At 32.7% G+C, this 144,179-nt stretch overlaps 17 protein-coding genes across 21 annotated transcripts; 9 read left to right on the top strand and 8 right to left on the bottom strand.

The window, feature by feature from the left end:
* The first annotated feature begins 19,575 nt into the window (after positions 1–19,575).
* Positions 19,576–22,404, top strand: LOC110730174. Its single transcript, XM_021909951.1, has 4 exons — positions 19,576–19,800; positions 19,937–20,137; positions 20,816–21,031; positions 21,593–22,404. The coding sequence occupies exons 1-4, from the start codon at positions 19,798–19,800 to the stop codon at positions 21,884–21,886; spliced, it is 714 nt and encodes a 237-aa protein (XP_021765643.1). The 5' UTR covers positions 19,576–19,797; the 3' UTR covers positions 21,887–22,404.
* Positions 22,405–35,760: 13,356 nt separating this feature from the next.
* Positions 35,761–36,648, bottom strand: LOC110730025. Its single transcript, XM_021909805.1, has one exon. The coding sequence runs from the start codon at positions 36,646–36,648 to the stop codon at positions 35,761–35,763; it is 888 nt and encodes a 295-aa protein (XP_021765497.1).
* A 5,160-nt stretch (positions 36,649–41,808) lies between these two features.
* LOC110730173 (protein TORNADO 2-like) lies at positions 41,809–44,168 on the bottom strand. The gene is made up of 2 exons (XM_021909950.1): positions 43,354–44,168; positions 41,809–42,421 (listed from the first exon to the last, which is right to left on the bottom strand). Exons 1-2 carry the CDS (start codon positions 43,849–43,851, stop codon positions 42,110–42,112), a joined length of 810 nt encoding a protein of 269 aa, XP_021765642.1. The 5' UTR covers positions 43,852–44,168; the 3' UTR covers positions 41,809–42,109.
* Positions 44,169–45,557: 1,389 nt separating this feature from the next.
* LOC110730171 (29 kDa ribonucleoprotein B, chloroplastic-like) lies at positions 45,558–50,752 on the top strand. 2 transcript variants are annotated; one of them, XR_002513007.1, is made up of 5 exons: positions 45,558–45,959; positions 46,123–46,221; positions 48,588–48,881; positions 49,611–49,833; positions 50,396–50,752. XR_002513007.1 is itself a non-coding variant. In XM_021909949.1 (4 exons), the coding sequence occupies exons 1-4, from the start codon at positions 45,573–45,575 to the stop codon at positions 49,758–49,760; spliced, it is 930 nt and encodes a 309-aa protein (XP_021765641.1). In that variant the 5' UTR covers positions 45,558–45,572; the 3' UTR covers positions 49,761–50,041. The 2 variants fall into 2 exon arrangements, 1 of the variants encoding a protein (XP_021765641.1); XM_021909949.1 differs by lacking the exon at positions 50,396–50,752 and having other exon boundaries at positions 49,611–50,041.
* A 5,428-nt stretch (positions 50,753–56,180) lies between these two features.
* LOC110730170 (RING-H2 finger protein ATL52-like) lies at positions 56,181–57,721 on the top strand. The gene has a single exon (XM_021909948.1). It carries the CDS (start codon positions 56,547–56,549, stop codon positions 57,690–57,692), a length of 1,146 nt encoding a protein of 381 aa, XP_021765640.1. The 5' UTR covers positions 56,181–56,546; the 3' UTR covers positions 57,693–57,721.
* Positions 57,722–59,109: 1,388 nt separating this feature from the next.
* Positions 59,110–63,442, bottom strand: LOC110730169 (transcription factor bHLH71-like). Its single transcript, XM_021909947.1, has 3 exons — positions 62,473–63,442; positions 61,298–61,729; positions 59,110–60,764 (listed from the first exon to the last, which is right to left on the bottom strand). The coding sequence occupies exons 1-3, from the start codon at positions 62,878–62,880 to the stop codon at positions 60,657–60,659; spliced, it is 948 nt and encodes a 315-aa protein (XP_021765639.1). The 5' UTR covers positions 62,881–63,442; the 3' UTR covers positions 59,110–60,656.
* An 84-nt stretch (positions 63,443–63,526) lies between these two features.
* On the bottom strand, positions 63,527–74,673 carry LOC110730168 (uncharacterized protein At4g17910). 2 transcript variants are annotated; one of them, XM_021909945.1, is made up of 16 exons: positions 74,362–74,673; positions 74,203–74,266; positions 74,048–74,093; positions 73,519–73,652; positions 70,523–70,596; positions 70,348–70,429; positions 70,153–70,242; positions 69,556–69,629; positions 69,333–69,420; positions 68,958–69,084; positions 67,542–67,646; positions 67,114–67,243; positions 66,984–67,035; positions 66,845–66,889; positions 65,081–65,204; positions 63,527–64,973 (listed from the first exon to the last, which is right to left on the bottom strand). In XM_021909945.1, the coding sequence occupies exons 1-16, from the start codon at positions 74,415–74,417 to the stop codon at positions 64,756–64,758; spliced, it is 1,509 nt and encodes a 502-aa protein (XP_021765637.1). In that variant the 5' UTR covers positions 74,418–74,673; the 3' UTR covers positions 63,527–64,755. The 2 variants fall into 2 exon arrangements, with proteins under 2 accessions (XP_021765637.1, XP_021765638.1); XM_021909946.1 differs by having other exon boundaries at positions 63,529–64,973; positions 65,106–65,204; positions 74,362–74,669.
* Positions 74,674–76,176: 1,503 nt separating this feature from the next.
* LOC110730024 (RING-H2 finger protein ATL29-like) lies at positions 76,177–77,488 on the bottom strand. Its single transcript, XM_021909804.1, has one exon. The coding sequence runs from the start codon at positions 77,071–77,073 to the stop codon at positions 76,177–76,179; it is 897 nt and encodes a 298-aa protein (XP_021765496.1). The 5' UTR covers positions 77,074–77,488.
* Positions 77,489–78,365: 877 nt separating this feature from the next.
* LOC110730167 (cinnamoyl-CoA reductase-like SNL6) lies at positions 78,366–83,264 on the bottom strand. Of its 2 annotated transcripts, none has more exons than XM_021909943.1 (5): positions 82,637–83,254; positions 82,266–82,429; positions 79,958–80,149; positions 79,522–79,856; positions 78,366–78,883 (listed from the first exon to the last, which is right to left on the bottom strand). In XM_021909943.1, exons 1-5 carry the CDS (start codon positions 82,767–82,769, stop codon positions 78,790–78,792), a joined length of 918 nt encoding a protein of 305 aa, XP_021765635.1. In that variant the 5' UTR covers positions 82,770–83,254; the 3' UTR covers positions 78,366–78,789. The 2 variants fall into 2 exon arrangements, with proteins under 2 accessions (XP_021765635.1, XP_021765636.1); XM_021909944.1 differs by lacking the exon at positions 78,366–78,883 and adding an exon at positions 79,280–79,427 and having other exon boundaries at positions 79,470–79,856; positions 82,637–83,264.
* Positions 83,265–88,935: 5,671 nt separating this feature from the next.
* Positions 88,936–92,714, top strand: LOC110730166. The gene is made up of 4 exons (XM_021909942.1): positions 88,936–89,461; positions 90,275–90,410; positions 92,152–92,237; positions 92,318–92,714. The coding sequence occupies exons 1-4, from the start codon at positions 89,132–89,134 to the stop codon at positions 92,456–92,458; spliced, it is 693 nt and encodes a 230-aa protein (XP_021765634.1). The 5' UTR covers positions 88,936–89,131; the 3' UTR covers positions 92,459–92,714.
* Positions 92,715–96,149: 3,435 nt separating this feature from the next.
* On the top strand, positions 96,150–97,457 carry LOC110730165 (rho GTPase-activating protein gacK-like). Of its 2 annotated transcripts, none has more exons than XM_021909940.1 (3): positions 96,150–96,641; positions 96,819–96,991; positions 97,093–97,457. In XM_021909940.1, exons 1-3 carry the CDS (start codon positions 96,189–96,191, stop codon positions 97,196–97,198), a joined length of 732 nt encoding a protein of 243 aa, XP_021765632.1. In that variant the 5' UTR covers positions 96,150–96,188; the 3' UTR covers positions 97,199–97,457. The 2 variants fall into 2 exon arrangements, with proteins under 2 accessions (XP_021765632.1, XP_021765633.1); XM_021909941.1 differs by having other exon boundaries at positions 97,083–97,166.
* A 2,826-nt stretch (positions 97,458–100,283) lies between these two features.
* Positions 100,284–105,294, top strand: LOC110730161 (RNA-binding protein 34-like). Its single transcript, XM_021909938.1, has 6 exons — positions 100,284–101,089; positions 101,185–101,243; positions 102,318–102,387; positions 102,504–102,635; positions 102,729–102,857; positions 104,541–105,294. Exons 1-6 carry the CDS (start codon positions 100,439–100,441, stop codon positions 105,054–105,056), a joined length of 1,557 nt encoding a protein of 518 aa, XP_021765630.1. The 5' UTR covers positions 100,284–100,438; the 3' UTR covers positions 105,057–105,294.
* A 423-nt stretch (positions 105,295–105,717) lies between these two features.
* Positions 105,718–109,268, bottom strand: LOC110730164 (uncharacterized membrane protein At4g09580-like). The gene is made up of 4 exons (XM_021909939.1): positions 108,822–109,268; positions 106,855–107,125; positions 106,599–106,769; positions 105,718–106,248 (listed from the first exon to the last, which is right to left on the bottom strand). The coding sequence occupies exons 1-4, from the start codon at positions 109,019–109,021 to the stop codon at positions 106,129–106,131; spliced, it is 762 nt and encodes a 253-aa protein (XP_021765631.1). The 5' UTR covers positions 109,022–109,268; the 3' UTR covers positions 105,718–106,128.
* A 4,147-nt stretch (positions 109,269–113,415) lies between these two features.
* On the top strand, positions 113,416–114,189 carry LOC110729989. Its single transcript, XM_021909775.1, has one exon. The coding sequence runs from the start codon at positions 113,550–113,552 to the stop codon at positions 114,045–114,047; it is 498 nt and encodes a 165-aa protein (XP_021765467.1). The 5' UTR covers positions 113,416–113,549; the 3' UTR covers positions 114,048–114,189.
* A 1,996-nt stretch (positions 114,190–116,185) lies between these two features.
* Positions 116,186–116,617, top strand: LOC110730023. Its single transcript, XM_021909803.1, has one exon. The coding sequence runs from the start codon at positions 116,186–116,188 to the stop codon at positions 116,615–116,617; it is 432 nt and encodes a 143-aa protein (XP_021765495.1).
* A 3,145-nt stretch (positions 116,618–119,762) lies between these two features.
* LOC110730160 (inositol-tetrakisphosphate 1-kinase 1-like) lies at positions 119,763–121,446 on the top strand. Its single transcript, XM_021909937.1, has one exon. It carries the CDS (start codon positions 119,943–119,945, stop codon positions 120,948–120,950), a length of 1,008 nt encoding a protein of 335 aa, XP_021765629.1. The 5' UTR covers positions 119,763–119,942; the 3' UTR covers positions 120,951–121,446.
* A 9,531-nt stretch (positions 121,447–130,977) lies between these two features.
* On the bottom strand, positions 130,978–133,031 carry LOC110730159 (transcription factor MYB41-like). Its single transcript, XM_021909936.1, has 3 exons — positions 132,495–133,031; positions 131,432–132,211; positions 130,978–131,113 (listed from the first exon to the last, which is right to left on the bottom strand). The coding sequence occupies exons 1-3, from the start codon at positions 132,758–132,760 to the stop codon at positions 131,110–131,112; spliced, it is 1,050 nt and encodes a 349-aa protein (XP_021765628.1). The 5' UTR covers positions 132,761–133,031; the 3' UTR covers positions 130,978–131,109.
* Between the last annotated feature and the right edge of the window lie 11,148 nt (positions 133,032–144,179).

The raw sequence follows: 144,179 nt of genomic DNA, 5'->3' as shown, positions 1-144,179 counted from the left end.
CCATTTAGGATTTAACCTTGGTAGATAATATTATCTCAAACTTTTGAACCTCTAATTTATAATCATGAACATTATGTCATTGAAGTATATAGAATAATGTAATTAACACCTTTATTTGGAATTTTGGATAAAAAAAAAAAGGAAAAATTGACATGAATATTATGACCTTTACCCAATCCGCCGTAAATAAAACCACCTTTCGATAATCTCCCAATGAAAATAGGACGAAACCGGTTGGTAACCTGTTTAATGGGTTAGCATGACACGTGTCACTTTGCAATTAGTAAGTTTTTATTTATTTATTTTTAACATTTTTTTTTTTGAAAGAATTATTTTTAACATTTTATTATGAATAAATTGATTTTAATTATAAAACAAAAAACCAATAACCCCCAACAGTCACCTCCCACTCCGTCACTTGCGACTACCCACCACCTTCCCGGAATTCCTACACCGACCACCCTGCCTGAAACTCTTTCTCCATCTACCCACTTTGCCCCCACCAACTTGAAACCCCAATCCCACCACCACTAGCCCAAAAACTTACCCACCAGCCATAATATTGTAATTGCTTGAAACCATTAAAAAGGGGTGGAGAGGGGGTCGGGTTTCATAGATTGGCGAGGGTCGGGTTGGAGATGGGAGGGTTGGGCGGTCTGGAAAGGGTTTGGGTTGCACGGTGGGCGGGAGATGACTAGTGGGGGGCAGGGGGCTGATGACGCTGCGAGGGCCGATGATAATGGCGAAATGTTGGTGACTCGATGATAATGGCGAAATGTTGGCGAAATTTCAGCTGAAAGGGAGGATTTAAAGATGGTGTTGGTGGTGGGGTGGCTGGAGAAAGCTTTCTAGCTGGTGGGGTTTGGTGTAGTGGTCACTAGTCAAGTAGTCAGTGAAGAGCTTTCATGGCAAGGGGGTTTTGAAGAGCTTCCATGGCATGAACAGTTGAACAGTGAAAGGGTGGAGGTGATTTTTTTTTTTTTTTTTTTTTGTAATAAAAAAAATCAAATTTCTCAAATTTGATTTTAATTTAATTTTATATAAATTGATTTTTTTTTTTTTATTTTAAGAAATATTTTTAAATTTAAATTAAAAATTCAACTAATCATAATGTGACACGTGTCCTTTCTCAACCTATTAAACAGGTTACCGGTTTTTTATCCTATTTATGGAAGATCAGTGTCAAAAGTCGTTTTATTGGGGGATTATCAACAATTAGTATATGATACTTCTGGAGTACCTAATATTGTACTCCACACCCAACCTAAATTAATGGGCTAAAACCCAACTAAAAGAAGCGCATGCGAAATTTTATTTTACGAAATAACAAATAAAGTAAATAAAATAACTTAAATTGTATATAAGAAAGATAGACTCAAAATGTCAAAATCAAACCATTTTATTTATCTCTCCACTCACTTTTCTTTTTTCTCTCTCAGTTTGAAATTAAAGTTTCTCCAATTGAAATGGAGTGAAAAATCTTCAATTGCATGTCTGCAAAATATTGAAGACAAATTCCTACTCAAGCAAGCCCAAAACTAACATAAATTAATACTTGAAGTAAGTTTTTAAATAATTGTAAATTATTTTGCTAATTAGCTTTGAATTTGTGATATTTTTGTATTTTTAAAAATTTAATATGCAATTAATACATGCAGATATGATGTAGTAGATGAAAATGAAAAAGGAGATAAACAATATTTCGCTTCTACATTTTGATTTTTGGCTACTGTTATCTCAAGATAATATTACTGTTCTTAGATCTTATGTTATTTTGTGTTTAATTTGTGTTATTTTAGTCTTTGAAAGTAGTGGTGGGGAATGTTATTTTGTAATTTAAATGAAATTATTTTACTTAAAATCTAATGTTATTTTGCTTCTTAGGCTTCTGTTATTCAATTGCGTTCTTGTGTTATTTTGTTAAAACCATGTGTTATTTTACAGTCACCATATGTTATTTTGATAAATATAATTATGTTACTAAATTTTTCGTGCCTACAATTGTGTTACTTTGTATATAATCTTATGTTATTCTTTCAATATTTTTATGTTATTTTGTACATTTAGTTTTATTCTACTGCTTTTGTTTGATTGTCTTCTTCGTACTTATCTCCTTCTTTAATCTGCCATCATTAATGGCATTCCAATATGCTTTTTGAGTTTCTCTCTCCTTTTTTTCCCCTTTTCCCATCTTAATTGACTGATTTAGGATATTATAATCCTTAATTTTTATCAAATTTTCTCTCTTCTTTTCTCGTTTGGGGATATCTTTTTTTTTTTTTTAACAATTGTGAAGTTTTAATCACGGAGTACCATGAGCATTGTACTCCGGGAGTACAATAGAAATCGCGGATTATCAAAAGATGGTTTTATTTGCAGCGGACCGAGCAATATATTATGTCAATTTTTACTAAAAAAAAATCCCCCAATAAAAATAGACAACCCCAACTTATCACAAAATCACATGGTGTCAGCCCCTTTAGGTAGAAGAGAACCAACATTGTTTAGTTTTGGGTCGCATTTCAGGAGACACTCTCCTTCGAGTTCAAAATTCTAGGCCCATTATAATGATCCAATTACGTTGCGCAACATTTCATTACCTAGTGATCCTATTTTGATAATTGTTTTTATTGAGTTTTGTGTTTAATACTCCGTAATAATAATGCTATGGCACACATCAAGCAGAAATTTTTGAAGTGTTAACTTTTCATCAAGACACTTGTGCGACCAATCGACCATTAATATCTCAACCCTTTCGAATCCCGATCAGACCTCAACCCTTACGGATTAGTCCAGTATATACTGGTCATATAATTGGGAGTAGAGGGGAGGGTAAGAGAATCCCTACCAAAGCACCTTCACTTAAGTAGGACTTAAACCCATGTATTATATAACGAACAATGCTCCATATTTATTTATCATTAGTATACGAATAAAGTATTACGAAATACAAATTAAAGTGGTGCATTTCAAAAAAAAAAAAAACGAATGGTTAATCAAGTCCTCTTGATTTGTATATGTAGTGTTCAAAAGTGCAACACTACGCCCATCTAATTTGGTTTGAACAGTTACGTGTTTATTAAAGTGTCTGGTTTGGAACAGTTTATGTGTTAAAGAGTTTAGAGCTAGCTAGCAAGTAGCAAAACAAATAATCGGAATTGAAAAAAATGAAATAAAACACAAGAGCTATATATGCAACAATAATAATACAGACAATAATTGATGAACTCTTCGTTGTTAAGAGTCTACAAAAACAGTAAGTGAAATGTAAAGTAGACCCCTTTTAGCACGAATGAGTCGAAGGAATCAAAATTTGTTTCCCGCTAATTTTATAAAGTCTACATATATTGGTCAATTGTGACTCTTGACTGCCATACCTTTGTGAATTTTATCAGATCATTATATATATATGCACACGAAATATTATAGGATCGGAATTTAGATGCGGCTTCAAGGTTGAGGCGTAAAAAAAAAAAACATTTGGACTTAAAGTAATCCGATTTAAATTTTGATTTACATGAAAATAATGATTATGAGTGTATGACCATTCAAATTAGATCCAACTTATTGATTTGAATTGATACCTCTATTCCAAGTATTGAACTTTTTTTAGCAAAAGTAAATATATACTTAATATATACTTGTATAAAGCATGCTGCTCATTATCGGAAAATTAAAAATAATAATAAAATAATAATAATTAAACTATTGGTTTTTTTCAGTCTTTTTTTTTTTTTCAACATCATATGCATCACAAGTTTAATGCTAGTAGATCTTTGGTTCTTTTCCCATTCGATACTTTTATCGGTGATATGATCCATGCCATTAACCATACAACATAATTCAATTTGTTTAATGAAGGAAAAAGATGGGACATATATAATACTGAAATTTTCTTTTCTTGTTAATTTTGATATGACACCATGTCATCATATATATTATCGAGTAAAATAGAGCGAGATAAATAATATCACCAACTCATGATTGTACAATCATTTGATAATTTAAGCTAAAATTTACTCTTCAAATCAACAAGTGATTGAATCAGCTGATAAAGGAGTAGTTCCATATTTTATCCATGCCCTAGTTTTAAGATTTGAAAATGGTGTAATGCGATAACAATTGTTCGTTAGGAAGAGTTGTTTCTCCTCTTGAAGGGTGTGAACTATATATTGAATTGGATTAACGGGAATGAAGTAGTCTCTAGAGTTTGAATTATATGCTTCAATGCTTGCATAGTATATAAGACTAGAATTTGACTCCTAAAATATCTAACATAAGAAAGTGATAGTAAAAAGGTTAATAAGGTTTTAAACTCTCAAATTCTCAATTATACCAAGTCTTTTTCTAGGAAGTTTGCAACCAAGACAAGTTGGTTGGCATGAACCTTTCCAATTTTACGTCGGCCACACGTCCAACTTCCTATTGGACACAAGTGTTTCACTTAACTAGCACACTCTTTATGATGCTTTTGACTTGATTGTACTTATAAAGAAGTTTTAAGTTGCAACAAAATACACTTTACTTAGATGTGTGATAGATTGGCTAAGTAAAGTGTATGGATTCCGAAATGAACCTAGATGTGTGATAGACTAGCTAAGTAAAGTGTATGGATTCCGGAATGAACCTAGATGTGTGATAGACTAGCTAAGTAAAGTGTATATCATTTGATCGATGATCTTTTTCTATGTATAAAGAGTCTTGCATAAAAAAAAATTCTGGACTACTTTAATTTCATGTTGTATGGAAGATATGTGTTAGAGTTAGTAATGCAATTGGAAATTAAAGGTTTATCTCAGACTTACTTGGACTGGTTCGTCCAACCGCTGGTTCGTCCAGCCGATCAGACAAGAGTAACTTTTGGTTTTCACTCATTATTATATAACTATCCACTATATGGTCTGGTATTTCGCTTCTAATGCAATAGATTCTATTCTGCGGTACAACTGTATAATTGAGATCTTCAATCAAGTATTTTTTTTTTCATTTATCTTCTTTATTTTATTATCGAAATCAACCATAGGTATTTAATTTTTCTATCAATATGTACTAAACACATATGGAGTATATATATGAACTAATTAAGCACCTTTGATTTGTATAACCATGCATGCATGCTGATTGCTGAAAGAGAAGACGATAGAGTTCACGCATCAAAAATGTTTGTGACATCAAAAGTTTGCTAACAAACATTTTTGATTGGCTCATTGGATGCATCTTAAATCTAAGGTAGTGACTCACGCTAGGTGTTGCCTTAATCAGTAAACTAACCTATCCAAGGTACAGTATATATGTCTATAGAATATAATTTTATGCTGATTGAAAGATATTAAAACCAAATTTAAGATATATATCTAGTTATAGACTGACAATGCATCATATAATAAAATGCCAAGCTAATAGTCCTTTTCAGGGATAAAGACTTGGTTATGGCTTATGGATAAGTATAACCACCATTAAAATCACTAAATAAAGCCATTACAATTCAAGTTAGAAATTACATGTACAATATGGAGTTTTCCACGTAGTATCTATTGGCCACTTCTTTATTTATAAAAGAATTACTAGCAAACTTTTTGTGACCCAAAAGGCCAAAACATAGATTAAATAAATGAAAAATGTTCGTTCTTGACATATATAACCAATGTTTGAAAAATCATGTTCTAAAGCAACGCAACTTTTAATTTATCGCTAATCCAAAAAACACGTCAACAAGTGAACCAAACGCCCTTGCTGCCTTAAGGTATCTTTAGCGTTGTGGTCCGAAGCAAAACACCGAAGCTAGGCAAAGTAGTACCCGTACAAAATACTTGGTACTCAAGTATGAATGTGTGAATTGTAATAAACTAATAATATGGAACCCACACAGTACACCAAAACAAAAATTACTCGTACATTTGGTAAGTGAAGTGGCGGGCCCCCATTGGGCTGTAATTTAGTCAACCCGTCAATTCTAGACATTTTCTTTCTCATTCAGTCGAAATTGGCGTGCCGTGACCGTGTGCTTCAAGTTTTTCAATTAATTCATTTTCATTTTTATTAGAAATTGACTTATGCTTCTTCGGAGAAAATTACAATTTCAAACAAAATTTTTTTAAAAAAAAAAATTGGGAAAAAAATAAATAAAAAAGGACAAAGTAGGGTTGGGTAAAATTACCATAGCTTGACTTTGACCTTTGAGGCTTTGCTACTTAATTAGTGGTGACCAATGCTCTCTTGTTAGTACCACCATTATATTGTTGTTCAACTTCAACTACCACCCATCATTGGAGAGTTGTATTTTATATTTAAATATAGAAATATGGGTTAGTTTCTGACTAAATAGGCTAATTATGGTGTTATTCTAGTTTTTATTCATCACTTTTTAGTGGGTCTAGTCTCTAAAGTATTAGATGATGAAGCTTGACCAAAAAAAGGATATTTTTTATATGTAATTGGAAAATGTTTACAAATTATTTACTGATATAGTGATATATACTCTCTATATTAGTATATTGCATTACAAAGAGAACATTATCGCCTTTTTAGAAATACTCAACACAAATTTACTTGATTGAAATATGTCGAGAACATTTTAGCATATAGTACCAAGAGACAAGAGTAATTCATTTTAAATGATTTTTTTTTTTTGAATGCTTGATGGTTATTTAAAAAAGTGTAGACATAACAAAATCAATAATTTAGCATTCTACCGGCATTGTCATTATACAAGAAAAAGAAAAACTAAATTAAATCATAATAACACCATTAACATGACAAAAATTAGTGCTAAATGTGCTTTTAGAAGCACTTAAAAATGCATCATATATATACGTGTGTATGGGAAGATGGACCCTATATTATGTAGTGTCACATTATGTATTGTTTAGCTTTGCAATCTTGAGTTCTTAACTTCTTACTAATTTATTATGAACTCAACAAAATAAAACCTTATTATAAAGTCTTAACACATAACGAAAAACAAAAGTTTTTTTTTTTTTTTTTTCAATCATAATTAGCTTGAAGAGGTATTATTGTAGGGTGCAAAACAATATTACAACCTATGTACACCTTTACAGATACAATTTCCATTGACAGCTTACAAAGGGAAGCAACAATTGTAAAGTAGTTTGACAAAGATACAATACAATAGGGAAAATATAAAATACTAAAGTACCTTAAAAAAAATTAAAGTAGGATCACCTTCAAGTCAATCTGGCTAAGGTTCTCTGAATTACAATTCATTAAATTTAGACAAAGGTTTGCAAGTACACCCTTCATTTTAGGCTAATTTCGGCAAAAAAGGCAAATATGGTTGAGAATAGATTATTGAGTGTAAGAGGATCATCTCAACCAAAAGCTTAAACTAACGGTTGAGGCGCAGGAATATGTTTTATACTCTATCATTCCCCCTCACATAAAAGGTCATTTGGCTTGAAATGTGGATGCAACACAGGTCCACCCATACCTGGTGCGAATTAATTCCACTTTGAAGGAGGGGCGGATGAGATTCGAACCCGTGACCTTTGTGTCACGCTGGCTCCGATACCATGAAAGAATATGGGGAATATTTTCTTTGAGTTTCTCATTGATTGAACGTATCAATATATACACATTACAAGCATTCCTCTAGGCTATAATCTAGGAGAGGAAGAAGGAAACTAACTCTATCAGAGGAGAGGAATAAGGAAACAAGTACAACAAAATATATTTACATATATATCTTTTCTCAATTAATGACGAATCATAAATTTCATCTATTTTGATCATGTAATTCTCAATTTAAACACGTCAACAACTTACATTCAAATAATCCATCACAAATGGTAAGGTTGACATATCGCCATGGTGCATCATAAATAAGATGTCAGAGTTGAGACAAATAATGAAATACAAGATCTCTATTGATATAGGATAAATAAACAATTGATTTTGAGTTTAAACAACGGGTACTATCACTAATGTTACTATGCCCTTTTCCTCATAATTCATGCCATATAGTTAAAGGTTTATCATGGTTATTAATGTGGATTAGGATTGAAAAAGTTGATTTGACATGATATATATAACATGATAGATTAGAATCAATTGATCGAGGGCATTAAGCATGAAATACTTGCATAATACTATGTCTAATCTTTTCTTATCACTGTATATTGTTAGGTAAGAGAGCATACATTGATACATATAGCACTTTTTTTACACTATACTCAAAACTATGCCACATTTTTGTTGATCATAATTAAATTAATTAAGGATAAAATTAAGATTCCATGGTCCCACAATGACTCCGACCTCCAACATTATAAAACTAGTCACCGCATTCTTGTTTTCAACTATAGTTATCATATTTGTATGTAGATTTGTCATGTGTGTAATGTTTTATATTCTTTGAAGGAACTTACATTGCAAAGTGTTACAATTTCTTTGTGAACGGCATAAACTTTCACTTTATTTAATTTAATCAAGGGGTTAGAAAAAATCTTCACCTATCAACTCATATCACCCAAATTACTAATCACTTCCTTTATTAATATCGGGAATGGAGCTTGAGAGAGGATAATGGGGCCTACTAAATTTGTCCTTGTTATTTCATAAATCGACTCTTCCTTTTAAAATAATATAGTGCTCATCATGAGCCTCTCGTATTAGTCTTATATATTACATAATGTAGAGGAATAATTTTCCCTATAATAATAACTTTCAACTATAGGAATCTCACCATGTAACACATATTTTTTTTATCCCACTCTATAGGAGTTATAGCTGGTTAGAGCAATATCTACATTTTGTTAACAATGTGTATATTCCAATACACAAAGACTTTATTCAATTCTCTTTCAATATAGTTTGAATTCAGCCATAGAAATAGTCAATTTTGTATGTGTACGTGTGTGTGAGATGAGTAAATAGTCGATTAAATAGGTTAAATCATTTACTATTGCATTGACAATGTAATTAACAATGATGATTCCCTTCAACTAAAAAATTACTCCATCAAATAAAAACAATGACTCTGTCCATTGTAATTTATCATCCCATCCATTTTGAATCGATTATACGAGAACAAAATCTAAACGAAAGCAACAAAATGGTATATATGATAAATTTAAATAATTTCTCACACGGAATAAAAATTAAGGCCTTATTTTAATCAAGAATATATGTCATTGTTAAAACTAGTCATAATCTCAAATGACAGCACACTAATCTACTTACAATTGCAAAACGATACCTTCTAGTACAATACAAAAGGTTATTTTATTAAAGAGGGCAAGAGTAGTTCATCAAACATTTTGCTTAGGGAAATTAAAATAATCAAGAAGAAAGGTACATTTGATACCAAATAAAACCTAATTAAACAAATTTTAGGTCATAAAATATGGAAGGGATTCCCAGGCATCATGCTTGATTACTTCATGTTTATGAGCAATATAATCAGTGGATGTATGTAGTCAGTCCAAAATCAGTGACATAAGCTTACTTTAGTCAATTAACTTTATATTAATTTATTTCCTTAATCATAGTTTTATACCGAGTAATTTTTTTTTTTTATTATTTTTTTTTTATAACATGGTTGAAGTTTATTATTGGTTGCTTTTATTTTAGTTGATGCCTTATGCGGAATGCACCCGTTGTCAATTGTCATCATGGAATTTGGACCGCCAAAAATAAAATGAAAACTCATTTTAATTCATCAATATCAAGATTTTTGTTTATATGCGTACATTTTTTTTTAGTGTGTGGGATAAATAAATGGAAAAATATCTTTTATGGGCAATGAGAATTGGGGAATAAATAAAGGTAGGGAATAATGAGCAAAGAGGACAATCATCAATTTTGCCGACTTTTCCTCATTATGTCTTTGTGAAAAATTCTTACCCTCTTAGCACCCCAAAAAAGGAAAGTTACTATACTCCGTACTTCATGTTATTTATAGGAATGAGTGGGGACTCTATCTAATGGATAGATTATCATATGACTTGCATGATTACATTTATATATTCTCCCTATTTTAGTAATTATATTATTTGTAACAATTTTATATAATAAAGTAGAAAAATATTTAATTGTTGCAAATAATGTGTGTCGATGGTAATATATTTATTTTAAAAAATAGAGCGTTGCAACTAATTATAAAAATTGCGAAGCGACGACGGATCCACTCAAAAAGTTGTATGAGACAACGAATCGAGAATGTGCCGAATTGTTATATTTATGTATTTGGATTCTTAGCCCTTCCCCGATTAATTCTTGTTTGATTTTGTTAAATTCATTCTCATTATTGTTAATTGTCAATTGTAAATGTCGAATGGCTTTATTTAATGAAATTTAATGTCCTTTAAGACTTCTTTCAATAAATAAATAAATAAATAAATAAAAATAGAGCGTTGCAACTAATTATAATAGATTAATAGCGAATAATAATTTTTTAAAGTATATATGTATTCATCTCAAAGAAGTCAATACATTACTCACATACATCATAGCAATAATTAAACATTTAAGTGCATTTCTTCAAGTTTTAAAATTAATTACTACCTTCGTTAACGGTTATTTGCAACATATACTATAAATGGATGCTGACTATTATGTGCAACAAATGTTTTTTTTCCCCCTTTTTAGGTAATCATTTCTCTCTAGCTATCTCTCTCCTCATCACATGCACCCAACTTTTTCTCTCTCCATTTTACTCTCACAAACAAATTTTGCCTAGGAGTCCACAAACACCCCATTTGTTGCAAATAATAGTTAACGGAGGAAGTATTTATTTGTAAATTATTACAAGTAGCATACATTATTACCTTTGTATGTTGTATGAAATATTTGAGATTCAGTAGGTACAATAAATATTAAAAATGGCTATGGGCTGGCCCACGTGCTTTGGGACTAGTAAGGCTAGCCCATGGCTCGGCCCACGAATTTCGTGTCGTATCATGTTAGGCCAAATTTTTCAAAGGTTGGTCCGTGCACGGCCCAGGCCCATGTGCCATCATGTCAGGTCGTGCTGGGTTTGCGTGTCTAAGAAAAATTATATTGTTTTTAGCATGTTTTGTCGCGACGTGCCTTGTCGTGCTTCTTCCATATAAAAGCGGCCCAGGCTTGGCCCACACGCACACGTGCAGTGCTTTTTCGTGCCCATATCGTGCCATGCTTTTTTCGTGTCGGGCTTTGAGCTGGGCAGTGGCGTCTTTAGTGAATGTACATGTAATAATAATTAATTTTTAATGGTAATATAAGAACATTTCCTATCGAACCAAAACCTTACAAATAAATCTGATTTATGTTAGAGGGTACGAAGGGAGTAGGATGGAATAAAGAAATCCCGGCCTTTAAAGTGTTTGTTAACCATTTTCTTAGTGGAATTATATCCCTTAATTTCGACAAATTGCCACAATATAAATAATGAAAAATGATGAAAATAATTCATTTGTGATAAAAGAATTCAATTAAAATAAGAATATATTGCTTAAGAAAATTCAATCAGTATGATGTATATTGTAGGAAAAAAATTCATCTCCATAATAATCAATAGGATATATATGTTTTTAACCACAACAACGGAAATTCGGTAATATAATAATTCTTATTTATTCTTTGTGACTCTTGCAAAAAAAAAAATCTCTTTGTTTTTGATACAGTGTTTTAAACTTTTAATTCTGTTTCAATTCCTAAAAATAAAATTAAAAAAAAAAAGTGTGTTTTGATTCTGTAGAATTGTATGGATAATTACTAATTAATTTTAATATTATCCTTACATGAGATAAGTATTATCCCTTCAAAAAAAAAAAAAGATAAGTATTATCCATTGCATGAAGTGATTCTTATCCAAATAACTAAGCTAATAACTTTATCAGGATTTTTTTTGTAAGTCACATATAAGAGTGTAACAAATTGCTCAAATCTAAAGATCAACTATAAATTTTCATTGTAAGCTAAAACCCGACCTAAAAATGAGGAGAATAAATGGATAAAAATGGTCACAAAGTGCAAATTATGCCCATTCCTAATACATGCAATGTTACGCATGTAAAAATATGCCATAATGACGCTATGATTCCATGACACCAATCACACCATCATCATCCTCATCTCCAAGCATCTTCTTCATCAAGAGATGAGGATTTACATCGGAATCTAATTAACTCTTCAATATACAAATATATTCTATGATTCTATCCATATAACATATCCCTCCTTATCCGCAATTACATGAAAAGTCGAAGATATTTAAGACACCCACCATTTAGTGTTTCATTTACTCATAATACTACGTAATATGTACGTACATAGTACTCCCTCCTCCGTCCCTTAATTAGATTTCTACTTCTCTCTATTATATGAGAAACAAATGATAAAAGTAGAAAGTAAGAGAAGTAGTATATAAGGCCTTATTAGCTTCAAAATTAGCCTCCCATACTGTCATAAAATCAACTTTAAAAATAAAAAAATAAAAACAAATAGTGTTTGTAATTACTCGTATTATTTTTAGAGAAAATGGTGAAGAAATAGTCTTGAATAGGCCAAATTAAATTAGAGGACGACATAACACATAAGTGTGGTAATGTATAAGTGCCACATGTATATGTGACACTGTTTTTAAGATAGAAACTTTAAAGCAATTAGCAACTTCTAGTATAAGATAAATAACACAACTTCCTTGTTTTACACGTGATAACATAATATGATACTATGATTATTATCCCACCCTAGTCAAAAAAGTTTTTCCACCAATTATCCTCCTGTTCTTTTTACTACTTGTAAAAGGGTAAAACAAGTGTGTTCCTTCTCTTTAATAATCACCTAATCAAGTATTCAAGGTTAGAGTTTATTAACTTTATTATATTGTTAATTTAAAAGAAGTTTACTTGAATTTCTAATACTTAATTATTGTCATTACTTAGTAGTAAGGACCATATGCAATCGTGTTGGAATTTACTGAAAGTTACAAAAATTCATTATCATAAGGTAATTTCTTGTAAAAGTTTTTGTTTTTACTAGAATGCCGCTCAATTTTCTCTACAGTTTAGTGGTACCAAAGGCCCTAACATGAGACAATGGGATTTATTGGCCTTGCACCCTTGCCTATGATCTTTCGTGTATATATATATATATATATTTATATATATATATATATATTTATATATATATATATATATATCTATATCATTTACGCAATTGTTATATAATATATATGAATGTGCAAAAGATTTCATTGTATGATCACTAAAGTGGGTCTTTATTGATTAGTAACTACTCCATTATTCCATATGACTTATCAATTAGGATACATTATTAACAATGCTTACGACTACATTAATAAGGCATTTTTTTTTAACCGGAACATATATATATGTATATATATATTTTAATTTTTATTACATAGTATAATAAATCTTTTGAAAATTACTTTTATATGAGAGGGCCGGGAGAGATTGTTTTGGTTCTTTTATTTTCCAAAAGATTCTGAAACTTTTGATTTGAGAAGTAGTTTGGTTTGGAGATAGGGGGTAGGTTTGGTAGATGAGACCAATCATTGAGACTAACCTAATTTCCAGGTGTCTTATATCAAATTATTCACCTAGGATATCGTACCTTATTGGTCAACTCCTGAATTTATCATTAAATAAAAATTACTTATACCAGGTACGTACATGGTACAAATAGTTTTTCCACAAACGTATTTTACTCGTATAAAATGGTAATTCTTGAATGCAATATAAATTCATTCATTGTCATAAATTCTCATGCATGTGACTGTTGAGAGTTTATTCACATTGATATTTTGATTTTCTTATTACATTCAGTGTATGTACTTCATCCAATACAATATTATAATTGTCATTTTGTATATAGCTGTAAGTTATTCAGAAAAAGTTGTCACAATTTGATCTTACAATACTAGGAGTAGTAGTTATAGCCAATTTTCAAAATATCCTTACCGTGATCTTATAATGTTGTAATGCACAAACAAAAAAAAATAAAAAATAAAAAATAAAAAATTAATATGTTGTAATGCATGAGATAAGCATTTGGAATATTTCAAATTTTATAAAGGATCATTTATTATATTTATTAATTGTGTGTATATGATTTGCATCCAATATGGAGATCATTTTTGAGGACCAATTGGACTTGTCCCCTATAATAAATACTTGTATAAAAAATTATACGTAGTTTAAAAAAGGGGTCAGTTCTCAATATTTTTAGTACTTACGGAGTAGTTAAGATGGTCATCGTTAATTGAGGTTAGTTTTTTTTAATGAATATTGTCCAGTATGAATAATAAAGGTCAATATGTTGATAGGGTTATATTCAATCAATATAATGACAAGTTTCAATAAAGAGAACTATGTTAAAAATTACTCCATAGATTACTATTTAAAATTAGGGTCATTATATTCAATATAATATTAGTTGCTTGTGTACTTGTGTGCGTATATTCAATATATTATTGTGGACTAGGTCCAAGTAAGTTTTTTTTTTTTTTTTTTTTTTTACTCCCAGGAGTATTATAAAAGAGCTGAAAGGTTTCAAATTTTATCTACCTTGTTATGAAGATTTTGGACAATGTTACCATTGGATTTGTAATGAGGGATCGGTATAAATGTAATCAAGCTCCAATGATTTTATATGAATAATATAGTCAACTTTCTTATTCTGTTTTATGATCCCATAATCATATATAAATTCATTCATTGTTCACATCTCTTAGCCTGATTATTGTAGCCAAGGAGCATAACGGCCCTGTTCTCATACGTTTATTTTCAGTTCAATTCATTTCAGCTCCTAATTTCCTTCTCTTATAAAATATTCATTTCACTTCAGTTCATTTCAACTGAGTTCAGTTCAATTCATAGAACAGGCCCTAAGTGACGTAGTTGAAAAGCGATTATATTGGATTATTGGTGTCACCCACAAAATGTCTAACTAATAGAACCCAAACATTTTATCCTAAAACTATCCAAAATTTTATTTAAATTAAAACGCTAAATTATCCTAAAAATTCTATCTAAATTCATCCAAACCTTTTCTATCCTACAAAAATATATCCAAAAAAAATTATATGTATAATGGTAATAATTAATTATTTCATATGTAGCTAAAACTTAGCGAAAAATTAAAATATCAAGTGTCGCTATATCATAGGTACAGACCCGTACGGTCTTATTTATTTTTGGTATAATGGGAGGTGAATGAAGTATTTTGTGTGTTGTTTGAAACTCTATGAGAAACTTCTACCGGATAGTATACAATAATTAAACCTTAACTTGGAGAACAAGATGTTTCATTCTCTAAAATCTTTTAAATATATCCCATATACTCTTGATATTATCGCCTTATAATAGACTAACGTATATAAAAACATTGATCGGATAACCCCTGACCAAGTAACTCCAGCCACATGACATGACCATGATTAATTTAATGCCTCACATCCCCCAAAGGAAGAAAAAAAAAGGTTAATTTTTAAATTACCACCTAAAAATGTAACCATTTTCGAACTAACTACACGTTTAATTTTTTATTTTAAATTACCACCCTTAAATTAAATAAATGCTCAGATTACCACCATTTCAAAAATCCGGTAAATTTTCCGTCTGTAGGCCTCATCTAACACTTATTTTGACCCTTTTGACTAATTTTCCCCCCGTTTTTCCTCTTTAAAAACGCTCTCTAAACTTTAATTCACATTTCCTTCACAAAATTCTTGAATCAGTTAGCCAAATCATCATCAACCGTTTGTCGAAGAATGTAGTGTATTTGTCTGATCTTGATGGTGTGCTTGATAATATTCTGTCTTTGTGTAGTGCTTTTACGGCTTTTCTTGGTCTCATGTTAAAAGGGATGGCAATTGCACATCACCTTGCTAAGCTAATGCCTTTTGGTGTAGAACAAGTTTGGGTTAACCATTGCCCGGAACAGGTTGCTCCTTATGTACTCTCGGATAGTTTGTCCATTAATTAATGCATTAGCTTGTTTCTCTTAAAAAAAAAAAAAAAAAAAAAAAAAACTTTCCAAATTTCTGCCTTCTGTTCTTTTGATATAAGAGGTACAATAGCAACTAAATTTTCTAATGGAATTTTAAGCATTTGACGAAAAATTGTTAAAAAGTCTTACAGATTATTATAGGCTATTAAGAAATAAGAAAAAGTTTATGTCAACTATCGAGTTAAGGCATTATTTCTTATGCTATAATGGTACTCCGAATATTTTTTTCAAGCTATACCAAATTTGTCCTTTAGAAACACAGCATTGCAGAAGTTTGAAAAATTGAATGCATTGCATTAGAATTCTTTCCAAGGGACCATGACACAGAAGCTAACTTGTCAAATTCATATTGCATTTAGCTTTTGAAAGTATCTTGTATAATAGTGGAGACAAACAATATAAACACATTAGTTAAGACTTTTCAATTTTATTCTCCTAAATGCATCATCAATTATTCAACTATAATGCATGTAAACTTGTAATATTTACATTTAGGATGATGAGTAATACAACAAACCACGAATCCAAATATAAGTTGCTGACTTTGCTACACATAAAATTATAAATACGAATTATAGTGTTGAGAAATAGACCCAAATTAAAGAACTTAAAACTAAGTAGGACCGTAGGAGAATAGGGAGGAAATGGTATGTGTATATGTATATACTTTTTTGACAAAATATATATGTTTATACTTGTAGAAGTATAATTTAAAGAATCATTATTTAAGTCAAAATGTGCATCTACGTCAAAGTGTTTATGTTGGTGATTATCTAGCAATAAATCAAGTCTATTCGAAAGTGAATTACCATTGTCTAATACTTGTAATCCGTATTAGTCTTTTTTCAGGCAATGGGAGAGGGAAAATTATAATATTGAATGATAGAGAATATATCAAAGGCCATATCCACAAAATCATGTGAAAGTAACTAATTATCATTAAGATATAAAGCTAGATTCCATTATGAAAACCAAACTCTACCTAAATGAATGGCTCATATGTATTGACTCAATAATAAACCCCTTGTAAAATAAAATTTTAATAAATCAAATGTATAAAAAATTCTAAAAAAAAAAAATCAACAACAGTACACAGTAGACCAGCAAGAAAATACAAAGTGTAAATTATACTTATTTTTCTTTTAGTATATTCTCTTCCATAGACTCCATCAATTAAACAAGAACTGTGGGCCCCACTTCATCATTTTGGCTCATTTCTTGCCTACAAACCCAAATTTTAATTAAATTTAAGGATTTAATTATATATCAATTAAATTTGTAACATGAGTTTAGGCATAACTAACTATAGCGTGCACATTGTGCGCTTTAGGCCATCTAGCCAAAGCCCCTCACGAATCAACTCAGCTCGAGTTAGCGGGCTAAACAATGTGGGAGAGTGGAGAAAATATAAAGGAATCTCATCTCCAAATTGTCACTAATGGAGATTGAATGTTTAACGTCATGGTTGGGAAATAGTTGGAAGGTTTTCTCATTTTTACTAGACTACCTAAAGATTAATTTTATGATATGAATTATAATGAGGAGAAAGTAAATATGCTTGTATAAATAGTGTATATTTATGTACATACTGTCAGTGGCGGACCCAGGAATTTCCGACTGGTGAGTCACAATCGATAATCAAATATGTACAAAAAAATTTTTACCAAACAACCAAATAATAGTACTAAAAAATACATCTAAATATTCAAATAGTACAAAATACAACCAAATGTTCATATAATACTACAAAAGACAATTAAATAGTAATGCAAACTTATTACAATAGTTCTCGACGAGTTTTCATGTTTTGATATCGATTTATGATATCTTCCATACTAACATTCAAAAACAAATCATTCTCCAAATAAGTAATTAAACAATCATTCAACATTTGAGTTGAATAATGAGATGGAGATGAAAGTTGTTCACTTTCTTGAGGTGGAGATATAGTTTGTTCATTTTGTGTTGGATGTGGAAGAGAAGTTGGAGTAGGATTCTTTTTAGCAAAGAAGCTAGTAATGTTTTGCATTTCATTTAGAATGTGTTTTCTCTTCATTCTGAAATTTGAATAAATATTCAACTAAATCAAGCAATATTCCCCAAGAAAATTATTTACAAAGATCATCCAAATAGAAAATTGACAAGATTACGGAACTTCCAATCTAATATCTCCACTAGTCTATACGGAACTTCCAGTCGAATATGCGACTAGCACCACTAAGCACTAACCAGTCCACACTGTAATCTAATTATAAATTTATAATCCTCCTTACACTAATACTCTAATAGTCTAATTGTTGTCTTATACAATGTCCGGCATCACATATTCACAATTGCACATGATGACATAAACAGATAAACTAATAAGTTCAATTTAACAGTCAAAACACAATTTACACAAATAATGCAAATTTAATGAACATTCACCGTATATACTAATTTTAAGAGACAAGTAATGCAAATTTGATCAAAAATTCACAAAAAAAAAAAGAATCAATTGATGATTACCTACCTTGCTAGGCGGAGGCGGTAGGCGCTGATTGAGGCGAGCAGCGGAGCAGGCGGAGCAGCACTGCAGCAGGGCCACGGCCAACACTCAGCAAGTCATCAGCACAACCCCCACAGGTGGCACAACAGTCAGCAGCACTGAGGCGAGTAGGCGACGAGGCGTGACCGCGTGAGTTAAATTGCGTTAACTACAAATCAACCAAAGTTTAAACCAAAGTTTAATAAAATTAACTAATTAGACTGAATTAAATTGAAGATTAGAAATTAAAAATAAAAATTAGAAATCAACTTACTAGGCACTAGCGATTTCGAAATGCGAAGACTAGAGGCGCTGAGGCGAAGAGGACGGAGTCCACCGTCCACGGAGACGGAGCAGGCGACTGCCGACTAGACGGAGACGGAGCAACCAGATCAACAGTCGACAGAGAACGGTGGCTGGGTGGAGAACTGGAGATGAAGCGAAGAGGCGAAGAGAACTAGAGAAGAAGGCTAGGGTTTGAACTTTGAGGAAGACAGTAACTCGGGAAGACGGGAAGCTAATGTTAGTTTTTTTTTTTTTTTTAAAAAAAAAATAAAATAAAAAAATAACTAAAAAATTTTTTTGGGCCCTGGTGAGTCACTTGACCCACCAGGCACAAGCCCAGGTCCGCCACTGCATACTGTTACCAAAACTTGAGCCAAATGCCAATAATTGAACACCTAATTTATCCATAACTTTCACTAAATAAGATTTTATTTTATAATATTAATACTCATAAATAAGAGAGAAGTCATTATTAATAAAATTATTAGGGTTGATATGATCAAAGGACATGAAAATGAAATGAAACAAAAATAGTGGGTATATAAAAAAAACAGAGCTAAGGTCGGTTCTTCTCATGACTTCCTTGCACAAAACGTATCTTCATTATTTATTTTTATTTCCTTTTACATTTTCATCCTTTTTTGTTTTTCTTAAAAAAAAAAACAAAATACCAAAAATAATTAATAAAATATTTAGGTTTGGTTCCGAAGCTTAGGGTTTAAAGAAAGGATAAGCACGACTCTTCTTCTCTGTGCTTTTATATAAAAACTTGATCCTACGCCATCTACCACCTTCTCCTCCTTTCATTATAATTAAAACCCTCCTCATTTTCTCTGCCTCCACTCTCTCTTTAACTCTTTCACTTCATTTCTCTCTCTAAAAAAAAACTCTCATTTTCTCTCTCTAAACAAGAATAATAGCAGAGTACTCTGTTTTCTCCCCTGTTTTTCAAGCTGGCGATCGTTAATCAAGAATCCGCTGTTCGTGAGATTAAACCCAAGAATCGTAGAATCATGGTACATTTTTCCCCATTTTAATTATACCCTTATACCTAATTTTAATATTATTCATCAATTTCATTATAAATGTAGGTTTTTTCTTTCATTTTTTCGCTCATTTTTTTGTTTTTTTGTATTGAAATTGTGAAAACAGGGTGCTGGTGGTCCGGAAGATGAAGACTTTACTCGATGGCCGCCATGGTTGAAACCTTTACTCCGTGAAAAATTCTTTGTACAATGCCAATTTCACGCTGATTCTCATAAGAGTGAATGCAATATGTACTGCTTAGACTGTATGAATGGCGCTCTCTGTTCGCTCTGTCTCTCTCATCACCGTGACCACCAACCTATTCAGGTATAATTTATTCATTAATTCACATTTTAACTATTCTTAATCACAGTTTTATCATTTGGATTTTTCTGGGTTTTCATTTAAATGTTGTTAATCAATGGTGTTTTAATGTTTTTGGTGTTACATTTTATAATTTGGGGTTTCCCAGTTTCATACTCAATTGGAGGAAAAAAAAAAGCGACTTTTCTGTAAATGAATTTTGATTTTTGGTTTTTTTTTGGATTGTCAATAATCAAAAATGGGTATCTGATAATTCCTCTTCAAAACTTTATTTTTTATTGTTTTGAAAAAAAAAAAAAAAATCCCCAAATTGAGTCGGTTTAATTTTCAAATGGGTTTTTTCTGGGACATTGCATTTCGTGTGATAGTTTCAACAATTGTAACACTCTAAGGCATGACATTTAATAAATAAGACTAGTTCAATTTATTTCATCCAAATTTGTGCATTTTACTTTACCAGAAATAGGACTTTTTGGGTACAACATTAAACTTTTCTCAAATTTTTATCAAAGTAACTTTCTTGCTCTCCAAGCATTTACTCTGCAAAATTTCGTCAGTTTTTCTTGCTTACCCTCAACAAATATTGTTGACTTGTACTACTGTGGTAGGCTGTTCTGCCACCAAATTTTCTCTCTCCTCTATAATTTTTCTTAATTTAATTTTTAAAAATTAATTTTACAGATTCGAAGGTCTTCATATCATGATGTGATTAGAGTGAATGAAATTCAGAAAGTGTTGGATATAAGTGGAGTTCAGACATACATTATCAACAGTGCTAGAGTTGTGTTCCTAAATGAAAGGCCACAACCTAGGCCTGGTAAAGGTGTCACCAACACATGCCAAGTTTGTGAACGCAGCCTTCTTGATTCCTTCCGTTTTTGCTCTCTTGGTTGTAAGGTAATTTTTATTATTCACATTGCTAATTACTCGTATTAATTAATTAATTAATAAATCGCATTGATGTACTATCATGATATCGATTGATCGAGTTGATTACATTATCTATGCAATGCCGAAAATTGAATAATTAGTTGTTGAATTGGATTAAAACTCGTGTTATTGGTTTTTTTCAAGGGTCCGAACCTAAATATGTACACCTTGGTATACCTAGAATGGGTGGTTAATGAATGACTTTGGTAATGTATCAATGTGGATTTTATTGGTTTAATTAATTTATTTGTTGACAATCTTTGTTGATTTGAAATGTGAACGGAATAAATCAATTTTGATACTCTAAAACGTTTTGAAAGGGGATTTCTTTGTTTTGATTTATTCAGTAAAATTGATTGATTTTGCTACCTTTAATGATGGGTACTGTCTAGTCTTGATATGGAAAATGCACCAATATTGAATCATGAGATTTGATTTCTTTGATTTTTTTTTTTTAATAATGCTTTTTAAAATTTGATTAAAGGCTTAAAGCAATGGTTTTGATCATGAATATTTATTGTCTAACAGATTGTGGGAACTTCAAAGAATTTCCAAAAGAACAAGAAAATCAAACGGGCAATGGGGTCAGATTCGGAGGACTCGTGTAGCACGACGAGCACGACCACGAGCCACCACCAGTCCCCTCGGCGTGGTAGAAATGAGATGATGATGGACAGCCACAACAACTACACCAACAACAAAGTGGTGCAAAGTTTTAGTCCATCAACACCACCTCCAACAGCAGCAAGTTACAGGACAGCCAAGCGAAGAAAGGGTATTCCACATAGAGCTCCTTTTGGTGGACTAATCATAGAATATTAAAACTAGCTTTTAAGTCCTTAGTCTCTAAGATAATTGCTCTATATATTATATCCCTTTTTTATACTTGAACTAGTTTTTCCATAGTGGTCCACATTCCTAACGCATTGTGCTTTTTAAAAGCCAATGTTCGGTGATCTTATAAAATCACCCTCTTCTCTATATGTATATATAACAATGATGCAATAGAAAGTTGGAAATATATGGATAGAAATGCAAATAAAATAAGAACAAAAAAAAAAAAATAAAGTACTTTGTGTAGTTGTGTGTAAAGAAAATAGGTGCAATGATAATAAAAGTTGGGAAGAAAATTGTATGTAAACTATTTAGGTATTGCAAAATAGTATGCTTTTTTATTTTTAGTGTATGGGTTCATATATGGTGGGAACTGGAAAGTTAGGAAGAAATGTACATATTTTGTTGTTTTTGTCTCGAAAAGGATGGGAAATATGTACTTCTTACTTATATGTTGCTTGTAAATACATGGAATTGTGGAAATTATTGAAGTGCTTTTTTTTTTTTTTTTTTGATTATTCTTTTTTATGTTTTAATTAGAGTTATCTTAAGGAATGAAAATTTCGTTTCATAATACTCCATAGTAGTGAAATATATCCAATAATATATCTAATGGGTTAGAATGTTAGATGATTATCATGGTATGCGTCATAATGTGTACATCTTTTATACTTGTATAAAGTTGATCAAGTTCGCAAAGTTGACTAATAGTCAGTATTTGATTAATTTTAAGTGAGGTAATAATTATCTTGGAAATGGTACTGATAGTCCTATCCAAACAGTGGTGGGGTCCATGGCGGCTGACCCGTGGAATGTGTGAAGGGGTACGTGGCAAGTGTTGATTGGGAAGATGGTAAAGTTAAGTGTGTCTTGATTCGTGGTATCCGGGAACTAATTAAGGTCGACCGCCTTGAGCAGCCAATTAATAATAATAGTGGTGAATTTGGTATCTATATTATGGGCCGTTAAATGGGCTTTTTTTTTTTTTTTTTTTTTTTTTTTTTACCATTCACACTGGGCCCACTCTTAAGATGTTTAATCGAGAAGGAATGCGATTGAGTACTTATCCTTCCAATTTCATTTATGGCTAGTGGGATTTTTTTTCTTTTTTGTTTTTGTACATGCTGCAACTTGCTAGCCGTATTTCGTTAGTGCTAGTTTATTTCGTTACAAATCACTTTCCATTTTTGCCAAATTACTGTTGACAATGATATGTCAATATAATGTACCAATAGTTCTTATATTGATTGGTACGGTTGTAGTTTGCTTGATCAATCTCTCGGTTGTTTGTTGGTTAAATTTTTTTGTTGTATCTGTAAGCAAGCGTTTCTGAATTATCCAAGGATTATATGAAGTAAACTTTAATGATTTTGTTCGTCCATTTCATTTTACTATTTAATTTAAGTATGTTTAATAGGTTTCTACTGATCGCTTGATGAGTTGATGATACTGTGTCATTTCATGTTATCGTTTAATAATCAACTTGTGGTTAATGGATTTCTGAAGATGAATTGCAAACAACTAGTGAATGAGAATTACTGCTATAACAACACATCAGATATGTATAAATTTTTTGGAAGATTAATAAGATCTTTGATTGATAACAATATTGAAGTGGGCCGTCAAGCTAAATTGCTATTTACCACATGGTAGTAAAATCACGAGCGTGTGATAAGATTACCTTTGACCTGAAATAGAAGTTGAAGGTCATACTTTGTTTGTACCCACTCTTAATTTAGAAATTCAAAAGACATTTATTGCGCACATGAAGAAGGTGGTTGATGTTGTCAAAGGATATCTCATATCAATAGTGTGATGAGCTTCTAGAGGTGTTTTGTTTTAGCATCTTCAATGCTTGTGCTTCTTTAGATATGGTCGGAATTGGAAAGTTTGGCAAAACATTAGAGGATTTAAGTGACTATTAAAGTTTAATTAAATTAAATCAAATATCTAGTGCTTATTTTTGGTAATTTGTCTATTGGAAAAGAGGCTTGAGAATTTGAGATCAATTTAAAATTTTAGTAGAGTTAAAATTTGAGTCTTTTTTTTTCATGAGAAATGATTGTAAAATTGAAACCTAATTGAAAGCAATATTTATCAAATTATTGTTAAATGGACTTACTTGCCAAAAGTGAAAAAATAGACAAAAATGAGTTATTAAAATATCTTATGTTACTTGCACTATCATATAACTAAATATAACTAATACGAGTAACAATTTTTCTAGACAGGTAAAAGAGAGCAAACGATTCATATATATTACATTAAAATGATTTCTTACTAGTCTCTTTGCCGCCTAATTAACTATTTTATTTTAAATATACTTCATATGAGTTATTACTGAATATTTTATTCTTAAATTCCACAGATTTAAATGTTAAAAACAGAAAACAATAAAGTGGATTAGTTACATTTAACGATTCCTACACGTACGGTACACCTTGAGCTAGAAATTAAAAATAGAGACTTAAGTGACAATGACAAAAACTCATAATTGTAAGGTGAGCTTGGCCTTTATATTTTGTCACTTAGCCTTAATAATGCATGACCCACTATACCTATGAAATGTATTATTAAGAGCTCATTTCTTAGAAAGTGCTAATACACCACAAACAAACAAAATATGAAAATTAAACATATTCTAATAAATAACATGATTAAAAAGAATCAAATTAAAAAACAAAAAAAATCCTTGTCGACTTGAGGATTCTAGTGGGTTCACCCAAATGACACGATTAAGACCCAAATGTTGAATTGGATTTATCGTTTATGTCATCTCTAATATTTACATAGTATATCTTTATTATACTATTCTTAATAATTGAAAAAAAAAAATTGAATGACATGTAAAACTTAATTTCATACCCTACAAATTTTTTTATTTTTTGAATTTTATTTTTGCCTTTTAATTTAATTTGGATGTCAATAGGTACAAATATATACGAAGCAATATCTTTTCATTTCATTTAACGAGTAAACGATTTTTAGTGTAAGTGATGGAGGTTGAGCCATGTGGTAACCAAATTCTAGGATGAGTGTACTAGCTTATTTATGCTTTTGGTAACATTTCAATTTCCTTATGTTTATTAGTCGTCTCGATTCATCACTAGTGTTGTCATTCTAATGCCGACTCTTTTGTCCACTACACATACATGTCACTTTTACATTATTCGCTAGTAAAAGTGTTATACGTAGTGCATGTATACTCGTATATACTCTCTTCAACTCCAACTTCGATCAACTTCAACTCCAATTTACATTCATAAATTTGTTACGTGAGGAATAAATGCTATAAATAAGAATGTCATTTAGGTTGTCGTTTCGAGGACCAAGAAATCAAAATATCACCCAAATACACACAATATCCGGATGTGGAGCGTCTAGCATCCGAACACCCGGCCTAATCAGCACCTGTATATGAAACAAGAGATGAAATAGATGACGGATATAGGTGTAAATCATGGTCAATAGTGCCCTGTATGTACCGAATAACCCGTTTGAGAGTAGCCATATGACTCTCTTTCGGATCATGCATATGTAAGCAAACCTGTTGGACCGCATAAGATATATCCGGTCTAGTAAAAGTAAGGTATTGCAAGGCACCTGCAAGACTACGATATAATGTAGGATCGGCACACGGTGAACCTGTAGAACTGTCCTTCGGTTTTACCTCAACGGGTGTAGCCGAAGGTTTGCACGAAGCCATCCCTGCTCGGTCAATAATTTCCTCCGCATATTTGCGTTGTGACAAAAATAATCCACCCTTATATCTTGTCACTGTTGTGCCAAGAAAATAATTAAGATGCTCTGATACCATGAAGGAAATAATCCGTAAGTATTGCATTTGCTTCATAGCCAAAATATACACATTACAGCCTTAACATAAGGCACTAATTAAGCTAACAATAAGGAAAGAGATAACTATGAACAATATACTAGGCTATAAACATGGTAACCAAATTATCTACATTGACCAAAGATATATTCGAATAATATATCTTAACAGAGGGAGTATAAGATTTGTATATTTTAGTTGCACATGAAACCCAAGTGTCCCTATACGCAGTGGTCAATTTTAGATTATTAGATACTCTGTAGAAATTAAGGGTTGTATTCAATTGCATTTAATTTGTTATGATTATATTTCGATTTTGGAAAAGAGTGTTGAATTAGAAACCTTAAACATATACATTACACTTCTCGATTCTCACCTACATGGCTACATATATATATGACCATGTGTTTGATACTTATCCAACTCGCAATACACCAAGTACATAATGTGTAAACATTGTTATTATATATTGTGTACACTAATGATTATTGTAATTCCAATTTTTTATTCAAAACATAATGCAAATTAAATCATTTAGGAGAATCAAAATGTAAAAAAAAAAAAAAAAATGCTATTATAATGAAAAGAACATAAGCAGAATCATAATGCAAATCATTCTTCCCATAAAAGCAAATCTATAATATTCTCATTTTTTACAGGTAGTAATTAATCTTAGTGGATTGGACTAAACAAATATATTAAATAAAAAAACTATTACAATACCAAATTATTCTTGTACAAAAAGGTGAATGCATAGGCAATCGCAGAAGCTGCAGCCATGCTGTTAGTGGGCTATGTATAACCAAAATTATTTCTACTAAAAGCAATTAAAATATTAAGAAGGATATTATATATATATATATATATATATATATATATATATATATATATATATGTTTTATAATAATACGAAAAGCTTTAAAATATGCATCCTTTTATTCCCCTTTAAGGTGCAATATGCATCATCCATCCCCTTCACAAAATAAAGCTTCATGATTGATTGGACCTTTTATATTTATAGTTAATTTATACACCATACTATAGTATATTAAATATTTGCATAATATAATTAATATCATGTAGTTGGCGTATTATCATGTCATGCTTCCTTATAATTGTGTAACAAATTGGACCTTCACTTAAATTAAAAACATTTATAATTAAAGAAAAGGACCCCACTAAAATGCAAGGTTTCAACTTTCAATTGAATAAAAGTCCCAACTTAATCAACTTGCTTGCCTTAGCGATGATGTCAGTCAATTTATTTAGTTTCTGTCCTTTTCTTTTTCTTTTGCTATTCTATTATTTATTTACAGAAATAAAAATTGGAAAAAAGATATATTTTGAAGGTTTTTTCTTGGTAATAATATCCATAAATAAAGAAGCTTTATTTTGTTTGTTCATGCCTACACCATGCTGATGATGTTTTGATTTTTCACCTTTGAAAATGAAAATAATGGAGGTCGGCTAGATGATATATACTGGTTGTGTCACTTGTGAGAATATATAGCAACATAATTGAAGCTAGGCCGTTACTGTAGTTGTTTCGATGATACTAATTGTTCCAGCTGGATTCTGCTTCCGTTACTGCCTGAGGGCTGGTAATAGTTTACCGTCCAATTGCTCACCTACACAGCCAATACAGATTAGCTAGCCCGGGGGTTATCCGGGAATAACCACTCCGATGCTAAAGTCAGTACCTTTGTGAGAAGAAAGTGAAAGAAGAGAGAGAAAGTGTTTTAGAGAGAGAGAGAGATTCTACCTTTGAAATGAGAATTTGTTTAGGTATTTATAGGAACGCAACCAAGCAGGTGCCACCTATACAGATAGGTGGCACACCGACCTTGGTACTAGCAGGTGCTTACGCGACACTAAGCAGCTCTCCACGTGTCAGTGGGGCATGCCACGTTCCGAGAAGCGGCTCTCCACGTGGTACAGACTAATGCCGGTAAGGACATGAATTATTCAATGATTAACCATTTCTTTAAACTGCAAGGCACTCTTTTACCGGCATATTATGATACTACCGGTATATCCCGTACAACTAGCCCCTCAAGTGAGGACGTGAGTAAAACTGACGTGCTCACTTGTGATGGAACACTGTGGTGGTATGTACAATGCAGCATACAAGCATTCTTAGAAAACGAAAAGAAAAATCTACGATTTGCCCCTAAGTGAGCAAAGTGACGATAGCACCTTGCTCAATAAGACATGAAAAAATCTACAATTTGCCCCCCAAGTAGTACAATTTGCCCCCCAAGTGAGCAAATTGACGATAGCACCTTGCTCAATAAGACATGAAAAAATCTACAATTTGCCCCCCAAGTGAGCAAATTGACGATAGTACGTTGCTCAATTATCGAGCAAAATGCCGACATGGCTTGGCTCAATAAGATACGAGAACCGAAAACAAGAGTGAAGACAATTTCACATATTTGAAAATTATCCCCCAGGACTTGGCGGGAAAACGTAATAAAGTAATGGGGCACGTGTCAGTCATCGAAGTAAGTTATTTTTGAAAAGGCGTTTTATTACAGCCGTTGGATTATATGCAGTAAATGTCACATCAACCGCTTCATTTGTACAGTATAAATAGTAAATTTCGTACTTTGACCCTTCATTTCTTTGCGAAAAAAATTTCAAAAAATTTCTACTTCACTTCGCTCGTAGTGCGCTTATATTCCTGCAATTCAAGGCTCAATTTGTCAAGGGTTTGTTCAGTTGTGCTGCGACCGGTGTTTGTAAACGGAGGACACTTAATTCCCGAGTTACGCTTTCAAGAGTTAAATTCAAAAAGAGGTAAAAAAAACCCTAACTTTCTTTTCGATTTCTCACTGGTTTGTGGTTAAGTAAATTTTGCGTTTATTTCATTATTTGCGAATGTCTGGTTCTAGAATGCATGCAAACATGGGTAAAGCCAATGAGGCTAAACTCTGTACACCCCTAACTTCCGTAGAAGAAAGAAAAGCTTATTACCGTCATAAGTTTCTAGCTGACGCCGAGAAAGCTTTGCGTCCTACCAACCCTGATATTCCAGAGGACATAGAGATTGCCGATGTTGAGCCTATTAGCGTTCAATATCATTTGAGGTCAAATTTGGATTTATTTAATCAATACGGCACTAATATTGACAGGATGCCGAGAACAAAACACACCAGCTATCAACGTGAGGTTGGTGAAAGCAGTAAACCTTCCGTTGATGAAGAAATGGCTGACCTTGGGTCTGAAGCTTCGGATATCCGAGAAGAAGATATCCGGTCAGTCGAAGATAGCCTAGAACGGCAAGAAAGCGGGGTTGAAAGCATCGGTAACGAAGACGATGCAGATGGGTCTGAAGAGGTAGGGAAGGAGGAAGATGATGAGGGTGAGAACAACGAGACCGATGAGGAAATTGCTATAGATTTCAACCTTGCAGCTCAGATTGCAGAAGAGGAACGTCTTGACGAGGAATACGACTTAGATCAAGATGATCCGAAGTATCTGGAACCTCAAGAAATTCCCAGCAGCTATGAAATAACTGAGTCAGTTGTGGATCCGGTATGGTTGCAGACAGCCACCGAAAAGGATTATTGCCAACATGGCAAACGCTTCTACCGTCTCCCTGATGGTTACGAACTGAGACTACCAAGTAACGGTCAAACGACTTTGGAATGTCCTGCCGGCCACATTGTTGTGTATGCAAAACATTTAGAGTTTGGTTTACAGTTTCCACTCCATCATTACATCGAAAAAATATTCAGGGCTTGGAATGTTTCAATTGCACAGTTAAAGCCTCCGACCATCCGAAATATTGTTTTTGTTGTCTGGGTTATGATATTTATGGACTTTCCCCTTACCCTGAACTTATTCCGGAGATTACATTGGATAAAAAGAGATAGTTAGTCATCCGGATGGTGGTCCCTTTTTACCGCTCCCGGTAAATGCACAGTGTGGCCAAAATTGACCAGTTGCAAGAACTGGAAGAATGAATTTTATTTTATGAGTGTGCCTGGCGATTTTACCGTCCGTAGGACTTTTCATCATCCACACAGCATGTTCGAGACCATACGGTCGAGAGCGTTAGGACCGATGGAGAAAACTTTTAAATGGTTTAATTGTACATATGTTAGAGCCGGTAAGAAGAATAAAGTCGTTACGGGGGTGTGGTTGCCCCATTGTAATTATATACTGGGCAACGCCCCTCTGTCTCATGTCGGTCTCTGCCATACCGATGCATTTGGTATGGAAATGTTATTAAATTATATACATGTATTTAAATTTATCTTTACTGTGCATGTACTTTGCCTCTGAAAAACATTTCGACAAGTACCTTGCCTATTTTTTCTCTTACTGTACCTAAACACAATATATATATATATATATATATATATATATATATATATATATATATATATATATATATATATATATATATATATATATATAAATTTTTGCGTTTTCGTTTTTATTTTTATGTTAAGTTTACCTTTATTATGTCTATTTTTGACGTTTCTTATCGGGTATGTCTCTTGTCAGGCATTGAGAAACTCGACTTCAGCCGACTAGGCTTGCATCCTGACGGGCGAGTGAAACAACAGTGCCCCGATCGGCCGAAAAAGTCATACGAAACTCTCCCCGCCTTTGCCACCAGAGCCAGTAAAAGAAAAAGAACCAGAGTACAGGACATGGATCCTACCGACCGTGCTACCAAACCTCGCACCCTAGCTGTGAAAAGGGGTGGAGGAAATGCGTCAAAGAGGACATCTGAGTCCTCCGGCCGAGAACAATATCAACAAAAAAAAACAAAAACACCATGACAATGAGGCGGCATCCCTCGAAAAGAATGCACAAGGGAGCTGGCCGGAAGGGGTCGTTAACTTTTAAGATGAGACCGAAACCCAACCGCTGAAAAAACTAACGGTCACCTTAGGGGCCAAAACAGGCCAGTTGGCCAGCATCGACAAGCCTCCTCCCAAGGAGACTCCGGCGGTCATCCCGACGCGCTCTGGCGGTCTCGTCAAGGGCGCTTTTGTCCCTGCTCTTGTCAGTGATTTCATCGAGATTCCGCACGTCAGAATCCCGGAAGGAGTTGCTGAGGAGTTGGCTGTACCGGTCGGTGCTGCGGGTGACCCATGGCATCCCCGAATCAATGTTAATCGTGGGGAGTCGGTTCTCAGTGACGACCCTAGCACTGGCGGGAGCATGGGGTGGAGAGTGCTAAAGGACTTGGCAACTCCAGCCGACAGGCCATCCAATCGCATTGCTGCTCCCTGTGGCCAGCTTATGAACAATATGCTCCGGGTAAGACATTATCATTACCTTTAGATACCTATCATTCCTACGTTATAAAATAATGTTTACTAACGGCAATTTCAATTAGACCGTCAACTCTGCTGTCGAGGTGGTACACATGTACCAGCATTATCAGCGCGCCGCCGATAATGCCAAGACCAGGATGAAGAAGGCTGACGACTCTTGCAAGCTCGTCGTGAAGGAGCGCGACAAGGTTATATCTGATGTGAAGACCCTGCAGAAGCGAGTGTCTGACCTAAACAGGAAGCTGACGGACCAGGAGCTGTTGCAAAAGAAGGTAGCCAGCCTGGAGCAGAGCCTGAAGGATGAAAAGGAGGCTAAAGCACAACTGGCCAGCCAAGTTGAGAAAATGGAGCGCGACAAGCCGGGAATCAGGCGCCGAGCCGTTAATCGGTTCCTGCAGACCGACCTTTACGCCAACTTGCTGGTTGACCGGTATACTGCCGGCTGGGTCTCTGCGCATCGTTGCGTGTGCAAAGCGGAGGGGTGGGATTCGACGAAGTGGCAGGCCGTCGAGAGGGCTTTTAACGAAGAGATGAACCACTCTCCTACCAGCTATGAGAGTGAGTACTTTGACGAGATCCCCCCGCATGCAGTGATAACAAACCTAGACCCACGCGAGTTGCCGGAAATGGAGTTTGATGACGCCCTTATCAATAGTCATGTTACCACTCATGTTGGTGAAGATGGGTCTGCCGGTCCCTCCAATAAAGAAGCTGAGAAAGAGTCTGTTAATGCAGCTGAACCAACCAAGGAGGCCGACAAGATTTAATCAGGAGGGCAGTCATCTCTGGGTTACAATGTTTATGCTTGTCTGTGCCTTTTTCCATGTCTTTGACAAATACACCTGTCTGTATTACGCAACAAATTTTCTTTTGATTGTTTAAATATTGTAGTTGCGTGTCTGTACTCGTTACCATTATTTCTAATCAGCTTTATTTACTTCCTTACCATATTACTTTGTTTTATGAATCGTGTTTTAGTTATTCCTTGATTTTTAACACGAATGTACGTTTTTCGGCATTTAAAAATTACATTTCTCGGTATTTCTAATCGGTGTTTTCAAGATACACCTTACCAATAATACTCCCCGAGTTTTTCGGCAGGATTTATTCGTAAACAAATTCTGGGAAAACTCTGTAATGCTTGTGTTGAACATCGGATATGAAACATAACGAGATAAAGTATCCAACCTTTGTCAGGCCGAGCAAAGGCAGTGGATCAGACCGCACTTTCAACTCCCCTTGAGGTCCATTATTATCTTATTTTATTATTCTTCCCTCACTTGAACGACCGAGTCAGATAGCTAGGCTGTGATCAGATCGTATCGAAAGTAGGTAATGCGATTTTATAAGTGTTGAAATAGGTTACAATACTAATAAATGCCGAGAACTTACGTATGACAACATGTCATCAAAATTTATACTATGTAAAATAGAACACACATTTCACATGAAATATTTCTTTAATACACTAGCGTTCCAAACATTTTTCAAAGGAACACCTTCAAGGGACATTAGCCGATAAGACCCTTGTCGAAGTGTTTCGTATATTTGGTAAGGCCCTTCCCAGGTTGCAGTAAGATTACCCTCTACGTTTCCTTTGCCGGTTGGGTCCGTTCTGTGCAGAACTAAATCACCGTCTTCCATGGGCCGATAATTGATGCGCCGGTTATAAGCGTAAGTCATTCGGTTTTTGTATGCCGCAGATTTTATGGCAACTGTCAACCTTGCTTCCGGTAGAAAATCCAATTGCTGTCGGAGCAACAAATCATTTTGACTTTCGCAGAAGTGTTGTACCCGAAAAGAAGGTAATCCCACCTCCGCCGGAACCATTGCCTCCGAGCCGAAAGCGAGGTTAAAAGGAGATTCCCCCGTAGTTTCTCTTGTTGTCGTACGATTCGCCCACAAAATCTCGGGTATCAGATCTGCCCACAAGCCTTTAGCGTCTTCTACTTTTTTCTTAACTGCCCCTAGTATCTGCTTGTTAGCGGCCTCAGCTTGGCCATTTGACTGCGGGTGACATACTGCCGCATACACAAACTTTACTTTGTATATGGTTAGAAAGTTCTTTACCGGGCTACAGTCAAATTGTGATCCGTGATCAAACACCATTGTTGTCGGCAACCCGAACCGCGTAAAAATGCTTTTCCTGATAAACTTTTTTACCTCATTCGCTGTAATCTTTGCTACCGGTTCTTCTTTTATCCATTTTGTGAAGTAGTCTATCCCTACAATCAAAAACTTACGGCCACCTGTTGCCGATGTAACGGCCCTATAATGTCCATCCCTCACTGAGCAAACGAGATTGGGTTAAGAATAGGTGACAAATCATTGGGAGGTTGATTAATTACCGGCCCGTACTTCTGGCATTTATCACATTTTTTTGCGTATTCCATGGTATCTGCATTCATCGTTGGCCAGTAGTAGCCTCGTTTCATTGCTTCCAAGGACATTGACCGACCCCCCGCATGATTGCCGCAATCACCCTCGTGTATTTCTTCTATCAGTCTTGCCGACTCATAAGCCGTTATACACCTTTGCAGCGGTAACGAAAACCCCCGCTTATACAACAAACCTCGGAACATGATAAACCAGACACTGTCTTTCTGGACCTTTCTTGCCTCCGTCTTGCCGGCAGGAAGTGCATTATGTATTTTGTAAGCCAAGATATCATCATACCATTCTCGTCCCCCAGTTGTACAACATACGTCCTTAGGAGGTTGTTCATCAATACTTCTTTCTTTCAAAATCTCTACCATAACCTGTGTGTTCATTGCTCGAGGAACCAACTTTATTTCGAAATACTCCAGACCAGACGCAACACTCTTGAGTTTTTCCAAATATGCCGTCATGCTTGGCTCTCGAGTCTCGTAAGTGCCATTGAACTGATTTGCTACTAATTGCGAGTCAGTTGTCATCTCAATACGCCTTGCTTCCGCAGATATGCATAACTGTATTCCTGCCAACGTTGCTTCATATTCTGCCTCATTATTTGAGGCTTTGAACTTGAACTTAACGGCATACTCGAACACATCTCCCTGGGGAGAGATCATAATTACTCCAGCTCCTGAGCCGGTTGAAGCAGAAGAGCCGACAACTGATACCTTCCATACGCCGATAGCATCCTCCTCTTCATAATAGGACGTTTCCACAATGAAGTCAGACAAGGCCTGGGCTTTAATTGATACTCTTGGTTTATACGTAATAACATACTCAGACAGTTCAATAGCCCATTTAAGCAGTCGTCCAGACGTTTCCATCTTCTGCTAAGATTTCTCTAACGGCTGATTCGTTAAGATATCAATTGCATGTGCATCAAAATAAGGGCGCAACTTTCGTGCGGCCACAACTACTACGTACGCGATCTTTTCTACTAACGAGTACCTTCTCTCGGCAGCATTTAAGACGTGGCTCACGAAGTAAATCGGCAGTTGTGTTTTATGCCGCTCTACTAGGAGCACCGCCGCTACCGTCTTTGCCGACGTGGAGATATAAATCTGTAATATTTCTCTTTGTTCTGGCCTTGCAACGGTGGGTAAGGACCTCAAGTGATTCTTCACAGCCTGAAACGCCTTGGATTGGTCCTTCCCCCATTCAAACAGCTTGTTCTGACGCAAGATCACAAAGAACGGTAAGGCCTTATCAGCTGACTTGCTGATGAATCTCGTTAACGCGGCCATCCGACCAGTGAGCCTCTGTATGTCTTTTATACACTTTGGTTCTGGTAAACTAAGAATCGCCTCAATCTTATCGGGGTTGGCGTCTATTCCCCTTTCGCTTACCATGAAACCGAGAAACTTTCCTGACTGCACGCCGAACATGCACTTCTCTGGGTTTAACTTCATCCGGTAACGCCGAAGTGTCTCGAAAGTTTCTCTCAAATCGGCGACGTGGTCTGTAGCCAAACGACTTTTCACAATTGAATCATCCACATACACCTCTACATTTCTTCCTTTCTGGTTTGCAAATACCTTGTCGACCAGCTTCTGGTACGTAGCCCCTGCATTTCTCAATCCAAACGGCATAGCCTTGTAGCAGAAAACTCCGGAGTCGGTAATGAATGCCGCCTTGGTTCGATCCGGCTCATATAAGCTGACCTGATGATATCCGAAGAAAGCGTCCATGAAGCTCAATAGCGCGTGACCGGAGGTTGAATCTACCAATCTATCTATCCTGGGCAAGCGATAACAATCTTTCGGGCAGGCTCTGTTCAAGTCTGTAAAATCCACGCACATTCTCCATTTCCCTGACGGCTTCCTCACCATAACCACATTTGCTAACCATTCGGGGTATGTGCAAGGTTCGATAAACCCTGCCGCTAGCAACTTATTCACCTCTGACCGAATAGCCTCCATTTTCTCTGTTGAGAAGTTCCTCTTCTTCTGCCGAACAGGTCTTGCCCTCCTGTCGACATTTAGCTTATGTACTATGACGTCGGGATGTATCCTTGGCATCTCGTCTGCCGAGAAAGAGAACACGTCAGCACTTTTTTGCAACAATTCTACCAAATGGCAGCGTGTGTCGACATCCATATCGGATCCGACACGCACTAACCTACCAGGAACTCCAGGCTGCAATTCGATCTCTACAGTTTCGCCTCCTGGGGAAGGACGTGGCGCTGTTACCGGCCGAGTATCAAAATTTTCCATAGCCAAGTCATGTGTAGAGGGAATTCGTTCTCGCTTGGCTGGTGTCTTTTCACAAGTTGGTTGTCGGCCTGGCTGCTTCAGTGCCTATACATAACACTCTCTTGCCATAGTTTGACTACCCCGTACGCGTTCTGTCGTTCCCGCGTTGGATACATACACCATCGTCAAGTGGTACGTTGAGACCACAGCTTGCATGTCATGAATTAGAGGCCTGCCGACAATGGCGTTGTAAGCGGATGACACATCAATCACCAAAAATTCCGCCATAACGTCTCTTACTGCCGGACCCTCTCCCATTCGAACCTGAAGAACAATACTACCTTCAGGTCTTACCGTCGATCCGTTGAAACTTATCACGGGATAGGACACTGGCGTCAAGTATTTTCGGCCAATCCTCATGGCATCAAAAGCCCTAGCAAACAGGATATTTGCGGAACTTCCGCCGTCAACGAGTGCCCGCTTGATATCTGCTCCATTTGCCGTCAATATTAGCACCAACGGATCATCATGAGGGTAAATTACTCCCTTAGCATCCTCTTTCGAAAAAGATATCGAAAGCATGGAAGAAGGCCGAGGTCGTTCCTCTACGCTCAAAGCATTAACTAGGTGCCGGTATTCCGAAAAACTCTTCTTGGCCCCGCTTACGGAACCTCCATATACTGGCCCTCCCGTAATAACGTCGATTGTTATTTTATGCCCTGTCGGATTACCTCCCTGTCTAGATGTTTCCGCGTGATTCTGTCTGTAAGTATCATCTTGCATTGATGGATCTTCCTGCTTTCGGTAGTCGATTTGTTTAGGCTGTGAATTTTGCTGTCGGCCGGGGCCTGCCTGGGTACGATACTGGGATAATCGCCCTTTCCTTACGAGATCTTCAATGTTCTCTTTTAACTGAACACATTCTTCGGTGTAATGACCAACGTCTCTATGAAACATGCAATATTTCTTCACGTCCCGGCCCTTCGTTATCATCGGTGCCGGTCGACTCCAATCCTCTCTATTCTGGTTTATTGAATATATTGCCGCTCTCGGGGTGTTTAACTGCGTATAACTACTATAACGACCCAATCCCCGTGTCGGCCTTCCAGATCTCTGCTGGCCTTGCGGCAGCACCCTGTTTATCCCACCCATCTGAGAATTCGAGCTATTATCATTTTGCCTTTAGGAGGGCTCTGCCGACGATATCTGACGGCTCGTTTTCAGCAGCTCCTCACTCTTTATGTATTCATGAGCTTTAGCAAATGCTACCCCTAAGTTTGGGAAAGACTTCCGCGACATATATTTTTTGAAGTCGTTGTCCTCCAGCCCATTCATCAGTGCCATCACGGCAATTTCTTGCTGCATTTTTGGTATAGTGTTAGCCTCGTTGTTGAAGCGTCTAATGAAATCCCTGAGCGACTCATCCTTTCGTTGCCGAATAGCCATGAGCTCGCCAGATGTCCTTTGTCTCTCACTATTACTTATGTACTGACCTGTGAACAACTCCACCAGGGTCTCAAAGCAGTCAATTGATCCCGGCTCTAAATTGGAGAACCAATCCGAAGCTGAGCCGATAAGAGTCGTAGGGAAAACTTTACACCACACAACATCGGTATCGGTATATAGCAACATGTGACTTTCAAACGCAGCCACATACCGCTTTGGGTCCCCCTTACCGTCATACGTACAGGACGACATCTTTATTTTCTCCATTTGTTGGTCAAGTACCTTTTGTGTGAATGGAGATATTCTGGGCCTGATGATCGCCCTGACTGCCCGCCTTTCCAAGCCACTAGAGACCTCATGCCGGTAAGAACCTGAATCCCCTACCTGAGCGCTTTGTGTGAGTTGGCGCTCAATCGGTATGGTTTCTCGGCCCCGGTTTCTTGACGGTTGTTGCTGTCCTGCTTGATTGAACTGACTCTCCAAGTTCACTATCAGCGGCTTTGTCGGTTCCTCATCCCGCATTCCCCCTGCCGCTAACTCGGCTTCCTTTCTTTTCTTATACATAGCCCGCATGACCTTGGCCGTTATCTCTAGCTCTTCCGGGGTAAACCTTCCAGGGGATTTGGGGTTAATGCTCTACTACGGTCAGGTGTTACGGGTCTGTTCATTGTGTTACCGTGAAGGAGATGAGTTTCATCTTCGACCATGATTTCTGGTAGCACGGTTTTATTGCCGTTGTCATATTGCCGGTTATCAACTTCAGGCACCGGTACTAAAGTTTCCTTACTTCCTTCCATGACTGTGAGAGGTCCTTTTGGACGATAGAAGTTATTACTTTCCCCTCCTTCTAGCGCCAATTGTTCCAGCTGGATTCTGCTTCCGTTACTGCCTGAGGGCTGGTAATGGTTTACCGTCCAATTGCTCACCTACACAGCCAATACAGATTAGCTAGCCCGGGGGTTATCCGGGAATAACCACTCCAATGCTAAAGTCAGTACCTTTGTGAGAAGAAATTGAAAGAAGAGATAGAAAGTGTTTTAGAGAGAGAGAGAGATTCTACCTTTGAAATGAGGATTTGTTTGGGTATTTATAGGAACGCAACCAAGCAGGTGCCACCTATACAGATAGGTGGCACACCGACCTTGGTACTAGCAGGTGCTTACGCGACACTAAGCAGTTCTCCACGTGTCAGTGGGGCATGCCACGTTCCGAGAAGCAGCTCTCCACGTGGTACAGACTAATGCCGGTAAGGACATGAATTATTCAATGATTAACCATTTCTTTAAACTGCAAGGCACTCTTTTACCGGCATATTATGATACTACCGGTATATCCCGTACACTAATGACACCGGTCAATGAAAAAAAAGTTGCACATTCTTTGACTTTTATCTGTGAGTTCATTTTATTTGAATAATAAATCCGTGACTTTTATGATCTCATTGTTTTTATTTTACAACACATACATTGTTGAAGCACAATTACTTAAATGATTGAAGAAATTTATAATCAATAACTATGTACTCCGTATAATCAATAATTATGTACTCCGTAACCCATAAATACTCAAATTGTCATATCTAAAATTTCAAAAAGTGATACTCGTATAAGACAGGAACTAATTGAACATAGAGTAATGGAGCCATAATAATAAATGTGATTTAATTTACCAAATGGTAAGAGACTAGATTGCAAAATGCATGGTTACCTAATACCTATAGTGAGTGTGGGACAATTTACAACTTTAATTTGTGTAAATGATGAACTATATAGCACCACTTTAAATTTATAAAGAAAGAATATGCATGCCATTTGCTCCATAAATCCTTAAAAAATATAAACAATATTACACGTGATTAGCAAACCTTAGTTAACTTAATTATCACCTACGTATGTATATATATGGTAATAATCTCCTTGTATTGAACGATATTGGGCTTATTAATATAGATGACATACAATGATCTTGGATAAGCTATAGAAAAGATATTCTTGGTGTGTTCACTATTTAGTGATGTCAAGTGAGCTTGTACACGATGATCTTCTATCTCTAAGCTAAGACACTATGTGAGCATATCCGATGTCATTTCGATCAAAATGAATAACGAACTAACTTTGATATTTTATACGAGTTATTATTATATATTTTTCCTCATATATTTTTTTTTTTTATAATTTTTAGGCAGTATGTGATGTTCTTAATAGACTTTTTAAAATTGTACACTTCGTATATGAATAACTATTTTCTAAATGATAAGTAGCGATATTTCAGCTATTCTAGCTAAGATATAAGTAGACACCATACAAAAGTAGACGGAAGATAAATTCATATTGGTCGGAGGGCCATTGGTAATTAAATTATTCAACCTCAATAAAGTGATACTCCGTGTAATAATATAGCTAATCTATTGTGGAGCATATTTTTTGATGCTCCAGGAATCTACTTTACCATATCTACAGGTGAACAAAAATGCAGCATACAATTCATCAAATAGATTATTTTGTTTTGAAGACATAATTCATCAAATAGATTATAATTGATATACTGGCTCTAATGAATTATGGCTCCCTTTAGAATGTTAATATAAATATATAGATAAAAAAAAGTTGGTGGGTAGGGGAGAAAAATTCCAAAAAAGCAGCAATGTTCCAAGTTGTCTATGACATTTAAGATTATGAATTGATATTAGTTAATTAATTATTATTAAGAGTGGCAAATTATTCAATCTTAGCTAACTTTTTATTGATATAACATTATCCTAAATTATTAAAAGGAAAATGATTGGTTATATAGAATTAAAAATAAAAATAAAAATTGTATCACCTAATATTTTGGTTTGGATAGAAACAGTTCACAGTTGATGAAATGGCATAAATGAGTTGTCAACTCAAAATTCATTAATTTTGACTTTTATATTATCATGTTAGAATTATATATGTGGTTAGGGTAAAATCTGACGGCTAAATGTGTACTTACAGGAATATGGTTGGGAGAGGAATAGCTACTGTTATTTGCTTTGTTTTGCTGAGTATATGTACATGTTTTTTGTTAGGTATTCTGAGTTTGTTAACTATATATATCATCATTCCCGTCAAAAAAAAAAAAAAAAAACTATACATATAATCATCGATGTCATATCATATGCATATTCTTCTATATAGTTTTATTGATTCAATACAATGTATCATATCTACTAGCTCGTCAATAAAATATACACGAGGTATATTACGGTAAAGGATCGACTAATTAATAGTTATATCGAATTGTATCATTTACGGAAACACATTTCAAGGTTTATGGCAAAATTGGCAATACAGTCGAATTGAGTTTACCTGTTGACCGTACTCGTGCAAATTTTGTTAACTCAAATTGACAGTGCATCGTTGACCTTACTGGTGTTTGCAGGTGGAAGATATAGTCTGTATTGAATATGTAACGTTGACTTAGGCAATCCATGTTGTAACAAAAACTAAATAAAGAGGACAAGTTGACTTATTCATGGTGGAATAAATTGAATTGAGATAAGTACAAAGTCATTAATTAAAGTCAAGCCATTTCCGATGAATGAATTTTGCAGCATTATGGTTGATGCTCCCAAATCCAAAGATTTATGCATCATTTCAAGGAATCCATTAGTTACAAGCTAGACTTAAGTTGTTTTAGGCTAAGCTACATTGAGTACGAGGACCAATATCTTTAATTTATTTCCGTTTCAAATTAAATTTTTTTTTTTTTTTTTGACGGGTAAATTAATGGTTACACGTTCCAATTCCCATAAAATTGTGGATCCTGGTCAAAATGTTTCATCCCCAAAATCATGGAACACAAATTTGGTTAAGTTGGGTAACTCATTAAATGTGAATCCCTTCACAAAATAAAATGGCATGATGATAAATAATGTGACTCATTAGATGTGAAGAGGCCTCAGGTTCATTGGGCCAGATTAAAATCCCACGCTAAAAGCTGAGAGAGTAAATGGCTTCAAACAAAGTAATGTTGTCTTTGTGCCAGGCCCAAAGATAGACAGGCTCAGCTTGTGAATTTGTTAGTAATAGGCAGGTTTGTATTTGCTTATTTTAGAAATAATCATAGCAAATTAGATCAAATCCTATCGTAAGTTACTCCGTATTATTTATGTTTATATATCGATAAATATCTTTAATTTTATATATTCTTTGATTCTTTCTATGTTCTATTTTTTTGCCCCAATTTGACTAGGACAATTGTTAATGGTGCCTTTAATTATCAATATGTATATGTATACAAAGTTGATATTTATGTAAAAAATAACTAACATAACTATGTTTACCTCATGTGTAAAGCACAAATATCAGTTAATGTGATGTATGTGAATAGTGCAATGCATTTGGTTTAGTAGCTAGGTTACCAAACTCAATCCGGCTAGCTAAGTGGCTAGCTTTATGAGCCTCTCCTAGTCTCCTTTAATTGGTTGGATTAGAGTGGCTTAATGCCTTGATGTACTCTTTTGCTTAAAAATAGTAACAATGCTCTACATAACTCGTAAAAGAATACATGTACTCAAATTTTCTTAACGTTGTACACCAATTAGATAGAGTCGTGTTTCCCTACTCGTAATTTGCTACTTGTATAGTTTTGTGTGTAATTAGCAATTTCAACTTTAGAGCTAAATACACTAATGGTAACATATTAACATCATAATAAGAACAATTATAGCTTAAAAAAACATTTGTAATCATCGAAGCATGCCCACCTTTCGGCACCACCCGCAAATTTCGTTATTGAGATAATAATCACAATTCTTTCAAAAAGTTCTCTTCTCAGTCTCCCATAAAACCCCACCACAAGAAAAGAATATTACACTTCTCCCACAAAATCTACGCAAAATCTAAAACAAATACTATAAAAATTACAAATTAAAATGAAATTACAAGAAAATCATATCAAATCAACCATAATGTAGCTTAAACTAAACATAATATGTCCAATTAATCTTAATACGAAGCAAAGGTTTAGGTCACATATTTTATTATGTGTAACCTTGCTTATATTTTCGGAAAATCTCTTCAGTTTTGGCATTCCTAAAAGCACAACAACCAATAAGATAAACACAAATAAGCGCGATTAGAGTAACAATTAAGATGATATTAGCCTTCCTCCATTGCCTAGAAACACTAGCAAGTAAACCAGCTTTACAAGATTCACAAGAGTAGCAAAGTTGGGTTTGGTCATTGTTCCATGCTAAGCAATCCATGTCAGCAGCAGTGTCAATTGGGCTTATCCAAAATGTTGGGTTTATGAATGTGTAACCACATGCTGTTGGTGGCTTGCAACATCCTGTCTGTGTAACATAAAGTTTCGAATAACATCAATGCTAAGTAAAGAATAAATTATATTTGGGTAATTAACTAATTAAGGTTTCATTTATATATTGTAATATAATATAATGTATTAATGTGCAATAGATTCTTAACATGAGAATTTGAGGAGTACTATGTAATATGTATGCATGGGTTGGGGAATCTTCTGCCTTTTCTGCTTTTTAAAGATCTATGTTAATTAATCATAGTGTTCTTAGCTTAAGGAGATTAATTTGTCATTATCATGCCTGACAGGAATTTTGTCCCCTATATCAAGCTAACACAAAGGTTTAATACGAGTACTCATGAACAATTAGCGATAAATTTAATGTGATGATATACAGAGTATTTAAGTTTATGACGAAAAGAGTTTGACCACATACAAGTCCAACAAGGTTACAATTTACAAAGTTGTCCATTAGCCCTACACTTGGTCATTCTCACTCAATTTTTTCTTAAATGTTGAACCACTTTTTTTTTTTTAGTTTCTTCTTAATCTTGAAAATTACTAAGAGTTAATTTTGGGGATAAAACAGGCACTATTACTAGTAGAGTCTAATTTTAGACGTTTATATGTCAACTTTTGTATGGCTTGTAACAGGTATAAAGTCATCACCACCACAATACATTCAAAAGGTCAGATCTAAGTCACATTGGACAAAAAAAAAAAACTGAGAAAAAAATCAAGATTAAGAACTCAAAAATGCAACATAAGTATCTTCAAAATCAAGCATCAACAAATATTCTATGCATGCTTTCTTAACATATATACTAATTAATTCTTCATTTTCACCTATATTAAGCAAACTAATCATATAATTACACAAATTAACAAACTAAACACAATTATGAAGTAATGATAATAAATATTTAAAGAAAGAAATTAGACATTGTGTTAAAAAGAATTAATTACCTGTATAGGAGAAAGAGGAGCATTGAAGAAATCTTGAGCCGTAGTATAAGTTTGGTTCAACTCAGGACAAATGCTAGTAGAGCTTAAGCAATTCTTAATCACGGCCCATTTAAACGGCCCATTGACTCTCCGGCGAAGAAAACCCGAAAAACTATCGAGGCGATACTCCAAGTAAGCCCGGCTAGGGGCCGGGTGACCCGACCCTCTATTGGTAACCATGAACACAAAAACAACCAAACATGCTAACAAAATAATCATAATAAGCATACCAATAAGGTAAAATATTAGTAAAGGAGCGTTACGCCAAAACCCGCCTACGAAACCGGCTAGGGCAACTATTAGTGTCAATGCACCTATGATAATAACCGGCCATTGTAAGATCTTGATACATGAATTCTCAGGATCACTTATTAGCCATATACCGGTACCGATAATCGGTATTGCTAAGAGTATGCCTAGGAAGTTTATGGCTCCTATGACATTGTTGCTTAAGGCCATTTTATTTTTGGTAAGTTGTTTGAAAGGATTTGATTTTGTTGTGGGATAAAAATATGGGGTGTTATGTTATGAAGAACTCTTTTTGGGTGCATGAGAATAGAAGCTTAGGTAATGTGTAAAAGGTTTGTGTTTGGGAATAAAAAGTCCAAGTTTAAAATGAATATAATTGGATTTGATTTGAAATTGAGATTAGCTTTTGTTCTTTATTGCCAGATTAAAGGGTGGAGATATGATGCTCTTTATTGTGTGTCCTCGAGATTGGCAACTTTGGAGCCCATAAACAGTGTTGTGTGTTGGGGCCTACTCTAGCTAGGACTTGTGAGTACGACAACAAGTCTTGGGCTTCTTGGTTCTTGTTGTTTTGGATCACCTGGAAATCTGGCATTGCAAACTTGCAACTCGTCTTTTAAGGATCCAGTGTACTCCGAATTAAAAAAAATCTTGATAACGAGTGATCGGGGTATTAGTTTAGGATTAAATATATTTTCCATAATGGTTAAAATTTTGAGATTTATGTCAAAACTATGCATCAACTTGATGAAATCCGTGCGATGCACGGTTTATTTGATTTTTTTAAAATAATTTTTTTTTTTTGTATTTATGAGCCTAAAATTTGTTATATATTTAGATAAAATTCCTAATATTAAAAGATAATATATAATATTTAATTAATTTAAACTTAAAAATCTCATCCGCCAATTTTGCTTACATGGCATTTAAATTATTTAATTCTAAAAGAAATTAATAATCTCTTATTTAATTGGCTAGTACTAAGATTTATAATCCTACATGGCGCGCTGAGAAAATTAGATCCTACGTCTAAAAACTCGGGAAAAAAACTTCCCTATATATATATATATATATATATTAGATTGGTATATTAAAGTTTATTTCAATCAAATATTAAAGCCATATTTATTTCAGCCTAAGTCAGGTCGACGTAGTAGTTTAGGTTATTGATGATCAACTCTACTCAAGTTCAATGGGACATCATACTTTCCTCACCTGAAAAGTACAGAGTGTAATGGTGATAGTAAGTCAAATTGAACATGCAACCGTCTCATCAACACAAGTGATTTTTTCCCCTTAAATCTTAACAGATGAAAAGATTATTTGTCAAAACTCTCAGTTATATTACTTGAGTTGAAAACCAACCAACACGAGAACCTTAATTTCCCAAAAAACTCAAACCTAAAAGAAATTTAAACCATAAACTATTTGAGTGAATTTGAATTGACTTAAAATATGTATTTAACTTAAGAGCCTAATTCAACTCTACCTAATAGAAAACCTAACACAAATGAAAATAAAGATGTAAAAATCCACAAAAAGTTTGTATCACAAATGCTATATATAATTTTAATCCGAGCAAACTTATTGAATCTGAATGAGTTTTCACACATTTATTCTATTTTAAATAGTACAAATGTTTTTTTTTTGATGCAATTAAATAGTACAAATGTTAAATATACAATGGTTGAAACTTTTATCAATTGGATCTACTGAATTTTGTGTCTCGTGTGCAGCCGTATTAAGAACATCCCTTTATCCAAACTTTTGTGTACCTTTAAAAAAAAAAAAAAATCCCTTAAAACAGTTAAACGCCGCGTTCAAAAGTTATTGAATTCCTAGAACAAATCAATACGTTGCGTTTTGAAAACTACGAGCCAATAGATTAGACGAAGAAACACAAAAAATCCAGGAGTTTGAAAAAAAAAAAAATGAAGGTAGGATTATCAATGGAAGCAAGAGTAGCAACAACCTCTATCCTCTTCTCTCACCTCCACACTTCACTCCCTTCTCCCACTCTCTCTAAACTTCCATTCTTATCTAAATCTTCACCTTCTCAATTTCATCTTCGCATTTCCAATTCTACCCTTTCTTCTCCTCTCAAATTCCCCCTCTACCCCTCAAATACCCCCTTTATCAGACCAACTTTTGAATTACAATCTGCAGTTGAAGAAGTTGCATTAGAGCAAATTCCCAGTGAAACCCAGGATAATAATATTCAAAAGAGGAAACTTTATGTGGTTAATTTGCCATATTCTCTGTCTTCTGATGATTTGAAGAAGGTGTTTAGTGAGTGTGGTACTGTCAGGGATATTGAGGTAATTTCTTCATTTTTAGGGTGTGTCGTGAGTCGTAAAGGGCAGTGATGTAGACGGGATTTGATATTGGGTGTCGGGTACGACCCTTATAGGAAGTATTGTTTTATTTCTGATTTTTGACTCTGTTTGATGTTTTTTTTTTCTTTGTTGAAAATTGTTTTAGTTGATTAAAAATAAAGATGGGAAGAACAGAGGATTTGCATTTGTTACAATGGATTCTGGAGATGAAGCTGAGGCTGCTATTGATAAATTTCATTCCAAGGTATAAATTTTCTTGGGTTGAATTTTGTTGATTTGGTACTTTTGTTTAGAATTATGTATTGAATTTTTTGGTAGAATTGAAAAATAAAATGAAACAATTGAAGTATGAAATAATTACAATTGTGTAAGATTGGCACTAAAAAAGGGGTGGGAGGAAGAATAAATATAGGGTGTGTACATTCTTACACAATTTGGGTGTTTGGTGTGTACTGTGTGGGAATGTGAGTTTGAGGATTAGAGAATGTTTTACGAGTGCGATTATAGTTGCATACATTACCTCCAATTGCGACCTTATGCCTGACAATTGAGTGTTTATGAATGATGATATTGTTGATATAGTGCTTGACAAGCAGAATTTAAATATAAGTGACATATATGACATGAAGATGATAAGATTAGAGTTCTTGGAGTAATAATATGTATGATGGCCCGTAATTATCAAGTGCAATATTAAGGTGATGTATTGTATAAAGTATAAGTTGTGGAGATAATAGAGGAAAATATTCATTCTCCAAGAGGGAGCTCGAGTTCATGCTCAACTTAACTTGAGAGCTTACAAGTTACAACTTTGCCTACCTATCTGCACATTGTGTGTTTGTTACATGAAGTTGGGAGGACTTATGTTGATTTCTACAAACACAATTCTTCTATTTGGTTGTTCTGTACATGTGTGCATTGTTGGAGATATTATGAAGTATTTTATATCTCTTGTTCTACCCAAGTTAATAAAGTGTTCATGAATTCATCACTTAAGTTCATTCTTCTTCATTTGAAACCACTTATTATTGCAAAATATTTTCGTGACCTGTTTGCCTCTTCATTTCACTGACATCTCATGTCTAGTTTTTAGACATTTAATTTACAAAAGGAATTGAGTCTATAATAAGTGTCGGATTGCAAGTGTAGACCTAGCCTTTTCCTAGACATTGTTAAAAAATAAATTCAATTAACTTTTTTGATATGAGAATGAATGAATGATTATGTTTGAAGTTTAATTCAGGAATTGAGGATATTTCGTCAAGAGTGAATGGTCTAGTTATCTCATAGTATTATATGATGCCATGTTTTTTTTTTTTGCAATACTTTCATATGCACTTGGACTTGTTAACTACTAGGTTATTAATTTTGTAAAAATAGTAGTAGCTTATAGATAGAAAGATAAATGAAATCCTTCACCCAATAGATTGCTTCCATGATTGAATGGAAAGATTGAGTAAAGTTTTTTTGGAGACCAGTTGATTGTCGTGTAGTTTCTAGTTATTGAGGTTGCTTAATAAGGTTATTTTTAGAGTTTAGTTGACTTGCTCTGAGTTTCTAGTATGGATCTAACTTAAAGGGGCCACTCAAAAATTATCCATGACCAATTGTGATTTACAAATTGTATTCAGAGATTAGGTTTTAGTGTTAAATAATAATTCCTGGAGGACAGCTTTATGTGGTGCCACAGTGGTAATATAATCAGCTGCAAGGGAAGCTGGTAGGGGGCAGAGGTGAATCTGTGGATAATATGGTTATATGCAGCATTATTGTCTGAAAGTCCTTTCTCACATACACAATTTTTTTCCGGTCAAAAATAGGTCTAGTCTCTGATAAATTAAACGTTATAACTTCTTATGGTAAGGTCGAAAAATTGCTACAGAAAAGTTTCAGGAATGATCTTGTAGCTTTATATGTGTTCTATGTCAACCTAATATGAACCTGAGATTTCTCTTTTTCCAATTTTCATACTTCGTATTAATCACTGTACCAGGAAATGATCTGCTATCGTTATTTCAGAAAACTCTGTCATCGTTTGGTGCAACGAGATTTCATAATTTGTTATTGCTGTGGCTGTATATGAGTAATTAATTTGGTTTTTCTCAATCCTCTGCACAGGAGTAAGATGTGGGAATTTGGGATTGATAGGCTAATATCGGGGAGTTGCGTACCAATGCATTCATAATTTTGGCAATGTGTGTGTGTGTGTTTTTTTTTTTAATTGTTTCTCAATTGTTCATTGAAAATATTACTGTCGACGTATCGAACTTTATATATCTGTATTGCCATCTCTAGAATGGCTCACTTTGATGATAGATTTACAACTACTCAAGCTATCCTGGCTAGAATGTTACCTTTTGTTTGGAATCAAGCTGATTTTGTCAACTGGCTATATGGCTGTTGGTCTTGGAAGTGGCTATTCATGCTGTCAGCATTGTAAATTGTTTCCAAGAGATTATTTACCAATAAGACAGAAATTTAATCAGGTCTTATTACAAATAAATAATAAAGCTTGATTCACATTCATTGCAATAAAATGGAAATTCACATTCTTATCTTATGTTGATATTTCACTAACTACATCACACAACTTATGCTTTTATGCTTCAGGAATTGTCAGGGAGAACTATTAGGGTGGAGTTTGCAAAGAGTCTAAAGAAGCCTCAACCGCAACCTCCTGCAGTTCAACCTGTTAAAGAGACAGTATATAAACTTTATGTATCCAATCTCCAATGGAAAGTGAGATCCACGGACCTCAAAGAATTCTTTTCATCTGATTTTACTCCTGTTTCAACTAGGGTTGTTTTTGAGAGTACTCCATTTTTGAGATCTGCTGGTTATGGTTTTGTCTCGTTTAACACAAGGGAGGAAGCGGAGGATGCTCTCACTTCTTTGGATGGGAAGGTAAATTATTTGTTTAACACAAGAGTCTTTGACCTAGTACTCCCTCTGTTTCAACATAACAGTCTAACTCATCGAGTTTTCAATTTTTAGGCTTTTTTTTGTCCATCAGATTAATTAGATTCTTCCATTATATTGCCTGCGATGAATTTCAGCCTGCATTGTGCCACTGTGATGCTCTTGGATTTGAGCTCTCCATTTGAGGCATATCCAGCAAGAGCATTTTACCATAACGAAGGCTAAAATGAAATTTAAGGCCAAAACATTTTGCTTCTAGCAGCATGTGGTTGGTGAAATTTTTTGATGTGCTAACATCTAGTGCTTTCATCGAATCATTGATTCATTGTAGTCCAATGCCATGCAATACGGAGGAATTAAGGGACTAGTAGCATTTTATTGTTTTTAGGAAATACAAGTGCAGATTGTTGCTACTTTAAGCAATATAGTAACAGTGATCTATATATCTTCGGGGGCGTATCAGCGTATGTTTGGGAATCCAATTATCATAGGCTAATAGCTATTTGAAGCTATTTTTGTCATGCTTGGCTTGTTTCCGGATATCTATACTCTATTGGCAGCTTCTTCCGATCAACACTTTTTTTTTGTATTTTATCAACTTAACCCCAGCACTCAATTTTTGATCTATAAACATGCAATAATGTTTATAGCTTCAATGGTGAAGAAGTTTCAAGCTGCTTTTCTGTAAATTTAATAAATTAAAATTTCATGTAGGAGCTAATGGGTCGTCCAGTACGCCTAAAATTCAGTGAGCAGAATAAGGATGGTGATGCTACAAATGAAGGAGAAGAAACAAATTTGGATGAATCTTCAGCTGTGCTTAGTGAAACAGAACTATCCGAAGATCAGTCTGACAAGTCATAGAGAGAAAAATCTTCCACTTGGGCATGCTTGAACATTTGCGAAAAAAAAAACCTTTTCTCCTTTTGAAGTCGAGGTATGCAGTCGTGTTCACTGAGATCTGGTCTGTACATTTTTGCTCTATTCCATTATTTTTCTGTAGTAGATTCTAATGCAATCTGTCATTATTTTTTATAACGCATACGCATTACCTTATATAAACCTAGTGTAGAACCTGTAACTGCATCTCAACTTTTCATAGTTATACAAGATATGTATAATATTCCATTTATACAGACTTGTTATGACTTGCAAGCAACACAAAATTTTCTGTATCCTCCTAAAGCCCTTGTATTCATATTGACAGCGTTAGTCAATTAGCCCTTTTTCTAGAAATCGTAACCTGTTATGCTTTCCATAGTCTAGTTCATTTCAGGATATGATTATTATATGGCTAAGTGAGCATTTCCTATGTCTATGTATATCTTAACACTAGCAGATAGAAGTATAGAACTATAGAAGATACATTTGTGAGGAATCAGGAATCACACACTGCAGATTAGACTTGTAAATTCACGCATGCCTTTGTAGCTAGAAGTGACAAACGTGTCGTTGGGATCAAGTCATATTTAGGTAATGAGTAATTCGATTTGTTTTAGGTACTCAGAAGTGTACTGTCAAGTTGCTTAATCTGGAGTTTAGAGTTCCCTATCTCTTGTTCCAAGTGTGTTGCCATTAATTACGTCGAGATGATTGTACTACCTATCGTTTAAGAGACGAAATTGTCGGTGACGTCTATATGGCTCTTGGATGAGGCTTTGGTATGGGCAGCAATAACTATACTCAACCACATTCTTGGATTTTTTTTTTTTTTTTTTTTTTTTTTTTTTTTTCTGGCATCCTTGTCATTTCGCATTGAAATATATGGTTAATTGGTTAACATGCTTATCAAATGTCTACTTTCTAACTATACTACATTAATGTTCAAGGCAGTTGTACCCTCGTGAGTCGTGACATCTTCATGTATCTCTTTCAGGTATAGTAGATTATTGATTAGACGATGTTCACTAACATTAGTCTTGGGTGAAACTGCGTCACTAATTTTTTGTTATCATGAGGCGTAAAATTAGCTTTCTTAAAAGGTAAAAATTTCACAATAGCAAGCTTGTGTAACCACTTTTTTAAATCTTCTCATACTAAAATTCTATTTGTGTAACCACTTTTAAAGTTTTGCGTATACCTAACCTAACCACTGGTAATCACGATTGGACAAAATTGTCCTTTTTTTTTTGTTGAAGATTTTAGAAGGTAAAAAAATTAAATAAAATTGTAATCGTAAGAACATATTTTCTTTAGAATTTTTTTTTTTTTTTTTCATTGACATTTTTTGGGATGATTTTAATTTTATAAATAAGTATTTCTCTAGCTCATCCATTCTCTTTTCCCCCTTTTTTCTTGGGTAATATTAACGACTGAGTCTTCCCAATTACATATTGCCTAAAAAGGCTAAAAGCTTAATATTACTATACTTTAGTGCGTGATTAGCCTCTTTTGCCTAATTGGTAATATTGATTGGCGCTTTTTATTGTCCTAGACAAGAACAAAAGATCAATTATGTAAAATAAGAAATAAAGTGAAGGAATATAACATCTAACCAAAAGAAATATAGATCATTGTAATTCAAGATTATGCAAGAATTATGCTGATCATTTGGTGTCAGTTTCAACCTAAATGATTCTTTTTGACGTGGAGAAATTTGTGATTCTCTAGTATCGTCTATTAAATAACATCATTATGAATTTATGACTTACATAATTTACAAGATAATGACCTTGTATTTGTTTTTATAAATTGACTAGTTGATGAACGTATTAGCTTGCATGGTCCGATTTTTAAACTCGCGAATTCAACAAGGATGCACAAATTTTGGATGGTTTTTAAGATTCAACTAATTTTGATGGAGATAGGACAAATTAAAGAGTGTTAAGTTGATTTTTAGTGGTATTTATTTCATCTCCCATCTTTCCTGAATATCTTTTTTCATCATCTTTCTATTTTAAGATTCAAGTAGTTTACATTTGATGTTTTTTTATCACAACATTTGTGCTTTTCTTAGAGTTTTCGACTTATGTTTATCCTAAACAATCGATAGATTTAAAAATAAATTTTATTTTACTTCTAGTTGTTGAATGAAATTTTCGTGGTAGAATTACTATATGTATTTGTGTTTATTACATATGGCTAGATTAATATTCAATAAGTTGAACAAATTTTCCATTTACATAAGGTTAAAGCTTTTCTACCCGAGTGTCTCAAAAGAAACAAAGGATGTAGGGCCAATTTTGACTACTTCAAATCCTTACTATTCAATAGACAATAGTCACCTATCATGATGATTTAATTTGTGTACCTTTTCATCAAAATGGTGCTGTTGTAAGTTGTAAGTACCTTTCGTAGGGATCGTTCTTGCTAATGTCAAATCTTATCAATAAATATGAAGATCATAAATTCACACACCAAACATTTTACAAGGACAAAATTTGTATAAGACTAGACGTCTCACAATAACTTATTTTCTTGGGTGATCATCTCATATTATTTTGGAATTGTATATATTAAAGTCAAATATCACTTAAGATTGGTATAAATTTGAATTTGGAAATAAAATTATGATGGTATGGGTTGAATCCTGATATGTAAGAACATGATCATGTATATGGTTCAAATTATAAATGAATTTTTTTCCTCTTAATTTGATATCGTGAGGCATTGTTATGAGCCAAACCCGCCCCAAGGCTATAAACCTAATACCTTACGAATTTAAGATGTAAGATTTAAATTAATAATCATGTCAACCAAACACATGTAGTACAATATACATTTTACATGCGGTACACCTCATACTAGGAGTCCATAAATCGAACCTCTCCCACCCTTGTGCTCTCGTGCTAGATCCGTTGTGAGTTTTATTTCCATTGCTTGATACAATTATATATATTTACAAATTTGGTAAAGAGACATTTATGTTGCAAGTTGATATATGTGGAAAAAGAACCCTTAAAAAGAAATAAAGGTAGCAGAAAATTGGACATTCTGATTTATATCCTCGATCTTGTCCATAGAGAAGAATGTCTTGATGGATAAATATATATATGCTGTAACGCCCACAATTCCACAACCAAATATATGGCTTCCAGCTCATTATTGATTCCATTTCTTTTATCTATCTTATTAGTATTATTATTATTTGACAAATATGGTTGAAATTAAATTATCTAGGTATAGCATTGCTTATTATGACTAGTTGCAACAATATTTGCAAAGTTGTACTGTCCACTAGCTATATGGTTTACAAATGGAGGTGCCGAGTTGGAAAATAAACAAATATATCGTATAGATTGGATTGGGTTCGAGTCATATTCAAGAGACAATGACATTATTAGATCCTGATCGAGGTCTAGTTATTTTGTTGTGAAATTGCGATTCACTTTATGCTTGAAATCTTGACCAGAAACAAAAAATGCATTTTGAATCGTTGAGTCAAAAGTACCCTAGCTAAGAAGTAGCTAGATCAGAGACAGATTTATTAAATGTGGTATGATAGGGTTTGCATGCAAATATTAATCAACATGAGATACATATACTCTTAACTTCATGCAATAATGTCCGAATGTTTGACCTCAATGTGTACAAAGGCATGACTAAAAATTGTTGACTTCAAGTGTCTCAACTTGAAAACTTTTCAAGAAAAATAATTTATTAGACATGCATTATTTTCTAAAAAGAAATATGCTGTATAATTTTATAAATAGAGAAAATTATTTATTTATACAGAAATTACTCAGATTTTTTTAACAACAAAATTGCATTTTTTTTTTTGGAAGCGATTTCATCATAATTTTTTGTCTAACCAAAACTGACTTATTTAAACTTTAGGGGTAAAATTTCCTTTTAGGCGGAAAATAATGCTTGAAATCTTAAAATTATATTATCAATATGAGACGATCTCACTCAGTTAACACTTCTAAAATGCAAAGTATTAAAATCATGAAGATCAAAATGTTTATTAATTTCCAGTTCCACCTTTTATATACTATACTCCTATAATCCTATGCATATCCAGAAATGTGCAATTAAAAAATATGTTTAGGTCAAATATACATATGCATTGAATTATAGGGTTATTAATTTCTATAGTTTTTGGGCTAGCTCTAAAGGCATCCTATGCCTTCAAATCTTTGAGTAAATTGATATTTGACAAAACTTTCACCCTCTTTTTTCTTCCTTTTTAATTTCTAATAATTTTGGTTTAGGCATGCTAATTACATTAAAGAGATTAATATTATTTTCTCATTGGCTTATTGTGGGACATAGTAATTGGGGGGTTTTAAATAGTTGTGTAGAATGTTATACTCACTGAGCTGACATTCCTTAGCACTAACATTTTGATTTGTGGTATTTGTTTAATTATAAGAATTCATGTGACAAATTGGACCATTTAGAGGGGTGGATACTTGATCATGGTGGAGTGTAGAGATTATGAAGAATCATTTGCTTTTAGCAATATTAACTTACTATTATTATATTAAGAGATTATTGACCACTCTTGTTCATTAAATTAATCTCGTGTATTTATTCTTAAATCATCCTTTTATCTTACGACAAATATAGAATTGTCCCTAAATATACGTTTATATAACACTTTTTTAGAAAAAATAATTGTTACGTGAGACAGATGTATCGACCCTAAAAGCTCATAAGATTTTGTTAATAGTTATATCGCCCCTATAAACTCATAAGATTTATTTAAAGTTATGTATCACAAAATTTGCAAGTTATTTGAGTGTTGCTGATAGAAATTAAAGAGCTAGGCCTTGAGAGTGTTGAGTGTAAGAAAGTACAAGAAGCAACTCAATTAGCGTAATAATTGGTTTTGCTAATCATCGAACTTTTCGTGTATGAGACTATATATATGATTAATTTATTAAAAAGATAAGTTTTGTTAAACATTTAAAAGACATGCAATTTCTTGACCAATTGACATAGCATAATTAATTATGATTGTATTAGGGGAAAAGTAGAATCAAATAAGAGAGCTGACTTTTATCAAGTTTATTAATACAATAATTTTTTAAGACAAAATATTATTCTTTTAAGACATTTTTATGATTTAATTGCTCCTTTTAATACATACAAGTTATGAATAGAAGGTTTGAATGATGAAAGAATATATGCTTGTTGCTAGTGGGATCAACAATTCAACATACTTTCGGCAAATAAATCATCTTAATTAATTTTATTATTCCTGATGCACTTTCTTGCTGAATTCTGTGTAATTAATTATTGTGATCAAATTTACTACTGTAGTTAGTGTGTTAATTAAGTTTTGTTTAGTCATTTTAGTAAGGCAAAACATATATATAGCTTGCATTATCTTGTTCCAACCTAATATAGACTAATGAATATAATTAAGAAGTATTAAATTTAATTATTGTTCAAATTAAGTTGATAAGGTTGAGATAGTAAATTCTTGATTCTTTTGATAGAACAGAGATTATGTACATGTGGATATTAGTATGTATCTCGTCCTATTTTTTTGGAGTTGTATGTACTTTGAGTGTAAAGTAAAATATGTCTATAATATGCTTCGTATACTCTTTTATTTTAGGATGGGACATGATTAATTACTTTGTATTGTAACGAGTGCGTGACACAATTAGGGAATTAGATAAAAATATGTGTCGTTGATGTGATACAATATGATATAAGACTGGGTATAAAAACTAAAAGTTAGGAGCAAAATTAACATTAATAAGCAACCTACTAGTTAGTATCCGGATAATCATTTTTTCCTATTATAAACATATCTACTTATTTGCATTCTTTGTTGAACTAATTACAAGAAAATGTGGTTGAGAGAATTGATTGTAATGGACACTTCATAAGTTCATAGGTTTGTTAATAAGAAATTGTAACTGTTACAATAGTATCTTGATGTCCTAAAATGATTATAGTGATATTTTAGATGGTTGTACCACTTATATGTAGGGGTGTCAATTCGGATGATCGGATCGGGTTTGATATGGTCGGATCGGATCAATTTTAAAAGTTAAGTCATATTACTAAATTATTATGTTCACCAATCCACGCGAGTCTAAATCTTAATCTGATAATTTTCAAATAAATTTTGGATCGGGTCGAATCGGGTGTGCTTTTGACACCTCTAATAACTTGTAAGTAGTTGACGAGGCGTGTAGATATCAGTACCTAGTTATTGATAGTGAGATAATTAATTTATTGATTAATGCAAAGGGCATAAAAGTAAATTAAAGCTTTACAACACACTTCTGGCCCATTCTTCCCAATTATCATAAAGAAGATTGCATTCATGGGCCATGCTACATTCTCCAATTCATACACAAATAAATTTGGAGAAGTGTACAATTTTTGGGAAACCATAAAACAATGACATTGATTACTTTAATGAATTCTCAACTATCACTAACCTTAGTCAACAAATTTTCTACCCTTCTCTTTTTTTCTCAAAAGAAATGCTAAAGTAAAGCTAAAAAGAGAACAACAACACTAACGAAGTAAATAAAACAAAAGTATTTGATATAACACCCAACTCTCTTAAATCATCCTATCTCTTCTATCTTTTCCTCCTCCTCCTCCTCCTCCTTTACCTCTACCTTGTTCTCTACGCGGAGAATTCGGTTGGTAAAACCCGTGTTTCTTATGAAATCTTATGTTGTGTGACGTTGTCACAAGTCTAGTTTGTGTATACTCAATTTTTTTTGAGGTAAACTAATGCAATTTTTAGGAAAACCAAAACCTTTGTTACCTTTCATGAACACAAAAGATTGTTCTCTAAGGTTATGCAGCACATTTTGCCCTAAATGGTGCGACGGTATAATTGCACCATTTGTTCCACCACCTCCCTTTGCCTTCCCTGAAGACAAGTCTCAAACTAGCACAACTTTCTCACCTCTAGTGATCGCGATCATTGGAATCCTTGCAAGTGCATTTCTCCTAGTAAGTTACTATGCTTTAATCTCTAAGTATTGTGGAAAAAACACAAACTCGAGTAGGGAGAATCGCGTTACAAATAATGAAGAAATCGTCGAGGAAGATTATGATAATAATGGTAGTAACAACCATCAACATGAGGCTTGGCTTATTAGCACACCCGGGTTAGATGAAGCATTGATAAAAACTATCACGCTTGTTAAGTACAAAAAAGGCAATGGTTTGATAACAAGTAGTGATTGTTCTGTTTGTCTTGGTGAGTTTCTTGAAGATGACTCTTTAAGGCTTTTGCCTAAATGTAGTCATGCTTTTCATGTTGCTTGTATTGATACTTGGCTTAGGTCTCACTCTAATTGCCCTCTTTGTCGCGCTAATATTATCTCCCCAACACCTAATAATCATCCTTCATCTGTAGTCGATAACAATAACAATAACAATAATGTCCGAGATCATAATGTTTTGTTAGAAAACCAAGTTCAAAGGGAGGATGTAAACAACTCAAGTGATGAAAGAAGACAAATGGGTGATCTTGTTGTAGGGCAAACAAGTGGGAATTTACCAAAGACTACTCCTTTTCGAGCTTTAAGTGATCTTGGTGCTAGGAATCATGGAGGGGTGAATGCAATGAGAAGATCTATTTCCATGGATCATCGATATGAAACAAGAGTTTCGATTCCTGATGTTATTAGATGCAATCATGGAGAAGAGGATTGTGTAACGAAAATTGGTGAAATTCGAGATCAATCTTTGAAGAGGATAGCTGGTGAAAGCAGCAAGCTTGGTGCTTGTAATACTAGTAGTAGTAGTAGAAGTGGAGTATTGCATTGTGTTACAAGTAGTGTTGCTATGAAACGATCATTTTCGAGTGGTAGATTTTTGTTTGGTAAGCATGGCAGAGGAAGAAATGAAGTGATTATTCCTCTATGATAGATTATCACACCCCAAAAAAAAAAAAATGATTGAGAAAATTACTAGTATACTTTTTTTTTTGGATTGTCATGAATGGTAAGAAATGTTTAGCATATTAATTGGTTTAGATTAGTTAGTTTGTTTGATGTAATTTTTTAGGTGATTAGAATGGAATTTAAGGCTTTTTTCTATTTTTTTTTCTTCCTTCTCTGTTTTCAATTTGATTGTAAGGGGAAGTTTGTTTATGCAAATGAAAAATATAAATTGAATTTACTAGTTTCATACAGATTATTATGTTGAATATGTTCTTTGTTACATGTGTCCAATGTGACCTGCATCAGAGTAAAATTTTGCTCATTATTCAAAATGATATGAATAGAATATACATAGGTGATATATTCGATTTGGCTAATTTTAATACCTACCCCGGCTGCTCCACCTGTTCCATAATGTTCAATATGAATAATCTCGGGATTGCTATAAATGGATTATATTTAGGCGATATTTCATTCAATAGATTATCGATACGAATAATCTAGGTACTTACTAGTTATTACTAATGGAGCCATGGAGGTAAAAGTAGGAAGAGTGGTGTAGTTCATTAAAGGCAGTCCTTCATCAATGCCTGTTTGAAAGTAGTTCGTAATCATTGCTCATTGATCAGCACTCAGCAACGTGTATTTGCCTTGTTCAGAATATTGAAATTGCCAATCTTTACAGATTGATGAGATAATATTTGGCCATCACATCGATCAGCTAACATTTGGAAAAAAAGTACTTAAATGCATCATCAAAGTGTTCATACCGACAATTCAATCAAGTGCTCCTTGTAATACATAATCATACACTTGTATCTTAGCGAATCTTGGTAATTAGCTTTTACCCCCTTATCAATTGAAAGACTTTGTTACACATTCACATCCTACTAATGACTTTGATGTAACATTGACAATGTCTTTTTCAAGTCGAACCTTAAATAGCCTTGTTACGATGTGTTGTACGTGTACTTCTTTGACACTCTGATCCCTAAGGTAGTTGTCACTCTCCGTGTGCCAATCTAGTAATCTTCATATTGAGTCAAGCTTCAACAACACCAATGTACCATCAGCTAGCCTGCTAGTTAACACCCAATAGAGAAGCTACTACACTTGCTAAGTCGATATATAAGGTGTTGTAAACCCTAGCTAAAGTTTGTGATGACAAGCTTCATTTCTTCCTTTTAGTGTTAGTGTCTTGGCTTGTCAGCGTTTGGGCCAAAGCAAGGCATGGCAATACAAGACAAGGCAATGCAAGGTTAAGTATCTCAAGGCATCTTAAAACATGATAATGAAAGGTGGGTCAAAAGGCATGAATGAGAGTAGACCTCTAGATGCCCTTAAGGAATCCTTGGAAGCACCTCATGCATAATCAATAAAGGTCCAAAAATGCTATATGGGAATCCAAATAAGAAGGCTATTGTACTCTAATAAAACCAGACTAATTTCAGCGGTTACAACACCAATGTTGAAAATTCTCGAGATTGTAGGGGATGCATCCTAGGGTCATATAAAGTTATTTGGAACCACATACAACCATTACTCTGTCACGTAAAGTCTCGAAATTGCCTTGATCTAATTAATGAAAAGAGGCATACACTTACGTATAAAACTAAAATTACAATTTAAAGTTAAATAGATTAGAAGATTCCATTCATTTAAATGGCCTTCAGAGATGTGGAGGGGTCCATAGGAAGCACTCGTCCTTTATCCTTTACAAGACTGAAAAAAGAGAAAAAGTGTAAAAAACTGAACTCATATAATATTGTTTAGAACTGTATATAATCACTAATTAGTCATATAAATTCCCGTGTTGAGTTGAGTTGAGTTGATTAAGGGAAACATGTACATAAATGGCTAAATTGACGATTTAAAGGCAAGATGGATAGTTCTAACTATTCAAATGGCCTCCCGAGGTATCATTGGGTCAATGAGAAGCACCCCAACCTTTTTTATATATTGGGTCCGAAAAAGTAAAAAAATTGCTAAAAAAAAATGAAGGTTATAATATATGTTTTCGGACCAATTTTGAGGGTTTTTTTTTTTTTTTTTTCCTCTCTCAAAATTTAAAGGAATGCATAGTTTGTCCCTTAAGGTTATACGAAATATAAGTTAGTTTCCAACCTAAGAAGCATAACAAAATGTGTATAAAGCCCTAAAAATGAGTACAATCAATATTGACTTTGGTTTGATTATTTACACACTAGAATGAATGAATGGCATAGAAATATAGAATCCTTTTTATCTCAAGATGGAAAATTATCTTCCCTTCAAAAAAAAAAAAAAAGGAAAATTATCTTTAAGGCCATACCCTCACGGGGAAGGAGTATAGGCTATAGCAGTGCATAATATTACACATGAAAGATGAAACTGAATTTTAGCATCTAACATCAATGATCTTGGATATATGGGCCGAGGAAATATTATCATTGATCAGTTGGGCCATTTACGACCGAAGCCCAATGAGTAACGAGTTAAGATTCAAGAAGTTGACCCAATTGTGATACTTTGAGCCTCTAGGATAAAGATTATATTGTCAATCTTCATTACAGTGTTCATGTTTGTAAGCAAACTACATAGTAAATAGTACAAACTTGAATAAATAATAACACAATCCAAGCACTACTGTGAATTTCATGATCAATCTAATTGTGAACCCTGAAAACCTTTCAACAACAAAGATAATTTGCTTGGAAGCCTATTTAGATTATTAAGAAACAAGCAAGGATATTGTAGTGTTACCTAATTCACTATTCACCCTCGTGAACCACTATATAGAGCGTGTGAATTGGTACGTGGTGCATATGTACCATGGTACACTTTGGGATACATTTAACAAAACTAAGCCACAAATTACGGTCCCATACCGTTTTTACGTGCCCGTGACATGGGTAACAATGAAATATCACAAAGAGGTACTTAAATGAAAATCTAAAAGCTAAAGGAGCTAATATGCTAGGAATGAAGGAGCAACATCTTGCTCAATTATTCTAAGCATGTGATGAACTCCCTCTGCAATACTATCTACAGAATTGAGCTGGCAACCCTCTTCCACCTGCAATGAGAATGTTCACTTTCATAAAGCTTAAAATGTTTTAACTTCCCCAATTGTGACAAAATAAAGGCATATCTGTTTATAGTAAATATAGCAAATATTGAAAACATGCTATTTCATTATGTGGTCTTGCATTAGCTAGCTAGGTAGTAATTTGATTTTTGCCAATAAATGAAGCTAAATTTGTACAATGATCAATTATTTTCATAATGGCGATCTTGTGTCTTACTTCCACTAGTACACTCTTAAATTAAAAAGTTGTACTTGAGGTATACAACTACAGGTGGCAAATAGGTCGTTCAAATTAGCATTGTTTTGCGTTATTCTTGTTCAAATTATTTTCAATAATATGTATACAATATTAGTTTTCAAAAATCATCAAATTTAGGTTAGCTAGGTCAATTTTACTCATAGTCAAAATCGAGTAATCTAGCTTTGTATACAATACTGATGATTATACACAGGTCTGTTTTGCCAAGAAATGCATATAGAGAATGTAACAAAATGTAGTACAAGTGTACAAGTGTACATACCTTCGCGCTGATGGAATACAGGACTAAAGGTTCCAAGGTGGTGACACTAAGATGAAGGATGGTGAAACGAAATGTATGGAAGCCAGAGACCAATTTTGATAATTGCCTTGGGTTTTTCTTCGAAAGGATTCTGATATTTGCATGGGTTTCGATCAAGGTGACCTCAACTTCGGCTGCTGCAGCTTTGCTCTTTAAGGTATACTTGTTACCAAGTTGAGAGAAAGAGTGATCAGAATCAGAGAAAAATTCTGGTAATGGAGTTAGCAATGTGCTGTTATTGTGTGTGGTGGTGGGAGTACTGTGACCGGTTTCTGATCTCGTAATTTCTGCTTGCTGTAGCATGATCATTTTCTGAACTTCGAGGGAATGCACAAGATGCTCAAGCTCCTTCACAAATTCTATGGCACCACCAACAATTGAAGCCTGGTCACCCTGCAGAAATACCAAACATTTGTGTATAATTTCAAAGAAAACAGAGCTTAGAAAATAATGTTAGGCTAATTCTTATGAAGTCTTAACCTAAACTTGCCAAACATACAACACAAAAGAGTTTACAATCAAATCTGAGGGGGAAAAAAAGCTTCATCAACCCAGAAATAGGCCACATTCATTCAAAGTTCGTCTCAAAATAATGTCACTTTCTAAATGTAGTTAATTCAAACACATGAACTTTATCATACAACTCTTAATGGTTGCATTAGTAAGGTAATGAACAAAAGCTCGCTTTGAATTGTGAAGTGTTATCATGGTGTTGTAGCTTTATTCGTAAAATTATCCCCTTAAAAAGCCCATATGAAATCGACCTATTACTTAGGGACGGAAAAAAAGAGAAATAATTGACATCCAAAAGAGTAAAAACTAGTACGAAAGAACCAAAAGTAGTATGAAATATACGTTTCTTATGCAACACTGATACAATAAGAGGTGATCAGCACTATCACAGATTAAAATGATCACATTTCTTATGTAACAAACTAACAATGATAGATAGGACAGATAAGAGATCAGCACACTAATATAATGTTGATGGCTTCTATTACACTGCATAATCAAAGTTATTGTGCATGATTTTTCATCATTCATATAAAAACAAACACCGTTTTAAACAAGAAACTTACTAGCTCAAGATTAATGAAACAGTGAGCATCAAAATTGAAAAATACTTAAATACTTACCCTTTGAGCATAAGATTCAGGCATGAGGGATCGTAGAACAGCAAGGTGCTCATTCATCTGCTTACGACGATTCCTCTCGACAGTAATATGAGTCATCCTCTGTGTCTCAGCTTCTTCCTTGTTCTTGCAAACTTTTGGCTTTCTCCTCCTCTTCTTCTTTCCTTGCACCCCCAAATTCACCCTCCGGCTGTCTGTTCTATGACTCGGACATCCAGACGTACCACCGAGGACTTTAGGCTGTTCCACAACGACAACATCTTCCATAATGCCAAAATTACTTCCATATATAGGAGCATTCAGAGTTTCATATACCATGAAGTTAAAGATATCATTGCAGTTAGGCATTGCTTCTAATGCCATCTTCTCTTCCTCCCTCGCTCTAACACTTAATACGTCGATTATATGCATATAACTAGCCTAACAAAGAAACTTCATCAAAGAAATAGAAAAGTCTGAGACTCATTACTCTTATACTCCAATCAAGCTTAAGATAGAGAGGGAATGCTAAAACCCAAAATTAAAAAATTACGTTAAACTACGAAAAGCAAAGCACGTGAGAGGGCAACCTGTTTCAGGAAAACACACTGAGTCTCTGAAGAAGTATCAACGGTAGTGACTTAGAGATGAGCAGTGTTAGTTTTGTTTTCCCAAATTCAAAAGGATGCTACCCAAGAAACTGCCATGGTTTTGCTGCTAGGGAAGGTGAAAAAGGGGGCCCAACAAAATTGCATGAAAATGAGTATAGTTACAAATATTACAAGCTGTTCAAAAGCTACACTTCATATATTCACTCTAGGGCCCCTGAGAGAGGTCCTCAATTTGTCAGGTTAACCCATTGATTAGTGGACACCTAAATCAACTTATTTGTCACTCGCATGTCATAATCACTTCTTTTTAACACATTACATTTAACTATTTTTTGGATATATAACATGAGTTAATTGTCTAGAATCAATGTTTTTATGATTTAACTTTATTATTAAGTACAAAGACTAGTACAATATTAGTTTCTGTGATGCCAACTCTACCTTGTTATGTTAAGTTAGCCTATAAGTGTTCCATTTCATGGTCAGGCGATTCGCAGGTCGTATGAGGAACCAGAGTAATAGTGTAACACAAGATTCCAGGGTTTTACAACAAACAATAAAGGATTTATTGCAAAGTGATACTTCGCTACTTTGGTCTAAGTTGGCAAAAGATCAGAAATAATTCCGCCGTCCTTAAATAATAGATCACTCCCTAAATTTTGCTACATTTTAAACTACTATGGCAAAAGATCAGAAATAATTCCGCCGTCCTTAAATAATAGATCACTCCCCAAATTTTGCTGCATTTTAAACTACTATGGGAAAAGTTAGTACATATGACGACACAGTTACACACGAATTATTCATGAAATCAGCAAACTAGAATCAAATAGTGTAAACCATAAAGTGTTCAACAAATAAGAGCAAGTTTAACCAAAAAACGGAATTCGACCATTATATGATGAAATTACTACGGAGTACATTATATGGTCCCGAATTGAAACCGGGGTGAAAACAACATTAGTCATCCACAACACCCAAAACCCCTCAAAGAGGAGGTTTTATTGAATTGAAAAGGAGGAAAAACTGTTTTCCTAATCAGGTGAAGAGGACGGGAGGTGGACCTGGGTCATGGTCCAAGCTGCCAGAGTTCACATCAGAGGGATCCATGTGAAATCTTACCCATGAAAAAAGTACACATTATAATCATTAACATGTAATGTAACAAAATATGAACAAATTATAAAGTTTTTCTGCTGTTTTATATCATAATAATACATCGAATAGCGACATTTTGGTATCTATAATACAATCCCTAGACAAATAATCTCTTCTCTATTCCTGTCATTATGCCAGCTGATAGAAAGGCATATCAGAAAGCTCACCTTTGCATGAGGAGAAACAAAATTACAAAAAAAAAAAAAACATCTTCACATTAATATGACCTGTAATATTATGATCATGCTATTTTGATATATTGTAGAGACAAATGTCCTCAAAGAAAACAATGAAGCAGATGCATGTGGCTGATACTGAAAGCGCCCCCGGACCAACAAATCAGAAAATGAAATGTAATTTGGATAAAACCTATGAATTTGTATCTATCTGTACTGAATAAAGAACAGATACAGTTCAGAAAGAAAGCATCAGGATTAGAAGAAAATATAAAGCTTTGGGAACTGATGAAGTGCAATCTGTTTAAATTACTGTTTAAACGATGAGCTGTTCAAGCAAATGTTTCTTACACAATACACGTTCAAGGTAATGGTAGAGAAAACACAAACAAAATTGGCATTGGTATAACGCTGAAATGACCCATCACTACCAAAACTTCAACCGAAAACCATAAAAACTCGCAAGTCCAGTGAAGAAACTCAGAACAAATGCATATAGCACTAAAATAACCAAGGCTTGATTTGAAGAAGCAAACAGAGTATCGATAGATAAGTTTACCAGTCCTGTTAGTAAATTTGCCTGCACAAAGGGGAAATTAAATAGAGAGAGAATCAACTCAAAGTGCACAAATTAAGAGATCAATAATAAGGGAAGATAGAAAATAACTTAATTATTATAACAAGTACCAGAAAATATATAAAGCTCATTTACCAAAAGGAAGGATGCCAATAAATTTTGGTCAAAAGCTCCTTCAAGTGCCGTGAAGTTACTCCCAGGAGTGAACTCAGAAAGCATAAAAATTGCCAGAACCTATCAATTTTAGCAATTATTAATGTTAAATAATCAAGACACTGTTATATGGAGGATTAGAGGCTACCAAAATAATGTACTTGTTTTAGTAGTATTACATATTAGACATGAAAGGGTCATAAGCCGCATAAGTCATGACTGTAATTTTACTTAACCTTATGCATTATAAATTATTATTCCTTTCACACAAGTAGCATCCATTTTAGTAAATATGCACTTGTGTACCCTTGTACTTCAACAAAATTACAATCCAAAGGCACCTCACCAGCATACTATAGATCAAATAAATAAAAAGCAAATGACCATTTAGTCCACATAGATTGACATTAAAAGTTAAAAGATATACCCACTTGACATTACCCCAATGCCTATAAAGATTATTGAAGTTAAAAATCTTTGCACCATGACCCAAGCCTGAGCTATACAACAGTATTTATCACAGTTAAGTGATTAAAGTAAACAACATACTAGTATTACTATTTAATTTGGCCATGATTTTGTATCATGAAGCATAAAATCCTAAATCTTAACTTCCAGCAGCAATTACACCGTAGAACTGATGGCCCAGAGTTACTTCTCTGTTTCTGCACAGAAAAGTACTAAGCCAATATACGAGGAAATAAATAGGTGCTAGATACACCTTGAAAGAGGGAGTTCACTACTAAAAGGCATGGTCCCTATTTCCAGGGAATGAGAAGATTGTGACAAAATACCAGGTTGTTTACTTAAGTTTAAGCAAAGCAGAGGAGAACATAAGAGGCAGTGAAGGTGCATTCTGTATAGTGATTTTTGGAAGATGGGTATGCCCTTTCAAGATCTAATCATGTTGCTTCTTGAGCACAACAAGAGATAAGGGCTTAGATGTATGCTATAGAACCAGAAAAGCATCTCATAAATTTCAACAGGAATGCTAAAGTTTTCAGTAATACGTAGCAGTAGCTAAAAAACATTCTACTAAAAAAAAAAAAAAAAAAAAAAGCTAAAAAACAAGATTGAAAGTGTAAGCCGGCAATGGTTTATCCACAAGGACCGCAATAAATCAAGCTCAACTACCCTAATTATCAGTCACAGTCACTGAATAGATGGCACAGTTGGAGCCAGGGATACAAGCTGCAGTAGTTACCATTAACAGAAGGCTTTTCACCGTAGTTTCTGGCAAGTTGCAACCATAAACAACAGATGTGTAGTATATCTTTTGGTATAAGTGGAAAGCCGAAAGCCAAATGTCCAGGCCAATAATCTATTTCAATAATAAGCCTGGGCCTAAAAAAGAGCAATTACATTTCAGAATAGGGGTCGTTCCAGAGTTCCAGTTGGTAGAACGAGAAACTCCATAACCCAATGTCATAGGTTCAAATCCTACAAAGTGTGATTCATATATAATAAGAAATGGAAACTCTTACTGCTCAAGCTGGTTAATTTCCACGATTGAAAGTAGTGATTTAGAACTTGAATTATAAAATCAGGATTTGATAGAACATTCTAGATAAACTCTCAACCAACCACACTACGAGTCGTATACTGTAAAGATAAATATTATATACAATACCACAGTTTACAAGCAACACAGATCTTTCTGTAACAAATCAATCAAATTAGCTGATTAAAGAAAATAGAGGGCAGCAAGGAAAATGGAATACCTCAAAATTTACAGCCAACACAAGCATCACATAAGCCATGTTGCACTGAAAAATATAATAAGAAATTTAATTTAAGTCAGAATAATTAAATAGTAAGCTAAGATATTATAATATTAACTCAACATCATAGTAGCAATACCATTCTCCGTGAGACTTGTTCTACATGCAGGTTTAAAACGAGAGTCAACAGCCTACATTGGCGAGAAATGATTAGCAGCAGAAAAACCACCGAATGACTACTAAATCTAAGTAGGGACAAAGAAATCTACCAGAGTAAAACAGAAACAGCACAGACTCTGTATCTTGTCAGCTGATCTCTATGTGAAGAAGCAGAATTATTGTTCTTAAAGAAGAGTTGATAGCCCAGCTGAACACCAATCAGATACATACCCAGATATCCTAAGAATGAGAGACCATTAACATCAGACATCTACACACTCTAAAGTACATAGAATTTTAATTTTTATGTAAAAATAGATTTAGCTTCAAAACAATTTAGAAAATAAGTAACAACATATGATGATACACAAATATCTGATAGAGAGCTTTCTTTCCAAACCCACTTTTAGCTTTTTTCTAAAAATTTCCTTCCATACAAGACATTGCCAATAGGCAAAAGTTTACAAAAAAAAAAAAAAAAAAGACGGGGGGGGGGGGGGGGGGGGGGGGGGAAGGGGATGTGCTTAAAGGCCCTTACCAAATATACTAAAAATGCCTTCTTTGTTTTGGCTTATAATGTCCAATCCTCTAACATCCGACAGAAGATAAGTGTTTAACCCCTGCACCAAAAAAATTTGATACCCTGAAAAACTGATGAGTCAATTTAATCAACAGGGAAGACAATACATAATTGTCATTAGAATGACAACGGCAAAAACAAATAAGAAAGGGAAATTTAAATATGATAACCCTGAGAATCTGAGATTGACAAAGTTCTTGTAGTAAATTTACTACATAGTCACTGCTCATAACAGTCCTACGATTTTATGAATTCACATCATACCCCACTGACCCAACATTTAAAGGAAACCAAAGTTTCCAATTGTATAACTTTCAGTTGTCATCACAGTAACTTTTTATCCAACATAACCACATGCTAATCTTTATTCTTATCAGCACTCTGACTTGACATTGTATTTTTTTTCCCCAATCCCTGGAAAATTTCACATTGTTATTCATTTTCAGTTTATGGCTTTAGTTTTTTCCAAAATGTAATTTCTGTGATGCAGCAGGAAAAAATAGTTTTAAGGTCTTGTATTTTTTATTTTCATTCAAACACAACTTGGTGCGAAAGAAGAATATGTATCACAAATAGGAGGGAAATACCAATTTTTAAGTATACATCAAATTTATCATTAGATTCTCCTACAAAGTAACTTTTCATGTAATTGTGCATTGTAATTATAGATATTGACTCCCTCCATTTCTAAAAGTTCTTCCATTCAAATGTACACATTTGTCAATACACATCTTTGATCATTGGAATCTCTAATTACGAATTTCAAAAATTATACAAATTAGATATTCTTTAAGCACTCATTGATATAAATCAAACAAGACCCCACATGACTATTTTGTCTTATATACCAGTAATAGGAAATAATTTTGAAGATTCTTTCAAACTGTGAATAGTTGCAAAATTCTAAATAGGAAGAACTTTAAGAGACAGATTAGTTTTTGTAAGAGATTATTATAGATAATTTACAACCTTTTATAGTGCAGTGCAACAGTTAAAGAGTTCATAGGATTGAAAGAGGTCTCATGAATTTATTGATTTTTCTGATTAGTCAGTGGAAAAATAAATTTTGAAAAATATCACCAAATTTGTCATATATTTGAAAACATATAACTATGTCTAGCAAGAGATTTTCTACAGCATCATAGAAATTAAGATTAGGGCATGAATGTCGTTCTGCCTCAGATTATTAAGAGCTACAAAGTATACACCCAGTTTACAAAACTAATGTTATTGTGGCCGAAGGAAGATGGAATGATGTGAATCTTAACAAGACTCAAGCCTACCGTGTGCACGAAGGCCATGAACTATGGGACACACTATTACTTAAATTATGAAAACCTTTATCATGTAGATATTCACACAAGGAAAACATACCTATAAGGATGAACAGACCTAGAACCCCACAATATTGTGGATGAACATTGATTGCCGATGTCAGAAGTGAGATTGCAGCAAGAGTGAAAAAGAAATTCCAGTGCACACCATATTCTCCCACATGGACCTAAGATGACAAAATGACAGATAGATGTTACAAGAATGTCTTCAACTAAAAAAACAATGCAATGCATATTCATGGACAGGGCCACACTGTCAGGACTTCTTATACATCCGCAGAGAGTAGTCAGAGACTCTCAATCAGAGGTTACTAACAATAAATTGCTACTAATTATCTTTTAATTGAAATTTAGGGTTGTCAAATGGGAAATTTAAACCATAACAATGTAAGACAAAAGTCTTATTAATCCTCACCTGATAATCCACTCCTGAAGTTGAAACGAGACGAGCAAAACCCAACAAGATCAGTGGACATGTAGACTGAAGGGCAATCTTCCATCCTCTGAGGTCACATAAGAATCAGCAGAAATAAAATCCAAATAATTACAATATAAAAATTGTTTTAGAAATAACAAATACAAAGTAAACATAATGGACGCCACATATGTTAAGCTTAACAACAGCTAAACAGACTCACCCTGAAAACACATTACGAGCGTGCCGTGAAACCAAGGCATTAGCCACCACAAATGATCCCACTCCCAGATCCATCTGATACAATCATATTAATTGGGATAAGTTACAAAGGACTTTAAATTTCTATACATATTTTTTTTTAAGCATAAGGTTGACTGGACAGCAAGAAACAGTGTATAAAACTATAATATTTGAAGTATCTCACAAAAAAAAAAAGCCAAAGGTACTCCCTCTGTTTCACAATGCACTGTTCTAAAACAAATAAGAGAGGCTATCAAGACAACAAGGAGTATAAATTACTAAGTGACAAGGACAACACAGAAAGGCCTGGATTACAAAAGGCATTTCATTTATTTTCTTATTCAACATATAAATACCACATCCTATCACTAATCTTGAATTTAAAGTTCTTCCATGGTATTTGCGGGCTGCAATTAGCAGAAAATCCAAAAGACCTTTCCCATGATGGTCATCCCCACTTAGGAACCAAAACAGCCCAAACAGGTATTCTGAAAGAGGGATATTTTAATGACCATGGCTTTTCAATCTGAATTTTACTAAAAGGTAGAAAAGATACATGAATCTACAACATTCTTACCCAACTGGTTCCATAGGTCTCTGTCTTTGCGTATTTTCGAGGAAATATTTTGAAGTCAACAGCAAGTATACATGTACATGTAATTATCATCTGCAGTAATCATCCTTGTGAGACAAAAGGGACCTTATGAGAACATAATCATACAGTTATAGTGCTACATCAAATAATTACACTTAAACAAGGTAAATCTTTTACCATGGCAACTCTGAACGATGATATACTTTTCCTTACAGTATCACAAGGTTCGTGACTTCCAGGAGAAGATGATGTACTATATCTGCCCATATGCACACAGAAAATTAAAGGTCATTAATCACCAAATTCATGTTGTACCAATAATTTTTGTAACTTTGCATGACATAAGAACTACCTTTTGACTAGCATTAAAAATAGAAGAAATAACGTCAGCAGTAGCGCTAGTTTATGTATCCATTCTGACAAAACCTGGAACCAAAACAAATCTTTTGTCAAGTTGACTAATCCTTCTATCACTGAACTATTATACAATAATGTGTACAATCACTAAACATATATCAAAGCATATAAATGCAAGCTTCCAACCATTTCAAAATGACACAATATACAAGTGATACAGCCCCATTCAGAATCCAATTGCCGCAAGAAATCCCAGAGATGGGAATTTGATGCATTCTATCCCATTCTTTTGTATTGTTTCAAAGATTTCACAATGCTAGGCGCAAATGAAACTCATTTCCAAACTAAAAACCAAACAGCCTAGACTTAAGCAAAATAATGGACATGGACATGGACTTGTGAGCAATTAAGTAGAGGAACTCAGTAGCACACAGATGATTCTTGCACTGCAATTCCCTAGCATTAACATTAAAGGCTAAATACATCACCTACCCTCTATATGATTTTCCATTTCTGCACTTTGTACAATAAATTTTTTATTATAGAGGTCTATTGCAATATTTATTTCAATTTACAAAGTACATCTACATTTTGACTTCAACAGTTAAGGGGTCCATGATATGCTAGTTCTTCACTTCTTGAAGACGAAGCAAGAGTAGAGAGCAGGACTAGTGCAGGATAGACTTTCTATAATGCAAATTTAACTGTTCTCCGATATTACTTTCACAGTGAAGTTTTGAAAACATTATGTATAACATATAGCATACATAATATAGGACTCTATAGTAAAGTAGTGTTGTTAACAATATATATATATATATATATATATATATATATATATATATATATTCCTCAACAAATGATTGTATGCATGAGACATGATACTTGCATAATTTATTCATATACAATAAAGTACAATACTTTTTTATTTATTTTCGTAAAATATACTTCCTCAATTTCATAAAAATTGCAACACTTCGTCCAAAAATCTCTCACACTTTTAGTCAAAGTGTTGCAATTTTTCTGTAACGAAGGAAATAATAATTATTTATGTATTTTATTACTGAAAAGGGAGAAAATTCAGGAAAATAAAAATAATAATAATAATAAAGCATGACAATTTCCATTAATAATAATGAATATTCTATTCTTGTTGATAAAGATGAGATGAAGTTTCACTCCATTATTAGGTTATGGATACTTTTCCATCTTGCATTAAAAAGGGTTTGATTCATTTATTCCATTATGAATGAACAAATGAAAACAATCAAACCAAATTGAACATTGAATGATGCTGAGTAACAAACACAGCACCAATATATTATCATAGTATAATAGTATGATATAAACAACAGCATGATAAAAAGTTGCAGTAACTAGTAAGTAATGAATTTAGGAATTATCAACAACACCAATGGAGATGAAGGATTCCCAACGCCTAAATAGGAACCTAAGATGCCAAGTTGGTGACTATTGAAAACATCTCTTGCAACTCTTCACTACCAATACAACCTAATTACGAAATAACCACATAGCTTAACCAAACACAATCTCAAGACTAAGACTTTATAGTCCAATTGAATGGCTTGTTATGGTTCCAAACTAACTTATATGACCCTGGATGACACCACAAGCATTCACTTCACTTTTAGAAAAAAATTCCGAAATAGGCCCAAAAGCGTGAATTATAACCTTTAATTTCAAACAACTTTTGACCTTTTCGGACCCGTAAAGGAAAAAAGTTGAGGGGCTTTCCATGAACCCCATGACACCCTGGGAGGCCATTTTCCGTGGTTGAAACCATCCACTTTGCCTTTACTCCGTCAGTTTAGCCACTTTTAACTTACGCCTTCTTTATTAACAAAAGGCCACAGCAAGACTTTGTATGACCGACTGGTCATATATGGTTCCAAACAACATTATATGACCCCAAGATGTATCCCCTGCAATTCCAAGAGTTTTTGACAGCATGTCTCAAAACCTCCAAAATCAGTTCAATTTCGTGTATTAACCTTCAATTTTGGACAATTTTATATTGTTTTGGACCGGAAAGAAAAGAGGGAGCTTCCCATGAAACCACAAAAGGCCATTTGGGTGGTTGGGACCGTCCACATTGCCTTAATCATCAAGCTATCCGTTTACAAATATGCATCCCCTCGTTAACACTCTGCCACGGGTCATTATATGACTAACCAAGTAACCAGTGCCCATGTATGGTTTCAAAACATTATATGATCCAAAGATTCATTCTCTGTAATCCCAAAAAAATTTGACACCGGGTCTTGAAACCTTTGAAAGTCGTCTGATTCGTGTATTATAAATTCTCACCTCACAACCTTTCACGTTAATCTGCCAATATAAAGGTACCAGCAAGATCAAAGAACAAGACTAAGAATGTGTGACATTTTGGTCTTGATCAAGTTTCAAGCATACACTCTCGAACCATAAATGAATAATTTAATAGATTCTAATAGATGAGCAAAGGGTTAAAAAGTTCAGATTAGATAAGATAAGAGTTAATAAGTTCCAATAAGGTTTATTAACACCTTATATGTGGTCCAATAAAGGTTGAAAATTTCAAATAAGTTTAGATAAGTTCAAATAAGATAAGTGTGGGATTAATAAGATAAGTGAATTTTTTTGTGATGAAAATACTACTTAAAATCGAATTGATGGTGTGCGGAAAAAAAATTATAGATTTATTAACATAACAGAGATGTTTACCATGCACTGGATTGGAACTAGAAGAATGCTAAGTCTCTAACAATGAGAGCAGACCAATCAGCTACTAAATAAGAATGGGATCTTATGCAAGAGTGCAAGATTTTTAAAATTTTGGAAAGGAAGAACATGACTTGAACACTGATAAAAATTTTAGATCAATAATATTGAACCAGACAAGGAATTCTATATGTGAAGTCATCAACTCATCATAATTCTTTCCTTGGGCATTTTATATAATACTCCCGCACTATACATGGATCAACTTACAGTGTGAATTAAAAGTATAGGAACAACAATGAAGAGAAAATCCACAGCCATTGACACCATGTAGGCATTGAAATACTTTGCAGTAGCTGAATCACCATCATCTTTCTTTGATGACCTCTGCGATTTAATGGAGCCTGAAAAAAGAAAAAAGAAATATAGCATATAGATTGCGTTGTATACTTTGGAGCAAACATCATCAATAAGCCAATACCTATAAACAGGCAAGTAAAGGGATTCGGTTTTATGAAGTTCTTCCCTTGCAATGTCCCACAGATCTTTATTCAATGAGCTTACCACAAGCATGGAATTAACTTCAACCATCTTCTCACAATCTCAACTATCATTTCACACTCCATCTATATCATATCAAAAATATTCCAGAAACAGTATACACAGAAACCCTAATTGTTCTATTCATTGACATAACAATCATCCTACTTATTGCACAATAGAATTCATATATTTTAAATAGAAATTACTTGTAATCATAGCTAATTTTAACAGCTGCTGTATCACTAAAATAACATACCAGAAACGTAGTTAAATCCAATTGCACGCCGAAGAAGCACAATAATCTGAGAATTAGTCAAAAAAAATTGCAACGAATTCAATTAATTACTCCATACCAAAATTGAAATCGAACACTAAGAAATCAACGAAGCAGAAATATTGAAGAAAACTCACGGGAATCACGAATGAAATTGAGAAAATGTCGAGCAAAGATGATCCAGTTAAGTTGCTAACAAACCTAAATTTGATACAGCCACAAATTTACAAATCAATCAAATCAGATTATTCAGGGTTGAAATAAAAAGAGGAGAGAAAGTTGAAGAAATGGTTAACTGTTCTTTGAGATGCTTGTTATGGTTAAATGACATTGTCGAAGAGAAATCCTCCATTGATGATGTTGAAAGGAAATGCTACTGTTTTTCAAGTTCTGCACTTTTTTTTTGAAAGGAAATGCTGGAATGGGTTGTTAATATCGCATATTAACGAGTATTTTCTCGACGAGAAATTCCCATTTGAAAATGAAAAATGAGCATCAATTTAGTCATATATTGGAATGGGGAGGAAAGCTTTAGCCCCTTATTGTTTTATTTGAAAAAAACCATATGACAATATTTCTTCACGTTTGCTTCAAAAAAAAATATTTCTTCAAAAAAAACCATATGGTAATACGAATTTTTTTTCTTTTAACCCGTTATAAGTGTTTGGAAAATTTGTAAATTACCACCCAAAAAAGGGTCCTCTTTTGAAATTACCACCCATTAAAAACTTTATTTTAAATAATCACCCATTAAATTAAATAACATCTCAGATTACCACCTATTTTGATTTTCCGGTGTAATATCCGTTTGAGGGCCCCACACTATTTACTTCCCTCCTTTTTTTTTTCTTCTTTTCTTCGACCTGTTCCATTAAACACAAAATACAACATCTCTCTTCCAACTTCCCTTTATACATATACTGAAATATGGGATACTCAAGGTCAATTGATCCTTCAATTGGATCTTCCATGTCACGAAGTTGATCTTCGAAAGCTATGGCTGTATCCTGTAAGTTACTCTTGCCTACTTCATATTCAAGGTCAACAACAAAACTCAAATACTTAAATCTGAAAATGTACTTATTCTCCTCCAATTCTGCAAGACATAATCCAAAAAAACAGAAAAAAAAAAAAAACAAGCTTACAACTCCATGTAAGAATGAATCATTCAAATCTTTCTTTCAAAAAACACAACACATATGATACAATTATTCAACAAATTTGGACAACATCAACTCCAATTACCAGAAAAATAACAGAAACACCCAATTAATTACTTCCACGAAACCTAATTGCAAAATCCCCAAATTTAATTTACCCAGGAACCCTAATTTTTTAAGTTCAGAATTCTTACCTCAGATGCGAATTCAATTGGGTCTGAACTTGAGTGGATAACTTCGTCGCACAGTTAAGTTAAAATATGGGGAAATTAGGGGAAAAATTTGTGAATTTAAGTTGAAGAATATATAAACAAGAAAAATCGAGGAGGAACGCAGTCAATTAAGTCAAACTAGCCGTTAATAGCCGTTATGTGGGGCCCTCAAACGGATATTACACCGGAAAATTAAAATGGGTGGTAATCTGAGATGTTATTTAATTTAATGGGTGGTTATTTAAAATAAAGTTTTTAGTGGGTGGTAATTTCAAAAGAGGACCCTTTTTTGGGTGGTAATTTACAAATTTTCCTAAGTGTTTTTAATACTAGTAATTCATTTTGAATGTCGAACACTTATATATGTTGTTTGAAAAGGTTATATTTCAACCGTATTAGTATACTTAATACTTCGTTAAAGTATAACAATGAGAAATGCAGAGTACATATATGAGTACAATATACAATATTGTATGTAACTAAAAAAAAAACCAACTTTTTAAAAATGTAGTACTTTATATTTCTGTGTGACATATAGTGCTATTTTATGTAGCAAAACATGCAAATCTTCTACACAATTGATATAATTGATAATACAAATAGTCTAAACCTACATTCCTAAACTAATTAAGTAGCCAAAATTCAGAATTAGACCCAAAAAAATATAAATAGAATGATTCTTGTGATGAATCATGAAGAAAAGGAGGTAAATCGAATGGTGTAGAAAAAAAATAGATTGTTATACGTTGTTAGCTACTTGTGCGAAATCAGAAATTTCTCCAAAAACTTGATGACTTCTTGGTGGTATGCTTGTACAATCTCCAATTGCAGTACAACTTAACGTGACAATATGCTGCTTGTTTGTGATGGTTTCTTTGATATGCTTTGGTAATCTTAACGTATATTTATAATCATCCTCTTTATTCCTATTCCTAAATATTGAATGTCCGGTAGAATGTGATCTTGGAAACTTTTCACTTATGAACGGAACTTCACCATTTCCCTTACCATCAAACAATATCCCTTCATCAATAGGCTCATTCTCCTCCTTAATCACAATGCTAATCGCGTCATCAGTATCTCTAGGGTCATTTCCATCGATGGTTTCATCTACATTATTGTTTCCGGTACTAGTTCTTGTACTCTCAATGTTGGGAAGCCTCTCGGGTGATTGCCTCGTGTCTAAGGCATCAAGGTTTCTCCGACAAACCGGACATGATTTATGAGACTTGAACCACAAATCGATACACTCTTGATGGAAGACATGGCAACAAGTCGTCAAGAGTCTAAGGACATCATTATCATCAAACTCGCACAAGCATATAGCACATTCAAGGCCGAACTTATCACGTCGATAATCTTTAACACTTGAATATGTAAATGCTGGAAATGAGTTTACAATGCTTAAGTCTAGGCCAGGAGGAGTAAGGCTAGTTGGATTAATAGGAGTTCCACTAGGAGTTTGCCTATTATTCAAAGAATTAACTATATTTTCAAGAAAACATCTACAAAAATATATAGAAAAGAAACCTACAAAAAACATGACTAATAGAAGTATGGTTAACACGAGTGTAACGGGTGGAGTAGGGTCTTGAGGAAATGGTGGTTCGGGAATAGGCGCATCCGACGTCGACATCGGCGTATTGATGATCAAAGGGTTTGATTATTGGCCGGAAATTTATTACTCCGGCCTCAACTTTTTGCATTTGAAATTTTGGTTTAGGAAATTAAACAACCATATTCTACCCCGATTGAATTTTTTATTTTTTTCTTCTTGTGTGAGACTATTTTGTGAGGGTTGTTTTGAGAAAAAAGAGGAGAACTTCAAGAGCAAATATGCATGAGATTAGTGCATGGGTTCCTTAAATAAAGGTTTGACATGTAATTGAAGTTGAAGTGTGTAAGAAGTATTACCTACCATTAGTGTTGAGCGAGTCCTTGTGAGAAGAACTAGGAAATTTGTTAAAGAGGTTTAATTTACAATACATGAATGAATGAATAATGACATTTTTATCAAGAGATTAGTGGTTAATAAAGAGTTTGGTGTAAGAGTTAAGTCTATCACTTGATATAATTTTATTTCCTCAAAGTTGTTACTAAAGTATTGCAAGCTATTTCTACTTATAGAATACACTTACTATATTTGATTTAGAAAAGGAAAAGGTAACCAACTATATATATGGGAAATGGGATTGGTACATAATTCCTCTAATATGGAAAAGTTCCTTACCTCCTTTAAATGTTATGTGCAACTTTAGAATATTTTATATCTCATCAATAATACCCCAAAGTTACACATAACATTTAAGGGGGTGTATAATTTCTCTTTAGAGGTTAAAGCTTTTATTTGATCATAAATTCTTAGTTGTATATTAAAAATACATAGTCAATCAAGCTAATGTCTTATGATTTTGTTTGAATTGTTTTAATATGATCAATTTTAATATGTTGTCCTTTAAAAATTTAGACAAATGCACACAATCAATGATATTGAAGGTCGAACTAGTGCACTAAGTTAGAAGAGTGAAAACCATAAAAGTCAAATGATTTATACGTAGTATATTTATTTTGAATCAGATGAGTTATATATTTAACTAAGGGTTCGTTTTGCATTGTTGTGGTTTTCTATTTTTGGTTTTTTGTTGTATAAAAATATATGATATATGTCACATAATGAATAAAAAATTATTTAAACTTATTAAAATCATAATAATTTTGAAAACTGACAACAAAAAAGTGGAAACACCTTTTCTTGTTTCCTGTTTTTGGTTTTTAGTTTTCAAAAAAACAGGAAACTAAAAACCAAAAATGATGCCATAACATTTAATTCTCCATTTTGACTTGACTTATTAGACGGAAGAAATTGTTGTTAATTGAGCATAATAACAAAGTAATTTGTATTTAGATTTCATAATGTACTCTTGAACAAAGGATAAACGTTTGATGATAAATTGATAATATAATGTTTCATAACGATTAAGCTTACATAAACGTACACCAATATATATAATACATGTATAATACTACCATATGGATCTAATATAATGTAATTGGTGTTATATCATATTAAAATTATGTGCTAAAACTTAAATTCTACAAGCACTAAGAAGACCTATAATTATTAAGTGATGTACGCATCATCGTGATGTTGCTTTGGTTTACCTATATATATGTATAGATTTTATTTTTATTTACAACATAGGACCACTTATTTGTACTCCCTAGTTGTGTGAAAAAATGGAGTAGCTTACGCTTTGATTAATCTTGAAGATAACTAATCTAACTTGCCAAAAAGACCTTCTATATTAGGAAATTTGATTAATTAATTTGAAACTATAATTTGTTTCTGATCTTAATCGATAGGATGAGATTCGAATTCCACGATCGATTTCTTCAACTTCTCATTGCTAATCTTCTGTTGAATCATTTTAACGTCGTCTTGGAAACTATACACACATCAACATGAGAAATTTAGGTTAGATAATTAAACTACTACTATTTGCCAATATTAATGTTAAAGAATAAAATAATCACCTTTTCAAAAATAGTAATGTGTTAGATATATGAGATATCAAAAAATATATAACATAATAACTTATTATAAGAGTCACGATGATAATAAATACGATTGAAATACCAATTATTTTATATAGACGATTAACTGATATTAGATGTGATTGTGCTCTTACTCAACCATAAAAGTAATGGAAAAAGTCTACATACCTAGATATAATGGGAGTTCAATGTATGGTATGTACTTCAATTCATTCATGTGTTAAGAATTCCTCAATTATTTTTTTTCAAATCATTATGTTTCTACTTTCTAGTCAAGCTCATTTATATAGTTAAAATTAACATCATTCTTAATTGTAATGTTGCATGTCCAAATCATGAATATTGGCATGCATTATTAATCTACTTATACATACAATGAAATCGGTGGTATTGACTTTTCTTTTGTTATTATTGTTATCTCGATTCTAAGTCTCTTAAATTTTGGCATGCATTAGTCTTTTTATATAATGATACTCTGTATTAACGTGACAAAAAAGTTTAATAATGCTATTTTAGATAGATTTTATACCTTTGGGCATGTACGGGTGTTGAGGGCAACAAGATCTTAGCAAGCTTAATTGCGTTGTCGGGGCGATTAATGACATGATTAAAACATAAGTAGCGTCCATAAGTTGAAATATCTTCAAAGACATGAACATGAGCATCCACCAAGAAGCTCAAATCAACGGTCACAAGTACTCCATCTTGGTACATCTCAGCCGCTCCTTTTAAGTAAGGGTGTCTAATGGTAAGATCGGGCCCCACTAACAAACCAGCGTTGATTGTTACCATGCTAATTCCACGGTCCATTGCCAACGCCCATGCACTCTTCTCCGCTAAAGTCTTTGATAACGCATGCCACAACTAAAAAGAACAACAAAAATTCAATAGACTTTAGTACTCCATTATATTGCTATTTAACCTTGAATATTCTTAAAATCTAGATGAGTGTAACATATTCTTACCTTAAATTTACGACAAAAGCTTACATCGCTCCAATGTCTCTCGTCAAGGTCTGATAGCATTGATTGACGATCTTCTCTCCAAAGAATGGTGGCAGCCGATGATGTGAAAACGACTTTGTCAATAGTGTCTAACTGTGCGCACGCTTCTAATACGTTTTGTGCAGCTCTCACCTCTGTGTCCACTGTGTACTCCTGAATCATAATAGTATTATAAATTTAGTGTTTTCAGATACGTCACAATTGAATTTTGTTACAAGGAGAATATTTTAATGATCAAAACTTAAACTTAAGCTTTAATAAACAGCAATTGAGTGACTTTGAATTAGTAGTAGTACTAGGATTTCTGAAGCGTTGACCAGTATTATAGAATTAGACATTTTCTTCCCATACAGAAAAAGCCCACCGAAGAGGACCATTCATGTTGAAATTAATAACATGAACAAATGGCTGAATTTTGATCCACAATTATGGCTGACATAAAAAATTAAAAAATACTGTTATTTCCTAAAATTCCACAATTTGTTGCAAAACCATGCATGTATTTCCGCATTAAATGTCATATTTCGTATATTAACTGCACTTGGGCACCCTCAAAACGACAATCACCTTAACTAAAAGTTGAGCACTGAAATTTACACTCTCTTATTAAATGATATGTTTGCTTGAATTGCATGTAGACAATGGATTTTGAAGAGCATGAAATTAATTTGGTCTTTTCATCAAAAACATTGATTGTACTCCGTATAATTATTTGTTACCATTGTCCAACATGGAAAATGTTTGGGTGACCCTAAGGCCTAAGGGTTGCTACCAATAATATGCACAATAAATGTATACCAATTTGATTCAATGACTATAAAATAGTACAAAGTATTGTACGTAAAATATAAAGTAATTAAGAATTGACCAATATACTTTTGTTATTATCTACATGGGAGTCATATGTAATTGTCTACTTGCATACATGGATCAAAAAAAATTTTAAAAAAAGGGGCAAAAACTTGGAACCGATATAAATAGAATTGTATTCTTGATAACCATCTCTTTCATGGTAAATTATTCAATGAATCCAGTAGCTTTCATCAATGAAATAAATTAAAGGTTGCAAAAGCATACACTCTAAACAAGTAAGTTTGGTGCAGTGTTTAATCACATGCAAAAGCTAGGTAAGATAGTTGTACCCAAATGAAAAATAAAAACTAAGAACTAAAAACTAGACATTGAATCATTTGATTGGATGATCATATATTCATATCATATACGGAGTAACATATGAATATATGATGTACCCCGTATTAATAATTGAATACACATGCAATGATGTGGAATTGAAAGGCATATAATATATTAATATGGTTGTATCAAATTTATTGTTCCCTCTTACCTAATTCATCGGCTTTGTAGCTGTAATTGCCTTTTTCATAAAAGGTTTCAGATTTTGCTCCTTGGACTATTAATTTCTTCGTATTAGACTATAGTCGCTATATGACTATAAATGTATAATACATGTGATTAAGGTATACTTTCATTTCTCTTTTGCTCATTTATTTAGGCTACCATCCAAATCGAGTTACTTGCAAGTTGCAACTCTCTTCCAAGCTTTCCATCCATATTTTAGGAGATATTTAATGTATCGGGATGAATTTTGTATCTCCCTCTATTCTTAGATAGGACTAAAGTTACTTTTTCGATTTTTGAACACTTCAAAACAATTGGCCACTTAGCCTTTAAATTTCTAGTAAGTTAAAATTTGAACTATTACCTTGACTAACTACAAAGAAATACAATAATTGTATGAAAGTAAAGGAACTATGGACACTAGTAGCTAATTTAGAGATTACTTTAAAAAAAAATTTAAAAAAAATTAAAAAAATTACTTATATATGTGCATGGTAGGGTCAATACATGTTTGATTGATTTTAAAAAGTCAATACGTCAATATTTGCGTTCAAAATCTAAAATTCGAAGTCTATAATACGAAGTATGGAATTTCTAAACATTTGACCCCACAATCCATAAGATTATCGGCCCTTGGATATTATTGCATGATATGAGTGACGTCATGATGGGAGTGGAGATATAAATTTTAAAAAATCAAGGATAATTATAATTTATATATCAAAATTCCCTTAAAAATTAACCCGTAATCTAAATCTTTATGTTTTCTAGCTATTTTATAAAAACCAAGGTATTATGTATCTAAACCATATACTATTAAAAATATAACTTGTTAATTACAGATAGGGTATAGAAAAATCTTGAAATGAAAATAAAAAAATACATAGAAAACGAGGAATAGTCAACTTACATCATAGACAGGTTGATCATATGGAAGTTCAAAATTGTAGAACAAAGCAGAGCAACCCTTCAAAGCATCAAGAATACTATGATAATCAAAAAGATCACAATCATAAATCTTCAACTTTTCATTTCCATGATCATTACTCAACCCCTTCAATCCTTTCAATTCACCTACATAAAATTTAACAATATGTAATCAATAATGGACCGACCAAAACATACAATTAACACAAGTTAATTAATTAATATCTTTGTTACTTCAATTAATCAAGTTGTATAGCTCTGTCGAAGTAGGAACAACATCTAGAGACAGAGGGAGTATAAATGTATAGTATAATACATTATAGCAAGCTAATCAATGTAATTATTAACAAATACCATGGGGTTGAACAGCAGCATGAACAATGTAACCACGTTGAAGAAGCCGCCTTACAAGACTAGAACCAAGGGAACCAGAAGCATCCATAACACACACCGTGTTCGAAATCGGAATAAACGATGCGGGTGCCATAATACTTGAGTAATAATCAGATAATTAGATAGAGAAAAAAGGATTAAGGAAGGATTGTTAATCACTTTTTTGTATGTTGGTTAAAAATAGCTAGGAAAAGAGAGGGTTTATGTGTGTATATATTTTTATGTTTGTGTGAGTTTGTGTATATATATAGCACCAAAACTTTAGAGTATAAATATAAATAATAAAAAAATAGTGTGGAATTATAGAAGTTGGTTCAACATGAAAGATAGGCTATGTTTGTGTATATATATAAAAATAAAAAAGTATGAAAATATGGAAGGAGAAGAAAGGGAGAGCTGGCATTCAAAGAGTGTGGGTTGTGATAATAATATTAAGTAGTGGCGAAGGAGGTGGTTGTTAGAAGGGAGAAAGGGAGATGATGTGAAGGAAATAAATGTTATAAAATTTTATTAGTGTTTAATTAGTCAACGTACATGACTAATTAGGAGAAGAAGATTAGATGAAGAGAAATAAGGTGGATGGAAGTTGGGAAAGGGGGGAGTTATTAATTAAAATGGAGTATATTGTTATAGGAGTTAAGCTTATTTTGGGATGTAGAAGTTTGGTAGAAACGTGTGTTTGTCAAAGGAGCCACCTTTGCAAGAAACCAAACTAAAACAAGCCTTCTATGTTTATTTCAATGTTTGTGTAGGGACCGTTTTGTGAATTGAAGGCCGGATATGTGTTGTATGTATGCTGTAATAATTTGAGATGTGTCTTAAGTGTGTTCAATAGTTTGTACTCCCTTTATTTTATGCAAGTGTCTATGTTTAATCGACACATTAGTCAATATGAAATCTTAACTGATTATATCTTAGTTGACAATATATGTGTATACATTATAAAGTTGATATTTGACAATTATATAGTGACATGGTTCTAACAAGTACCAATAATATTTACGCTTATATACAAATCAGTTATAATGTGTTATGCATTGAAACGGTACCAACAATATTTATTCTTATATAAATAAAGCACAAACATTAATTAGCAAATTAAGTGGTGTTTGTGAATAATGTAAATGTAAATTTAGGGCGTTTAAAAAATAAATAAAAAATAAACGGAATATTATTTGAGCACTTAATTGATAAACCGTACTTCATAAGTTTTAATTAATATCTTTAGTTATTTGTCATACTGCTACCTATATTATCAATGCATCATTACAAGCGAAGGTGTTACATGATGTTTGAAGTAACAGTGTAACAAACTGACAACCAATAATATTTGTCATTTTTAATATCAATAATGCACTAACTAATTAAGAACTTCATAATATGGTATGTATAGTCTTAAATGACACTAATATGATACGAAGTATAACGGAGTATGAACCGTATTAATGTTACGAGGTAGAACTAACATCATATCTACCAGCCTTCACTTAGTTGTCCGAGTCGTTGTGCTTTCTTGCTAAGCTAGTGGCTATTGAGGGGGTACGATGTGGGGCTTGATTGACAACTAGTTGGGTTTCAAGTTAGCCAGCTTGGGTAAGCTAACGGGGTTGTATGGGACCAAGAGGGCATTAATAGTTGATTAGAATTCTTGACAAAATAATCAAAAGATTTAGACTTAGCTAACTAAATAATTATGGATGGATATGAGGTAGGTAGAATGTCGCAAATGGCTAATTCTTTTTAAAATGATAAATTGTTTGCATCATTTTGTACTCAAACTCTCTTTGTACTTAATGCATGGTTAAAGATTTTTAATTTCTTTCATCTTTAATATTTGTATAGATTTTAAGCCTAGTCCTCTTTTACCTACGCAAAGAAAAAAAAAGAAATTATTTTGTCATGAATATCTAATGTCCCATAGGTCATAGAAAAGAATAAGGGCCTACTTGATTTACTAAACTGAGCCGATTAGTGCTGAACTAAACTGAACTGAAACCAATTGTTTATGAAAGAAGAAAATAAGGAACTGAACTGATTGAAGCTGAATTGAATTGAAATAAAGCTGAATAGAACATGCCCTAATATTAGTACGCCTATATAATGAATTAGAATATTTTCTCCAATCATAACTTAAAGTTAACACGAAACCATTTCTTTTATAAAATATCCGAAGAGAATTCATGTTCATCTTTTATTACTACTCCGGACAATTCAATATCAACTGCCGATCTAATAAATATAGAACCAATGACCGGTCGATGACAACCACAAGGTATACGTGTGGCCACAAAGTAACAAGGCCTACGTACAAGTGTACAACTACGAGTCTACAACAACAAGGGTATGGTATTTAGTTTGGTAAAGGGGGGTTGGTTAGTTCCGTGGGAGGGATAACAGGAGCATAACAAATGATGCAATTTATTGCAGTGAGCTGGCCATTATTGCCTACCAATTTAAAGATACACAACCTTCTATTCTTAAATTAGGCTCTTAGCTTTTATTTTACGGACAACAGAACAATAGCTGGCGTATGTTATTGCCCTTCGTATTTAGATCTCCTTCTATTTTGTTCAAGTACTATAACATCTTCATATCATATATTTTGTCATCACATTAAAAAAAGAAAAAAAAAAGAAAAGAAAATAAAAGAGTAGTCATCACTCGTATGATTTAGATTATACTCGTCATTCATGAAGTCATTTTTTGGTTGGTTTTTTGTTAAGATAGCTTACTAAACCGCATTTTCTTAAGATTAAGAGCATTTGGTATAATGTTGTCATAGAAAAAGCCGGAATTAATTAATTGTTTCCATTACCTTATTGTGAAAATTTTATCATACACCTAGGTGTACCATGAGCATGGTACATTCGGTCAAAATACATGAGTTATAAAAACGCGAAAAGAACATTGTATACAAATACAAAGTACACGAGCAGAAAAAAAAACGATTCTCTTGATTTAAAAGATTGATTTGTTATTTTTATTCCTTGATTCATTATTTACATTCCATATTACTTTTGATAAACAAATTATTTTTATTTTTTTTTTGTTAAGAGAAAGAACTTGGGTTTATAGAGAGAGAAACTATGGTAAAATTTAAATTTCAAAGTGATTTAATGTTATTTTGGAGTTGATTTTATCGTTTTGATGAATCATTTAATTAAAAGATCGGTGTAATTGACACATTCGTTTTTGAGAAAAAAAAGGTATTTTCACTTTTTTAAAAAAAAAATTTATGTTTTGGTGTTATTTTCTAAGGTTGAATATGATGTTCTTCCTATTTTAATGAATGTTCTTTTATCATTTTTTTAATTGCAATGAAATATGCTTTTTAAGTCTGATCAATATGTTCTTTGAGTCTAAACTATATGTTCCTTACAATACAAACAATGTTCTTTAAGGTAATATATATTAATCATGTTCTTTGGTTATAATAATACAAATTATGTTCTTTTTTTACTTATATAATATGTTCTTATATTTTGAATTTCGAATTTTTAAAATTTAAGAAAGAAATTTTGAATTATATTTGTGTAAAACTAATTTTAGATTGAATTTTTTATATCTGAATATTTTCAAATTCAAATATAATATTTTGAAATGATTTGACATTAAATTATTGGTAAAACTCAATTCATAATTATGTTTTACCTTTTTGATAATAAGTATCTCATAATATAATGTGTTCTTTATATTTCAGTGATATGTTCTTTTATAAATTTATGGTTTACTTTATAATTATTTGCTATGTTCTTTCCGCTTTAATTTGGGTGTACCATGCACATGGTACACCCGGGTGTACAAACCACCAATTGACCTTATTGTTAATATACAAAGTGCCAAAGTGCTTGTATATCATTTTCCAATTTTTTTTTGTGTACAATGTGATCAATTCAATCAAAAAAGACAAATAAAGTTTATAAATTGATAGTTATTTTAGGCTATGTTTTTTTGAGCTTTTGAGCAAAGCATAGGGTAGTAGGTATCAGCAGAGCAATTTATTTATACTCAGCAAAGCAGACCACGGTTAGCTCTAAAAAAACAGATCCTTAATTTGACGGTTTTAATCTTAATTAAGTTGTAATCAATATGATTTAGTTTTGTCCATCAAAACTATGCTTAAATATCAACCTCACCACCAACCCTTCAAATTACACTAATAATATTCATAGCTGTTTAATATTGAACGTTATGCCTCCGATGTGTATTCAACTATTAAATTAAAGTACTTACATAAATGTAAGAATTTAGAGAATTTGAAGGTATTGGTCAACATTGACTTTTGCTATTGTCTTTTTACCACGACTAGTGCATCAGTATGACAGTATATGACTCGATCTGTATTGTTTTGCAGGTTTCTGACATTTTTAAGTGCCGTCTTTTACTGAATTATCACTCGGTCTTCCCCCAATAGTCCCATACCCATTTATCAATTTTGGCACGATTGTAAATACTATTCGTATTATTGCAAAAATATGAATTTGGTTTAATCATATTTTCACTAACAACATCAATGTAGACAGCTATGTATTATGTATGTAGTTGTTTAAAATTTTACTAGTTTGTGTCATGCAACATTTTGTTTACACGGGATCATATTTATATATGGAGTACTTCGAATTATAAATAATAATATAGGACACGTTTGCAAATGACGAAATTATAATATTTTGAGATTATACTTGTACTTAATTCCAAGTTTATTTTGACTGAAATTTTTAACATTGTAGTGTGTAGTGCTTAGATTGTTAACATGTTAGATCAATCAAATGATATCATGAAGTAATTGACTTACAGAATAAATATAGAACCTTACCAACCATCTTCATACATTTACAGTTTATTTGGGTAATGTTAAGGGAAAAAAAAAGGGGGAGGGAGGTGAAGCCATAAAGGGGAGGGAAGGGAAAGGAAGAAGGACGAGTTTTAGTCTCTCCATTTCTCTTTCCTCCAATTCGCTTCATCCCTAAATTTTTATCTAAATGAAAGAAACTCCCTTCCACCATTTCCCTTCCATCTATTTTCTTCAATCCAAACACACTATTAGCGTATTAGTCTCCAGCCTCTTACTAGGTTTATAGTTTATTTAATTTTGTTTTTTCTATGTCGAAATTTCAATAATTTATCTAGTTTAAGTCACTTATTGTTTTTAAAATCAATAAATCTAAACAATATGAATACAATTTGTCTTTCCTTCATCTGTCCCTTTGATTTAGTTGTCATTTGTGTGTTTAATATGTAGTTTCTTGGTGAATTATTGTGAATAAACAAGTCAATTGATAACGAAGTCGAAAAAGAGATTAAAAAAAATGTAAATAGTTCACATTTTGGGCCTTTTTTTTTTAACCAATACCTTTTTCTTTTAATGAAACATTAACATTATTGTTAATGCATTAGTTTAGTGTTAGAATATTAGATCACTCAAATGATATCATGAAGTAATTGACTTATCTAATAAACAAATAAAGAAATAAATAACCTTACCAACCACCCTTCCCTTGCTCGGTCTCCTCTTACTAGGTTTATAATTTATTTTGTTGTCTATATCGAAAGAAATTTTATCTTCAATCTTATATTCACTTATTTCCTTCTTCTTAAATTCAGTAAATTTGTATTAACAAAGAATAAAAATCGTTTTACTCTAAAAATAAAAATAAAAAATAATAATAAAAAAGGCCTTAAAATTCAACGATTACATGGGTCAACGTAATAAAAAGATCACTGGATCAAATCATACACACTCTTCTTTCAAGTAAAATATTAAGCGATCATGAACTTCAATCGTAGCTTAAGTTATGGTCAAGTCATTTGTTTGTTTAATACTTCCTCCGCATTTTCATACTTGCTTCATTTCTCACGAGCACATATGGTGATGCAAATCTTTGACCAATAATATTATCCATAAGTACAGTAGAAATTGTTTTATACACTCGGGTGCACGATGCACCCAAGGGTTTTTTTTGTTCATTTTGATGATTATTGCTCATTTTATTGTTAAATGAACAAACAAATACCCTTGGGTGTATCGTACACCCGGGTGTATGTAACAATCTCTTATAATTTATAACAATTGAAATGAAAATTAATAATCTGTTTCTTGAAATGAAAATTAACAAGCACCCACAAATCTATATTTTTTCTTATGTATAAATCACAAATACACAGTATTAGTTTGAGTAGGTCAAATAAATAGTGCAATTTTTTTATTTTTTTTTTAAAAGAAATAAATAGTGCAAATAATGTTAAAGAAGCAAGTAATAAAATACAGACATGAAAAAAAAAATGTTAAAGAAGCAAGTAATGACAACAAGATTACTTGCAAAATGGGCCATATCTTCTTATGGGCTATATCCAAAACTCAAATACCATATCCATTATCCATCAAACTAGTACTAACATTCAACTGAAGAAGAAGAAGAACAAGATCGATCGAAGAAGAAATCAATTTGAAAAAAGATGACTGCAATTTCTGAATCAGAACCTCAAACATCTTCATCTTCTTCCTCAAATTCAACTATAACAACAACTGATTCTTCTTCAACAACTGGTTTAATTTTATCAAACACAGAAACTATACAATCTTTCCTCACTTCTTCATCATCATCTTCATCAAATCTCCCTGAAAATCTCCGGCAATCTGCTCTTTCTCTCTCCTCTCAATCTTCTCTTCCTTATCAATCTCTGAGATCCATCTGGGTTGCATCTGACCCCACTACCAGACCCTCTCTCTCTCTCCTCCTTCGCGGTTCTTCTTTCCTCTTCAATAGCCCTAAACCTCGAGAAAAGGTATCAGCTCTACTTTTCCCCTTAATTGCATTCTTTGGGTTAAATTATTTATGGGTTTTGATTTTGCAATCAATTCAATCTTTTATCTTCTGGGCACTTGTGTTTTGATGATGATTGACTAATACTTAGATTGGGTGTTTCAAATTTTTTACAGTGAAATTGCATTTTGTGGGCATATTTTATATGATTATTTAGAGCTATTCAAACTCATAATGTGGTTAGATTGGGTGTTTGTTGAGTGTATTTTCCATGTTTTTGAGCTATAATTATGATTGATGTTATTAAAGTAAATGTGTAACAAGTTCTAATTTTGTAGTGTGTACATTGATATTCAGAAGAGAAAAAAAAAGCAGAATATTTAATCATGCTTCTATGAATTTTGATAATTGTTGAATTCCCATCTCTTCCTACATTGCTGGCTCACTATTGATAGGGGGGGGTATATGTATCTTAATGTATTCGTGTTTTGGTGCTTTGGTTAGGGTTATTGAGTATGATGTTGATAAAGGTATATAAATTAATTTACAGTAATTAGAGGCCTCTATTTAGGTGATTGGTTCAGGGTGTGTATTATGAATTTTTGATGATCATTGGATGATTGATGAAGGAATTGAAGTACTTGTAACAAGTTTTAGTTTTTCTGCTGCGATGCTTGAATGCTTTTACTTGAGTTTCACCTCATTTTCCCTACAAATGCTTTGATGTTTTCGGGAATAACCAGAGGCTAGAGCTTGGTGTAGCCAAGTCTATTTGATTCGAGTAGCTTACTGGTTAGATATGTGTCTAATGCTTGGGGATTTTGGTTATGTTTAGAGCGAAGAGCTGAAAGCAAGGTTGAAGAAGCTAGAGGAGTTAGCTGAGAGGAAAGCATATGCAGAGCTTGTGAAAGATATTACTCCAAAGGAGCCAAATGAGCCCTTTTCAACTTACAAGGACCAACTTGGATTTGGTAGGTGGCTTTGGACTTTTACTTGCTTAACATGATGCAAAATATATATATTATTGTAATTGATGATAACTAGATATTTGTCTCGAACTTACATTGTGCTTTTAATTCCATGTCGGTTCATTATGTTTTCTTATAAGAAATTGTTTCTGGCAATTCTTGTGAAGTCGTGTGGTTAGATCTCCCCTTCAATTTGTTTCAAAGGTGTTAGGCTCTTTAAAGTGAAGTCGACACCTCTGGCCAACAGCCAAAGTGCCAAACCCTGCTTTGTTGTGAACATGTGATCATATGATGTACTAAAAGCTAGATTAGACTTATTTTGGTTTCAAGTTAATGGAGAAGTTCCTTGATAGTACACTTGGTAGATTTACAAATTATCTGATATCTAGTTAACTTCCTTGAGAAGTTCTGCATATTAACAAATATTTATGTCAAAGAGAAGATGCACTGTCGCTGGCTTGGTAAATCCAGCACTTGACAGTAGGCCACCACCCTCCCCGTTGCTTTACACAATTTGTGGGATAAAGTTTGAGCGTTATCTGGATTGATAAAATTTTCTGTACTTACATTCAAATCTCCTTCTGGTTCCAATACCTACCAAGATTACTCTTTTTTTCCCTCCTTATTCATATTGCAGAGTGCCTGATTGCCTGCTTCTCATTTTGGTCCACCCTCGTTTAGTTGGTAGTCATTATCATCCTTGCTACTATGGTCAATGAGAAATCCATCCAAGGCTTTTTAGAATTACAAGTGATGACACAATTTGGATGCACATACTTGATCAGTTGATCTTATGTACTGTAGGAATTGTCGTTTTTCTGTTTTCTGCAACTTTTCTTTTCACTGTCCAAGAGTTCCTTCTAAGTTATAGGCAGTATGCAATTTCCTATAAACACCCGTCACCAGTTATCCAATTTTGCCTCTTGTGCTCGTGCTGGAGTAAAGATTAGTCTTGATTATGACCTAGCAGAATCCACTAAAGGCAAGATCCTCCTTTGGTCTTGAACTCTGATGTTTTCCTATCTGATTGAGTGAGAAATTCAACTTCAAAGGTATTTGCATTACTTCTTGCCATTAAACTTTATTTTTTGGGAGGGTTCAAAATCTGTAATTTGGAGATTCATTTTCAAAGAATCCAAACAATGTTAAAATTTCAAGAATCATTTGTTTCCCAAACAATTGCTACTTCGATTCTTAGAATGATCTTTATTCTTACATTTGCATATTAAGAATATCACTACCTTCAGCTGTTCTGCAAGCTGGAAGAGGAAGAGTTTCGGCTCATTTAATCTTTTATTTCTCTGAAATTGTTTGGCTCGTCACTTTGATCATTACTTCAATCTACCCCAGTTGCTTATACGTTTAACTTGGGTACAAATTAACTCCTCTTCTCCGTACATCAGTGCCTTTATAGAAGTTCCTCCTCTTTTTTTTTCTTCCTTTTTCTTTTTTTTTTTGTTTCCTATAATATTTCATACTGCAAAAGAGAGTGGACGTATATAATGTTTGGGTAAGCTAGGATTACAGCTTGAATGAAAATGTGATTTAGCCAAAATGAAAGGAATCTTTGTCTCCACATTAATATATCTAGAATTCAACTCGAAGTTTCAAACAACATAAAGCATGCTTCTTGTATTGCTTGTTCTGAATCAGGCTTTTTATACCATTAAGCTTGTTTCTGCTACCTGCTTTCTTGTGTGTGGTTTATATTTGGTTTAGCTAAAGATCAGGCAATATTTTGCAGGTTTACATGTCGTGGTCATTATGTTCACTGGTTACCTTGTTGGATACATTGCCTTCAGGGCATTATTTGACCGTAACCCTATCATGGTAAGTTAATGGAAATTTCACATAATTTATGCTTATAATTGAAGTGAAATTGCTGATGGCGGGTGAATTTTTATTTTCAGAGTACTGCAGGAGGCATCCTAGGTTTGGTTCTTGGCATGCTTGTGGAAACACTTTTATTCATCATTAGAACTACTGATTACAGTGAAAAATCATCGAAACCTCGTCCACCTTCTAACTTGAAGTTCAAGAAAAATCAATAGGATCTTAGGTTGAGATTCTCCTCAGGCACGCCTCCTTCTCTTTCTCTTGTGATCCTCACTTAAAAGAGATTGGTGTTCTTGATTTCCAATGTTGTTGTATACACTTTTTTCCCCAATAAATAAGGCTTATTTTATTGTACACATTACCGAGTATAAGCTAAGGGCATGTTCCGGCTGAGCTGAGCTGAGCTGATTAATTAGTGAATTTTAACTACGGATTAGTGATCTTTGATTATTTATTGATTATTTATTACTATACATATGTGTATATACAGATGTACATATTATTATTATTAATAATAATATTATTAGTATTAGTATTAGTATTATTATTATTATTAATTATTGATGATTATTATTATTATTATTTATTGATTATTATTATTATTATTATTATTATTGTTATTATTATTGTCATTATTATTATTATTATTATTATTTATTGATGATTATTATTATTTATTGATTATTATTATTATTATTTATTGATTATTATTATTAGTATTATTATTTCAATTATTATTGTTATTATTATTATTATTATTATTATTACTATTATTATTTATTACTTATTGATGATTATTGTTATTGTTATTGTTGTCGTTGTTGTTGTAATAAGAGTTTAAAAGAATGAAATTTGGCTTTATATCATATAGCAATATCATTAGACGTAAATTAAGAGCTGAGCTGAGCTGAATTTCAAAGAAAGAGAACAGGCCCTAAATGTAGCTAGAGTCAAAGCACAATAGAACCTTCAGTTTCTTGTATACATTAAGAAGCTATATCAAAGTTTATACCTTTACTTTGCTGAGAAGGTTTTTTCAATCCTCACGGAGAAAAGCTGATAAACTGCACATGTGTTTGAAGATTGAGTTGAAAATAACTTTTTTTTTAAAAAAAAAAGTTTCTTGAGAGAAGTGGCTAATCATCTGCCAATTTTAGTTGATTTGATGATGTTTCTCTACTTTCAAGTAGTTTATTGAAGATTGTCTACTCTTCTTTTTTTTATAAACAAGTTTCAAAATTGTGGCTAGATCAATTTCGGTTCAAGTCAAATCATTATCGTATATTTTCGTGTACAACATAAACATGGATCGGGTAACTTTGATACTTGATCTCTTCGTGTGGGTGACTCGTAAAAGCATGGTAATATCTTTTTTTTTGTTGATTTTACAACTTTATATAAATCGTGTTTATTCTTTGTTATACCTTGTTTTGGGGATTGAAGAAACTTTTCAACTTGTTTGGTTGAATTATGGGATTATGGAAAGTAGGTTGTACTTTAGTATTTTGTCTACGGTCTTGCGATCGGAAATTTGTCATGTGATTATGGTTCAGTAAAAACCGCATGATCCAAGTCTTCACATGCACACTACAAAAAGTGGTCTTGGGTTCGATGTACCTGTACTTTCTAGCTAGATAGCCTAGATTAATGCTTCTTCATCATTTTTTTCAACTACAGTACTATTTTAGTTTGATTTGATTATGTGTAATTATGAAGTCGTTTAAGTTAATGTTTTTACTTACACTACCAAATCACTCTTGTTATGGACCAAAACAGGAAAAAAATAATAGGGTATTATAATGCTTTTAATTTCAATATCAGTAGTTACTATACCCGATCAAACTACATATGGGAGGCATAGAAAAACAATCAATATCCAACACGAAGTTAATGAAAATTATCTCAACCTGATATGATCGTCACAAATGTGAATTTACCAATTTGATAGACTAACTTATTTATCATACTTTGTAATTGCGTATGTCACAAAGCTTTATAAATTTGATTATAGGTCAATAATACAATTCGAAATCGACACCAAGAATACATCCACTCGAATGGACTTGTCGAACTTAACCTGATTATGATCGATGTAGTACTTGGCAAGAGAGTGTTGTTTCGTAAATACGTTCACAAGGGGAATGGATCGGACCATAGTTTTGGTACCATTTCAATGAAGTAAGGACGCCAAGAATCCACTAGAAAGAAAACCATTTGCCAAAGAAAGCAACCTTCAAATTCTTATTTCAACGTAAAATTAAAACTTGATGAGACTTCCATTGTTGTCAACACTCTCAAGTAGAACCCACAATTTGGGGAATATGGTAAAATCCAATTCTAAAAATGGCAATAGTAATGGCACAAATATGATTGAAGTGGGGACCTTAATAAGAAACCATAATAGGGCACACAGTTTGGATATAATATAACAGTGATCCTACCATTTGTGCGGTTCATCTTTATTTGTGGCGAATTCTAAATAGAAACCATAAAAGTGCACATAGTTTGGACTAGCATGTATGCAATTATGCTTGATTAGCTTTCTTCTAGTGTAAGGTTTTTGGACAGCTTCTAAATTTAATCAATCAACTACATTGTCATTTGTCAACACTCAACATAAACTTCGCAGAGTTTTGATTAGTTGAACCTAATGCAATGTTGCTTGATGGCCTTTGGTCGATCGTATTAGGTTGTCTATCTAATCCTAATTAACCCGTTCATGTGACAATAACTTTTTAGATGAAATATTTGGACTTGATTCCCAAACATTATCTTATGACAATCCGACAATGCATATACTCGTACATTTTAATGTAGTCCATCAAAAATCTACTTCATTTTTCCGTATCGGCGTATGATAAATAGCTTCTTCTATTTTTGCAAAAATACGAAAATCTACTTTATTTTTATTTATTTTTGTTATTTATACTACTACTCTGTACTTTAAATTATTTTTGATATTAAACCTATGTATTAATTGCTTTAACAACTTGTCATTTATATTCCGCACCTAATAGTTAGTGCGCCAATTTAGTTGCAACCGAGGGAGTCTAGCAAAGAAGTTGAATGTTTATGTTCATTAAGCTTTAGTGTCTATTTGGTTCAACATGGGAAATCATATATAATGGGAAGTTTTTTCCCTTACTAATTAGATTAAAAAAAAAAAAAAAAAAAAGGTGTTTGGTTGACATCATGGAAATTAGTATGTACATCCTATGAAATAACTTCCTATGCATTGTAGTAATTCATTGGTCTAGAGGGGCGTTGGTGAGTTATTTCCCATGCCATGAGGGAATTTACATTTCTTAGAAAATTTCTAACCAAACACAACATAATTTAGCTATTGCCTAGGAATTTCCATTTTTTGAGAAAAATACCTTCCAACCAAACAAGCACTTAGGGCCTGCTTTCATACGATTATTTTTAGTTTAGTTCAGTTCAGCTCTAATATGTTCAGTTTAGCCCAACTCAACTCTAATAAGTTCAGTTCAGTTCAGCTCTAATAAATTCAGTTCAGTTTAGCTCTAATAAGTTCAGTTCACTTCTAATAAGTTCAGTTCATTTCAATCAATGAGAACAGATACTCTCTTCATTTAAACTTTACCCAAGATCCAAAGCTTTTTAAGGACCTATTTTCTTAGGCCCTAAATTCCTTATGCTCTCAATCTATCCATCTATCCGTACATTGCATAGCCTTTTTGTCGTTACACTCCAAGTGGCATCCTAAGACTCTTCCAATTAACATTTTCCACATGACACGTATACACTTTTTTCAACCATTTCCACTCTCTCTCCTCGACCACCTCCCACGCGTGTGCCTTACGTTCAGCAAATCACGTGACTCCTTACACGTGTCACCCTCCCATTTACCCTTTCTCATATATATATCCACCTCAAAGTCACCTTTCCTACTCAGATCTTCTTCACTTCTAAAAAACACAAGCAATGAAATCTGCACTTCTAAGAACCGGTTCAATCCCGGTTCAAACCCTGAACCGGAACCCTTCGTTGAACGGTAGTGCATGTTGTTCTCCAAAGATCTCATTCCGGTCTGAAAATAGTGGGTTTAACAAGATTAGACGGTCTAACTCCGATACTGAGTTGAATCGGTCGGAGTTGATGATCATGAGTTCCCGTTTAAACCGACTTGGATCGGTGTCTTTTCCCATTATTGCTGAAGAGGAGTTAGCGGGTGGATTCGGAATTGGAATCGGAACCGGAACCGGAAATGGTAAAGGAAATAATTATGGAGGTAAAGGAAAAGGTGGGAGTAACAACAACAATAATAATAATGGTAATGAAAAGGGTAGTAGTGTTGGAGAGTATTACCAACAAATGTTGAAGTCAAATCCTGGTGATTCTTTGCTTTTGAGAAACTACGGGAAATACTTGCATGAGGTAACCTTTCAGATTTCAATCCTATCGATATACTTCCTTTATTCAGAATTAATAATTACGTGATCGTGGTGTTTTTTTTTTTTTTACAGAATATTGTGACAACTAAATTTGAACAAGGAATTTTTTTTTACGATTATGTAAGAATTATCCAATTGAATATGTTTATGTAATATATAGGTGGAGAAAAATGTGGAGAAAGCAGAGGAATGTTATGGAAGAGCAATATTAGCAAGTCCAGGAGATGGAGAATTATTATCATTATATGGGAATTTAATTTGGGAAACTTCAAAAGATGAAGATCGTGCTCAACTTTACTATGATCAAGCTCTTCTTAACTCACCTGATGTTAGGTAATTAGTTAAATTATTTATTTGTGTTTATGTTTATTGTTTAAAAGTTGGTATATTATTTATTTGATTCTTATTTTTTAATTTGTTCATGTTTTTGATAGCATGGTATTGGGATCATATGCACACTTTTTATGGGAAGCAGAGGATGATGAAGAAGATGATCAAGAAATTATGAAGCATATTCCTGCTATGGTTGGAGCTCACTAATTAATAAGTCTCAAAAATTGGCATCGATTTTAACTTTTGATTTTGAGTTTTAACCTTTTTAGGGCATTAAAAAAAAAAAAAATCATTTTGTAATGTTTTGAGTGTTAATTTTCTAGTTTTATTACTAACTTCTAAAACTATGTATTACTATTAGTAGGAAATAAATAGGATGATGCATGTAAAAAGAGAGATGCAAGACTTACAATCACTATATGTATACCAGTAATTTTTATTTATATGTTTGAGTATATATATATTACATCGATCTCTAAAATAAATATTTTTGCCATTGTTGTCAATACTGTAGTAAATTTTGTTTCATCTAAAGATTTTGATCAAGAAGATCAAAATACTAAATATATAGGGAATGTGGCGATAAATATATATAAATACTTTGAACAATGAATAAATCTAGGAATTAATATGAGTACGAAAATTTTGTCATACCGCCTTTTTTTTTTTTTTGAATGTATTTGTTATTAGTAAATAGTAATTCAATATGATTAAAGAACAACTTTTTGGAAAAGGGAAAAAACTAGATGTCAAAAATATTAAAAGGTATAAAGTAGGTAATCAATATACATACTAAAATTAATCAAATGAAAAGAAAATAAAAATCCATCTCTATCCATATAATATGGGAAATCATGTGATCATGTTGCTAATATAGAGAGCAAGCTAATAAGAGAAGAGAATTTGTAAAAATACAGAAAACTACAACCAAAAAAGTTGAATAAGAGTGAGATTTATTTTTTCTTTATTTTCAATTTTGTTGAACGTCACTTGTAACTTTGCGCGTGATTTAATTAAGCTTGTAAAGATTTGTTGATAGGCCCAATCACTGTTTTTTTTACTCCGTACTTTTTTTTCTAACTTCCTACAACTTGTCTTAATATATGACAGAAATAATACTTAATGATCTTTACACTAACTTAATTAGTAATTGTTGATATTTTTGTGCATGTTAATTATTGTCAATTATTAGTATTAAGGATGTGATCAAAATTGCCCTTTTTGGCTGCTTCATCAAATTATCATAATCTAATTAAAGAATACTTTAATCCATCACAATCTTTGGATAATGATCTAATCTTATCAATTAAGTGTTGGATGATGTCTGCTAATTATAAAAAAAAACAAAAAAAAAAAAGAAAGACTTTTTTTAGACTTGACCAATTGGAAGATTAGCAATTAATTAACACATTTCAATTTGAGCGTGTAATTCCCAATTTCAGCCTGTTTAAGGACCTAGACAGGTAATGAGAATTTCCTAATGACATGATAATACTGTAGTATATGAATATATATGATACCTAATGTCCTAGTGCATGATATTACAAAATGTTGACTAATCATGACATAAATGCTAATCTTTATACTTATTGGGCCATTTAGATTGACAATGAGTAGATGTTTAAGGTGGCCCAAGTGCTTAATAAGATTCACCAATCATGTAGCCCATAAACTCCTACTCGTATTATTGTAAAGATACAGTGGAAGTTAATTGGTACGGAGTAGTTGATTAAGGGCATGTTCTTTTTCGTTGAAATTCAATTCAGTTCAGTTCACTTCAGCTCAGCTCAGTTCAGCTCAGCTCAGTTCAGTTCAATTCAGTTTAGCTCTTAATTTACGTCTAATGATATTGCTAATGATATAAAGCCAAATTTCATTCTTTTAAGCTCTTATTACAATAATAATAACAATAATAATAATAATAATAATAATAATCAATAAGTAATAAATAATAATAATAATAAATAATAATAATAATAATAATAACAATAATAATTGAAATAATAATACTAATAATAATAATCAATAAATAATAATAATAATAATCATCAATAAATAATAATAATAATAATAACAATAATAATAATAATAATAATAATCAATAAATAATAATAATAATAATAATAATAATAACCAATAATTAATAATAATAATAATAATAATAATATGTACATTTGTATATACACATATGTATAGTAATAAATAATCAAAGATCACTAATCCGTAGTTAAAAATCACTAATTAATTAGTTCAGTTCAGCTGAGTTCAGCCAATCAGAACAGGCCCTAAGGGTCTGTTCTCGTACGTTGAAATTCAGTTCAGTTCAGTTCAATTCATTTCAGCTCCTAATTTCTTTCTCTTATAAAATATTCATTTCATTTCATTTCATTTCAGTTCAGTTCAGTTCAGTTCAGTCAATGAGAACAGGCCCTAAGGCTAGATACCTAGATTGAAGTATATGCAATGTGTTACTAGTGATATTGTTTTCAGCTATTATTTCATGTGATACATTGAACATACACACAAAAAAAAAAAAAAAAAAAAAAAAAAAAAAAAAAACATTGAACACTAAATTGATGCTCCAACATTATTAGTAGAGATACTGGTATCTTTTCGGCTAGTATTTTTAGTCTTATTATATAAATATTTTTAATATTCGATATAACTTTATAAATAAGTCATAAATGCATGATATAAAGTACATTTAAAATTACTCATATTTTAGTTAACCATATTACCAATACTAGTAATGAAGTAATGCTTATCCCGTTGGCTAGGGCTAGATAAGTAGATGGTGTATGCTAGAGGCCTAGAGGTAATTCACTAATTCTCACGAGTGCCTAGTGATGCATTCGATTTCAACCTATTTTTTTGCCTTGTGACACCCCTTGAATTCTCAATTGATCGTTCAACATTATAATTAACCTCATTGAGCCATTATCTATAATCAATGTAAAGCTCCACTAATAAACCATAAATGCACCATTAAAACCTAACAATAATCATATCTTAACCACACCATCACAAATAATGCTTCTTGATAACTCTACATGTTTATATAATCAGTGACTCAGATCACACATTGTCAATTATCTCGTTTAAGCATCTAATACACCGACAAGGACATTAACTAATAGTATGGTATGTGGATACTCCATATCAAGTGACTATACGAGTTATATTTACGAAATTACGAGTAAGATATATGATAAAATGACGTCAACTAATCTATGCCATTTATGCTACGTGGTTTTCGATTGTAAAGGGCCTAAAATTGACACTAATGATTTATTTCGATTGATTCAAGTCATTTAGCCCACCCCAAACATAGAAAACGGGCTGATTTACAGCCGTCTTCAACCTTGCACCCCTTTCTTTCCTCTTCCGTCTCCTTCATCTTCCTGCGTATTTCTCTCTCCTGAAACGCAAGCTTAACAATTGATAACAATGGCGAAGAAATCTAAGGAACAACCCAATAAAACTTCAACTCCAAAATCTAAAGAAAATCCCGCAACTTCTGAAAACATTTTAGACAAATTATTCGGCGAAATTCCTGATACCGAAGTCTCTAATTCCTTGTTTTCTTCCGAAAATCCATTTCGAAGAAAGCCAACAGATTCAATTCCAACACCCCAAATCCCAGAAACCCCTATAAATGCCGAGGTTGCGAAATCCGAATCCAAGACAAAGAAGAAAAGCAAGGACGAAAAATCTTCTGATGAGGTTAAGAAATCGAAGAAGAAAGATAAACTAGAGAAAAACCCTAATTTGGGAAGTATAGAGGAGAAGGAGAAGAAGAAGAATAAAAGGAAGAGAGATGAATTGGAGAGAGAATATGAGGTGAAGAAATATGGGGTTGCACCAGATGAAGAAGATGAGAAGAAAGAGAAAGTGGGTGGTGGGAAGAAGAGGAAAGCGTTGGATAATCCTGCAGAAATGATGGTTTCTCAAGAGGGGTATGATGATGAAAGTAAGCTTTTGAGGACTGTTTTTGTTGGGAATTTGCCATTGAAGACTAAGAAGAAAGCTTTGTTGAAGGAGTTTAGTCAATTTGGGGAAATCGATTCGGTTCGAATTCGTTCTGTTCCAACATTGGATGTGAGTTTGTGGCATTTTTCTTTGTTTTAGGGAATTTATTTTGTTCTTGGGTATGATTTGGTTTGTGTTATTGAATTGATTTTTTGTTGTTACAGAGCAAGAAGCCGAAGAAAGCTTTGGTTATCAATGGGAATCTCAATGAGGCAGTTGATAGGTAATTTCTTTTATGTATGAAAGATTGAACTTATTTCTTTGCTTTGGGTTTTTGTTATATGCTGCTATAGAATATATGTTTTGGTTACCTTTATGTTGTGTTTTGAATTGCAAAACACATTGATTTACATTGAGCAAAGTTCCAAGGTGATTGGAGATAAATCATAAATGTCAGCAAGTTGCAATTAGTTCTAGCTATATGTCAGGTATTGATCCTACTGAATGTTTGATTTAGTATTTCTTACATAGTTACATGTCATTCAGACTGTTTCCTAGATAATGTATTTGAAGAGGTTTTGAAATAAGATAGTTGAAGAATGCATTAGGGTTTAGGGTAGCTACCGCCTACCGGCGTGGTTGGTAGAAAACTGAATTACAAAGTTTTGAATACAGACATTGTGGCGGTAGGAAGGGAAACTAGTGTTTGTTTGGTGAATGGCAATGGGATAAGGATGTTTTGTACAAGAATGTGAAGAATCTTTGTTCGGACAGTTTGTTTTAGGGCGTTGGAGATATTTGCTCTCGCTTCCTTTATTCATCCAACTTAAAATTTTCCTTTCACATATGAAATGGAGAATAAAGGAGTAAGACCATGTACTTTTCGGAAATAATAAGATTAGAGAAGTTCAGCTAGTTTTGTTTTAGATAAGGGTCAATGGGATAAGGATGTTTTGTACAAGAATGTGAAGAATCTTTGTTCGGACAGTTTGTTTTAGGGCGTTGGAGATATTTGCTCTCGCTTCCTTTATTCATCCAACTTAAAATTTTCCCTTCACATATGAAATGGAGAATAAAGGAGTAAGACCATGTACTTTTCGGAAATAACAAGATTAGAGAAGTTCAGCTAGTTTTGTTTTAGATAAGGGTCTTCAAGTGAGAAGAAAGAAACATTCTTGTCTTGTATTAAGGGTTTATACCTCGATTGTATCTAGTTTACTTGGCTGACTATCTGGTTTTGCTATACATTGGAGTACTTGTTCATGATATGCTGTCTTCTTCATGTGTACCTGGCTGGATGATTTTCGTTATCCACGCACAATTTTCTTTGTATTTTCTGACAATGACCTTTATGCAGTGTCAATGCCTACATTGTATTCAAAACAGAGCAAGCTGCTGAAGCCTCCCTAACACATAATATGTCTATGGTATGTCTGCCGTTGGATGGGAACTTTATCTGCTGTTGTTTAAAACTTTTCTTTCCTCCGTAAAGTTTCTGCTTGACTGTCATTCCTTTTTTGACCCGTGTTTAACTTTGTTTTAGATTGGAGGGAACCATGTCCGCGTTGACAGGGCGTGCCCACCTCGGAAGAAACTGAAAGGAGACGACGCTTCAGCTACTCTTTATAATAATAAGAGGACAGTTTTTGTGGGTAATTTGCCATTTGATGCTAAGGTATATGCTTGATATGCTTTCCATTTATTTTCTTTTTAAAATTGTCTATTCCATTCATATGCTTATTTTGCTCATTGGTTGCTTTCAAAACAGGATGAGGAACTTTATCAGTTGTTTTGCAACACCAAACAACTTGAATCTAGCGTTGAGGCTGTTCGAGTGATTAGGGACCGGCACACAAGTCTTGGAAAAGGGATAGCTTATGTCTTGTTCAAAACAAGGGTATGCCTTCTTCTCTGTCTATGCAATATCCATCATGTTCCTAATTAACATTGAGTTGCTGCAGAGAGATGCTACATCATGTTCCTAAATTCATTTCGAATTGAAATGAATTTATTGCATGAACAGGCACATCTAACGCATTTATTTTGAATTATGGAGGTGTTAGGACATCATTAAAAGGTTGCCTGTGTTTTCCTTTTGCAATTTATTTGATGATTTAATTGCATCAAACTACGTTTAACTATCCATGTGTTCTAGACTGGAAGATTCAGAATTATAGAAATAAGGAAGAGATGTGACGAAATTTTGGAGAGTTGATAGTTATTTGGTGCAATTAAATCGCCAAAATTTGGTTTAAAGTCCTTGTCTCATGGGAGGGGATAGACAATTCCAATAACAATATAAAGCAAAGTAAAATAGAAGACATTCACAATTTTCTTTGTGGTTTATGTCTCTTTGATTCTCTCTTTATATATTATTTAATTCCCCTACTAGTTGCTTCTCCAAGCTTATTCTAACCTCTAATTATGCATTGCCTGCACTATTCCTCCTGTTTAAGCTACAGTTACATATCCCATGAGAGAATATGTATGTTGTTGCATGGAAGCTATCAGCTTTTATCAGTCTGCTAATATTGTTCAGTGTTTTAGTAGTTAATAGCCCATATTTGGTAAATACTTGAAAATACTTATATATGTGTATCAACTATTAGGCATAAGTGAATTTATTTAGTTCATCACATATATTCTTCTGTAGGAATCATGAAGATCGATATGCATTTATCCTTTATATTTTGGCAAGTATTAGTCTTCACATCTTTCATTGCGTGTGTACTGGTGTGGACATCTCGTATATTGCTACGCTGGAGCATGGATGTGTGAACTTATGTCTTCACTTTCCTTGTGCCTTGTTTAGGTGAGGGTGTGCAAGGATTTGTACCCCTTGTTAGACTTGAAGTTTGATGTATAATGTATTCATCAAAATCAGAAGGGCCATTTTTTTAAATACAAATATACTGGGATTTGGGGCTTGTCTGTTGTCATAAGCAGTATCACATGCTGTGGCTTGACTAGTTGACTGCCTATGTCTTTTTTTTTTATCGATATGCTCAACTGTTGTTCCTTATTACCAAGATTGAAGTGGAAACTGCATATATTTACTACTACATGTTAATGTATAAATTTGACAAGTACACAGCATTATGAATTTATGACAATAGGTGAATTTTTTTATTTAAATTTTTTTGTACCAAACCATCACTTCTATATTATTTTCTCTTTGCTTAAATATTGCTTGTGTTTATATGATGGCTTGTGGACGCTTAAGCAGTTAAGCTTATTCTGCTGGTTTCACTAGCATTCTCCTATAGTCCTATCTAGCTTTTTCTGAGATTCACTCTTAGAGTAGGGGAATATGAGTTGGCTTAGGACTTCATCTTCCAGTGATATATAGTATCTTAGTTATTGTTTTCTACCACATCATGCATATGTAATGCATTCTATAGGCGTGATAGTTGTTGATGCTTGATAGATTGTTTCCCACGTCATGTTTTTAAAATTTATGTGATGTTCATGAATTAAGTGAACATTTTGTTTCTTTGTTGCTTTTTCTCTTTGAGTATACAATTTAGTACGTTATTTATAGGGTTAATCTCAATTTCTTAACGACGACTTTCTTTTACAGGAGGCTGCAAATATTGTTTGTAAAAAACGCTTGAAGCTCCGAGACCGTGAATTGAGGATTTGTCATGCAAAGTCAAGCACCCAATCCTCCACACCCTCTAAGAGGAAAAGTCCAGGAGAATCAGAAAGCTCCCCTGCAAAGAAATTTACAGCAGGAACAAATACTCGCTCCCCTGCAAAGAAATTTTCTGCAGGTGCAAAGACTCCAGAAAGTCGCTACAAGGTTGGTGCTGGTGGTGATACCTCCTACCAAGGTTTACGTGCAAGTAAATCCGGGGAGCAAAAGAAAGCTCCCATAAGAAGAACTGCTACAAAAACTTCTTTTAAACCCGCAGTGAAGAGTGGAGACAAAATTAAGCAGAGGACAGATAAAAGACCATCAGTAGCAGCTAGAAAGGCCAAAGCAATTGCTATGCAAAGTGGTGGCGCTTCTATCAAAACAGGGAACAAAAGAAAAATGGATGCCAGAACGCCCCAAAGTTCCAACAAGAAAAAGAAGGCTATGAAATCCAAGTGAAAGGGCCATTTTTTGTCCTTTCAAAATTTGTTATAGTTTTCACTCAAAAAGAGACTCTGTAGTTTGATCTAAGCAGTTAATACAGCTGTGTACGATGTCCAAACTGATAGATTGCGAACTAATACAAAGCTGTATGTGTAAGTGTATTATGGCAATATATCATCTCCTTTGTTTTTTCACAAGTTGTCAGAATTTTTTCTATACTGAAGCTTTTGAGAAAATTTCTTAATTTCTTGCACCTACACTTGTTGATTTGCCTATAGAAAGCAGCTACGTTTGTGCTCCCTAAAGTTTTGATTCTTCTATCCTTTTCATGATTGTTGAAAAAACAAAACTTCAACCATTAACCTTTCACAAAAGCATAGTGTTGTTATGAGTATCATTACACTATGTCAAAAGAAAATTATTCCTGATTAACCAGCTACGTTGTGTAGCAAACTTTATTATGTAATACTTATAACAGAATAGGAAAGGGGTTGATTGCAATCCAACTCGACTGCATTAGATTTTTATTACTCCATAGGAATTTTGGGTAGGGAGCTCTTGCCTTCTCAGCTGTGAATCAGCTGAAAACCAAATCAGCTGAAAACCAACCACATTTTCAGCTGTCATTCCTATTAAGGTCTTAAATTGAACAAATGCTGTAGTGAAGAACCAAGGACAAAATTGAATACGAAAGCACTGAAATTCCATAAAATGTAGATGCTGTCAAATATTTTACATTGCAAAGTAAAACCAACCAACAAATCTACTGGAACTAATATCCACAACTTTCACATAATTTTAGCTATCAGCACAGCACAGGTGACAGGCCTTCTTATAATGCAATTGTAGACCAGTACAGTAGATTCCGACAGACAGGTATGATATTCTCAAGAGTTAACCAAGGTTAGACATCAGGCCCTAAGCAGCTGTCCCTTAAAAAAAAAAAAAAAAACCTTGAGCTCATTCCTTCAGCAGTGGTGCAGGGGACAGCGAGCGGTTTATTGGACCGTATGATCTGTACAGAAGTGATCAGAAGTAGGGGATTCAGCAGTATCAGCACTAACTGAGAAAAGCAACATGGTTATGTCTAGTTCTTTGACATCAAGGTAGGGGTGACTGAAACAATCCCAATGAGGAAAAGTGTTGCTATTGACTGGAAGTCATACAGATCGCCTATTGATCGCAGTTCTCCAAGAGCTATTCCAGCCTGCCAATAACAAAAGATAAAATCTTATCACACACAATATCTCCAAAATCCATGGATGATCCATGGTTTAAAAGAAGGTATTATGAAAAGAGCAAATATTAAAGATGTACAACTTAAATCAGGAAAACTCAGTCAAGATTCAAAGCATTTATCTGCTAATTTACACAAACCACCTCTTAAATTCAATATATACAAGGAATAGCCAGATGCACGAGGGGCTCTGCGAAAATTAACATGACTGAGGGGTCGTTTCAGGCAGACATAAGTCATGTAGCTTGACAATCTTTCATTTTCACTAAAGAAAAAAGAAAACTAATTGCTCTTATTATAGATATGTAGGAAATACATACTCTGACGGTGACAAAGGCAGCAGGGATCAGTCCAATGAAAGTCGCCAAGAAGAAGATGTGGTAAGGGATATCCACGATTGGAGAAGCCACATTGATAAATGTATTTGGCAGTGTGGGCGTTACTCTTAGAAAGAGCATGTAATTTAACAAGTTTTGACGTCTCTTCGCAACCTGAAGGTAATGGAGAAAATATAATCAGCCTGAGAAATCATTGGTCATGTTTAATAAACAGTTCATAAGCAGAAGTAGCTGTTACCTGAGCTTGAAAGAAAGTTAGTTTGTCCGGCCATAATGAAAAAACAAGAGGTCGGCCAATCAATTTTGACAAGAAAAAGCACGACGAAGCTCCAGCTGTAGCAGTGAAAAGGACCAGCGCCAAACCTCTAAATACACCAAAAAGAGCTCCAGCTAACAAAGACATAAATACAGTTCCTGGAATCATGAAAGTCTGCATGAAAATGTAGACCACAGAGTATCCAACCAATACTTGCAGCGTATAGTCACTCGTGTAGCTCTCGAGATGATCTCTAAAAAACAAAGGATTAACATCATTCAGTACATCATTTCTTCTTTCAATATCATGGCATTTCCAGGGAGCAATTTTTGGAAAAAAAAAAAGAGTGACACATAATTAAATACTTGACAAATGGAATAAGAAAGAATTTTATATTTGTATAACTGAAGCATAGTGGTATTCCAGAGCTGTTTGATGGATCTGGAATAATGACTAATGAAAGAAGATACAAAACTCTACACATTGGCACATTGCATATAGAAAAATGCATACTGTATAGATTGAGGGATCTAAAGCAGTTGGATGTGATAGATTGTTTAGCTTACTTGTTGTGAGGTTCGTCTTTGATGAACCTTAATTTAGCTTAATGGTTGTTAGGTTTGTCTTTCATAGAGCTTATCACTTGTTTATATTCACATCCAACTGCTTTAGATCCCTCAGTCTACTCCCGAAGGCATACTAAAAGTATGAAAATATCTCAGTTTAAACTCCTAAGAAACACTAATTCAAGCTCCAGCAAAAAACGGCATGACAAAGCCTCTATATTTATCATAAAGACAGGCATATATTAAACCAGCCGAGCCTCTCAACCCTGGAAATAAGCACAGCATCACCATATACCTAATGGCTAATGTCAAGACACAAAGCAGGGATATTGAGCCCATATCAGCATCAGAATGCTTTACAATATTTAAGTCAAATGACAATGCTGCTAGCATAGTACACACAACTTGAAGAGGCCATCAAATACTAAATGATCAAGCTCAAGACAATGTTAAAAAATAATATCACAGTAGTGATGACTTTTTTTCAAAATTTTAATTATTAGTATGGATTAACAGTTAACCCCCAAACTTAAGCCATAGAATTCTGCAGTTTTGTCAGAATGACTACTATCTGAGTATCTGAAGATCATTTCCCAATTAAAGCAAAGTTCGTCAAGAAAACTGAAGGTGATGTAATGACACCTTCATAAACATAATAGCTACATCAAGTTCACAATACTACATTGAAAAGAAATCAAAACTGGCACGCTACGGAAATCTGATGAATTTGCAGACAAACATAGAGCATACATTGTGATTGAAAACAGCATAACCACCATAGAACAAAGTTATAACAATCAGTCAATCAAAATACAGGATTACCAGAAAATTTACTAAATTCCAGAAATCACAGGCTAATAAGGTATACTACTAATAATAATTTAGCTAAAGCAGCAAAATCTATTGAGAAAAGCTGTGCATGCAGCTAAAAACAGATCAATACTAATTTGGACTACATGCCAAAACAGAACAAAGAAAGATAACTGTAAGTAGAATGAATTAAACAATCACATTTTCACATTAATGTCACAATTTAATTTTTGCCTATTATACAAGAATTTGCAAAATCATACTTATAAGAAAAGTAATGAATAGTAACGGCATGCTAATAATAAAACATCATCTAAACTTACCTAACCAAACAAAGAAACAGCTTATAACCCATCAATGCAACACTAAAAAGATTCAATCTTTCCCCCCTTTTTTGAATAAGAAACAAAGAAAATCCCCATATTTCAGATCTAACAACAAAACTACAAGAAAATTAAACTCGGAATATTAGGGGGAAAAAAAATCAAAAAAAAAAAAAAAGTCAAATTTAAGCTAATAATCATAATGAAAAACTAGAAATTGCTGAAAAAAGTTAAATTTATGAATGAATACCTAAGAATTTGTAAATCGTCAAGGGTACGAGGCAACTTGAGGAAACTATAATCAGAAGACGGCATAGTTAAATAAACACCCAAAAGCCCTAATCCATATGCAAATACAACCCCAAAAGCTGCTGAAACTTCCCACATTGTTAATGGATACTTTGAAATTGATTTTTCTTCACAAACTAATCTTTCATCTGATTTCTCCATTGTTTTTTTCTTCGAATTTTTTGCACTAACCCCACAAAAATTTAAACTAAAAAAATTCAAAATTTCTCAAATTCGAGGTGTTTGTGTTTCTGGGATTAAATTGTGTAATGACCAGATTTAAGAAGATAAGGAAGATTTGGTTTGGTTACTTTCCTAACACTTCTCTGACATTTCTGTTTTTTACGTTTAAGCTTTGTTCGATTTTGTGGGAAATTTTTTGAGAATATTCGTTTCCCAAAGAATAGAAATATCCTAATTGATGATTATCAATAACTGTATACTAAAATACACACTAGCAATGACACGTGTCATCTGTGTCCTTAGTTTTTTTTTTTTTTTTTTTTTTAATTATTTATATTTTAGTAACAAATCTTTACATATATATTATAATAATAATTACTTATAGAGTATAATAGAAGATTTGATGTATAATGTATCCTTCCAAAAAAAAGTACTAACAATTATAACTTAAGCAAAAAAAATAAAAAAAAAATAAAAAAAAATAAAAACTTAACATAATTTGTGAAATATGAAGGTTCTTTTTTGGGAAAATATATAATATTAACATAATTTGTGAAATATAAAGCTTTTTGTATTTTGGGAAGGTATATATTAATTATGTACTATGTTTATTAGAAGATCATTTTTTTTGTTTGAGGAAACAACAAGATCATATATTTTTTTTCCCCTTAAAAAAATCATATTTTTTTCTTGAATTTATTTATTTTAAAAATTATGTAATAGAAGCTACAAATTTTTACAATGAAATGCAAATATAAAATCAACAAATGATATTTTTGTTATTTCCTTGGATAATTTATGATCTAAATTTTAATCAATTTATAATCTATAATTACTTATGGATATTTCAATAATACTGCCTAGTTCGACACATGTTGATTATTCTTAGTGTAATTTGAATAATAGAAATTACCGTGCATGGTACGGGATCTAACCTAGTTGATTATATACAGTAGGATTTTAATTAATGACAAGATTTGTTAACCTTTTTTTTCAAATTATTGTTTGGTGGGATTAAAAAATTCAAAAAGGGTTGAATTGGGAGAGATGATGTGGTCCAACTTTGGTCGTTTGTTTTCTTGTCTTTTATGATTTGTGGGTTATCACTTGACGTTCAGATGTTAATTTCATTTCAGATTCATATTAATGATGTCTTCCCCATGTTTTTATTTAACCTAAAAATCTTTGGGTATTCATTCTACACCTAAAAAACCTTAGGGCCTGTTCTGATTGACTTAGCTGAACTGAACTGAACTGAACCGAGCTGAACTGAACTGAACTGAACTGAACTGAACTTATTAATTAGTGATTTTTAACTACGGATTAGTAATCTTTGATTATTTTTAACTAACTGACTATGAAAATTAGTTTAAGTTGTGTAGTATTTTAATTTTCTCAATGAGATTAACATTAGAAATATGTTTCAAAAAAATAGAACCATTTGAACAATGAATTTTATCAATATTATTATTGTTATTATATTATTATTAATTATTGATAATTATTATTATTATTTATTGATTATTATTATTATTAATAATATTATTATTATTATTGTTGTTGTTGTTGTTGTTGTTGTTGTTGTTGTTGTTGTTGTTGTCGTTGTCGTCGTCGTCGTTGAATAAGAGCTTAAAAGAATGAAATTTGGCTTTATATCATTAGCAATATCATTAGACATAAATTAAGAGCTGAGCTGAACTGAATATCATTAGCAATATCATTAGACAAAAATTAAGAGCTGAGCTGAACTGAACTGAACTGAACTGAACTGAGCTGAACTGAACTGAACTGAACTGAACTGAACTGAGCTGAACTGAACTGAATTTCAACAGAACAGAACAAGCCCTTAGTATCACACGTTTGATTTGAGTCATTTCGTTTTGGTAAGTCATTCGAGCCATGTGTAGCGTAAGTGTAACAAGTCTAGATACATATAAGTATACAATTTTTTTTGGCTGGTAAGGGGAATGATTCTATTAGGCTACTGGAAGTCTGAAACCTTTCACAGAGTCACAAGTCCTCTCAACTCAGGTTAGTGGGCTACATACTTTGAGAGGGGGGAGGGTAAGGGAATCTCCACCACAAAGTCTATCTGGTGGGATTTGATCCCATAACCTCTTGGTTGTAAGATGCAAACTTAGGGCTTGTTTTCATTGACTGAACTGAACTGAACTGAGCTGAACTGAATATTGGAAATTAGGAGCTGAGCTGAACTGAACTAATATGAATATTGGAAATTAGGAGCTGAGCTGAACTGAAATTCAACGTAAGAGAACAAACCCTTAGTATACATTTTTTTTAAGATGGTAAGGAAAAGGGCTATACCGGGTCAAAACCTCTCACAGGTCCTACCGGCCTCGGTTAACAGGTTCGGGATTTTGGGAGTGTGGGGAAGGGTAAAGAAATCTCCACCCCAAAGTGCCTCTAGTGAAAATTGAACCCCTAAGCCCAACCTCAAAGTTGTAAGGTATAACCCTTTCCACTAAACAAGCTTAGCTTGGTTACGAGTATACATTAAATGACGTGCCGAAACACTCATATAAGCTCATATGTATAGACGTATAGTACTCCACCAGGTGGATGAAACAGTCTCAGGGCAAAATAGCAAAGAACACGTGAAAGAGGGGTTGGAAACCGACGGAGAAAACAAAGGAGATAGCGGCCCCAAGTGTAAATGCGCAAATCGTGGGGTACTTCTAGTTTTTTGCATGTGCCACTATTTGCTTAAACTACGCGTTTTATGCTTAATAATCATACGGAGTAATAGTACAGTCAGCTCCTATAATTACACTTTTGCGCTCATTGTTTGTCGATACCAAATGGTTTTTTGCTTATGTATTTTTGAATCGTACTTAACCAAAAGACTAGGAACAGTATAATACTATAATGTATATGACGATCTAGGAGGTTATTCTTACTCTTCATTATAATATTAATTGATGTCTTAAACATTGATTGAGATTTGGCAAATTGTTTAAATTATTGCCCTTTCCCTCATTAATTATAACGTGGGCTCATGATTATATATTTGGATCAAGCAACTTGCATCATCATATCAATATTAATGAAAATGTGTTGAGGGTTTATGTCAATAATAAATTAAAATGTGGAAAAACAACAAGGTTTATTATGGATTTACTTGTAATGATAAATTGCCAATAATTATATTTGAGGCACAAGTTTACCTTTAAAACATGTGGGATTTGATTTGTAGGAAAGTATTCTTGTACTCGTAAATTTTATTGAGTGGGTCATTGCTTGTAAAAGGTTAGAAAAAGATCGGTTAGTGGGAGTTACAAATCAAATTTCAATAGTGAATGAGATGATAAACGAGCAAAATAAATATAAAAGAGAGAGAGAGAGAGAGTGATTAGACACAATATATTATGAAAAGGCAAATACAAAATTATTAAATTATTGTTTTTGAGCTTCGGGTCTATATTGACCGTATCTTATAAAGATATTTTAGCTTAATCTTACAACTAATTGATGATAAGTAAAGAAGTCCGCTAATCTTTAAAACATTAAAATTTTGTTTGTCTCAACTACTTAATTAATGATAAGTAACTCTCTAGGGACGTATGTCTCAACTCTGAAGGAAACTAAAAAGATAAAAATGAGTTCTGATCTTCTGATCCGTATGTCCGTAATAGAGATGTGTTAAGGCCCAATGGGCTTACATACTAAAAGTCTAAAACTTCAAAGTAATAATCATGCATTCATGTGCTAAGTCTGCTCAAACGGATTATTACTTGAAGTTTTAGTATGTAAGCCCATTGGGCCTGTTGACTTCCCAAGCTTAATCTATACCAGATTACCAGGAGCTTGCCCATCAACTCAAGCCATTACCATTTATCAAAGAGTAACTTAAGAAGATACATCCTTCATTTACAACAAATGATTTACCACGTATAATAGATTAATAGGCCTAAGCCATGTTTCATCAGGTGAAGAAAACACGACTTAATAACCAAGAGTGTTCTTTTTAAATTGAGCCATCAAGGTAAATTAAGTACAGAAAAATTAGGTTCGAAATAGTCAAGTTATGCTAAATAATTATGGATCTTCATTTTTTATTTAAAACTTTAATATTTTGTATGCTAGTTAGTTCAAATTAATTCAATTTAGTGTATATGAGTTAAATTAAATATCTTTGGATAAGTCAATTCAATATAATGCAGAAATAATTAAAACTTCATTGATGAAAATCAGGTAAATATACTGCACCCTTGTCATGTCGACACTTAATTTTTTTGCACAATACATGCATTATTGTTAATCACCCAAGCCATGAAGGATTTCATTTTCATGCATTTAATGCACACAACAGCTTCTGAAGCAATAATACTTATTATCAACCTAACTTTCTCATCCATCCATCTCTCTCTTCTTATCATCCACAACCATAAATTCTACTAGCATTTACAACTTACCTCTTTATTCTTCCTTCTTACAAATTCCTTTTTTATATTCTTACAAATTAAAACTCTTTGTTTCTTTCTAAAAAATGGCAGGAATAGTATCCAAAAAATTCTCATACCAAAAGCTAAAGCAAGAAGTCATTTTTGAAGAAGATCTTCATCATCAAAACAAAAGTAAAAAAGATAAAATTTCCGAGATTATTAGAAGATCATCAACATCAATAAGATCAAGAAGCAGCTGGATAAATAAGCTGAAATTAAGGAGAAAATTCAGGGTTAAATTAGGACGTTGTTTTAGAAGGTTTTTCAGAATCAGAAGAAATAAAAAGCTTAAAGTTGCAAGATTAGCTTGGGCTAATAAGGTTTACAAGAGATTAAAGGAAGGTCAATCTCATTTTGGTGATCTTTTTGCTGGTAATTACTTGTTCATGCAAGTCACTCCTGGCTCCTTCGTCAAGAACAACAAAACTCATTGCGTTTCGTCTCACCAATTTTATAATCATAGCAATACTACTACTACTACTACTAATAAGCTTTCTAGATATCCCTCAAGTTATACTAGTAATTATGTTCTATCTTCTTGAATAATTGTATAATTATATTATATGTATGTTCATGTGATTTGATGTATTTTTAAGCTTATTATGTACTCTGGACTTCATATAATGCATGTATTTACCAATAATAGTTTGTGATATATGTAACAAATAACTTATTGATAAACAATTTCAATGGTGCATAGTTATAAATAAAAGTTTGAAGAATTCAATTAAGACTTTAAAAGGCAGATGCGTGCAAGATATAACAGCAATATCGATCTATGTCGTTTTTAATTTGTTTTTCTTATATATTCTACGTACTAATGTGTTCGAGCTTATGCAACTAATTAATTAAAACAGAACGTGCTATTAATTTTGATGTTTAATTATGTTAAGCTATCTCTTGTTTGATACATTAAGGTATCTTAAATCCTTAATTAAGAATTCAAAGAGTATTTTTGTCTCACATCATAATTAATATATACGGTACGTAGTGTATACATATAAGGTACTCTTGTATAGTTCTATGTGCAGTGCCATTATTGTTTTAATTAATCTCATATTATCATGTTTAATTAATAAAATGAAGTTGTTAATATAAATCCAACTTTAAGAAATATAATTGGTTTTCCCCTTGAGCGTACGGTATACCTATTTATTAGGCATGCTTGAGTGTAGGTATGCCATATTCATAATAAATTTGTAGACTTTTGTTGTTCATCAGTACTCCGCATTACATACAAAAGTAATTATTTGTAATCCTTAAATAATAATTCAATTAATTAAAAAAATAAATTTTGGAGCTGGTAGATAATTGAAAGTAACTATTCGTAATTAAGAGTCAAATTATTGAAATGAATTATGTACCAGTTGGATTTGAAGATGTGTGAATCGAATATAATTAACTAGTGCAAGTTAATTAATCCTACGGAGTACTACTCCATAGTACGTCCATATATATTACGGAGTACTCGTATTATTAAGTTCAACATATATAATCACAATTCCATGAAATTTTAAACTCAAATGTAATTTACAATTTGCTCATTAAGGTGTTAGCCCTCTCAGTCTCTCACACATTCAATCTCTTTCTCACTCTGCCAGGCACACAATCCCACCTAACAAGTTCAATTTATAGCTAAACACTTATACGTCCCTATAACACGTAAATAATCGTAGTACTCTATCACCTAAAAACACACTCTTTACTACTCTACGGCTCTACCTAATAACAATATTAAGTACTTAAACATATAAGTATAGTCTTATTTCTTATACTACTAAAGTAGTCCTTTATATTCTACCACATGTCCACATTACTAGCTAGCTATGTTAGTGTTTCATTAGATACCTCGATCATTTTCATGCATTTCATGTGAAAATAGCTGGGAAAAATGCTTTGATGCTCTTTTAACTCTAAAAAAAATAAAAAAAATTGTTTGTCAAAAAAAAAAAAAGAATTTATATACTCCTTTCGTCCCTTTATTTTTGCCCCATTCCCATTTTTTGGGTCAAACTTTGACCATAATTTACCGTTAATCTATGAAAATTAATATAGTCATGACTGGTCTTGTTAGATTCGTCTCATTGTAAATTTTATTAATATCATGTTTTTATAATTTTTACCTACATGGAAATAAAGATATAGACGTTTTAGGACGGGTCTAGAAGACTGTGCACAATCAAATAGGACAAAAAAATAGGAACAGATGGAGTAAAAGTTTTTTTATTTTATTTTATATATATATATTTTAACTCTGTATTGACTTTATTAGTGTAATTGGTTAAACTCTACCAACTTATTTTAACATTTTAAATAGATTAAACTCTATTATCTTATTTTTAATTAATAATTATTATCTGCTATTTTAATTTACTTTTACTCACGACCTTATTTTATAATGTGTGTAAAATAGCTATAAATGAAACTTTTATTTAGAAAGGAAAAGAGTTTATCAGCAGTTACATAAACTGCCAGGCGACCACTCACCTCATAAAACTGATTCATTTATTATGAGCCCAACTCCCACCAGCTGTCTCTCTCCTTCTTCTGCAGTCTTCCCTAAAACTCTCACTACCCTTTTTCATCAGCATTATATGCACCCCTTCTTCATTCATTTCTCACCACAAAACACACATTTTCCTTGCACCTTTTTTCCTTTTTTTCACCCTCAAAAATAAAAATGTCATGCAAAATTTCTAGATTTTCATACCAAAAGCTAAGAAAAGAGGTTATTCTTGAAGAAGAAGATGCTGAGAACAAAAAACGAGTCATTAAAACTTCATCATTTCCAAAAATTACCAAGTGGTTTGGTAATAAGTTGAGAAAGAGAAAGTTGAAGTTTAAGTTTTCTGGGTTTAGAAGATTTTTCAAGGTAAAATCAAGGATTAAAGTGGCAAGATTTAGATTATCATGGGTTAATAAGGTTTTGAAGAGATTAAAGGAAAGCCAATCACATTTTGGTGATCTTTTTGCTGGTAATTACTTGGTTATGCAAGTTACTCCAACTGATTTCAACAAGAAGAACACAAACAAAAACACTATTATTGTGGGTAATCCTTATGGTCCTAATAATAAGATTACTAGTTTTGCACATTTTACTTATATGTATTAAACATGTTTAGTAAAAGTCTAGTGATTAAGGGGTGGTAGATTTATAACTAATAATTAAGGGTATTTTAGTAATTTTAAGGGTATTTTTTAAGGATGTACCCTAAAAAATAAGGGAAACTTGGTTATTTAATTTGGTACTTTGTATTTGACATGCAATTGTACTTCTAATAATATATTAAAGATATATAGTAGGGGTTCACAAATCACAACAAGATTATCCGAAGAAGCTATATCTCTGAATTAACATCAATTGATAAAGCTACTCACTTTTAATTGATGTGCATCTGAAGAAAATATGTAACTTGTCTTTGCTCAGGTTTTTTAGGCAAAGACCTAGAATTGTTTAATTGTAATAATGTTTATTTTAATTTATGGCACATTAGCTTATTTATTTCGCCTGATTTTATCATGCATTTCAAACATTTTCAACATTTGTAATGTATGTAGCATCCGATTCAACCTTTTTAAAAATAAGAAAGATTAAATTGTGGGGGTCTTAGCTTGTTATCCATTTATAGCAATTAAAGTATGATAGTTCGTCAAACTAGGGATATTTTGCGATAAAGTTTTTCTAATTAAATACTTGTATTGTTTATAATAATTTTGTGTGTGTGAGTCAAAGTTTGTTGTAAGTCATGGGTGTATGTACTTAACTTACATGTGCCCAAGTAGATAGACTTTCTTTATTATTGCTTGTTCAAATGAATATATATATGGAGTATGAAATTATGATACGAACTACTCCGTACATAACATGCATATAGTTATGTATATATGAATATTTTAATAATATAATGCGAAATGGAGGAAATTCTTTGTATAATTTAGAAGTTGAATCTAGACAAACATAAATAAATTATTAAGATGACACTCAGCCAGCCATGAGGCCCATGATATTGTGACAATGAGGTCAATCTATATCAATACATTAACAATCAATCATATCTCTAAAATTATGGAAGTGATAGATTTTTATACTAGAATAAGACAACGACTAGAAGAGTATTGAGAAGGTGATTAGTAGCTATTACGTATATGCGAAGAAACAAGCTAGCTACTTTGTAATTGGAATTTGGAAAAGGTTTTTAGTTCGCTTATTACAGGGTTCAAAATCATTTGTAAAAAACTTACTAACTTGTCTTAGACTAGAGTCCTAGTCCCAACTTGCAAGTGCTTGAGCTTGACTTCTTGTTACCTAATTAGCCTTTATAAACTTTGTCAATTAAAGCAAAGTAGGCTATGTTGCAAATATATATGGGCTTGGCCCGACTTGAAATATGTCTACCTTTGATGTCTCGTATCCAATTCCAGTGGATTGGGCCATTGATCTTTAGATCTACATGAATACATGTTGTATTCAATTTTTTTACTCATATCCTTTTTCCTTCAATAAATTATAATAATAATTAAAAAAAAAAACCTACAAACAAATTCATATCCTTTGTTTATTTTTTTTATTTTTCATTTCAAGGTTATTTTAAGCTTTTGTAGTTCAAATTTCTGGTGTAATTATACAGGACAACTATATTGATGCGGGGTAATGTTTATAAGAAATTCAAAGAATTTGTTGATGTAAAAATTAACTTTTGTGTGGCTCTTTATACACCAAAAATAAGGAAGAAGTTTCCAGAACTTATTAAGGTTGCCCTATATATTAGGTAAGTACTTTATAAATTAGCCTACCAGTGTTGCTATTCAAATAACCATGAATTCTGTAAGCCTTATAATAAAGAAGTAAGGGCAAATCTAAAAATACGCGCTTAGTGAGAATCGAACCATATCGCTTAAGTCCCCCTTACAATTTAGTAACTGTATCCAACTTGTCCAATAAAAGTGCTTCCTCACCACATACCAATAGGATACCACTAAGTTTTCCACTAACAAAAAAAGAAACTTTTATCAAAGATGTAAAGTATGTATCATATGATAGCAAATGCAAGATCCAAATATAAGATCTAGTGTCTACAGTCGACATGCATTTAATTGATATTAAAGAGTAAAGTGACGAATTCCACAATCGCAAAAGATTTCCATGTCCAATGCAAACAAATCAACGTTGGATGATAAATGAACTAGTTGTTTATAGGATGAAAAGGATTGGTACCGGAATCCATGAAACTTTCAACTATTATTCCTACCACTTGCCGTGGAATCAACAGAATTATTCCTTTGGATAAAGCATTATTATCCACCTAATTATCCAAAATATAATGCATACCAATTACCACGTACTATTTACATTTACATATGTAATATACTCTTAATTCTTTTACTTTCATGATGAATATCAAATGTATATGTTGCAAGGAAGATCCTTGGTTCCACTTTTTAATATCACAAAAGGATTTCGATTCTTTATTTTTGATAGGACCAATAGTCACTTAGTCACTAGTATATTTAGGTAACTCAAGTTCGGCCAGGAAAATTATATAGCTATATAACCTCTGACATATTATATTTACTTATTTATTAGTGTTTTATTTTGTTACAAAATGTACTTTGTATATGTTAAAATCCTTCAAGAAAATTATATAGCTATATAACCTCTGACATATTATTTTTACTTATTTATTAGTGTTTCATTTCGCTACAAAATGTACTTTGTATATGTTAAAATCCTTCAAACGAATCCCATAAGGACTGATCCCTAGACCTCGGGGATACGAGCTGAGAGTGATGTCGCTAATCCATCACCTCAACCTCATCCGTATCAATTATAACTGATATAATACAGTGAGTTTGGACAAATACAATACTACAGTACTTTACTACTATATTACACATTATACTCATTGACATTAAATCACTGTCACAATGATCATTATTCATTACTTTTCCCTCAACAAAATAACAAAAACAAATTGCACCCAAAAAAAAAAAAAAAAAAAAAAAAAAAACCTTGTTCCATTAATCGCAACCGTTAATCGTATAAAACAAAACGAGGCACAACCGTCCAATTGATAACGCGTCCAAAAACTATCACCATAAACCCTCAGATCACGCCACGTGTCAACAAATCTCATCATTAACTATGGTTAACCTTCAAAGTTAAACTAACCCAAATTCACTCTCACTTGATTTACCCAATTTAACCCTAGCCTAATCTAAGCTATTTATACCTCTTCCCTCTCCCCACATTCATTCCTTCATTTCTTCTCTCTTTCTTTCTCTTTCCTCCATTTCCTCTCGTTTTTCTTCGACATTCTTGGTTTTTCGACGCTTAAACCCTAATTTCTTCGCAATTTTGCTAGGGTTTTTCCGTGCATTGTTATGATAGCTGTAACATTTTCCAGAAATCGATTCAATTTAGCTTACCTACGTCGTTAATGGCGGAAGATCCTCGCCGTTTTTCGATCGGTTACGCTTTGGCGCCGAAGAAGCAGCAGAGTTTCATACGAGAATCGTTAATCAACCTCGCTCGTGACCGTTTGATTGATTTGATCAAAATCGATACTGGAGTACCGTTGATCGATCAAGGACCGTTCGATTGCATCCTTCATAAGTTGTACGGTGACGATTGGAAGAAGCAGCTCGTCGATTACAAGGCGAAAAACCCTAATGTCGTGATTTTGGATGCTCCGGAATCAATTGAACGACTTCATAACCGGATTTCGATGTTGCAGGTTGTTTCTGAGTTGAAATTCGTGCGAAATGACCGCGATACGTTTGGAATTCCGAAACAAATCGTGATTTATGACGTTGAAACGCTTCAAGATCATCGGTCTTGGGAAGGATTGAAGTTTCCGGTGATTGCGAAACCCTTGGTTGCAGATGGAAGCGCGAAATCGCATAAAATGTCGTTAGTTTACAATCATGGAGGATTGAGCAACCTAAAACCTCCGATTGTTTTGCAGGAGTTTATCAATCACGGAGGAGTAATATTCAAGGTGTATGTGGTAGGTGAATACGTGAAATGTGTGAAGAGGAAGTCGTTGCCAGACGTTTCAGAGGAGAAATTGGAGAGTTTAGGTGGTTTGGTATCGTTTTCGCAGGTCTCGAATTTGGCAAGCAATGAGATGACGGATGAGAAGTACTACAAGATGATGCACTTGGATGATTGCGAAATGCCGCCTCAGGAGTTCATCACTGACATTGCGAGAGGATTGAGGGAGGTCATGAAGCTGAATCTCTTTAATTTCGATGTGATTAGGGATACAAGACTCGGAAATCGGTACCTCGTGATCGACATTAACTATTTCCCAGGGTATGCGAAGATGCCGGCGTATGAGAGTGTGATGACGGATTTCTTCTGGAATGTTGTGGCGAGAAGAGAAGTGACGGAGAATGAGGAAAGTGAAGAGAAGAGTGAATTGGTGGATAACATTGGTTGCTGATGATGAAATGCAGGATAAATTTGTTACAGTAGGTGACAGTTTCTTCTTCTTCTTTCCCCTGCCCCAAAAAAGAACAAGAAATTGGAGGTTTTTAACAATTTCATTGGATAGGGTGATAGTATAGACTGGTGAACAATTAGGCTTTTTCTTTAATTTTTTTTTTCAATGAATTTTTTTTTTGTTGTTATTGCTGATGATGTTCTTTTTTTCTTTTTCTACCTGACTAGTGTTTCTTTTGTTTGTGGAGACATTATTAGTTGGGTGTTAGATATCAAATGATGTATATTCCATCTTGGCTTCGGAATTTGAGGTTTTATCTGAAATACTCTTGAAATGGGTTGTAGACGAAAAAGGGAGGCTGCTTTGATGTTTTTAGGAAGTGTTTAGTTTGTTTTTTCTTGACAAGTTTTGTAATCTTCTTTCCTAAGGAAATGTTAAAACATGTGTCTATTTTGGGCACCTTAGATCAATGAATTTGTCCATTTGGTTTATTCAATTATTTGCGCCTTTTTTCCTACTTATTTTGCAATGGTATTAGTTAGCAAATGAATCATGGTTCCGGATACATGGATGGAACTAGCATTTGGGTGGTTGTCTGAAGCACATACTCTGTATTAGGTTTCAACATGTTATTTATTCAGAATCTTGTACGTATTGAGAGTTTGAGCCCCTCAGTTCTTCTTTAGCTTGCACTAAGCAGCTTATGACGTGTTTGCAGGAACCGATTAGAATTGCTATCACTGCTATATGAAAAGTGATTGATTTTGGTCTATTGAATCCAGTTTGAATCCATTAGAGGGTTTGGGACTTTGGGTATCATCCATTTTATACAGTTAACCGGCTCCTTGGCTATTACATTTAGAGTGAACTATTGACCTAGTTTCCCTGTGCCGGTTTGGAGCCCTTATATGTTTTCCATTGGTGGACATTGTTCTATGTGTGGTTACTAACTAGATTTTTCAGTCAAAAGTTATCCGTATTGTTTTTCTTCGGATAATAAAATGAATTGCTATGTTGAATTGTTTATCTACCAGGTCTTAGATAGTGCTCTGCAACTTAGCAGTTTGTGTGGATACTTGATTTGAAACAAACTTAAAACTTTTGGAGCATGCCTTCTCTTTCTGAAGGTAGTGTGTGCTGAAAAGGACTATTTTTTATTATTAAATCTTGCATTCTTTGGTGTTAAAATGCTGTAATGCTTATCATAATGTTACCTCTGTAGTATCTTGTTTCAATAATGAATTATGCGTTGTTTCACAAATGCATTTGTTAGCATTTTCAAATGAGTTATGACTTTTTTTTTTTCTGTGTTTTTGTATCAAACTTTGGTTTCAACCAAGTGTACTCTGTATATGTTTAAACTCTGTGTGTTATTCTTAAAGTTGAAAGGCAGGGGAGCTCATAATTCATATCTTGTTTTGGTGAAAATTTGGCTTAAATTGTGGATGTGATGATACTGATGAATCAGTGATTATTATATCGGTTAAATAAATTAGTTGTTTTACCTGGTTTTTCTGGATGAATTTCAATGCACTGCATGAATTAAACTTTTCAGAGGTTTATTTCATATGGCCAAAAATAAAGAACCCTAGCTCTATTGCATCTAATTGTTCCAACTTCCTTCCATGTAAGCATTTTATTGCTTGGAACCTTAAATAGTGAGCAATTGGTACGATGTGGAGATTGCTTGGTAAGTTTTACATTCCCTTATGACTCATATGTTCTGCTACTTGAATGCTTGGTTTGATTCTCAATTTTGCCATCGCTGTTTCTGTGATAAGAAGATGCACCAACCTGGCATCAACGGACATTTTGAAATGTTGGATGAATTTTGGGAATGAGGAATTCTGTATAATGTCAGGTGCTAATTTGCTGATCTGTGATAGTTTAATGTCAGACCTTTTCACAAATGTCATGATAAAATTTGTGCCTTTGTGGTATCATGTATTATCCAGTGTTGTAATGATACTTCGTTGGTTATTTGGTTGTAGTTTTTTGTTTTTAACTTTTTTTTTTGGTCAGTGCAAGTGTGAAGTGAAGAAGTGTGATATGGAGTAGTAATCATAAGGTTTAAGGGTGATTACATTTCTTGTATGTGTCAGTGCACGTGTGAGGTGACATTTTGAATCAGTTTTAATGGAAGCACTATCATTTATATGGAACAGCGAATAACAATTTAATGTGTGCTGTGTCACAGATTGTGATGAGGATATCTTTCTGATCAGTAGCTTGCTTTCTTTGTTGTATGCATTCCTTTTTCAACTTTTAATACGATCTCTCTCTTTCTCTCTCTCTCTCTCTCTTTTTAAATATGATCATACACATATATTGTGAATTATTTATTGTCTAAGATCCTTACCGTGGATTATTGGAATTCATTCTGTTTTAGAATGTCTTGGTTTTGTCTCCTCTTTGGATTTTTCGTAGGCCCAAGTTTTGGGCTAGGATGATATTCACTATTAATAAAGTATCTAGACATCTTAGTCCTCATTTCCAGATGTATCTTTTTAGTTTTTTTGGGATTTCTTATTGAGGTTTAAATGTTTGATATAGTTAAACACTATTAATTCATGGAGTATTTGTACTAAAGAGTGGCTAACGAAGTTTGGTGACATGTTAACTGATGGACTATGTGATGAAACAATGGGGCATTTACGATTGCCTGCCATGTGAGACCATAGTTTTACTAGGTGAAATCTGTGAAGGAAGCTTAAATTATTTTTTCTGGTAGGTTCTATTATGTTAGAATTCCACTCAGCTCTGGATTCTGGTGATATGTATATAGTTATTCTGATTGCTAATAGCCTCGTGTGTTTCTTGGAATAGAAGACAGTATGGTACAATTTTGATTATAATTTGCCAGCATGGCTGAATGTCTTTATAGGTTGGTTTATTCTCTCTTTCTGATTGTTTGAGGCAATATATTGGGACAAGTCTTTTCTTTGTCTTTTTTCTTACAACTGCTGTTTAGGTGGCCTCTGCAATGGTTTGGGACAGTTTTGTGTGTGTGTGTGTGTGTGTGTGTGTGTGTGTGTGTGTGTGTGTGTTTGTGTGTGTGTGTGTTTGTGTGTGTGTGTGTGTGTGGGAGGGTGGGTGGCTTTGGGGTGGGAAAAGGGCTGTTAATGATTTTCTGATGTGTAGTTAAGTTATGACTTTTTTGTATTCAGGATGGGTTATAATTTTTATTTGTTTTTCGCTATTAGTGTTGATTTGTTGTTAATCATTTGGCTGAACTGTGTAAACTTCAATGTTTTCTGATTGTATGAAGAATGGTTTCTATTTTCTTTTTCTCCTTTGTAAATAATGACCCCTTTGTTTCCAGTGGAAGTTAATGTACATAATTTGTTGGATGTGGAGAATGCTTTTGCTGAAGCCAGCATAGGAAGTGCATGGAAAGCAAACGAGACACATTTATTTCATCAGGTTTGTTTTGTTTTGATCTTATTAGGTCTTCTTTGTGATATGGGATCACTTGACAGATTGATAGCAAGTTAGAAACCAAATCAGGTGCTGAACTGGGGTAGTTTAACTAGGGGTGAGTGGGTGACAAAGTTTGCTGATAGGGTATGTCGTTGAGTTGCATCTAACATATACTGTGGCCTTTTCCCAATTAAGGTGGTGATTTTTTTTTTTAGTGGAAATAAGCTAGTTTAGTAGATTGCATTGCAACTTGAAGTGAGACTTCTGGACGAATTACTTTCTTGCTGTTAAGTTTGCTATAGCTGAATTCCCGGTTGTTTCTTTTGGTGTCATAGAGCCCTTCATGTCTTGCTATTATTCTGTGCATAAGTTAAATCATGACTCTAGCCAGAGCTAGGCATAATTTAAACAACTGAGTATAAGACAAAGTGAGATTAATTGATTCTTGATGCTTTATTGAGACTTTTGTGCTGCTAGAGTGATATTTGTGACAACCCCAGCACAAATTATATTTAGGGGATGATTTTGTAGCATATGGATACGACATGCTTGATCGTGGATTTTATGATATTTGCTAGTCAAATATACGCTGAAGGATATGTTTTCATGGTGTTGATAGATGTGTGGTATGTCAGTTAGTGCCTTCTGAGTAATTCTGTAGGTTCAGAAGTTGGTTTCTCAATCCATTTGCCTGAGTTTGTAGATATGGATATTGATACATTCTATTTATTCTAATAGAATATCTATAAACGGATATGGTAGGCACTAGGCAGCTAGTCAGTTACACTTATTTGGTTTAGTGTTGTAGGAATTACATGCTGAGATTCTAAGAAGAGTGATAATTTTTTGGTTTAAGTTGCTTCCATTTGTCTCTTTGGTGGGCAGCTACTTAATTGTTTTAGCGGTTCTCAGTGGGTAAGAATCATGCTGTTGGAGGCTATCTGTGTAATTATGCTTTTAGTGGTGATATATGTATTCAAGCCTTTGAAGGTTCTTCCAATCACGGAAATTATGTTAGTTGCAGTTTTCCTTTACTAGTATTTGTTTGTCCAGCCATCTACACCTAGCTAGTTCCTTCTATATTATGTGACTCGAATTGCTAGAGGTTGCTATGCATCTATTTCGTTTCTGGTGTTTAGGTGTGTTTAGTTAGCCCTCACTCTCTCAGCACTCTGGTGAGCCTTCTGAAGGAACTCCCCCGGGGTGTCAGCATATGATGGGTTGTCCCCTTTGCAGTGTGTAAAAGTGGTGAAGTCCTATCAATTGAAAGTTTGAAACTTGGAAGTCTCTTCTCTCAGTGATTCTTGTCTTTTTGTAGTAGAATTAAGCTTGTGCATTTGATGATTCAAGTACAAAATTGCGTACTTTATAGTGTGTTGAAGGAATGAAAGTTGAGGATGTGATGAAGAGCTGCTGAATTGTGCTCTTTGAAAATTTTGCTGTGCTGCCGGGCCAGTGGTTACTGAGAGTCTTGATAATTCCGATAGATTTACCTGAGACCGTGTTAGGATGGCTTCAGCTTTGTTGATATTCTCAGAATCTGAGGTATGTGAAGTTGTTATCTTCGTTTTCTTAGCATATGACATGAGCTGTTTTGCTGAGTTATTCCCTAGAAGTAAGGGCTATCTCTGTTCAAAGGAAAATCGTCTCAATCGAATTTTATTTCTTAATTAATCAGGTTTTAAGTGTCATTTACTACGTAATTTTTTTGGCCCTTGAATATAGTTGGGAGAAAAGGAGGAAAGAGAATCTGAGAATGTGCCCCCTTTGGTGGGCTATGACTCTATGAGCCTGTAATATATGTATATGTTGGACTAAATAAATTTTGGCACACTCTCCTTGTTTGAAGAAGTTGGAATTTTGTATGTAACCCCTCTGTTTTCTCAGATTATGATCTTTCATACCCTACGTTTTATTTCAAGTACTTGTATTGTATTGGATCCTCGATATTTTAGTTTTGAAATGGATACTCTTACTTCATGGTTGTACTTGGCATACATATCTTAATTAAGTACGGAGTATCATAAATTTCACCTACGTGAAGTAGAGGGATATTCGTAGTCTAGTTGTATTACGGATTTTGGACATCTCAAAGAAACCGATAAAAGTACATGTACGTTATCATTCATGTTTTTATAGTACACAATGTTTTTTTTTGGTGCAGAAAGTCAAAATGATTCTGATATTGGCCTTGTTTGGCAAATGGCTGTTAGCTGTTGGCTGTTGGCTGGTTCACTTGGCTTGTTTGATCAGTTGAAATGTTTGGCTGTTTATAATGACTTTTGAAATTGGCTGTTTATAAAAGTGTTTGGTAAATTAATTGTTGATTGTTGGCTGTTTATTAGATAATTTGTGGGACAACAAGCCAAAAGCCAACAAAAAAGCTATTCAAAGCAGCTTTTTCATTTTGGCTTAAAAGCTAGCTTTTTTCGCTGACTAAATAGCCAATTACCAAACACATTTTTTGGCTGTTTGACCACCTAAAAAAGCCAAAAGCTAACCAAAAAGTCATTAAAAAGCCAATTACCAAACATGACCAATGTGAAATCTGAGTGTTAAATCTTAATGGGAGGTGTGATACTTGTTACTTTGTTAGAGTAGGTGGTGTATAAGTCGCTTATATTTGTAATTTTTTTTTTGGGACATGATTTTACATCATCTATCATTACATTATACTACGTAATATAACAAGTTGAATTGGCAAGGATGAAAAAATGCACACATTCGGGAGGGCCTTAGCCAAATGGCATTATCATAGGTAAGGAGGATAAAAAAGGAAAAGAAAAAACTATCAAGCTACTTGTAAATAACGGGTGAAACTTGAAGCATAAGCGGATTAGTTACCGTTATTGCGTGTTTCAATTAAGTCTTAGCTTTCTTTACAAGTTCTCTAACAAACATTATTACTTTGTCATCTTTGATCTTAATCTTCATTTACACGTTATTAATTTAATCCTAGCCTTAAGTGAGCCATTTAATTATTTACTTATTTTCCCCCATTCTTGGCATTTATAAGTTTTCAAAGGGTTATGTCTTTCTGATCGATCTTCATACCAAAAAGACTCTTATTTGTATCATACGATACTAATATTCATTACATATTCCCCTTCTTTAAAATAAAATTACAGTACTTGTAATCTTGTATCATACCAAACGACTTTTATTTGTATCATACGAGTACTTGTTTAATTATAGTACAGTTGGGTTGATGTGAATTGAACTTTTAAGTTAATGTTCGGAATCCATAGTTCTTATTAATGAGCTTGATTATCAAATGGTCCTGTTACTAATAATCCTCTTTAATTACTTCCTAATCCAAGCAATTTTTGTACGGAGTATTCTTTAGAGAATGACTTGTGACACTAGACTACCATTAGTACCATTGGTGCTTTGCTTTTCCTGCAATTTCTGATCTCATTTCAGACGTCTTTGATAATTAAACTTGGGAAAAATATGTATTGATTTTTTTTGACAAAATATTGTGATTGAGGAATGCTTTATTTGTCTATTCTTATAATAAAAAAATTGTTCTATTTACCAATTTAATGTTAAGCTTCCATCAATCGTTTTCTGTGTCAATTTCTTATAGGACTATTTTTCTAACAGTTTAAGTAAAACAGCTTAACTAGGCTAATTAGTTATCTAGAAGGAAAAAATTCTTAATTAATTAACTTAATAGGATGAATTTTTGACTTATAATGATATTGCTTAAGCCGAAGGATGTGCTTTTCAACTTGCTTGACAAAGATGGATTATAGATTATTATGATTAGTTAGTAACGAAACATTTAATTTACACAATAATTAAGTGTAATATTTCGTGGAATATGTTGGGATTATAGGTCGTTAATTCTCCGACTATCCTTATCTCATGTTTGTACTTAATGTTTTTCAACTACATGAGTCGCCACTAAATAATCTTTCTCATACATTAAAAATACATTTTTTGGTCGAGGTCAATTTCAATTGCTTGTATTATAAGGATATCATCTTACCTAATTTGTAACGACGCAACCAACGACAAGACCTTAGGTGACAAATAACTGTAGAAAATTCATCCACCTCGAATTATATACTACTACTAAACATCATCAAATGCTCTACTATTTCCTTCTTTCGTGAGCAAATTTTGTCTTTGACGAGTTTATTGTAAGATCGGTGTGACTTTCTACTTTGTATACATTAGTTTTTTTTTTTTTTACAAAAAGTAAAACGAAGAACCTTATTGGACCGATACCTCTCACATATTAAACCCGCTCCACAGGTCAACACTTCGTATACATTTATTAAAAGTAGGCTTCAAACTCCTACATAAGATAGGTGATTTTGGATGATGGTAGTGAAGTGGATATAAAGTTATCCTAGAAATGTATAAAAGTCATCACAATTTAAAATGAATGACACTAATAAAGTTATTCTCTAATGACTAATGTACAATGATAACGAACTATATTACCCTACGAATAATTTACCCCTCAAAAACACTATCTAATGTATTGAAAATCAACTGTATGTTTGATTAATTATTTTATTATGTTCCTTTTTCCATCATCAATAGAAAAATGAAGAAATGAACCATTGAATGTTACACTTCAACCATATCAGCTTAATTTAACTTGTTAGTTGAGTTGTTCTCACAAAAATATGCATTTCCCTTTGTTTTGTTAAACTTTAAATCAAACTTGATTTCGAGCTTCATTTGAACTCGATTGGTTTGTATATACAAGAATTAGTATGCTCAATCATTTGTAATTTTGATAGCTCGTTCCCCTATAAACAAGCTTAAATTTACGGTTTCACTGAAGCTAAGAGAGGTAATACCGGTGAACATTATTGATAGGTTTTAACCATACAAAACCGGCTTTCAGGGTTGTCGACACTGCCAGGAGGATGGAGGCCAGGTTATATTGTTTGGGATTATACATTCAAACTCTTTAAATTCCAAAGTGATTTTGATCATGAAGGAGATATATAGGAGAATCTCTATAGTCTATTATACACCACCGGAAAGTACACAAAAGTAGGAAGCAGGAAGTTTTAGTTCATTTGAAATGAGCAAAAATAGACCTTTGGATCAACTAACCCTAGATACGTCTGAGTGTATGTAACATTTTCAAGAAAATAGAGCGTGTGTATATATGTTATCAGGTAACTTGTAAGACAACCAAACTTATATTAGCTCGATCACTACATTAGTCTAAATAGGAACAATAAATTTTTATATATATCGCCCAGGTACAAGCTAGGTGTACTCAAAGTATTGTGCATGCAAAGTGCACCTACGTTTATATAACACTCTTTGCTTGATCTAGGTCTTAGAAATATTATGAATGAAGTCATAATTGGGGTATTTTTAGCCACGTTTAGTTATTGATTTGTGTTTTGTTTGTTGAGTTTTGTCCCTCTTTAAGAAAAAAGAAAAAAAAAAAAAAAAAAAACCCTACAAGTACATTATTGGTGTAGCTTGGCCACGTTTATCGACTCACTATGGTAACAAATCTAGAAGAGAAGAGTGTTGCCTTGTTGGAACAAATGTTTAGCAAAGCTAAAATTTTTGGGAATCTTCATTTTTTTGTTATTATTTTGGGTTGATTTAACATATTGAGTTGATTTATTGATTTAACATAAGATGTGGACAAAAAAAAAAGAGACCTGTGAAAGGTTGAAATTTCTACTCAACATTAATATTTACCACGTCTTAATTTATTTTTTTGTTAAAAAAAAAAATAAAACTTCACAAGTCAGCTTTAATTAGTAATTACTAAGATAATTAAGTCAACCTTCTTGGAAAAATTATAACAAGTGAGAAAGAGATGATCTAAATCTTTATAAAATTTGCTTCTTTCAATTTGAGTTAAAAAACTGGTAATTATTCTAGAACAGTGCGTAAGTCCAAGGCTTATTGCTATAATATAAGCTCAAATTCAGCTAATCTTATCAACTCCATGAAAGTAGTTAGAGGTTTTCTCTAGACAAAGTGATGTTTCTTATGTAAAGTTAGTGAGCATTAGAGACCTTATGTTCATTTGAAAACATAGTATACTAGTAAACACTTATTCTCTTTTTGAGACTGACAAAGTGCAAATTAAGTAGAGAACAAGTAAAAGGAAGCAAGAACAGAAAACAATATATAGTTTAATACTTAATTTCCCGAATTTCTCTATTGCATATTGATTGTCGTTTAAGGTTATAAAACAATTGTGCGTATTAGCTACTATTGCATCGATTCAGTAATTAACTAGTTCGATATTTTTAAAATAAGTGCATAATAGTGAATTGTATGTAATATTTTACATGACAAAAAAAAGTTGTAACTTGCTCAATGACATTAATTAACAAATTGAGCAATATATAGTACAGAAAATAACAAAGTAAATAAATCATCACTACTTATTTTCTATGCAACATATATAGAAGATCGAGTGAATAATTTAATACAACAATATTCTGTATATTTCTACAGTTCTATGTGTACAATAATAAACTCATTACATGATAATCTCTACAAAACAATGAAAAATTTGATCCTTTAGGGCTTTATACAAGTATGTATATAGGCCTTTTAACTATATGTTCAATCACCCCTTAACATAACAAACCCCCCCCCCCCCCCCCCCCTAAAAAAAATGGAATTTGAAACAAATCAACTTATAAAGTGTTTAATTAACTCAACAAATTAATTTCCCTTGAATTTCATAGAAGAAGACACGTCCATGCATGACGAATTACGAGCCACACCGTTAGCTGCATGACAAGTAAATAAACAACGTTAGTATTTATTACATTTATAATAGTGTAACAACATACGAATTACTCCGTATAATTATATGTACACAACTTTTTAGTAAAATACGCTTAAAGAGTTCTATTGTCAAAGTTTTATTACGAAAAAATGAAAGTAATTATGTATATGAATTAGTAAATTGTAGGGATCTTCGACAATATATTAGACAAAACATTATATATGGAAAAGGAGATTATATATATTATACATATATGTACACAAATTGACATTAATAATTATGGTATTAATTTAACAAGAGAACAACAACTAATACTTACTTTATGAATTGTTTCCAGAAATCACTGTTGCCATCATCCAAAAGCTTATCCCAACCTTCGAAGAAACCATCAGTAGTGGGACCCAAAGCAGAGAATCCATTGGTAGAATTTGTGTTGCTCTCAATTTGGTTAACAGTTGAAACCTCAGGTGAAATATTAACCAATGATGGTAATTTATTTTCATCTAGGGTTTCATAAGTAGTAGTACTACTTAAACTCTTGTTACAATTATTTGTATCCAAGCTTGAGTTATATAACTCTGGTGTATTAGTATCATATTTGTGATCAACTATTGGTTGTTGGTGGCTTGGACCGACCGCGAAATTTGGAGCATGACAAAAACCTTGAGAGGTTGAACACATAGGGTTACTAATATTGTTAATGTTAACCATACCATTAGAATATGATGATCCTAGGTTTAATGCCATGGTTTGGTCCATATTTGGGAGGGATAATGATGATGATGACGACAATGATGGATTGTTTGTGTTTAGGATTTGGAAGATGTTTTGAAGGACTTGGAGCTTGGCTACCTCAGCCGCGGCGTTTGGTTGAATCCTAAGAGCATTGTTGATGTCCCAAGGATTCATCATTGGGCCTAAATTTTGTGTGGTTGAAAGAAGTTGGGAGAGATTAGCAAGGAGATTAAGGTCATTTCTTGGTTTGTGAGTAACTGGATCAATACCCATTTGTAGGAGTTTTTTCCTTAGGTGGGTGTTCCAATAGTTCTTAATCTCATTATCAGTTCTTCCTGGTAGATGAGCTGCTATCCTTGACCACCTATCAAATTTTGACACACAACAAGTAAAAATGAAAAGTTGGTTAATTATTACTAATTAATCACATGAAGAAAACGTACAGAAAAAATTCTATCATCCCCAAATTAACCGGTCTAGTTATTAATTAGAAAGAATCCTGTTTTTAGAAGTAGATGTGTTTGAAACGTACTTTTCGTGTTTTTTTTTTTTTTTAAAAAAAAGACCTACATAGAGAATATGTTGGTGGTTTAGGTTGTTGACTTTGATAATTATTTCTACTAACTAAAATAAAAAGAAATACTTACTTGTTGCCAAGAACAGAATGAAGCTTGATAATCATGTCCTCTTCCTCTTCAGTGAAGCAGCCACGCTTAATGTCCGGCCTCAAGTAATTAGTCCATCTCAATCTACAACTCTTACCACACCTATTCAACCCGGCGGCCTTAGGAAGGGCACGCCAACTTCCAAGACCGTGTTTTTGGATGTAAGAGACGAGCAATTCATCTTCTTCCGGTGTCCAAGGACCCTTCTTCAACTCACTAATATCATCACAACATGGAGCCCTACCCATCTTCGATTTGTTTACAACTTTTCGGTGTTTTCGTTCTTGTAATACTGGTAGAAATTAAAGATGAATTGAAAGAGGAGAATTAAGTTGAGGAGAGAAATTGGGGAGTAGGAGAGTGTAAAGATTAATGGAATTGGTTGATATTCTTGGTGGGACTTTGGGTGCAATATATATAGGCTAGAAGGTTTTGAGGGTGTCAAAAGATCAAAAATGTCATTTTCAAATTAGGTTTAGATTGTATATTATAATAATGAAAACTATATAATATAATAAAAATGCATGGATTAGAAGAGGGCTTCCTAAAAGAAGGCAAGGTTGCTCTTGGGAGAGGGTATAGTTTCAAGGATTTGAAGCCAATAATAAGACAGCATAATCAAGGATTAGGTATTGCAACTGTCATCATATTTGAAAGGGTGATTGTAACTTTCTATGATAATTAATCTTAATTTGACACCTCATTAACCTATGGTAGATTTATTTAATTATCATCCTTGATTATATATATGTTATGCTTTTCATATTATTTTTTCCTATTTTTGTTTCATGTCTTGAATTGCATGATTTCCTTTTTCTTCATTCTTTTTTCTAGTGAAAAGTAACAATTGGATTATGCTTTTACTTTTCATTAATTTTTTTTTTTACTTATTAGTTTATTTTTATTCTTATCTCCTTATTTAGATATCTTGTAATTGTTCTAACTCTATTTAAAAAGCCTTTACCTAAAATTTAATTATTCCATTGAACATCAATGTGTTCCATTTTCAAATCATGATTTATATGGACAACATGAGTACAACTTGTATTATAGCTTTGAACTAATCAATTAATTTACCCTCTTATATTTCAACTCAACACCCACCTAGTTAACATCTATAGCTTTAAATTTTAATTTAATTGGTTGGATGTTTAAATTAAATACGTACTTAAATTTCATGTTTATTAACTAAAGGTTTTGTTTCTCATAACATTATTCCATGTTTGTACGATCAATCAAGTAGATCAACCTATGAGAGAGACCATGTTAATTGTGTCATGTTTTTGCTTGAAAAAAATTCTATAGAGACAATTCATTCTTTTTTTCAAGATGATTGTGTCATGTTTTTGCTAGAAAAAAAATTCTATAGAGCCAATCTAATAACAAAAACAAAAAAAATCTAACAACTAGGCGACCAACATCTAAAGACAATTCATTTCCTCCTTGAATTGTATCAGCCGTCTTCAACCCGTCTTAGATTATACGCACTAATACTCGTACTTAATATCCATTTTGGAAGTTGCTACGAATTGAAGCAAAACCACTTTCTTCGTTTTTTATTAAGATGCAACACTTTCTTTTTAGTTAACAAATTCTATCCATCTCTTATCACATAGGCCATCTTTATTTTTCTTTCTATCATTCTTTACTCAAAAAATTATCTAGTCCGCAATAATAAAAGTGATACATCTAATAAAAAATGGAGGTTTTATTATGATAAAAAATTATGTAAAAACAATTTAAGAAGATGTAAGTATATACGTAGTACTGGTAGTAGTGTGATACTAGGGTTGTACACAGTTTGGTCTGGACCGTAACCAAACCAGACCAAACCGCATTTTAGTGGTTTGGTTTGGTTTATGGTTTGGAAAAATACGGTTTGGTTTCGATTTTTTGGGAAATACGGTTTGCGGTTTGGTTTGGTTTTTCAAAAATTATAAACCAAACCAAACCGTAAACCAGTAAACCGCATTTTAATATTTATATAATTTTTAAATAAATTATAATAGTTATTACATATTATAAAAAAAAAACATGAAAAATCATTAGAAGACTATACGGTCAATATACTACTATACTCTATACTCAATCTCAAATATCAATACTTAAAATTCAATAGGTCAATAACTATAATGTAGTATGAATTATTTTTTTAGACAAATGTATTATGTTTTTTTCCACTGTTAATTTGTTATGTATTATTTTTATTATGTGTTATTGTGTTAGCACTTAGCACTTGATTAGTTGGTTGTTAATTTTATTAAAAATTTGTAGTAGAATTTAATCCCTTTGGGCTAATTATTTGAACTTTATTATAAATTTATTAATATTTGACAATTTTTAGGAAAAAATGTCGTCTCATCATAAATCGCAAACCAAACCGCACCAAACCGCATTATTACGGTTTGGTTTGGTTTGGTTTCAATACTAATATGGTTTGGTTTGGTTTGGAAAATTGACCAAACCGTATTTTGCGGTTTGATTTGGTTTAGACTCAAACCACACCAGACCATGTTCACCCCTATGTGATACAATGACAACGTAGAATAAAAAAAAAAAAAATTGATAATGTAACCACTTCATTTCCATCCATCAATCATATCAGACAATCACCTAATTAATTCTTTCATTTTTTTTTAACAAAAAACTTTTTGTTTGTTACATAATTTCTACTTTATTCTATCTTGGCAACTCTAAACTTCGTATTATACTTCCTCTATTTTATTAAGACAAAAGGTTCATCTATTTTACTACGAGTAGAACAAATGGTATCATCTATTTCACAAAAGCATTACGATTTTACAGTAGTCGTTTTGAAAAATGACTACCATATTATTTTAGTAGTATACAATATGATTGGTTTATTTTTTTTCACCTTATAAAATGGTCACAATTAGTCTTATTATATCTACTATGCATACATATTTATTGAAAATTTTAATCCAATATATAATATTTTTTTTCGAAAAACTATAAAATATGAATAAAAATTACATAACTGTTACTAAAAATTTGATAAATAAAAAAAACGTTGATAATACTATTTTATACCTAAAATTAAGTAAAATAATTAATTATCTGAAAAAAAATATATCAATTATAAACTTTATAATCATGAAAACATTATGGTAGTCATGTTTCAAATGACTACTGTAAAATTTTCATACCATCGTTACGTTATCTTAAAGCTACACATTATTAATAAATTTTTGTTGCTTACATAATTTCTACTTTATTCCTCAATTTGACAAAAGAAAAAATAATCACCTTACTCCAAATCAACACTCTTCCTACAACTTTTTGTTGCACAAACCTCATTTTTGCAATGCCTTCTTAATTTCATTACATTGTATATATGCTTTCCTTTTTTGCAATATCTTCTTTAATTGTATCAAATGGGATCAATTTAATTAGATCGATCAGTCTTCATTTGTATTTTCTAGGTATTAATTAATTTTTATACGGACTAGCTATACATATATAATTTATTGTCTTATTATTTATATTAAGGTACATATTACAAACATAAAAATATAATGTACCATTACTATGCAAATTCCTTTTGTAGAAGAACTCCATCAATTATATAGGAATATATATAATAATAAAAACATTTATTTAATTAATTATTGTTAGGTTGATTCAAGGCCAGGGCTAAATGTTAGTTACATGGGTTCGTTTAGGAAATCTTGGTAGTTCTTATTGCTTTCTCAATCTTCAGAGATACGCTTATAGTTTGGTTAGGTTCGTTTAGGAAGTGCAATTATTTCTGTTCTTCAGCATAACATGCATGTACTGATATTGTTCAGCTAGTTCTACCTGTGTATTTAATTCGGTTCTTATGTTAATTAGTTTAAAAAAAATCTTCCTTTTATTAGTTTATTGCAGTTTAATTTGTTTTCACCTATTGTACGTAATCTAAGAATATATATATTGCTAAAAAAATAGAGTATTCAGCCATGGCAGTTGAATCAATCAATAACTATAAACTAAAGACGAATAAAAAATGACACGTGGCAAAATCTGGTTAAATAATTTCCCTCCACTTTTTCTTTTCCTTTTTTTGTCAGATTATCAATAACTATATACTAAAGGCGAATAAAAAATGACACGTGGCAAAATCTGGTTAAATAATTTCCCTCCACTTTTTCTTTTCCTTTTTTTGTCAGATTATCAATAACTATATACTAAAGGCGAATAAAAAATGACACGTGGCAAAATCTGGTTAAATAATTTCCCTCCACTTTTTATTTTCTTTTCTTTTTTTGTCAGATTATCTTAGGCAATTTTAATATACTATAATATTTTCTTTCCTACTTAAACACAATCTTTCCGTCCCAAATTCAATAAAACATTTTTGTAACAACTTATAGAAAATTTAAGCAAAATAATATTATTTAAAAAGATATAGATAATTTTTAATATAGTTAGCAGAATATCGAATTTTTTCATGCTTATCATTAAAAAAAATACTATATAAAAAAGTTGTTAAAATAAAAATATTTATAAATTTTGGTAAATCCGTGCATTACACCGGACCATAAGCTAGTTCAACTAAAAACATATGGAAAATTCATCTAATAGTAGATATATGTCTCTAGTACATATAATAAATGTGCTCTATCAATTAGTCAATTGAATCATCTTTGTTTCTGGTCTTTTCGTTTTGTATATGAAAGATTTTCAATACGTATCCATAATCAAGTCTATATCCATTTGTGTATTGTCAATTTATACTATTTAATTACCAATTTACCATTGCAAGTAAACAAAAATCAATAACTATTTACTAACGACGAATAAAAAATGACACGTGGCAAAATCTGGTTAAATAATTTCCCTCCACTTTTCTTTTCTTTTTCTGTCAGATTATCTTAGGCAATTTTAATATACTATAATATTTTCTTTCCTACTTAAACACAATCTTTCCGTCCCAAATTCAATAAAACATTTTTGTAACAACTTATAGATAATTTAAGCAAAATAATATTATTTAAAAAGATATGCATAATTTTTAATTTAATTAGCAGAATATCGAATTTTTTCATGCTTATCATTAAAAAAAAATACTATATAAAAAAGTTGTTAAAATAAAAATATTTATAAATTTTGGTAAATCTGTGCATAAGCTAGTTCAACTAAAAACATATGGAAAATTCATCTAATAGTAGAAATATGTCTCTAGTACATATAATAAATGTGCTCCATCAATTAGTCAATTGAATCATCTTTGTTTCCGGTCTTTTCGTTTTGTATATGAAAGATTTTCAATACGTAGCCATAATCAAGTCAATATCCATTTGTGTATTGTCAATTTATAATATTTAATTACCAATTTACCATTGCAAGTAAATAAAAAGTAATACTCAATTCATTTATCGAGTTAGTTCTTTTGTGAGACTATCCTCTCACACTAATAATTGTGAAACATTACATACGAAAGTACATACCTCATAGAAATACGGATTAATAAATCAATGTACGTTCACTTTTATTAATATTTAAAAAATTTTACGTACAGTACGTATATTGATTATATTGATCGATACTTTTATCGTAGATCCATTTGAGATGACCCTATGTATATATTCACCTTAATTTAGTTGCTATGACATCGTGTGGCTAGCCATAATGAGAATTATTACGTTAGTGTTACAGGGGTTCGGTCAGTGTTACAACGGTTAATTCGTCAATGGTACAGGAGCTATGTTACAGTGATTACTTCGTTAGTGGTATAGGGGTTACTCGATCACTATTACAGGGATTACTCGTTCAGTGTTATAGAGGTTATTACTTTGTTCATTTACAAATTGGGTACATGGTGTGGCTAGTCGCATGCAAGACTATTTGCAAATAATTCAAGAAACATAACTTACATATTATGTGATTATTTAATTTCCCTATGTTGGATAATATATCCTAGCTTAATTTAAAAAAATAATCTTAAGTTACGAGGATACTGAAGTGATAATTGTAGATTATCTGATAATTATCCAAAAGAAGTTGGCATAGGGGCATGTCGCATGCATATAATAAACATTGCATGCAGTTTTATATTAAGCTATTGATTTGGTCTAGTGTATCCATAATCCATTAGCTCCATAATCAACTGTTAAATTATAAAAGTTCTTCTACGTAATCCTATTATTAATACATTACATGCATTATTATACTTTGTTTGCATGTGCTACGATAAGCAAAGTGTAACAACTATTCTCTTATTAATAATGCCAAATACAAATATATTATAGAAATATTGATGCTCCAGGAAAACAGAATGTAAAACAATCTACTTTTTAATTTATTTAAGTTTCCTAGTTTTGTCATTCGTATTAAGGAGCTTCTACGGTACATCGATCAATAATACAACTCGTATTAGTAAACGTAATTACTGATTAGTATTGAAAGGATGTACATTTTTGACTGATTTTTATTCAATGTTGAACTATAGTTTTTCAAAATCTAATTAATTACAAGAATTTATCAAATTATCATCACCCAAGAAGTCATCTTGTTTGTCCTTTTTATCCCTCACTAAATGCTAAAAATCAAATCTTTTAGTGGTTTCATGTTAGCCCTAGCTAATTTGTTATGTATCAACCAATTTTATATTAGGGCAGTCTTCAACTACTTCTGTTTGCACGGTTCATCTTCTTTTACCAAAACTCTCCTCCAATAATATTTTGCCTTTTAGATTTTAGGGTCAAATTTTATAATGTCAACATGTGTATTTGTTAATAGATATTCTCCTAGATTTATGCATATATGCATGGCTCCACACATGCACATCTATATGACCAATTGTCTTTAAATATGTAAAAATTGTAAATGCATTTTGGGATATAATAACGCAACCAATGAAACAAGATTAAATGTCTACATTTATATGAAATGTATAAACTTATTTACATATTTATATGAAATGTATAAGCTAAGACAAAATTATAAATATGTATGAATCGTAGCTTGCTATATATAGTGAAAATAAGTTTAGACATACTCACAACTGCTATAATGAAAACAAGCTTTGGTATAGGGAATATACAATTTATTAGATTAATAATAATAATAATATAAGTTTAAATAAGTTTTCAAAAAAAAAAGTTTAAATAATATAAGTTCTAAAAGACTAAGTCGAATACAAATATAAAACCTAACATAGCTATGCGAGAATGTGAGATGGTTGGATCTAAGACTTGCTTACATATCCGATAATTGGGTTTTGGGAGCATAGGCTTGAATTAATTAGGTTCTTCTTTCATTCCTTTCATATCTCAATGAAAACAGTCATTTTATTTTTTTTATTTTTACGTATTGAAAATGTATACTTCGTATTTGGTATGGATATGGGTAACGTATTGTACTAATGTGGAAGGAATAATGGTTAATATAAGGTAAAGGAATTAAGAGAACGTTATTAATAAGTTGCTTGTAAAATTGCAAAATAGATTTTAGGCTTTTAGCCAACTTTTTTTGGTAGCATTTGACCGTTGACTTGTTATTAACCTTGTTTAGTAATAAATTAATTATGATCTTGTTCACTTGACGGGCTGATAATGTCAGTTATTTACACTGACTAATCAAAATATTTCTAAGTCAGAAGTGTTGATGATTTATACAATCTGCTATTAGTGTACTGCTAATTAATGTTAATTACTTGGAAAACATATATTCAACCAAAAGTTATTAAGATAGTTTCACTAATTAGCTTAATTTTTCATTGCGGATGAAAGTTGTTGATGATTTATGTATACTAAAAAGTCATTCGCTAAACTTATTAAAAACCTTATGAAAAAAATCTAAACTCAGCCGAAAATTAATTTTGAAAAAAAGGTAGAAAAACAGCCAATTAATTAGCCATCATGCTGAAAACTGACAAGTGATTGCCAAACTCATCATGTCTTACGTTCGATTGTGGTATAAATTATACGTTTATATATACAGTAGCTAGCTAAGAGTAATATACTTAACTAAATTTATTTGTTTCATTAATTTCATTTTCAATATCAAATTTATGCATTATCTAAATAACATAGGCACATTTTCTAAATCGCTTCCACCAAATAAGACTAATATAAAGTATGATGGATTGCAAGCGACATTGATCTTGTATATGCAATATAACCCACAAATTAAAGAGAGAAGTTGACATGTTAATGTCAAAGTTCATGATATTGGAACTTTCTAAATGTTTGTATTCTATTTTTTCATCCACTTGGTTATTATCATAATTAAACTATGATTCTATAGCGTGTAATTGTAAGGAACAATTTGCTTTTGATATTAACCATAATTGGATCACATATGGAATATACTAAGATACGTCATATGTTGATGCTATTGATTTAAGCTTTAGATGATACATAACAAAAAAAAAATGTCTTGACAAATTAAATGACAACTAGCTAATTACCCGTTTTATATAAAAATACCTTTGAACATGTGATACAATTAAATAAGGGACGAATCAATCCTAAACGTTCCACGTAGTGTATGTACATGAAAGTTCCTATTCATCAACGAAGGATGTACAATTTAAAGAAGAAAAGGAAAAAAACGAAGATTTTTTATCCACCTGTGACACTTAATTGGCAGCATTGGTGATAGTAGTAGACAAGTGTACTAAAATAATAGAGTAGTATTTTGTACAAGAGCATAAAATCTTAGTTGTAATAATAATTTGTTAAAAAAAAGAAGAATCGATGCCAAAATATGGAGCATATTATAAGCAACAAGTTAGTTTTGACCTTAGCATAGTACCTTTATTTGACCTTTTGTGTAAAGTTGGCTCAAGGTTTCTTGTTCCAAATAACAAACATTTATACTAATAATGTGACATTATTTTATTTCCTTTTGTCAAAGGAGGAGTTATATAGCAGTAAGATATGCTGCTTGATTTTCCATCTATCTTACCTCATGATTCTACTTTTATTGGATTTCCATTTTTATTTTTCTTATAATAATTAATAAGTATCCAAACGCGGTACAAATTCATGCAATTGGATAGGATTCAAGGTTAAACGATGTCAAAGGTTTGGTAATATTTTTTTTTTTTTAAATGAAATGATAAAAAAAGAATTAATGAAGCACAAGTCAACTATTTCCTTCAATTCATTTATAGCAATTTTGCTCTTATTTAAAAATAAATCTTTTTTTTTTGACAAAATATTTAAAAATAAATCTCTAGTCTCTAGAATGTTATTATTCATAGCAAAAAAATTTTATCAACATTTGATTAATTTGAATGGTATCGACCTAAAATAAATACATTTTTTTTTTACAATAATAATAACTTAATTAATAAAAGTACAGAACTTGTTCTAGTAATATACTTTATTAAAATTACTTAGATTTGTACTTGTTACTAAATTGATATGAAAAAAATGAAATTAATTTGGAAGGATTTTATGAACTTTTCCCCTAAGTTTTTAGTTGTCGCTTTTCTTCCTTTTTTGTGTTTTTTTTTTCCTTTATTATTATTATTTACTCCGTAGTAGTATATTCGGTAGTACTTATGAAGCTTACATATTCTTTGAGTCATCTACAACCACGGCCTCACGTTGTCACTACGACAACAATGACACAAAATTTCTTCACCGCACAACAAAGTATACTTCAGCGTAGAAAATCAACAACACTCTAAAATTCAACTGTAAATTTTAATTTTTGTACATTCTAGGAAACTTCAGGCAAAATGTGATGTTTTTTGTTCTTAAGTGTATGACATTTAGTTTGAAGAAATTTGACTACATTAAGAATCAAGGGTGAAACAAATATTGTGGTCTAAGTGATATCATTGTTTCATATTAATTAATGAATTAATTAAACCAAATTAAAGTCTAAATTAAAGTCAATAGGTGGCGTCTGGATAACAAATACGCTGGCAATTTGACCAATACAGGTATTTCAATGATCTTACTCCTTCATGGGAACATGTATATTATAATCCAATGCTTATGTAATATTGTATGTACTAATAATTACTATTTAATTAGAGTGTAACCAACTAATATACAATGTTTACAATATATTCATTCTTGTTTACCTGTCTCAACATATGCTGACACTTGTCAATTCTTCTAGGGTATGTGTAATGTGAAATTGTAATTGCTTGTTACACAATACTCACACCTATTTTTTATTTGTTTATTGATGTGATTCACAAATTGATATATTAGGTCATATATAGGTTCAAATTTGCCAATAAAATTTGTTTTTGTAGATATAAATTAGAAGCACATCGTATAATTGGTCTTCAATTCTTCATTCCCAACATATATAACACAAACGCCTTATATATTGGATTTTCTTTTCATGTAAGGTTAGATTTAGTGGTAAGAGATTAATAGGCCTCATGATTAAGGTCATGGGATCAAATCACTCTAGGAGTTATAAGAGACTGGGGTTTCCCTTATCCTCCCCCCTCACACGTCACACCTAAGATGAGTCTGACTTGTAAAGTTGGACTAAATTAACCAATGAGATATACGGATTTAAAAGGATATTTCTTCTTACCATTTTTTTTAAAAAAATATATTACAATATGCCTTAAGTTCTATTTGGGACTATTTTGATCCCTATTCCGCTTTAGTTTTGCGAATATCATACAACTCCCTGCACTTTAACTTAATCTATGGTTGTATCAAACACATTATATAGTCTCATATATGATTTTTACAATAATATGTCACATCATAACCAACAAGAATTGGTTTAAGTGGTAAGTAACTTGATGTTTCTTAAGGGAATTCTCGGGTTCGAACCTCATCGTATGCAGAAACTCTTGTTAGGAGACTCACCCACCATAAGCTAGGTATGTGACCCAACTCGGATTTGAATGTAGTCGGAACTAAGCTCCGGTGAATCAGGTGAGCATCCTAAAAAAAAAGTCACATCATATAATATAATGAGATTGTCTCATGCAAAATTTTATATAGTACCACTCTAATATCTCTCTCGTATCACCAATTTCAATGTTTTAAACCAATGGTGAAAGATATTCTAGTAGAGTGTATTTTTTCCCCTTATTAGTTCTTTTATCTATATATCACCTTAAACGACCCAGCAACACTATATGATATCTGACCTAATCAAAAAGTTGCACTCTTTATTTCATTTTCGGGAACAAAAGCAAATAAGCACCAACATACATGCATGTAAAAGTTGTAAACTACTTGTATATTAGAGTAAAGTCAGAGCCACATAATTGAATATTATTATTAGCCAAAAAATCTTGGTAGATTATGCTTTATCAACTCAAATGTGTTGCTTAGCAAACTTGCTTTGAATTAAATTAGATTGAAAGAGTGTATAAGAAATGGTTTATTTTTTTACTAATGCTCATTTGTGTAACTTGCTGTTTTTTGTTTGGGAGTATTTGACATTTTGCATTTGGATATATTTCATGATTCTAGAGGTTATGTAATTAATTAGATGTTTACATTTCACTTTAATCAATTCAAATCTTCTTCCGTCATTCTAATTTCTAAATCATATATTATAAAAGGATTATAATATAATTATTATGTAATTACATAGAAGGCACATGAAATTTTCCTTTAGAGTTTTAGTTCATGCATATAACTTGATTTTAAGCTTAGCTTTATTAATGTTAGTTTGACGTTATTATTTTTACGTGAACATATATTGCATGGATTACATACTAGA

Source organism: Chenopodium quinoa, unplaced genomic scaffold, assembly GCF_001683475.1.
Source record: "Chenopodium quinoa cultivar QQ74 unplaced genomic scaffold, ASM168347v1, whole genome shotgun sequence".
Lineage (NCBI taxonomy): Eukaryota > Viridiplantae > Streptophyta > Magnoliopsida > Caryophyllales > Amaranthaceae > Chenopodium > Chenopodium quinoa.
Note: the sequence above shows the minus strand (reverse complement) of the source record. Positions and strands in the feature narration are given on the sequence as shown.

Coding starts and splice junctions, on each gene's coding strand:
- LOC110730169 (XM_021909947.1), bottom strand. CDS start 62,880: ATGCATATAATCGACGTATTAAGTGTTAGAGCGAGGGAGGAAGAGAAG. Junction 61,730..62,472: donor CTGAATCTTATGCTCAAAGG/GTAAGTATTTAA, acceptor GTATTTCTGCAG/GGTGACCAGGCTTCAATTGT. Junction 60,765..61,297: donor TGTATTCCATCAGCGCGAAG/GTATGTACACTT, acceptor TTCTCATTGCAG/GTGGAAGAGGGTTGCCAGCT.
- LOC110730161 (XM_021909938.1), top strand. CDS start 100,439: ATGGCGAAGAAATCTAAGGAACAACCCAATAAAACTTCAACTCCAAAA. Junction 101,090..101,184: donor GTTCTGTTCCAACATTGGAT/GTGAGTTTGTGG, acceptor TTGTTGTTACAG/AGCAAGAAGCCGAAGAAAGC. Junction 102,858..104,540: donor ATGTCTTGTTCAAAACAAGG/GTATGCCTTCTT, acceptor TTTCTTTTACAG/GAGGCTGCAAATATTGTTTG.
- LOC110730025 (XM_021909805.1), bottom strand. CDS start 36,648: ATGATAACGAAGGGCCGGGACGTGAAGAAATATTGCATGTTTCATAGA.
- LOC110730167 (XM_021909943.1), bottom strand. CDS start 82,769: ATGGCACCCGCATCGTTTATTCCGATTTCGAACACGGTGTGTGTTATG. Junction 82,430..82,636: donor TGCTGCTGTTCAACCCCATG/GTATTTGTTAAT, acceptor AATTTTATGTAG/GTGAATTGAAAGGATTGAAG. Junction 78,884..79,521: donor ACACCCGTACATGCCCAAAG/GTATAAAATCTA, acceptor ATGTGTGTATAG/TTTCCAAGACGACGTTAAAA.
- LOC110730024 (XM_021909804.1), bottom strand. CDS start 77,073: ATGTCGACGTCGGATGCGCCTATTCCCGAACCACCATTTCCTCAAGAC.
- LOC110730160 (XM_021909937.1), top strand. CDS start 119,943: ATGGCGGAAGATCCTCGCCGTTTTTCGATCGGTTACGCTTTGGCGCCG.
- LOC110729989 (XM_021909775.1), top strand. CDS start 113,550: ATGGCAGGAATAGTATCCAAAAAATTCTCATACCAAAAGCTAAAGCAA.
- LOC110730165 (XM_021909940.1), top strand. CDS start 96,189: ATGAAATCTGCACTTCTAAGAACCGGTTCAATCCCGGTTCAAACCCTG. Junction 96,642..96,818: donor ACGGGAAATACTTGCATGAG/GTAACCTTTCAG, acceptor TGTAATATATAG/GTGGAGAAAAATGTGGAGAA. Junction 96,992..97,092: donor CTTAACTCACCTGATGTTAG/GTAATTAGTTAA, acceptor TGTTTTTGATAG/CATGGTATTGGGATCATATG.
- LOC110730168 (XM_021909945.1), bottom strand. CDS start 74,417: ATGGAGGATTTCTCTTCGACAATGTCATTTAACCATAACAAGCATCTC. Junction 70,597..73,518: donor CTATACTTTTAATTCACACT/GTAAGTTGATCC, acceptor TTTTGGTTCCAG/GTTTTGTCAGAATGGATACA. Junction 64,974..65,080: donor TGAGCTTTATATATTTTCTG/GTACTTGTTATA, acceptor CCCTTTGTGCAG/GCAAATTTACTAACAGGACT.
- LOC110730164 (XM_021909939.1), bottom strand. CDS start 109,021: ATGGAGAAATCAGATGAAAGATTAGTTTGTGAAGAAAAATCAATTTCA. Junction 107,126..108,821: donor GACGATTTACAAATTCTTAG/GTATTCATTCAT, acceptor TTTGTTTTTTAG/AGATCATCTCGAGAGCTACA. Junction 106,249..106,598: donor CTGCCTTTGTCACCGTCAGA/GTATGTATTTCC, acceptor TGTTATTGGCAG/GCTGGAATAGCTCTTGGAGA.
- LOC110730023 (XM_021909803.1), top strand. CDS start 116,186: ATGTCATGCAAAATTTCTAGATTTTCATACCAAAAGCTAAGAAAAGAG.
- LOC110730170 (XM_021909948.1), top strand. CDS start 56,547: ATGCAATTTTTAGGAAAACCAAAACCTTTGTTACCTTTCATGAACACA.
- LOC110730159 (XM_021909936.1), bottom strand. CDS start 132,760: ATGGGTAGGGCTCCATGTTGTGATGATATTAGTGAGTTGAAGAAGGGT. Junction 132,212..132,494: donor CATTCTGTTCTTGGCAACAA/GTAAGTATTTCT, acceptor AAAATTTGATAG/GTGGTCAAGGATAGCAGCTC.
- LOC110730166 (XM_021909942.1), top strand. CDS start 89,132: ATGACTGCAATTTCTGAATCAGAACCTCAAACATCTTCATCTTCTTCC. Junction 89,462..90,274: donor GCCCTAAACCTCGAGAAAAG/GTATCAGCTCTA, acceptor GGTTATGTTTAG/AGCGAAGAGCTGAAAGCAAG. Junction 92,238..92,317: donor TTGACCGTAACCCTATCATG/GTAAGTTAATGG, acceptor TTTTATTTTCAG/AGTACTGCAGGAGGCATCCT.
- LOC110730171 (XM_021909949.1), top strand. CDS start 45,573: ATGAAGGTAGGATTATCAATGGAAGCAAGAGTAGCAACAACCTCTATC. Junction 45,960..46,122: donor GTACTGTCAGGGATATTGAG/GTAATTTCTTCA, acceptor AAATTGTTTTAG/TTGATTAAAAATAAAGATGG. Junction 46,222..48,587: donor TTGATAAATTTCATTCCAAG/GTATAAATTTTC, acceptor TTTATGCTTCAG/GAATTGTCAGGGAGAACTAT.
- LOC110730173 (XM_021909950.1), bottom strand. CDS start 43,851: ATGGCCTTAAGCAACAATGTCATAGGAGCCATAAACTTCCTAGGCATA. Junction 42,422..43,353: donor CTCCTCTTTCTCCTATACAG/GTAATTAATTCT, acceptor TATGTTACACAG/ACAGGATGTTGCAAGCCACC.
- LOC110730174 (XM_021909951.1), top strand. Junction 20,138..20,815: donor GTGACCACCAACCTATTCAG/GTATAATTTATT, acceptor TTAATTTTACAG/ATTCGAAGGTCTTCATATCA. Junction 21,032..21,592: donor TTTGCTCTCTTGGTTGTAAG/GTAATTTTTATT, acceptor ATTGTCTAACAG/ATTGTGGGAACTTCAAAGAA.